This window comes from Dermacentor silvarum, chromosome 4 (assembly GCF_013339745.2).
Source record: "Dermacentor silvarum isolate Dsil-2018 chromosome 4, BIME_Dsil_1.4, whole genome shotgun sequence".
NCBI lineage: Eukaryota > Metazoa > Arthropoda > Arachnida > Ixodida > Ixodidae > Dermacentor > Dermacentor silvarum.
The window spans coordinates 92,149,456-92,293,634 of NC_051157.2; the positions used below are offsets into that span (position 1 = coordinate 92,149,456).

Sequence of the window (144,179 nt, forward strand, 5' to 3'; positions counted from 1 at the left end):
GCACAATAAATGACGAACTACACCAATGGCGCACGAATGGTCGAAGCTGAATGTTTCGTGACGGTCCACAAGTAAGCGAGTTACTAGCTGTAATATATATTTGCTACAAGGTATTGCAATGTACAAAACAGCTACGTTTCAAGCCTTGTGCGGAGCAAGAACAAATCTATCGGAACTGAACACACGGTCACGAGCAATTAGGCAGAAAATAATCAGATAGTGGCCGCACCGAGGAACTTCACTGAGTCAGAAACTGACAAGCCACTGCTTCAAAATATATTCCGAATAAAGAACAAAGAGCAAAACACACTAATCCTGACTGAATTCATAATCGGAAAACTTGGGATAGCTTGGAATACATATTTAGCCCCGCTTTTAGAACAAGCACCAAATACCCTGATTAATTGCGCCGTTTGGACATAGCTTAATCAGCTCCGAAATCGCTTTTGCATGTTCTCTGAAGCTGTGATCAAAGCTTCTTGTCGTCCACCTAGTCACCGTCTACGATATCTTCGAAAACAGAGGTTTTCTAAGCCGCGCCGGCGTCACACACTTCCATTGTAAACAAGGAGGCAACGGAGTCAGTTGAGGCAAGCAATGGACGCGTCACCACGTGATCAAACATGGCAGCGCCCACGGGATCGCCGCGAAAAGGGTCAATAGGAGGAGGAGATCTTGGAAAAGGGCCTCTAATACGACGCTTTCTCACGGCCGCTCGACAGACCAGCTGGCAGCCAAGGCCGTTCTCCAAATAGACCCGTCGATGGCAGGCCCATTCCAGGAACAACAGACGCGTCAGTTCAAGTCAGGCGCGAGGCCACCTGTCTACGAGTGTCCCCTCCTTTTGTGAGGGAGTGAGCAGTGTGTGCCCGAGGGAACTTCTCCGAATGTGTTCGGGAAAACGAAGGCGCCGGGGAATTATGCGCACTCTCGCCCTCAAGGCGGACCCTTCGGTGACTCTCGACGCTCCGATTGGGACCGCAGCTTGGACAGAGAGGGCTTTTAAGCGCACTTTTGGGGGCCATCGAGAGTGCTCTCCCATCTGCCCTGAGATGTAGCAATGCTTCGATCCAGTGTGCTTCGACCCAGTCATGCTAGACTGATGAGACGTAACGTCTCGTTCTCATACTTCTCATGTAAATAATGTAAATAAACCCAGTACTCGTCGTTCTCGATAAGAACCTGTTCCTCCCTTCAACAACGTCTTCAACGTGGATGAGGCGGACGACGGCATGGGCCAGCTACCACTTTGGATATGCCCGACTCCAACTCTTACAACTGCTGGCCGGGGCCACGACTTCCAACTCCTACAACTGGTAGAAGCGGTGGCTAGAGAGCGACCCGCAGTTTGACGTCGGACTCGGATAGACCACGACTCCCAGCTCCTACAACCTACGGTGAAAGGATGATAAAGAAGCAGCTGCTTGAGCTGGTGGCATCTGTAAAGTCACGCTTTCTGAGCTACATCGTAGACAACACAGCTGTAAGGGCCGGTTGCATTGTACTCAATCTCCCGCCGTACCACTGCGAATTTAATCTCATTGAGCTTGTGTGGGCCACGGTCAAAAATGGCATCGCTGCGGACAACAGAGACTTCAAGCTCGACGCCATCTTGAGGGAGAAAATCAAGCAGGTAACGGCGGAAGAGTGGAGGAAGAGCATTCAGCATGTGATGGACTTGGACGCAAAGTTCAGACTTGACACGTCTGGGAGTGAGCACATTCAACCCATCATCATCCAGCTGGGTGAAAATGACACAGAAGAAAGCGACTCCGACTGCGAGCTGTCTGGCATTGAGCCACTCGACGAAGCATAAAGGCTTCTTATTAACGAAAGAACAGCCCTTATTAGGGCTACCAAAATTTTGCCGGTGGGTTCGCAACAGCCAACCATCCATTCCGTGACCTCTCAGATAAATAAGCAGTTCCGTTTATGGCATATTCCTTATAATAGAAGCTCAATTCTGATAAGCAACGTCCTGCACACATCGTGCTCGATTTAAGAAGTGGCATAGAAACACATTTAAATGCTGGCATATCTGAATTGAAACACTATCGTTAACCCTGATTATCGTTGGCGGGCTCAAAATGCTCATTCGGGCAGCCACCGTCGAGTTTGACGCGCCCCTAGTGAACTAGCAGAAGTCAGAGCACGGCTCTGTTAGCAGTCTGCACTGGAAATCACAGTCATGTCATAGCCAGTGCTGGTGAAATAGCAGTAGACAATACGAAACTAACAGCCACTGTTAGCAGCTTGCACGCCAAAGCACATTCATGTGGTTGCATTGTTTATTTTGTTATCTGGCTCTCACAAGTAATGCAAATAAGTGAACAAATATAAAACATCATTAGCTTAGTGAGGCCCAAAATGCTCATTCAGGCAGCCACCATCGAGTTTGACGCGCCCCATAGTGAAATAGCAGTAGTCAGAGCACGCTTTATGGTTCTGTTAGCAGTCTGCACTGAAAATTGAAGTGTTGTCATAGCCAATTTTTTAATTTATTGATCCGACTCGGGCAAGTAATGCGAATGCAAGCACAATTATTAACGTGATTAACTTTGCTAGCATTTTTGTCATATTTACGTACTGGAAAGTGCTCAGCAAAGTTGAACGTGTTTTAGTGAGTCACTTTGTTCATTACAAGCCGTAGGCAAAGTGACGGACTAGATTCAGACAGTGATATTGGTGAAGTAATAAATGGTGAAAGTTGCAAAAGCTCTCACAGCACTGCGTTGCTGGACTCCATTCACTAGAAAACTTAGTTTGTAATGATGAAAGCGTCAAGACAGGAAATGATACCCCACTGCACAATGTTATATATGTGTACCACCACATTTGACGGGCAGCAAAACCATCTGTTTATTAAGACTGAATGCAACAACATAGGTGCTGTTTCACAACATGGCACCTTTTCATGTGCACTTCGGGCAAGCTGCCGTATGCACTGATGCATAAACACATTAACAGGGGTAAGAGACGAAGTAACTGTGCAAGCCACGTGATGCTTTTAACATTTTGTATCTGTCAATGTTTCTGTTGTCACAGCTGATAGAACTTTCTTTGGTGCAAGTTGGTTAATCACGTTGCGGCAACAGCACAAGAAGCAAGGTCAGAATAGTAGGAGAAAACAAAGCAAGATGGCAGACTGAGGAGGCAAGGTAGACGAGAGAGAAAGGCTTTAATGACATCGAAGAGGCCAGCCCTGCTATTCACAGGACTTGGTGCTTTGAATGAGACGAGTTAATGAAATTGTAAAGAAAGACGTGGCTGCAGCATGCTTACAAGAACAAACGCAAAAATAAAAGGACAGAAATAGGAATAAACGCATACACGCGCGGAAGCACTCACGTATTCATACACATGAACACAAACGCGAGCGCTAAAACTAAGATCTAAAATACAAAAAAGGGGAAAATAACAAATATACATAAACACGCACGAAAACACGCACACACATTTAACGCAGACGCGAGTAGAACTATTAGGAGTCAGTTCACAAGCAGCTGTGCCTACGTTGTCGTACTTTTTTTAATATACATATTGGCTCTGTTGCCTTCACTGTCGTAGGAATTCTTTAGTAGCGACATATCCCGACAAAGAGCAAAGCTGTGTTGTGGGAAAGCAAGTCGAGCGCTGACAGCACAGCTTATGCGCGATTGTGTCACAGCAGGCTTTCTACAGCTGCCGCATGCATTGAGCGAAGTGTTCTAAGCCACACAGCGACGCGAATTCATGCCAAGCTCCCTTGTAAGGGCACCAGTGTATCAGTCATAATTTTATATTAGCACTGAGGCTGACTTTAAGGAAACAAACACTGCTCCCAAACGCCTGACCGTTAACAATCCAATGACATTCGCTCAAGCAGCGTGTGTTAGTCACTGATTGTTAGCATTGGTGGAAAGCAATCAATCGACGGTGCTACACAACACTCGAACGACGCTGCTAGACGCTCGGCTATCTTATCACACTGCTGCCAACGATCGGTCGTTTGCACGCTGAACTGGCAGCAATGAATCTTTGCGTTGGAGTTTGCTTTCACAAATCTTTTCTGTTGAGAAACTCGCAGGTTGGTTTCATCCACGCACGCTTTTCTCATTTATCCTGATAAGATATTGCTCCATCACTTCGCCACGTCCGACGAGAAACGTAGGGGCACAGTACACAAACACACCCGCCGCTCACAGTAGGTACCAGACTTTGGCGAACTCTCCTGGTCGTAACTTCACTTAGGAACAAAACAAAACACCATGGAACAAACACGCACGATGTTTGTTTGCAGCGGTATGTCGCCGAGGGATCCTGTTTCCAGACGAAGCGCAGCGCAGCGTCACCGATGTTCGCTGCAATCTTTCTTCGCCGGCTCACGGCTCAGAACAAACGCATGCGGCACAAATTGTGCATCGTAAGAGAGAGAGAGAGAGAGAGACGTTTATTCTTGAAACAGTGTCCCGAGCGAGGCCCGGTGTCACCCTGAGGTGGGAAGGTTCCTTAGTCCAGGAACTCTCTGGCTTCGGCTGCCCTCTTGGCCCTGGCGACGAGTTATCGTGCATCGTAAGCTCACAATAATATTTCCGGCATGACAGACCACCACAAGCAATTCGGATTCACTCTGACGAAGGTAGACGCACAGAGCTGACGCGACTCGGCCCAGTTCGAAGCGAGGGCGGCCATGTTATGCATGTTCTCCGTCGGCGGGGTCACCGGCCGTCCGGTTCATGGCGTCACCTAAAGTGCGTGCCTATTGGTGGAGGCTCGTGTGCATCCGCCTTTGAGGGGCAAATTCCGCTGCCTTCTAAAGTGGTATCCGACTATATTTACATAATTAGTCTTAATTATTCAACTTCTCAAATATTATAATTAGAGGAAAAGTGTCAAAGAGAAATTTGTAGAGCAACACGAAAAACCCACGATACAGCTTTCTGTTGTTCAATACGTGCGGCATAAGAGTGCATGCCCGAGCGTGAAATAAGCCCGCGAATACAAGCAAAGTGCCTCGAGCGGCCTGTCGTGGGGCAATTTTGCGTGTATTTCATTCAAAAAAATTTTGCTTGGCTCTGCTACTGCAAACACCAGAGATCAGCGGAGCTGGGGAAAGCCTAGTAAAGTAGTGGAAGACAACACACTTAGTATCCTGGCGCTCAGGATTTCTTCGCGATGTTCTGCGTAATATCGCGATGAATTCAACCGACCACGTTCATAAACCTCCAGATCTTCATTTCTTCGCCTACGCGAACTCTCGGCTTCCCTCAATCTAAACTCGCGATGTTCTCTTCTGCGACGCTTGGTTTCAGCTTCCCTAGCTCTCACTTCAGTCTTTCGGAAGCAACTAGTGTCGAGTTGTCTGGTCGAAAGCTGCCGAGCCGCCCCCAGAGGCATTGGCTACGGTCACGGACACCATGCAGCGCGTTCGGCGCGAACGCGGGGAAACGCGATCGGCTTTGGCAGCAGCTCTACGCGTCCCACTACCACATGCCTTCACTCCTCCTCTCCACCTCACATCCGCTATGCTGCGCGATGCTATTTTTATATACTGCTTTCACTCTCTCTCTCAGCTCTCTCTCCCCCAGCTCGGCGAAGCTATCGCACAGCTGATACGGGGTATGGAGCTTTGTGTTTACGCCACGAAGTTTTCCGACCAACGAGAGGTATACAGCTCCGCTGTAAAAAAAAGTCAGTTTATCCGGTGCTGGACGGAATCGAACCCACGTTCGATTGCCCCACGCGCGGACTTCGCGTCGGCGCCGCTATAGGTGGCGCAACGAATCCAGAAAGGAACGCGAGGGAGGAGTCCGGCTGCATACACGCCTCACAAATGACGCGTCTCTGCTGTGGCGATACGGTTTGTCGCTACATTGCCTCAATGCTAATCGCACTAACGTCGACATTCATCATGAGGTGGGTTCTGCCAGAATTACTCTCTTTACATTTTAATATTTAGCAGCGCTTTCTCTGGAGCAAGATTAAGAGACGCTTTGGCCGAGCTTTATCGGTGAGAGCATTACAGCTTCACAACAATTATAAGCGTAGACGCATAGTCTGCAGCTCACGAGAGCGTATCCATGTCTGGAATACGGATGTGGAATCCCGGGCTGCGTGCGGGACGTGCTTAGAATGCAACATGCTCAAGGCATGGCACGGGGGCGTGCTGTACTCTCCTGCATAGTGATCGTCTCTGCAATCGCATTAGTTCTTCCTCTTGTTTACGCGGCGGCGTTTGTTTTCTGAAAGTAGAAGGCGCAATCCCGTTTGTGCCTTCCTGAGCCTCGCTGTTCGCGTTATTCAAAAAGGGTTTCAAGCTCCCTTGTGTCTTGATATCCTTGTTTGCCCTGTAAAGTGCGCGTGCTTAGCTCAAACACACACACATCTCGGGCGCTACTTTGTACATGCATTTCAGTACTTCAACAAAGCAGCTATGTCATCAAAACTTTCGTTCTTTTTGTGTTTCTGTCTGCTCTCTCGAAAAGAGTGCAACTATATATACAGGGTGTGTTTCTTTTTATCCATAATTATATATATATATATATATATATATATATATATATATATATATAAGAAGGCTATGAGCGTGGCGCTTTTGTGGATGTCTTTCTAGGTGAGACGGACAAATTTTTCCACGAATAACGTGACTTTCCGAAAGCTAATGAATAAAAATTAGTTAATTTACTTTATTATTAGAGCCTTCGTAGCAGTCGCTTAATATGGCAAACTTGGAGGCACTCACATTTTAATGGCACCTTCTTTTTTTAATTTTTGATAATTGCAACTAATTCGAGATATTCATCAACGAATTTCAACGCTCAATCCAGGCAATATTGAAACTGATCCCACCGGGTTCGCAGAAAATACCAACCCTGCCTCCCCCTCCTATCATATCAGCCAAAAAAAAAAAAAAAAGAACCCGTGACGAAAAGTCCGACGAAGTTCGAAACCGACCGTCGCAAGCAACTAGCACCACGTGCTCTATTAGTGTTTGCAGCGACATGCTATCATTCAAACTTCGTCACCCACTTCGTCACGGGGCGTACCTGTTTGCCGTAGCAGAAGCGCGTGCCTGGATCGAGCGTCGAAATTCGAATAATATCTCTAATTTGGAGCAATTTCTTTGAATAAAGAAGTGGGTACAATAAAATGAGACTACCTTTAAATTTCCCACATAAACAGCTACCACCAAGGCTCTATGAAAAATTTTATTGAACACATTTTTATTAATTAGTCTCCTGAAACTCAAGCTACAGGAAGCGGTCCACACCGTGGAATCGTATACGTGAGTGATAAGGGACTCGCGTGTTCACCGCAGAAATCCGAGCTGGTCCTCCTGCGAGGATTTCGCGACAAGCAGAACATTGATGATCCCCCCAACATTGACGACCTGGTGAACCCAGTTCCGCGAAGTGAAATCTCCTGAAACAGCGGAGCTGTGGTCGTCCTGTGTTTCTCTGTGTTTTCATGTTGTTCTTGTTTTGCGGTGAATTTCTGTGTTTTACTGTGTTTTCCAGTGATCATTGGTATATTTGGGTGATTTTCTTTGTTTTCCTGTGATTCTGGGCGTTTTTCAGTGATTTTCTGTCATTATCGGCCTGGCGCTTGGCTTGCGCTTCACTCTCTCGATCCTCGGGGTTAGCTTCCCTTCGCTGGCGCTTAGACTTTGCTTCTCACTCTCGAAGCTCGCAATTTGCGCGACGTCGGCGCTGCCGCTCCCTGCCGAGCTCCAGCTGCCGCTCGCGCTGAGCGAAGTCCATCACGCGAAAGAGCGCGCGCCGGCGAAAGACCTGCTCTCTCCTCCCCCTCCCCCGGTGCGTGCTCTGATTGGTCAGCTCCTCAGCTAGCGCGGCCTCTGATTGGTCCCGGCGGGACTGGTGGGACTGCCATCCCGGCGGTACTGGCGCGCCCTTTGGTGGTGGGTTCCCAAATCTGCCCCTGCGTGACACCGCCGGACAGACAGACGGCGAAGGGTCGACTTAGAACAGCTCCGTTGTTAAAACGAACAACTACTCTTTGCAACCGCAACTTCATTCTCAAAAGTAATAGAGCGCGCGATGCGCGGTGTCGGCCGGCCGTTGGAAGCTTGCCGGCTAGATTCCGAAGCACGGGAGAGCCCATGTGAACTATAGGACGGCCGGCACACTGTAGGCATGACTTTCGTACAGAAGGAAAAATAACAAACCTTCATTTTCTTCGTCAGCGCGCACTGTTTTCATAATACGTGCCCGGTCAACTTCCATCAGAACGTTGGTTGACAAGCACTATTGAACGTGCGTGCACAAAGCAATATTTAACTTCGTCCATTCGCACTAGTTGACCGACTCGAATACGCACCCTTCGTTCATATCCCAGTTTGATCATAGGGGCCCAGTTCGTCGCCGTGCGGCCACTGGAAAGAAAATCTCCTGAACATACACGCGACGAAGCTGATGTCGTCGAGTCCTCGCTGTTTATGCTGGCAACGACGCTTGTCTGCAACCGCAGCGGCGGAGTCCACGGAGTCACTGCGGCTGAAGAGGCCCTTCGCATTTGCTTCCGAAAGTTATTTTTGCAGCTGAATACGGGACAGTGGTGGCCCATTGACGTTGAGTCATGTGATATCGCAGCAATCACAGGCGGAACAGGTTATAATCGCACTTAATTCGCAATGACAACGCTCCCGTTCCAACGTCCTGCTGCGAGAAACAGCGATCCGCACATACCAGTGCGAGGAAGAGAGCGGTGCGGAGCGCTGGTTCGAGGCTACGTTCCTCCTCGCCGATAAAACGGTCTATACAGTGTTGCGTCCCAAAACGGCCGGGCGCATTCTTAGATTGTTTCCCATCGAGGCAGGCCCTTTCATGAGCGTCGCCCAGCTGGCGACAGTGCCAGACACCAACGAGACGGGCAAAGAAGCGCCCCAACTCGGTAGTGCCCATTCTTTGGGTGCTTCCCTCGATGCCACCCCTTTCATCAGCGTCGTCCAGACGCTTACTTATAAGCGACCGACCACAACCGCCACCCTTCGTCAGACGCGGGGATTAGTGCAAAGGCGATTCTCCCGACCCTGGCAAGATGACCGTCGGAGGGCAAGAAACAGGTCACCGACTTTCGTGGAAGGAGTGTCAACCCCCTGTTTCCGGATTGCCTCGTCCTTGCTTCGAAGGTGCAATATTAGAAGCGGAGTTCAACGAACAAGACGGCCTTTCTGATTGGCCGCATCAAGGTCATCTGATTCCCTAGTCGGGTCAACTAGGGAAGACCGATGTTTTATAAGGAGACACCTTGCGTGCAGTGGTGTGTGCTGACGTGTTCTGATATGAACTCAGACATGTAGTGAGCTGAGACTTTCAAAGTGCTCTCCCATGGAGTGGGCTTCCATATTTGGATCCACTGTAAATATGTAGAATAAACCCCTTTTTCTCTCGCTCTTACTCCCGGACGTACTCATTCCTTTGGCTGAAGGATCACTGGCCTAAACGCTACCCGAATGTCAACAAACTGGCAGCAGCGGCGGATTAATCTCCGACCCGCAACAACAGGGTCCTCAAAGGTAAAAAACAAAAAATCACCGCCAATCCACTCCTGTGAAGGTGGTTGGTCAGCGAAGCTGTTCATATGTTGCGCCTAATGTACGGCAACTTGTCAAACACCGATCCCATGATGTGCGCCGAATACGCACATTACTCTTCAATCCAGAGTTCGGCGGAAACCCGTCTGGCGAGGAATGAACATAGTGAAATAAACCAAACACTCGCCAAGAAGCAAAATGTAATAAATGAAAACTTGACGTTTCGGGGCCCATACAGGTCCCTAAACGTCAAGTTTTTATTTATTACATTTTACTCATTGGCCAGCAGTGTTCGTTTCATTGTGATCAAGGGATCCGTATGGGCCCCGAAACGTCAAGTTTTCATTTATTACATTTGCTTCTTGGTGAGTGTTCGTTTTATTTCACTATTGCTCTTCAATGTGATATATGACACAAACACACGTTTCAATGCAGTTTACGAAACCTTTATTTTATTTATTACTTCTAAATGACTGCTACAACTGCTCTGTGGTCGCTATGATACATACTGATGTTTTGCATGCTTATTTGAGAAATGTTTTTGGCCAAAGTTAAATCGATGCATGACCCGCGCACGGTAGTTGGTTGACTCGAATTATTGAAGTAACCGAGGCGAAACTCTTTATTGAAGTGGGTGAACCAGTGCGTTGTTTCCGATTTTGAGATGTCTACGTTAAAGTCTCCAACAACGACGATCGTCGAGAGACTGGCGGCAACGTACGTTGATCAACGCGGAAGTGCGCGCGCTTCGTCATCAATCCTGTGTTTTGACGGTATTATTGCGATAGCAGTTATATGGACACTCCAGGCGCATTTCTGCCATCGTCGTCGCCGTGAGGTTCCGTATAACGTCCAAGGGCGATAACACCGTCGCCGCGTGCCCTACGCTGCATGTGCGAGTGAAAGCATGCGTGGGGAAGCGACAATCGCGGCTCAATCTCGCCCGCGCGAAAGAGAAGAAAGCGAGCAGGAAACGCGCCGTCTTCCGTTGCGCGCAAGGCACCCGTTGCGAGGCACCGGGAGGAGCGGAGGGAGGGGGGGCGGCATTCTACTCCGGCTGCAACTGCGTATCTGCTGGCTGCGCGAGGTCACGCGGCCGTATCTTGAGAGCGATCTGCGTCGGGGGCAGAGTGCGTCGCCGGCTCGTAGCTTTGTGCGTGCTGTGTGTTCTCGGCGCTCAGTTTGCGTTGAAGCGATAGACAACAGCACGAAGGTCACTTCGCTCGCTGCTGCTGCCGAGTTTCCTAACGCTAGCGTTTTGACAGCGAGTGTCTGCGGTCATCGAGTGTGATGTGTTTATGTCTGCTGTGCGCGCTGACACCATGCTTGTTAATTTAGTTGGCAAGCGAATGTTTACAAGTTCATACGGCCGATCAAAGTACCATCCTTACTTCGTATGGCTCTCGTCTAATTTGCTATCGCAATCGATGCTTCGCCTTTCGGGCGAGACTGCGACATTTTTATTTGTGCGTTTCGCATTGAAACGAAAGATGTGCTGTATATTCGCTTCTCGAATCTGCCTTACGGGGGTATGAGCCATTGCTCCTGGCCCTACACTGCCGCCGGGATCGGCCCACCTGAGTTTTCTGCTCAGGTAGGCCGTGGGGGTATTCAGACCAGATAGTCTAAATATATAAAATGTGGGCTCGATTATGTCCAACACCGTATAAACTTTATGCTAGCCATAGACAGCTTCGCTGTAATAACGGTAATTTTAATAAAATGCTACGCTAGCTACGCAAAAATCTGCTTACACAGGCTGTTTATGTGCTTTGGCAAACATAACTTGCACGACAAATTAGTCCCCAAACACATAATCAGCATAAACGTTTTATTTACTTTCTCGTGCTTTCACGATTATGGTACAAGTTTATATTTGACAAATTAAAACAATTAAATTTGAGACAACTTCACTATGATTTTCCTGGAACGTTTCTGTTCAGAGATATTCATAATCAAATTTGGCACTCAGTCAGCTAATTTCCCATTGAGGCACTCAGACTTTGCTACTCCTACCTTTAGCCACGAGTATCTACGTAGGCGTCAGCGATAATTCACTGTGTACATGAACCGCCGTGATCACAAACAGTCTTCCTCTTTTCTTGTCCTTATACTACCTCAACCTAACGCCAAGTGGGCGGAATGCGATACCGAGCCCTCAGCTTTCCTCTCATAATCCTGTCACATGTTTCTCTTTCTTCCACTTACATCCTTTTCATGGCGGTTTAGCCTCTACCCCGCGTTTGTCGCAAGAATAAACGTAGAAACTGTCGAGCATTACACTTTCAATGCAGCATACCTCCAACTGCTCCGCTCTAGAACCCGTCTTCCGCTTAGATGCAAATCAGTCTTCATAGTGTAAGCATTACCTAGTGCATCGATACACGACATCTGTAATACATGACGCTACGTGCTGCTTACTCTCATTCATTGCTATATTTATCATGTTCTCATGTCACCGCAAGCAGCGCAATAAGCAGTGACAAACTAATCCAAAAGCGTGCTGCCAGTCCGTGATCAATAGGCGATGTAATGCGTCAAATAGAAATATTCTTATGCCTGTTTCAACATGTAAAGGCAACAACAAAAAAAAGGTGATTTAGTTTCATTGATAAATGCAGAGGCAGCTCTCTCTCAAAAAAAAAACAAAAAAAACTTAACGGCTTGCTGAGCAAGCACTAAAGGTTGAAGGGAAACATTCCGAAATTCTTTATATTTCTACACCTACGCATGGCCAACAATAGCCGTTGATCAGCTTTGCGCGATTAGCGCACGAAACGGCTTGCCGCAAATGGTCCAAAAGCACCGATAATCCACAATTACAAAGCAAACGATCCGTTTGTGACTCACGAGAGCGCATTGCATTTTCAAGCAAAATAAACAGAAATCAAGGTCACCCAATTAGTAATTGGACTTGCTTGTAAACGCGGTCAAGCATGATAATAGAGAAATGCAAACGTCACGAGCACTCCCATTTAATGTCAAATGTCCACACGATGTAGCACCAGGGTGGTCCATCACGTCAATGTTGCCGTTTTCTCACTATTTAGCGAACGGGCAAGCTTCCTTATTCATCATTCGATCTTTGGGCTGGCACTGAAAGACCCTAGAGAAAGCCTCCGCGTACATCAGAGGGACATCGACGCCATCCTTGCTGGCGACGTTTACCGACACGGGACAGCGATAGAATGTCTCACGCAAGAAAAAGAAGCGGCTGTGCGACATACTCCAGTGGCGCCAGGCCGTTTCGACTTTGTACCAATTAGGCTCGTCAAAACTCTTGAGCACAGACGACAGCGCCAGAGACGAGGCTACAACGTCAATCTCATCTTCCAAATCTCGCTCTGCTTTGCCTGTGAAGTAATTATCTCGAAAGCACTGGACGAGAATATCGATAGCGTCTCGTGTAGCGGGGGACCATAGCTCAGTCTCCGTTATAATAAAACTCCAAATGGATTCCGCCAAAGCTAGAGCGATGACCGGTGTGTTGAAGACGTCGGTGTGTGTCGGGTCAATTCGCATGAAAGAGTAAAGTGCTGGAGAGACCAGGATCTTGTCACCATCCTGAAGCTTTATATAATTGTAGCCCCGACAGGAAGCGCCGGCGCTTTCAAAGGGCAGACCGCTACGAGCCAGTGCCAAGCGGGTCTCGTGCTCCGAAGCCTGACCTGTGAGCATCTTCTCGAGAAAGCTTTGTGTGAAGTGGGTGTCCTTGATACTCGAAAGACTCATTGCCTGTGGCAGCACGAGCGTCATGCTATCGAAGAAAGTCCTTAACAGAGAAGGGTCGTCGGGTCCAAACACGGAGCTTGAGGTACAGTCCGACTTTATGGCCTCGATGACGGAGTTGACCACACGAGTGACCTGAAGGCTCCTTTCCGGTGTGACGAACTCGACCGTGTACATCGTGTTCCGCACATTCGGCAGGAGGTCCACCAGGCGCATGCAGAACGCTTCCTTGGTCGGCGACGAAGATGTTGGACGCCACTGAAGATCCATCAAGGCGTTGCAAGCACTCGAAGCAAGGAAATAACCTGCTGCAGCATCTTTGTTTGTTCTGTCAGAACGGCCAAGCGTTAAAAGTAGTGAGTCGATCTGATGCTCACCGCTGACGTCAACCCGCGTTATATTGCCGAAACCAATAGATACTTCCTTCAAGGCAGGCGTTACTTGCCACCGCTCCAAAAGATTAGTAGCATTTTCTCCTGAGTAGCGTTCCAACAAAACGTCTTTCTCGTAAGCGTTGTCCAAAGAAACGACGTAATCGGTGACGTCGGTAAGCTTTGTCCGTCTCTGTAAGATCGTGTTTAGTTTGGCCACGGAGAAGTTTAGGCACAGTTGTAACAATTCATCCGACAACTGGCAGCCCTCACGCCGGTTCTGTGCAACTAAAATGGCATTGACTCCCTTGAAGGCTACCAGAACTGCGGACGGAATGCCGTACTTCACGCTACTGAGCAGCAGGTACGCGAACGCGCTCGCCGGTGCCATGTTTCGCAGGTGGTCTCCCGCTATGCGAATGAGGAATGTCCCGAGCTCGTCTAGAGTGGTCTCCTCATTGGCGTCCGCGATTAGGCACGAGTCGAACAACGACCTCAGGAACGTGCTCACCTCACTCCTGGTCCCGTTCGTCGCCATAAGCACGTCCAGCTCGAATCTTGGATTCAGTCGCGGAGGCTGAGGGGAAGAATATGAGACCGTCGGTACAGATGAGTCGGTACGCTTCGCTACAACACCGGCGCAGACAAAGTCGAAGAAGCTGTCGCACGGGTCGATGCTGCCGTTGACGTACTGCGCGAGCCCCTTCACCTCACTCGGGCAGCAGAAGGAGGAGCGATATCCGTCAGTAGACGATTGCAGTGCCTCCTTGACGGCTAGGAAGAGTACGAGCGCGAGGATGACGAATCCAGCAAAACACACAACAGCCGGTGCCACTCCCAGCCCCTGGTGTGGCTGGTTAATGTTGATCTCGGGTGGCGCTGAGTCAGGGGACAAACGGTCAGAGTCCGGGACAGCAACACGCTGGGGGTCGCGTCTCGATACAGATTCTGAGCGCGCAATGGGCACGCGTGTTGCCAAGCTCGATGACGATGGCGGACCCGCGAGGACAGGTTCCTCCCTTCGGTCTTTCAGCGCTCTAAACTTGGCGCCAGCCTCAAGCAGTGTATGGGAAGGCGCCGTGACCGCCCCTTTGAGCTGAGAACCGGCAACGGCTGCCGAAGCTTCGTCTGGCCGAGGACCTTTAACCGGCTTGACTGCTATCGACGACAACCGATCAGCTGCGTTTTCTGCTGCCTCTGGGAATGACGACTTGGTTTCCATGACTTCTGGCAGCGTTGGCTATACGGGCTCAGGACGACGTCTTTGCCTGAGGAAAGCGGGAACGAGAACCGCTTTTCTTCTTCCGGCGCTTGACGGTCGTGGTAGAACTTTCTTGGTCAGCGTGGCAACTCCTCACAACGTGCTACAAAAATCTAAGTGTGAGACACGTCAAATCAATGGCGCCACGTTCTAATGAAAGACAATCTCCTTGTTCTCGTCCCGAATAATGGCTCTTACCCACTACGGGATTGGACCATGAAGCATGCGGAAAGAGATAAAAGAAAATATGGAGTAATGAAAATGATCAAAAATATAAAAGTAACAATTCAAAATAATAAATAGAACTTGTGAAATCCTAAAGATGTATGCGAAGTTCTATGTAACGTTGCAGTACAGTTCTTCCTCGTCCAACTTGATTCCTCATGGGCATGGGGGGATCAAGAAAGAAAGGAAAATTTCTTTCGCAGGAAAGTTATGTAAGTCAGCCCGAGCGGCTACTCTGCATTGGCACTAGTGCAGGAATTGTTATACTTTATAATCCTTCATTATAAACCAGTTGAAAAGGGGCAGCCGTCGCCAGCAAACGGCGACAACTACTCTATTTATTTTCTTGCAATAGCAATTGTATTGTTACGGCGCCACCGAGAGTGGCGTCAGTCAGAAGAAGACGATTTGACGTGTGGCGGTGGAATCGGTCTCGACAGCCATCTTGTTTATGTATCGTTGCTGCTCTTATATATTGTAAATACATCTTTAACTGTGACTTCCACATCGTAACATATTTGTAAGAGGTGCGGGGTAACCACGAGAGACAACAACGGAGCTCTGCAGTGGTCGTCACCTCGGACTGGACAACATGATAGACGAAACAAGACCCGAAATGGCGCGGCCCGCACCAACGCCTACAACACCGACGGTTGTGCTGGCTCAAGTCGCGGGATCCAGAGACGTTGTGCGGCACCGACCACCTTGACGTAGATCGCCACGTATGAGCGTGTAAGTGTCCGACGATTATGCTGGCTAACTTGGTGTTCTACCTACAAGGCATGGCGAAGGTGTGGTAATGATAACCACGAGGAAGAGATTAACGACTGCGACACATGCAAGCAGAAGCTGAGGAACTTGTTCGGCCGTCCCGCCTGGGCGGTATAGATTGCCGCGAAGAAACAACTAGCGACCCGCGTCGAAACGTCCGCATAATCATACGTCTCTTACATACAGGACGTGCTGGCTCTGTGCAGTAAGGCCGACCGCGATATGACTGAGTTAGACAAGGTTGGTCATATACGTACTGAAAGGACCGCTCTGTGAAGGTGGATGATGAGCGAAGCTGTTTAGCGCACGACACAGTGGTGACACAGAATTTTGAACAAAGTATATACGAACATATTTATTGTCCTGATCGGTGGTCATCGTCACGATAGGTACGCACACACATTCGCATATCACCTCTGTCATTAGATAGTTTTAGCACTGCGTACGTATACGTAAGATCGCTAAGTTCTGCAAAGTGCGCATGTGCAGAACGCAACACGAACGGTACGTGATGCGTACGCGGCAGCTGCGTGCGCACGCACCCAATTATTGCGCACGTACGTGGGAGCCTCACGTGCTGCTCTCATGGTTCTCCTTTGTTCGGGAGAGCGCGAGACAAAAGAGTAAAAAAAAAAAAAAAAAAGAGCGCGAGACAAAAGGCGCAGTAGGTTTACGTACGTATAGGTATTTCCTTGTACTAAAAGCGCTGTCGCGACACGCACTGCCACGTTCCGCAAAGCGCTTGCGTGCTGCGTTCGTATCACTATGCCGCAGTACTAAAACTTCTATTAAATCTGTCCGTCACGTAGCCGATCGGTGGCGCCCCCTAGCGCGAGCCTTGTGGGCGCAATAAAGAGATGTAGGGCTGTGGCGGGCCCACAGAGCTTCGCCGCCAGAGCTTCGAGCCCGCAGAGCTTCGTGCATCTTAATTCTACATGTCGACATTGCAACAGACAATGAATGGCTCATAGCCCCGTAAACGCCGCCTCCCCATTACGACGACAGAAGAGACGTGAAATCCTACGCTGGAATGATGAGCGGCAACGGAGCCAGCAGTGGAAGACGACGACGCTCGAGATATTGCTGATGATGATAGTTTTACCGCCCGGACGCCATGGCCTATAGCCATAGAAGCTTCGCTGTAAAACTCCCGATACAGCTTTCTGTTGCTCAATACGTGCTACATAAAAGTTTTTTTCCGAGCGTGAAAGAAGCCCGCGAACACACGCAAAATTGCAGCGCGACTGTCCGCTCGAGGCACACTTCATCGTCAGCCTATATATGTATGTCCACTGCAGGACGAAGGCCTCTCCCTGTGATATCCAATTACCCCTGTCTTGCGCTAGCTGATTCCAGCTTGCGCCTGCAAATTTCCTAACTTCATCACCCCCCCCCCCCCCCCCTAGTTTTCTGCCGTACTTTCTCTTGTTTTCTGCACTTCCCTTCTCTTGGTATCCATTCTGTAACTCTAATAGTCCACCGCTTATCCATCCTACGCATTACATGGCCTGCCCAGCTCCATTTTTTTTTTGTTTGTTTGATGTCAACTAGAATATCGGTTATCCCCGTTTGTTATCTGATCCACACCGCTTTCTTCCTGTCTCTTAACGTTAGGCCTAACATTTTTCGTTCCATCGCTCTTTGTGCGGTCCCTAATTTGTTCTCGAGCTTCTTTGTTAACCTCCAAGTTTCTGCCCCATATGTTTAATTAAGACTAATTATGTAATTATGCGGGATGCAAAAAAAAATCGTCGGCCCTCCCACTCCGTGAAGGATGATAAGATAAGCTTGTCCTTTTGTATACCTATCCGTCCCCTTTGCCATCAAGTTTATGTTTACTGGAATGTGCCCTTGTTCTTCAGCCTGCCTTAGAATATATTCATTCATTCGTACTTGTGTAGCTGTTCGTCGGAGCGGATCACACTGATGAGGGACAAGTTGTTGTCGAACCCCAAACGCTTGTGTTCGATGTCTCGAGTTTGCTCGGCGCCGCGGTTAGCAGCATCCGCCCGCCATTGCCGCTTGTGATTCTTCAAAATTAATTTGCTTCAAAATTAAATCTGTCCGTCACGCAAGACAATGAATGGCTCATACTCCCTTAAGCAATGGCTCATACCCTCGTAAACGAGGCCTGCCCATTAAACGACGACAGAAGAGAAGTGAAATTCTACGCTGGAATGATCAGCGGCAACGGAGCCAGCTGTGGAAGGAGACGACGACGACGAACGCGGGAGCAGTAGCACGAGTGCATTCCCGCGGTTTCGCCGAGGGGCGCCAACGTGCCATCTGTGCAAGAAGACGACGCTCGAGCCATGGCTGATGATGATAGTTTTTTGCGTACACGGACACCACCGAAATCTGTGCCTAATTGCAAGCTTCGCTTTAAAATAATCTGAGTATATCCAAGGGACGGCAAACATTACCTTAGTTCTGTCCAGCTACGTGGCATTTGCATATTTTTAAGTCTTGGTGCATGATAGTTGGGACACCCTGTATATACAAGGTTATTATTATTGCGATAGCAATTATATGGACACTCCAAAGCAGATTTCTGCCGTCGGCGTCGCCGTCGCCGTTGCCGTCGCCGTCGCCGTGAGGTTCTGTATGACGTCAATGGAGATGAAATCGTCGCCGCGCGCCGCCGAACGCTGTATGTGCGAGTGAAAGGGCGCGAGGGACGCGTGCTTTCACGGGGAGTGAACGCACGGCGGAGAACAAACGCGCGTTCTGTGCCGTGCTCCCTTAAGGGCTGCAGAAGTAGGCGTCTCTTTCCTCCTTTACAATCACCATATATGTAGAGCAAACGCGCCTTCTTCGGACGCACGAAAGGCCGTGGGGTGGAGGGGGAGGGAAGGGAGGCGACGTTTAGCTGCGGCACCAAGTGCCTATTTATATCAGAGGCTCCGGCAACAGTCACCAACGCCGCACGCATTTTCTGCGAACGCGGGCAAAACGCCGACGGCGTCGACAACAGTTCTGCGTGTTGCCGGTGCTGCTGCATGTCCAAGTTTATACAGCTGATAAAGCTACTATCATTACTCCGTATAGCTCTCTACAAATTTGCTATCGCAATTGATGCTTCGCCTTTCAGGTGAAACTGCGACAACTTTTTAAATTATGGGGTTTTACGTGCCAAAACCAGTTCTGATTATGAGGCACGCCGTAGCGGGGGACTCCGGAAATTTGGACCACCTGGGGTTCTTTAACGTGCACCTAAATCTAAGTACACGGGTGTTTTCGCATTTCGCCCCCATCGAAATGCGGCCGCCGTGGCCGGGATATACAAGGTTATATGAAGCTACCTAGGAAGTGGCTCATATAAACCTTGTACGCTGACCACGTATTTCCAGCTCTGTTCTGTTCGCTTATTAAAGTTACATTCTGTTACGCAGAACATATTACGCGAACCCTCCCCGACTTTTCTGACAATGGCTGCTGTCTTGCTGAATACACACGTGGACACATACATATACGGAGGTTGTATGAAGGTATCCAGAAAGTGGCTAATCTAAACCTCGTATGCTTACCACGTATGTCCAGCTCTGTTCTGCGTAAGAAAAAAAAATGACTTCCTGCATAAAACCTACACATACAATCCCTGAAGCACACCCATATGTCAATGGCATGGTGAATAAAATTTAACGAATCCTTTCATTTACCTTATATTTCTTTGGTTTAAACACTCAGTATTTCCCACTGGGTCCTTTGCCACTCCTCTAGAATGTACATATCCCACTGCGCACGATTCCTACAAAAAATCATGAAGATATAATGTTGGCTCACAGACAGCAGCCACGGTCAGGAAAGTCTGGAAAGGTTTACAAAGAAAGCTTCGCTTTAAAAATTTCATTCGTCATATAAAACACTAAACAACGATTTTATAAGCAGCCAGAGGAGCACGATTCCATTGTTCTTAAAGGTCATTTACGTGTTTACTAAACGACATCCAACGAAGTGTGGGAAGACCAGACTGAGCTCCTGCAATTTTCTACAATAACTGAGGCAACATTTCATTGATTTCGTTATAAGCACGCCAACAAAATTTACGAGTCAACTTCACAGGTCGGCATAAGGATTATCTAGAATGCCAATCACTACGAGAACTCTTAAGAGCTCACGTTTCTATTTACAAAAACGTCGCACTTGAGGTACGCGAACCAGGCCATTCACCGTGACGGTTAAAACCGGTCACGGCCCACATTACACACGCAGTAACCGCGAGCTCAACCATTTACGCGCATGGTTCGAGTCCATCAGTCCTCATGGCAAGCCACCGAAAAAAAAAAAGAATTATCACAAATCTAAAGGGGAAAATAACGGCAAAAGATCAATAACCGTGTCACGTTTTAACGAACGCACACGCGCGTGTCTTCGCCATTCGATCGTTCTCCTGGCACTGAAACGCTCTGGAAAAGGTCTCGACGTACATCAGAGGAACGTCCACGGCGTCTTTCCCCACAGGCCTCGAGGACATTGGACAGCGGTAGAACGCCTCGCGCATGTAAAAGAACCGGCTGTGGGACATGCTCCAGTGGGGCCACGCCGCTTCCACTTTGTACCAGTCACGCTCCTCGAAACTTTTCACTACAGACGAGAGAGCCAACGATGCGGCGACCGTGTCAATTTCATTCTCCCAACTCCGCATTGTTTTGTCTGCTGTCAAGTAACGGCTTCGAAAGCAGTTCACGAGGCCGTCAATACCGGCTCTTGCACTGTGGGACCACAGCTCCGACTCCCGTATAATGAAACTCCAAATGGATTCGGCCAAGGCATGGGCGATGACTGGAGTGTTGAATATATCGGTGTGCGTCGGGTCCATTCGTATGAAAGAATACAGTGTTGGTGAGACGATAATCTTGTCTCCCTTCTGGAGAGCTACGTAGTTGTAACCGCGCCCTGGAGTGGCAGCGCTTTCAAAGGGCAAGCCGTGTTCAGCCAGGGCTAGACGAGTCTCGTGTTCTGACGCGCGGCCCCTGAGAAGTTTCTGCACGAAGCTCTGTGCGAAGTGGGTGTCTTCGATGCTTGAGAGACTCAACGGCTGCGGCAGCACGAGGGTCATGCTATCAAAAAATGTATTTAAGAGTGATATGTCTTCGGACTGAAATATCGAGCTCGATGTGCACTCCGACTTCACTGTCTTGATGACGGAATTGACCACGCGGGTGACCTGCCGGCTTCGTTCTGGCGTGATGAATTCTACCGCATACATCGCGTTCCGCACGTTCGGCATGAGATCTACCAAGTGCATACAGAAATCTTTTTTGGCCGGCGACGACTGCGTCGGACTCCATTGTAAGTCCATCTCGACGTTGCATGTGCTGGCAGCGAGGAAGTATGCTGCCGCTGCATCTTTGTTTGTTTCGTTAGGCGTATTTAAGGTTGCAATTAGGGCGTCGATCTCTTGCGCACCACTGATGTCAACACGTGTAATCTCACCGAGGCCGATCAAGATTTCCTTCAATGCGGTAGACACGTGCCATCGTTGCAAAAGTTCAGTAGCGTTCTCGCCTGTGTAGCTTTCCATAATGGCGTCTTGTTGGTAAATGTTCTCTACAGAAATGGCATAAGCAGTTACTTCTTCAAGCTTTATCGCTTTTTTAAATATTGCGTTCAGTTTCGCAGCGCAGCTGGTTATGATTGGTTCCAACTTGTTATCGGACATCTGACATCCCTCACGTTGATTCAGTGCAAATAAAATTGTGTCGACTCCTCTGAAAGCAACCAGGACAACTGATGGAATACCGTACTTGATGTTCGTCAGCAGCAGGTACGCGAACGCATTCGCGGGTCCCATATTCTGCAGGTGATCTCCAGCTATTTGGACGAGAGCTTCACTGACCTCAATTATAATACTTTTCTCATTGGTGTCCGTGTTCAGGCACGTGTCAAAGAAGGACCTTAGGAACGTGCTCACCTCACTTCTGGTGCCGTTGGCCGCCATCAGCACGTCGAGCTCGAAGCTAGGATTCAGACGAGGCGGTAGAGCGGAAGAGTAGGACACCGTCGGTCGAGATGCCCGGCTGCGGTGCGCTACGATGTTGGAGCAAACAAAGTCGAAGAAGCTGTGGCACGGGTCGACGCTGGCATTGACGTAGTGCGCGAGAGCCTGAACGTCACTCGGGCAACAGAAGGCGAAACCTTGCCCGTCGCTAGGTACGGTGTATCGCCTCTTTAATGGCCAGGAAGGTAACAATTGCGATGATGACAAGGCCGGCAGAGCCCACAATGGCTGGTGCCGCTCCCAGTCCGTCGGTCTTGTGGGGGCTGACCTCTTGGTGCATCGAACCAGACCTATCTTGTTCCACAGCCGCGCCTGTGGAACGTGGAACTATCGGCTTCCCTTTACGGTCTATCAGCGCCTTTAACTTGGCTGCTGCAAGCAGGGCATGGAGCGGCACTTCGGTGGCCTTCTGGGCCTGCGCATCAGCAACGGCTGCCGGGGGTTCAACTGGCCGAAGGTCTTGCAGCGGTTTAGCTGCGGTGGGGAGCACTGTCGTCTTTTCTGGTGACCCCTTCGAAGATCGTTCTCGTGGCGCTCGCGCCTTTTTTGTCGAGGTTGTCGCATCGCTTCGAGAACTTGCTGTCCGGACCGTGTCGTCTGGCACAGAACTACGTGACTCATGAGAGCGAGAGCGGGAGCTATGCTTTTTCTTTCGGTTCCCGCCCATGGTGCTAGCACCTTCCTGATATCAAGGATGACTTCGTGAGGTGGATCAAACTCTCAGTGAAGCAGAATGTGCAGCTCGTCAGATCAGTGGCGGAACGTTCCGGGGATCTTCTACTTCCTCCCGCCGCGTCACGTAGATGTAGATGTAGATGGAGAGCCTTGGTGGTAGTGGCACATACCCACTCTGGGGGATTGGCCAAGAACCGGGTAGTTCGATATAACAATAAGAAAGGAGAATTATATAATACTGCAAACATAAATTTGGGAATAGGTCCGTATATGAGAATGAATAGGTAGATTATATGACATGATTTTAATCGAATGAAGGAATAAATGAAAACTAAAAAAATAAACAGCTAGTCATCGATTTTGTAAAAATATAACGGAAAAATCTTTCTAACCCTGCAATAAAATCCTGGATCGCATCGACAACCTTCCTGTCGCTGTGCCCAAGGGTCGAGGCCCACAAAGATAGTAAATTTTAAACATTTAATTCTAATCTAAGAAGGCGGAACGGTGTTTCTAAGGTTCTTTTTCGCAATTAAGTATATCTTTGACAGACAATGAGAAAATGATCTAATGTTTTGTTGTCCGCAATAGCGACAACTCGGTGAGGGAACCAGACCAGCTCTGTGTAGGTAAAAATTTAGAAATGGAATTCTGCAGCGTAGTCTAGTGATTGCGACTTCAAGTGATCGCGTTTGACAGAGTTTACTATTCCGATGATGCGACAAGTGCTGAAAATCTGAGGAGTTTGTTGAAGAAGGGGCATGAAATTCACGCAGCGTCATTTGTCTCCGAAATCTAGCCCCTATGATGAAAGCTGAAACCGGTAGGACTTGAATGACCGGGCCATTCAGGGACGCTTTGGCCAACGAATCTGCCATTTCGTTTAAAAATAGGCCCTTATGCCCTGGTACCCAAACCAATCTAATCAATAGCTAAGTGAGGGGGCACTAATGACCTGAAAGCTCGCAAAACCGGGGAATTATCGGAAGCCGTGAGGGAGGAGCACAGAGATAAAGAATCCGTCACGACCACTGTGGAACGTGTTGACGTATTTAGTTTACGGAGTGCTAGAACTACAGCTAAAAATTCTGCTTTAAAGATAAGTACGAAGTCTGGGAGGCAAAGAGAGAACGACCAATCAAGAATAGGAGAAAATATTCCAATTCCACACTTTTCTTCATTTTGGGAAGCGTCAGTGGCAATAACTGTCTTGATCGGAACGTGCAAGAAAGTAATCATTTAGCATGCGATAAGATAGTCCATTGCATTTTTTTTTTGAAAAATATCATCGTACTGTATTTTAATGGAATTGGTGTTGCAACAAACAGGACTGACATGACGAATTTGGACGTTTAACTCATCTAGGAGAGTTTGAATAAAAATAATTTGTGGTGTGTGGAATCGCGTCACGTTGCACGAGTTCTTTCTCCTCTACTACGGATCCTCGACATGTACGCCTAGGACCGCACCAAATGCCTGTGCATCGAAACTGCTTCGGAAAAGCTTTTTTGACCAAGAATGCCAGTTTGGGCACACCGGTGAAACATATTTTAAGTCCAAACAGCACGAATCGACACAGACCTGTCACTGCGCGTTTTTTCTTTTTTTTTTTTTTCTTTTGCTTGCTTGTGCCTATGCGCGTTTAGCATTCAGCATTTCATAATGTGGGCATGGAAAGACTGCAGTGATTTTAATTACACGAAAAGGGATATCCGAAGTGTTAATAATGAAAGCATGTCGAAATGTGCATAACATAATTCACAGCATAACAGAATGCATTACAGACATAACACAATTTTTAATGCGATTAGCATTCTTTGCCCACTTCAGGCATTTTGAGCCTATCTATATGTCTATCCTCTCTACCTAGCCTCATACACCAACCCTGTGACCCATGTTGTCTGCCAGCTCGGGACCTGAACTACTGTACCTGAAAAACACGTTGTGGGGTTAGTTGGTGCATAGCTTTCAAAAGATAAAGCGCCAACAGCGACAGCACATTAGGAAGGAACAAAGACAGGACAGGCGCTACTTGCAACTGTTTATTGTGGTCAAAGGTGGTTGAATATATAGCCATGGGGAGAGGGGGGACGAAAAAGGCGGAACACTGATTGTATGAATGCGCACGCGTGAGAAAACTGAAGATATGCATGAAGGAAATGGCGAATCTAAAACTTATCTAAAAACACACTTTCATTTGTGTAAATACTCAGAGACGGGGAGCTGACACATGTTTCACCTCTCTTCCTAATCTGGTTGGCCTCCAACAATTCACGTGCCACAGAGTCTTTACTTTTAAACAAGATTGTAGTATCTTGAAGCCTTGCTTCACATGCTTGTTTATTTTCATTGCCGCCGGCCTTGCAATGAAGAGGCAAGTTTGAGCCATAACCATATTTCAATGAAAGCTTATGCGCCCGCAGGCGATCATTAATACATCGGCCAGTTTGGCCGACGTACTCTTTCCCACACTTCAGCGGTATACGGTATACAACTCCTTCCTCACACTTCACAAAAGGATTCGTATGTTTAATGGAACACCCTGCTTTCTTAGTGTTATCAGAACCGATCAGGCGGCACAAAGTAGCAAGTTTTCGGGGTGCGGAAAAAACCACAGGAATTTTGTATTTCACGGCGACGTGCTTACGATTGTGCGCCACTTTGTGAGAATACGGAATCACCACTGGTTTGGCTTTCTTTTCGAATGTTTGACCTTCTTCAGTGCTTCTTTTTCTTTCTTTTTTTTTTTTTTCACCTTTTTCAATAACGCCTCCGAAACTGCGCTTAAAACCGAACAAGGGAAGCCAGCCTTCCTCAATTTCAAAATCTGTTCGTCAAAGCTTCCTTCTGCTTTATGACAGCACGATTTTTTAAGGGCGGATTCGAGGCACATAGTGGCAATCGCATGTTTAACAATCTTGGAGTGTGTAGACTCATACGGCAACAATTCTGTGCTGTCGCTGAATGTGCTGTCGCTGTTGGCGCTTTAACTTTTGACATACTGTACCTGAACTTCACGCGCGCCATGCTCTCTAAACTGCGCATGCGCGAAAAAAAAAAAAACTGCACATAGGGACTCTCTTCCTTGAAGATTCGCCTGTCTAGGTACTACTGAGGAGTTGTCGAGTTGCCGGTCTTGCTCTGTTCGTCCGTAGCGGAGCTGACAGCGCGCGAAGTCGTCTTATGAGAGAAAATTTGGGGGCTTTTGCTCCTTGAATATCTGACTTTGCCTGGGTTACAGTGTACTAGAAGGGGGCAGTGGGCTTACTCAGCCGCTCCTCTGACGCAGTCAGCGTCGCATCCAAGAAGTGGCGCCACTGGCAACTTCAATGGAAGCTTTGCTTGCAGAAGCTTTGATTTTCCTTGCGTTTCTGTCGGTTCAGTTCGAAGGACAACAAGGACAACTTCGGCCCATCCTTCACATAAACATAGTCTGTTTGGCACCCAGGCGCGCAACAGTGATTTTGTCGATGCCGCGGCATGGCTCAGTTACTGCAAGGCATACTAATCTCTTGCAGGCTATGTGCAAAAAAAAAAAAAAAAAAAAAAAAACACTGAAGGAAAAAAAAAAAAAAACCCCACGCGACGACGTCCACAGAAAAAAAAATCACAGCATATCCACGGGGTGAATGATGATGAGTGGGCGAAGCTCCGGAGGGAATCATCGGATCTCCCGCTTAAGGGGACGCTAGCACAAACGCGTTAGAAACGTGCAGTACCCTCTAGTAAGGAGGAGCGGCCACAGCGTCTACGCAGCCATTTACACATGCCGGAACGTGCACCGCGTTTGCCGACGCCATCACGTGACTGCTGAGAGAGTATACCCCCCGTATTCATAAACGCTCCTCGACTTGAACTTGACTTGCCACCGCCTTGGGCAGCGTGTTCGAAACGCGTTGAAGGTAAGGCGGAGAGGCCACAGCGTCTTACACCAGCTTCTTACACGGGCCGTAACGCGCTAGCACAAACGCGTTAGAAACGCGCTAGAAACGCGGCCTTTCGTTAATGTTGGGTATTTATTGCCATCGTGGTGCGGGTGTCTGTGTGTGCTTCGTGCCGTAGTGGTTAGCGCCGCGCGTTCGGAAGCGAGGGGTCCCTGGTTCGATTCCGCGCTACGGACACAACTTTCGGATTTTTTTTTTCATAAAACACCGGAAGCGTTCTCCGGAAGCCGGAAGCTGGCTTTCGGAAGTGGAACCGGAAGCGGAAGTCAGCTTCCGGTTATACTATACGTATACATATATATGTATATATGGGTATACATACATATACGGACACACAACGCCATCTATTGAGCAATTCATAAAACTAGACGTGGCTACCTACTACGACGGGGACGAACGGGTGCCGCTATTGACCCTTTTCGCGGAGCAGTTTGTTTTAGAGAAACGAGATGGCGCTCCCGGCGGCGCGCCATACCTCTCCTCAGCGACCGCGCACGAATACGAAACCATTACCGCTTCTACCTTGCTTCTGTGCGATCAGCTGTCGGAAATGCAACTGAGTTTTCGCTAACACACTGTGCTCCAATCATGCTAGATTGAATCATGTGGATTGAAGGCGTGTGCAGTAGTTGGCTGCAAAAATAGTGACTGGCATGTTAAGGAATATAATTAATCTGTGTGGCCAAGTTCGCGGACCGCTGCTGCAACTGTCCGAACGTACGTGTTACCGGCACTTCGCGATGTACGGCTTTCCTCGAGGATACAGAAATTTGCTCATCCGCCAGCCTTGTATCGCTAACCTTCAAAGAAAGGGCTTCATCCCCAGAACGTCGGAAAGAGTGAGTACCGCTCGTTAAACAATGACAAAGGGAGTGAGTAGCGCCGCTTCCTGTCATAGTAAGTTTCGCGCACGTTATCTATGCACATCTGTCCCAAATGGCAGGAAAACTCACGCCCACTCTATCGCCGACGTATCAAGAATAAGTGAATGGGTGCACACTTGAATATATGTGCACTATATACGCACAATAAGTGACGGTACTACATCGATAGCGCACGAATGGTCGAAGCTGAATGTTTCGTGACGGTCCACAAGAGTAAGCGAGTTACTAGCTGTAATACATATTTGCTACAAGGTATTACAATGTACAAAACAGCTACGTTTCAAGCCTTGTGCGCAGCAAGAACAAATCTATAGGAACTGAGCACACCCGCGAGCGATTAGGCAGAAAATAATCAGATAGTGGCCGCACCGAGGAACTTCACCGAGTCAGAAACTGACAAGCCACTGGTTGAAAAAGAACAGATAGCAAAACACACTAATCCTGACTGAATTCATAATCGGAAAGCTTGGATAGATTGGAATACATATTTAGCCCCGCTTTTAGAACAAGCACTATAGACGTTGCTTGCGCCGTTTGAACATATGTTAATCAGCTCCGAAAGCGCGTTTCATGTTCTCTGAAGCTGTGATCAAAGCTTCGTGTCGTCCACCTAGTCACCGTCTACGATATCTCCGAAAACAGAGGTTTTCTAAGCCGAGCCAGCATCATACACTTCCATTGTAAACAAGGAGGCGACGGAGGCAGTTGAGGCAAGCAATGGACGCGTCACCACGTGATCAAACATGGCAGCGCCCACGGGATCGCCGCGAAAAGGGTCAATAAGGAGCTTCGCCCCTAAAACTAGACGTGGCTACCTACTACGACGGGGACGAACGGGTGCCGCTATAAGGAGCTTCGCCCCTAAAACAACGTGCTTTAGCAACTCCAACTAATATGATCGGGCACTGGGCGGGAACTGGGCAGCGCAGCCGTCGCACCCACGTTCCATTGAAACCGACGCCAGCGCCGCCGCTCGGGCTATTGAAGAAGCTCATATTTGCGACATTCGTGGAGCCGCCGCATCGCATAGCCTCCGCCAGAGAGTAAGCCCACTGCCCCCTTCTAGTACACTGTACCTGGGTACTACAGGCGGACAACTTCCTTTGCTCGTTTTGTATGCGTTTGTCCCTAACGTTGGCTTCTGAGACTTGAGGTTTGTTTACGCGACGCTGGCTTCCCGCCGCCGGCGTTGGAACGGAGAACACGCTGGGTTGGTGGTGACTAGGCCAGCTATGACTAGGCACAACTGTGGCTGCTGTTAAGGGATCGATGGTATTCCTAAATAAACGCATCACTGTTTTGATGATCCAAATATAATCTCACTGTCAGGGAGGGAGCAGTCTACCTGACTGGAGCAGTATTTTTTATTTGGCATGTTGCTACGCTGCACTCTGCAACACCCAACGACCGCCGCTTCGCGTCGGCGCCCGGCACTGAGGCTTCCGCCGCAGCACCGGGGCACAAACGAGAGCAGTATCTGCTTGCGCAAGAGCGGACGCTCCATCGTCGCACTTTCACTGCAACAAAAAAAAAAACTTACCGTGTCCGCGTCATTGTTGTCGCCTCAACACACGGGCGGCTTCATCCCTTAGTCTTGTTCCCTTTTTTCGCTGTGAGCGTGCCTACTTACGTCGTTGAAAACTTCAGCGACGCGGCTTTTCGGCAGCGAGGTGTGTAGCGTCGTCAACGGCCCGCATGCACAACCCCTACGCGGGGCATAGGATTTACTATGACCCGGGGGGGGGGGGGGAGAGACGAGACCGCAAATGCACATGCCAGCTAGCCTAGGGACAAACGCATACAAAACGAGCAAAGGAAGTTCTCCGCCGTAGTACCTAGGCAAAGAGATATTCAAGGAGCGACAACTCCTCAGTAGTACCTAGACACAGGCGAATCTTCAAGTAACAGAAATCCCTATGTGCAGTTTTTAAATTTTTTTTTCGCGCATGCGCAGTTTAGAGAGCATGGCGAGCGTGAAGTTCAGGTCAGCTCGGGCCACTAGGTATGTGCTCGTGGTCGCGATGCCTTCATGGTCGTTCCGTCGTCATTTCAGCTTTGTCACCTCTCTTGTCATGACGTCATCGTCACACCATATACGCCGACCCAGTGGGCCAAGTTGTCTAATAGCTTGGGTCACTACAGGTATGTGCTCGTGGTGGTGATGCCGTCGTGGTCGTTGCAGCATCGTCATTCCAGCTTCGTCGGTTGCCTCTTGTTGTCGTCACCGCATCGTCATCATACAGGCTTTGTGATGTACAGGCGCCGTCGTTACGTCATTGTCGTCATACACTCATCATCTCATTGTCCTCATACCATTTCCGTGCCATCATCATCATTGTGTCGATGTCGTACAGTAGTCGTCATACCGTGGACGTGATGCTGTCGCGTTCATTCTATCCTTGTGATTCTAACTTCGTCATCTAACTCTTGTCATGCCAGCATCGTCACACAGTCGTGATCATACCATTGTTGCCATATCATTGTTTTCATGCCGTCGTCGACCGTCACGCTGTCATTTTCCCATTGCCATAACTTTAGTAACATCCTGTCATCGTCATCAAACTGCCTTCGCCGCTTCACCGACGTCAATCCTTTGTCATTCCATCGGAATTACGCTGTTGTCATTCAATCGTGATTTTGCTGCCGTTGTGATGCCATCGTCTTCATGGCGTTGTCTTCAGACATTCGCTATCATGCATCTTAATTGTTATACCGTCGTCGCCATGCTGTCCTCGTCGTGGCATCGTCGTCATTCCAGCTTCATCATTCGGTTGTCATCATACCGTCGTTGTCACGCCATCGTCTTCGTACATTCGTTGTCATAGAATTGTCCTCATGTCGGTATCGTCACGTTGCCATCATTATGACGTTATCACTTATGAACGGTCATACCATTATCATCATGCCGTGGTCGTCATACCGCCTTCGTCGTTCTATCAGAATCATTCCAATTTGTCATTCCATAGTCGTTAGTGCATCGACGTCATACAGTCGTCGTCATGCCACCATGCTCTAGCGATAGTATAGCAAGAAAGTTCCATAGCAACATGGGAGATCACCGGATGATGCTACGTATAACAAAAGCAACAGAAGTCTCAGAATTACAACTATAGATGTCAAACAAACTTGACTGAAGAAATACGGTGTGGATCGATAAATTTTTCAAATGCTAATCGCAATGCCATCGACAGTCGTCGTGAGATAAGTTCTGCCGTAATTTTTTGCGCAGCAGGGAAAAGTTGTAATTGAAAAGCTTGCAAATGAAGTGTGCTTAGTCGAAATTCTCTCGCGATATGAAATGGGGTATGCAAGCCGACCATGAAATTAACAGGCATGTGTATAACGTTTTCGCACCCATATTACTTTTATCTTCAATGCTGTGAAGAAATGCAAACAACCAACAGCGTCACTTTTGTATTCTTGTTCCTGCAAAAAGAAATGCAGATTTAAAATACTTTTTTCTTGTACGCGCTCTCTCTATTTACGCATGATTTCTGTTTGTGGGTATACCACATAGCGGCGAGTCATGTATTTAGATATAACTTACAGTATTATCCTTCATAGTCAATTTCACTCAAGTTGCCACTCAATAATGTCGCATCAATGACTGACAGCCTTCCGTAGAAATTAAAGTGGTGTTTGCACGTCTCTACATGCAGTTTTTCTGGCGGGCCGAGCCTCTAGAATATCAGTTGCGCTATGTGCATGAACCAACACTGGCTGCTGCTCTTGCCCGTTTAGACTACCAGGCGTGCTGTCAAAGCAAGTTATTCTGGGCCTCTCAATGGGAAAATAAATCTAATTTTCAGGCCATGCCTGTCTTGCCTGATTTCATGTATAGGGCAGGGGTTTGAAACCCAGGCCTTAATTAAATATATATTTTCATAAAGCGCTTCACACCTTATTTATGTTGCTGTTGACGTCGTCGTCGCCCGCCATAGTCCTTTCTTTCTTTTATCCGAAATGGTGCTGTTGTTGCTGTAATGCTTTTATTTATTCAAATTTCGACCCAGCACCAGCCTTGAGCGGCCGCTAAGTGAACATGCGATTAGTTCAATTTATCTTTTTCTTTGTTTTGTGCCCAGCAAGACCTCGCTTTAACAAAGTTAAAAAAGGAACCGCACTTGCTTTGTTATATATTATTTAGTTATCATGACTGTTCACCATCAAGGCCGACACAGACCATCGGGAAAGGCGGGGATGTGCTCAGTCACCACTGCATAAACCAATGCAAGAATGCCCGTGTCCTGTGCGTTGGGGGCTCGTTAAAGGTCCCCTGGGTGGTGAACATTAATCAGGAGTCCCCCACTATGGCGTGCCTCATAATAATATCGTGGTTCTGGCACGTAAAACCCTAGAATTCAATTTCCGGCTGTTTCTCAGCTACCTAGCGGCCGTGCCAAGAAACAGCCGATCCAGATTCAAGCTTGAAGCAGAACATGGTCTCACGCCATGCGCTGAATGCCTCGTAGTTCTCCAATCGTCGTGATACCGCCACGCACAAGCCCGAAACTGAAAAACAGAAGGATGTCGAAAGAGTTTTGTTGTGCACAGCAATGCATGATTTCATCTCTTCCCGAAAGAAGCAGACGACGCGCCTCGGAGAGTGACTTGGATAAGAAGCTTCCGCACTGGGTATGCAAGAGCTGCACGTGAAGGCTGGGGATGTTAGCGTGGCATGGCAAGTCGAGGCGACATAACTTCTTGAACAGAACACGTTTGTTGCATCGTTCAACCAAAACGCGTCTGTCGATGGCGCGCACATGCATAGAGCGAGCATACGAGCCCGGGTCTCCCTTGGGCCATGGCGTCGTGGAAGTGTAAAGAAGGCGGCGGAGGTGGCACTAGCAATCGGTTACACTAAGACGGGCACTCACATATATGGGTGTCCACATCTACCAAAACCAACCCAGCTGCAGCATCCAGCCACGAATGTCACCATTACTGCAAGCCAAAAATTAGTCTCAAGAATGGTAAACGCTGTCATCCCAGTTCAGTCAAGCCTTTTCCCACAAGCTGGACCCAGTTCCAAAGACTGCTTGCAACGAGATCCCTTGCCTTTGCCAGAGCAGCCACCATGGCAAGCATTGGCAGCCCAGACGTTGCCCTTAAGTAGTACCCCTGCCACGTCAGATGCCCTCGTTACCGACACGGTGCCTGTATGCATTCATCCCGGATATTCCACCAGCCCACATTGGAAGCCAGCTCACTCTCAGCCAGCGGTCAGTTATAACAGATATATTCGCCAAACACAACGCTGTTTTTGCTCGCCACGATGATGAGCTTGGCCATTTCACTGTCCTGCCACACCGCATTGACCTGCTACCTGATGTTTTGCCGTACAGTCGAGGCTCATACCGGTACGCTGCAGAAGACAGGCAGCTCCTGGAAGCTCAGGTCAAGAAGTTGCAGTGACAAGGTCTTATCCCAGCTTTCCAGCCCATGGGCCTTTCCAGTTGTGGTGACCCGTGGAGAAAAAAAGCGATTCTATGTGAACTATTGGCCCTTTCTACAGAGATGCCGTGGGCGCTGCCATGTTTGATCCCATGGTGACGTGTCTACTTGCCTCAGCTGCCTCCGTGTTTACAATGGATGAACATGACGCGCGGAGCGGCTCGGGAAACCTCTGTTTCGGGAGATATTGTAGACACTACTAGGTGGACGACACGAAGCTTTGGCCACAGCTTCAGAGGACATGTAAAAGCGCTTTCGGAGCTCACTAAGCTTTGTCTAAACGGCACGAGCAGTCTATATAGTGCTTGTTTTAAAAGCAAGGCTAAAAATATATACCAAGCTATTCAAACTTTCAAGCTATCCATGAATTGAATCAGTATAAGTCTGTTTTGCTCTTCGTTCTTTATTTGTCGTATACTTAGAAGCAGTGGCTTGTCACATTTCTGACTCAGTGAAGTTCATCGGTGCGCTCTCTGATTATTTTCTGCCTAATTGCGCGTGGGTGTGCTCAGTTGCAATAGTATATTTGTTCTTGCTGCACACAAGGCTTGGAACGTAGCTGTTCTATACTTTGTAATAGCTTGTAGCAAATATGTATTATTGCTAGTAACTTGCTTACTCCTGTGGACTGTCACGAAACATTCAGCTTCCACCATTTGTGTGCTGTCTGTGTAGTCGCTGTCACCCATGCTTTGGCACATTGACTCCAGTGTGCGCCCATTCACATATTCTTAATACGTTGGTGATAGAGTTGCATGAGTGCAAGTTGGGGTAGATGTCTGTAGATTAGGTGTGCGAAACTTACTATGCCAGGAAGCGGCGCTACTCTCTTTGACATTGTTTAACGAGCGGTACTCACTGTTGCTGATGTTCCGGGGATGAAGTCTTTTCTTTGGAGGTTAGCGAAACAACGCTGGCAGATGAGTGAACTTTTTATATCCACAAATTTTTATATCAGCTGTGCGTCGAGAAGGGACGGTAACACAAGTTGTCCGTATGTAGCAATGGTCCATGAACTTGGTCACACATATTCATTCCATTCCTTAATATGCCAGTCACTATGTTTGCAGCCAACAATGGCACACATCTTCAATCCACCCTCCACATTTTTCAGCATGAATGGAGCAGTGTGTGAGCAAAAACCCAGTTGCATTTCTGACAGATGATCGCACAGAAACAGGGGAGAAGCGGTAATGGTTTCGTATTCATGCGCTTTTGCTGAGGCCACATGCGGCATGCCGCCGAAAGTGCCATCTCGTTTCTCGAGAACAAACTGCTGCACGAAAAAGGTCAATAAGCCCGTGAACAAATGAACAATCATAGTAGTGCACCCGTTGCCCTTAGTGGATGATATCGTCAATGACATTTCAGGTTGCGCATATTTTGCTACCCTAGACCTGAAATGTGCATACTGGCAAGTTTGCTTGCACCTCCAAGGCTGCAAGAAAACAGCGTTCATCACTGATCATGGCACATACATGTGGATGCGCATGCCGTTTGGATTGAAAAATGCTCCGTTCACTTTCCAGAGAATCATGCAAATAGCGTTTTAAGATCTGCAGCCCAAGCCTGAGAAATGTAGTGTCCGCACATATCTTGACGACGTTCTCGTTTATGCTGAGTCATTCTCAACGTTTGCAAGCATCTTGCAGGAGGCTTTACATTTGCTGGAGGTCAACAGACTGAGGGCTTCTTTGGAAAAGTGCAGCTTTGGCCAGCCCTCCAGCTTCCTGGCTTTATTTCCAGCAAAGGCCAATGCCCAGATCCTGATAAGGCCGCTGCCTTGTGTCGCAAACAGCGAGCTTTTATTGTTGTTTTATGAAAGGCTCTGCGAAAGTGGGAGCCCCTTTGCAGGCTCTCATCAAGGCGCCTACACTTGTTTGGAGCACAGAATGCGAGCAGGCCTTCCGGACAATGCATACTGCCCTCACCCAGTCGCCTCTTCTGGCGCACTTTGACCCCGTGACAGCGACAACGCTAACCACAGACGCTTCACAATAAGCAATAGGAGTGTTGTTTTCCCAAATCCGGGATAACAGGGACTGTGTCATTGCCTATGCTAGCCGTGGACTTATGTCAGCTGAACGCAGCCTCGACAGTAATGTATGGGAGTGTATTGCCGTACATTGGGTAATAACAATCATGTTTAGCCAATTCCTCCTAGCTATAAAATTCACTCTTTCCACAGACAACTGGACTGCTGCCTGCTTAACTTCAAACATATTTCGCTCTGGCAGCCTGTCGAGAGAGGTGCTCTCCCTGCTACTTATATTCAGTTGTTGCACTGCTGCATACAACAGATGCACAAGTGCTGAAGGACATTATTTTAGGCGCTGCTCTAATCTATGAAAATTGCGAATGCATCAGGTAATTCGAAGGCGCCTTTAAGGTGCCATGGCGCATTTCTTTCTCGGGTTTATCTTGGAGCCATTTGGGCATCCCTAGACATGAGCAAAGTCGGCGCTATGTATCAAGGGAACGTCGCACAGCCTCTTGCCATGTGGATCTCCGCATAACAGGTAGCACCTGAACAGGAACAATATGTTGCTCGCATGAAGCGATGGTAGGCCTCTGACCACGACATCATGTTTGCATCGCTCAACTGCCTGAACGCTGACCACACTATGGGAACCGCAGCGACAGCACCCTGGAGGTTGAGACCCGGTTCATTACGAACCGAATCAAACAATCCTGGTTGCGCCAATATAGCTGGCTGGCATTCTCGCTGACCTTTGACATGGTCGTAGAAAACCGCCATTGCGATCCTCAAGCCCAAGCCTGAAAGTACCACGGCATGTTTTTGTGAGCAAAATACAAATGAGTGCATCTGAAACAACTCGCAAGAACCTCATTTTACAAAATAAAACTGGAAAAAAAAAACATGGGCAGCTTGCACTAGCGCTGCAAGGCTAGAGTAAACAGCGAAGCTGGTGAATGACCTAGCTTTTCTTCCAGGTTTCACTAGGCTTGGCATTCCGAATCGGCTCGCCGCCGCCGCGCAGATTCTCGCTTGGCTGCACGACACGCTTCAACATGAGCGGCGGCTTCTTCGGGTGTCCAGACCTTCTTTTGTCGTCCCATGTCAAAGCTACATGTACTCGCCACCAAGTCAACGAGAGTTCTGCCGCCGTAGTGGCGGCTCCGAGCTTTATCTCGCCGGTGACGTCACGGCCAAGCTGAGCCTCCGCACTTCCCGGGGCGTGGCTGGTCGAAACCCGCCGAGCCGACGCCAGAGGTGCCTGCTGCAGTCACGGACACCGCACGCGTTTGGTGCGAACGCGGGGACATGGGGAAACGCGGGCAGTGTCGGCAGCAGCTAGGCAACCCTGGTGACTGATCGCTCAGCAATGTTTTGCGGCTCGGGGGCACAACTTACGACCGGCTTGAACAGCTCTGCTGTTAAACGCGCTACCCTAGTAAAGATTGCTGAAAGTTACTCAGAACATGAACGCAAACCTGTGCTTACTCGCTGCTTCGTGTGCATACTAATGCACATTTTAGAGGCAAGCGATACCACTGGGACAGCTCCCAGCGCACTATGTATTATTCTGGTATTAACGACAATCCACCTTAATACACTGTCCCATGCAGCTACACAATAAAGCAGATACAGCCTCTGTGACAGCTGTCGGCTACAAGGCAACCTGAACGCTGCAATTAAAGATGTATAGCTGCTAGCCTTACGCCTTTGCCGCATTAACTTTGGTGACATTCACTGCCCACATTTAACAAATTGAACTGAAGTAAGATTACGTAGCAGCTGGTCTTTAAAAAAATATACATGTATGCAAAGCATGGCTGCACTGATAAAATAAGGAGGAATTTGGATTGTTCTGGATGTGCAATGCTCTCGATTTAACCAGCTCCATGCTACCACGTTAAACACTACAGTACACCACGCACACGACAGTGTTAAAATAAAATAAAATTATGGGGTTTTACATGCCAAAACCATGATCTGATTATGAGGCAAGCCGTAGTGGGGGACTCCGGAATAATTTGGACCACCTGGGGTTCTTTAACATGCACCTAAATCTAAGTAAACTGGTGTTTTTCGCATTTCGCCCCCATTGAAAGGCGGCCTCCGTGGCCAGGATTCGATAGCGTGACCTCGCGCTTAGCAGCCCAACACTAAGTAACCACGGCGGGTCACGACAGCGTCGAGCAAGCAGCAATGCTCAACACATTTTCAGCAATTGTGCGGTCAGCATACTGCAGGTCTACACCACATTTTGCAATTGTGTACTGTAGCTGCCATGAGTACCAAAAAGCAATCCGACCATGGATTCCCTCAACAAATGTGTTGTCTATAATCTACTGACAGGTCTTTCAAAAGCAGTCACATTTAATGACCACTTTAAAGCCAGTGTCAAAACTGACAATATAGCTGGAGTACCAAGTGAAAGAATATTTCGTAATAAGCAATTCTTTTCATTCTAATGTGAAAGATAACTGTTTTCCAACGCACTGAAATAAAATCCAATATGATGGAGTCCAATTTTTCACCAGCCTTGTCATCAGTGATGTTTGATGTTTTTGCTACACCGTTTATCTTTAATCAATATTTAACGTCTATTTTTTAAACTCTTTTGCATAGCATTCCTCCCTTTTTGCATTACTAAGAAGAATTATTGCCACACAAATGTTTTCTTTTTTGAAGAAGAAAGGATTAGCAGTTATAAAGTGTTGCAATTTGTTTTATCCTCACACATTTCCTGTTGCGCACTGTCGTGTCCTATTGTATTTTGGTTTTGTTCTGTCATGTATTACCTTGTTTCCAATTTTTCCACAAGTAAAAAGGACTGCAATGCGTCCAGATTGCATAGCAAGAGACAAAGTAATATGAAAATCCTCTTAGTTACACAGTGCCATGACCAATAGGAGATAGGTACGTAAAAGGCAATAATGGACAATATGATAACATATTCCCGACGTCCATGAAAGCAATCCTTGCTGGGAGTCTATGGCAGTCAATCGCTAATGCATGGCAGCATAACATGACTTCGCTGCGAACCTTTCATATGATGCTGTTGTGTGTAAAGAATTACGAATGCATATTTGGAACCAATGGCGTCAAACACACAGGGGCTCGCATTGTGGTGACAAAGTCTGTCACAACAAGACAACACTGTAACTCGTGAGTGTAATTCACGTAGTGAGCCTGTATACTGGAAAATATTCCTGGCTAATAACAGCACATTGAAAACAAAGACGAAGGAAGCCACAGACACGACACCGAAGCGCTGACTACAAAATGGAAATTTCACAGAGGAAACAAGTAAATCTTAGTATATATTTTTCTATGTGCAATAAATACTCAAACTGCAGATGTTGTAGTCAGATAGCAGACGTCTTCGATGCTGTGGACGCCCTTGACTGCTCATTCATTTTTGATATCCGCTGCATAAGCTTCGCCTGTGTGTGGTTGACTGGCTGCCAAGACGTTGATGAAGGAAAGCCATGTGTCCCCATTCTGGAACAAATTAAGGGGAACAAAATGGAGAATGTAACAAATAAATCTACACTGAAGGGCAATGCACCGCGCTATCTTAAAGAGCAGGATACAAAAGCACCGACAAAAGTGTGACCTCGACCAGTGTGCAGGTTCTGTTGTTTCCTTCTCGTGAACTTCCTTGGGCCACAGCAGCTTGAACAGGACGAAAATTCTCGTCCATACCTTGCTTGTTTTTGCATTAGAAATACAATTTGCTAATCACCTCACCTTTTTTTTTTTCGAATCAAGACCGCCCACTGCACTGGCAATGCTGCCGTCCCTGACCATACATCCAGAATCTTACATATAAAGGGACATTAAAGAGAAACACTAAATCAGTTTAGAGTGATTAAGTAGTCTTTCAAAATTCTTTTTACATTAATTTCACGAAAATAGCTTGATTGCGGCTCAGTAAAAGTTCTTGAAACTGCTAGGTTCAATCCCTGACTCATTTTGAATGTAATGTAGTAAACCGTTGCCAATCTCAAATTAACTAGGCCCAAGTAAGTGCCATCAAAATTAATCTCAGTAAATTTTCTTGAAGCTTACTATGTTCAATCATTGGCTCTTTTGCAATACATTGTAGTGAAACTAGGCCCAAGTAGATGCCATCATAATCCATGGCGTCATGGCAATCTGGTGTGGGAGCTTTAAGGCGGCATCACCAGTCTTTTGTTCTTGTGCCTTTCCTGGCTTGCGAATTCTCTTATTACTGTAAAAGTGCCTTTTTGAGTACTTTATAAGGGTAATTTACCCATAAAACAAGTAATTTTTCTCTTGTGTGGCCCTTTATGGCTCAAGACTGCCCAAACTTGAAGACAGCTTCTTCCGCGGGTTTGGAGCACAGCCAGGAAGGCTGCAGAAGAAGACGTTGACCGCTGTGTCTTGAAAAATCTTGAAGCTACGTCTGCCTGCTGTGATGTGAACATATCTGTACCATCTGTTACGGCTTCCTTCAAGGGCACCATTGTAAACTACCTAATAGCACGCGTCCTTGTGTCCCATTATTTTGGAATGCTCTTCAAGAACAAAATTAACAAACTCATCTGCATCAGTGCATTAGTATCTGCATGCTGCTGAGCCACCTGTTTTTTAGCTCGAAAAATATGTTTTTTTTTAAGTTGTCAGGCAGTGCTAGCTGCTCAACCTTTTCAGATTTCTAGAAGAGGCAAGAAATTACCTGAATGCCCAGGTAGCTAATCAAAAGATTCAATAAACTTATAATTCCTCACTTTGGGGCACATGTTGCAATTGCAGAAATGAAGTTGCACAATATAATAACTAAGTTGTAGTATTCTCTAAGCAGAAATTCCATGTCAGGCACCGTTTTCGAGATACCGTCGAGCATTGTAATAACGAAGATGCATCTTACACAAAAATAGCTGCGTTATATCTGATATTTGCTATAATCATATGCTGTATTCACTCGTGTGAAGCCCATACTTTTTTTACAGAATTTTTGCTAGCTACAGGCCTTATGTGAGACAGGCTTATGGCTACTCACTGAATCCTTGAACTGTGCTCAGACTGTTATGCAAATAAATGTTATGCAATTCAATCCACGCTGTTACTGATTACATTGCAGTAAACAGGCTACAAAAAAGCCAATTAATAATATGTGGCGATTTTAATGCCCCTTACATTGACTGGCATTCTCTTTCTTCTACTGGACGTGATAGAGCCATCTGCGACGCTCTAATCAATCTTGCTGTGTCATATGATTTAACACAGGTCGTTAGCTCGTGCACCCGTGAATCTGCTATTTTGGATTTGGTCTTCCTGAGTGATGGGCTCCAGTATAGCAAATGTGACGTTGTCGAGGGCATCTCCGATCACAAGGCGGTAATCGTCCATCTAGATGTTGCTCTAGAGCCCAATAAACCAACATACAGTACTGTCCATGACTTTTCTCGAGCTGATGAAAATTCTATCGTCGCCACGCTTGCATCACACTTTGATGAGTTTATGTTTTCGAGCGATGCTTTAGGGGTTGACTTGTTAGTTGAAATGTTTCACAACATTGTCAAAGAGTGCATAGCTAATTTCGTACCCAAAAAGTGTGTAAAGCGAAACCCGAATCACCCATGGTATACTAGAGAGATTATTCAGTTGATTCGCCCGATAAAGCGCCTTCGCCGTAACTCTCGCACCCAGAATGTCCGAGAAAACTCAATGCTAACATCACTTTAAAAAATTCTTAAGACTAAAATGCAGCATGCTAGAGACTACTATTATAACAACACTTTAACGACATTCCTAAAAGATAACCCATCCAAATTCTGGAAAACAGTTGTTCCTCCTGTGTCCAACTCAACGTCTATGGTCGTTAATGGACAGTCGTGTACTAATGCTGTCATGATCTCTGAAGCGTTCAATACATATTTTAAGTCTGTTTTTGTTGAAGATAACGACATTTTCCCTACTTTTCATTGTGGTAGTGCTTCAGCATGTTTTCCAAAACTTCAGATAACGTTCAGCGGAGTTCACAGCCTCTTGTTAAATATTGATACTAGTAAAAGTGCAGGACCAGATAACATCCCAAATATGTTTTTAAAGAGATACTCGGAATACTGTTCACGGTATCTGACTATTATCTTTCAAAAATCTGTCGAATCACAAACTGTTCCTCGTGTCTGGAAGGTTGCTCAAGTTGTACCAATACACAAATCTGGCAATAGGCAAACAATTTCCAATTATAGACCAATCTCGTTATTATCTACTTGTTGTAAACTACTAGAACACATTAATTCATAAGCATATTATAGAGTACCTCAACAATAACAACACTCTTTCACATCATCAGCATGGTTTTATATCAGGTTTCTCCATGGTTACGCAACTAATTGAATTCACTCACGACGTTGCCACTACACTTAATAATCATGGGCAGATTGACGCCATTTTTGTTGACTACTCCAAGGCGTTTGACAAGGTATGTCACGCTAAGTTACTTATGAAACTTGGCACTATTTTCAGAGGTATACACGGCAATCACTTGCTTGGCTGGATAAGAGACTACTTGCATCTGCGGTCCCAGTTTGTCTCATTTAATCAGAAGCACTCATCTTCAGTCGGTATTTTCCTTCGGCGTCCCATAGGGCTCCGTATTAGGACCACTTTTATTCATTATTTGCATTAATGATGTCGAGAGCGTTGTTACTAACACTGCTGTTAAGCTCCGCTTGTATGCAGACGACTGTGTTTTGTAGTCTAACATTACCAGTGTCAATGCCCAGGAAATGCTGAATAACACGTTCAATGCCTTCTGCAATTGGAGCAAGGCCTGGCAAATGGAAATTAACTTCGATAAAACGGTATCTATGACTTTTTCGAACAAAAAGGAACCCTTGAAATTTGCCTACAGTAATGGTGAGAAGATTTTGACTTATGTCACCGAGTTCAAATATCTTGGAGTAACTTTTTCTTCCAACTTAAAATGGCACAAACACGTGAGCTTCATTTGTTCCCGGGCACTAAAGCGACTAGGATATCCAAAAAGGACACTAAAAACAGCAACCAAGGAATGCAAACTAGCAGCTTACAAATCCCTCGTGAGGCCTGCTCTAGAGTATGCATGTGTTGTCTGGTCACCTCACTGTGTATCTGATATATCAAAGCTTGAGGCTGTGCAGAAGAAAGCTGTCAGATTTATTTGTAATCGGTACGATCGCAATTTCTCCCCTTCGCTGCATGCTGGTCTGTTATCGCTTGAGCCGTTGGCACATAGGTGCACGTGTGAAAGGATTATTATGCTGCACAAAATTGTACATGCTTCCGTCATTGTCGACGTACCTGTGACATTTGTTAGCTCCTCGGCGCTTGTAACATGAAGAGCCAATCCTTTGAATATTGTTCCCTTTCGATCTCACTTAAATAGCTTCAAATTTTCTTTCTTGCCATTTACCACTGAATTGTGGAATAACCTACATACTCATCTCCGAGAATTGCCACCTCAGCATTTTGTAGACGAAGTTCATTTACATGTGACATGTTGATTGTATGTTGTCTTATCTACATACCCACTCCTGCTATGTCTCAAATCTGAGACAGCAGTATTTGTACATAAAAAATAAATAAAATGAAATATAAAATAAATAAATAAAAATGCAACCACTGGTCGCCAACTACGAACACATTTACAGCTACCGACTGATTTTTCAAACACGGACTAGTGGCCATCCTTTACTGACTTGCGGTATTTAACCAGAACGCAAGTATGCGCGCCGTACTTAGCCGAACTTTTTTTTTAAATTTTCACACTCCAAAGTGGGGGTGCTGGTCTTACGTGAGTAAATACGGTACTCATTACATGCTGATATGGACAAAAATATCTTAATAGTGATTTCGTTATATCCTATACTTTCTTATATCGAGGTTCAACTGCATCAGTCTTTAAAATCTGCTTAATATGCATCGATGTTGGTTAATATTGTCTTAAACTGCTAGAGAGAGGCTTCACGAAAATTATTAGCTAGAATGCCAATCCACTTCATTTGCACATTTTGGAGGCAGCCATACACAAAGCCATGGTAGGTGAGTGCCACTGGCTAACACTCCCTGGGCTAGGTTGCAAATGCAATTGAAGCTCAATATAGCAAACATGGGCATATATAAAGAAATATCAAATAACGAAACTTGGTCCTTTATGTTTGAAAAGAATACTTTGCAGACAGCATAGAGATGTTAATGCACTCGCGTCAGCACCTGGCAGTGAGCCAGCCAGGCCAGAAGAGGCCAAAGTTGAGGTGGCCAGCGATGCACTGGCCGCCTTTAGAGAGGATGTTTTGAAGGGGCCCTGAACCATCCCTTGGGCTTGGTGAAATAACATAGCCCGCTGGCAGCATACGCTGCTGTGAAGATCTCAGCAAAGTTTTGCTGTCGTACACGGTGCGTGGAGCTCGCAAGCGGAATGTGAAGTCACCTTTCTCTCAAACGCTCTGTTTTCAAACAGAAGTCTGCTCCTCCCTTTCTTCTGGACGCTTTATTTTGTAATAAAGTGGATTTCCATACGTGGCTGCTATTGGTAGCTGCGGTCGGCTACGCAGTGTCGATACCGCGGCCAGGCAATATAGGGTTTAGGCGCGTGCGTGCTGACTGGTGAAGTTCCAATTATTCGGTGAATGCCAATTTCATGATCAAAATAAGGTAAGTTCAGGGCCCATATTAATGCATGGGCGCCAGCCAGGACCTTTCAGTCAGGATTGAATTAATCGGAGTCAAATTAGTGGAAGTCTACTGTATTAAGCTAGGCTGTATTGGAAAGGTACATCTCCAAGATCATGAAAAGCTCACTCTGACAGTGGGTGGAGGCTTGGTATGCTAGAAAACATGAAAAACCAGAAGAGGGGTGGCAACGCTTCATAGAAGTTTCTGCATTAGCTACTCTTGAAATCACACATTTTGACAGCACCTTCCTTCGATTTAGTTAATTGTTTACCTACAAATAAAGACTAAATTGCATTCTGAGTATGCCAAAGAATGAATACGCACAGGAAGCTTGAAGAGGTTGCATATGAGAAAACATACTTTGAAATTTGTGATGTCGCACCTATGTACTGGTGCTGCAGCTTGGGCATACCATTCAAGATAGACAGGTCTGTCTTTCATCTTCTCTAGTAACGAATGTTTTTGTGCCAAAAAAATGAAAACAGCATATTAAAAGAATACTTCACCATTATAAAGTGACTAAGTGTTTCTCGTTAGTGGTCATTAAAGTATATTATAATATTCTTGTGAGGTCTGTTCTGACAGGCCTGTTACGGCAGGCCTGTTACGCCAGGCGTGTTACGATTGGCGTGATACGACTGGCCTGTTACGACTGGCCTGTTACGACTGGCCTGTTACGACTGGCCTGTATGATGAACAATTTGTGTCGCTCCACTTCACTCGCTTCAACTTACAAGCCCAGAGGGCATTACATGCCCTCTGGGTTTTTAGGGTGCCTGAACAAAAGGTTATAGTGAAAGTCCAGACGTTTCAAATACACGAAGCCACCCGCAACCATTGAGAAACGCTTAGGAGGCCGCAACGACGAAAAGAGCCTTTGTGCACGCATTCTTCCCTCCTTCTCCACAGCGCGCATGACACCCTGATTCTGCATGGTCTCGCCAGTGCTGTCTCCTTTCAGTGAGCAAGTGCACTCTTACTAGTTCTCCGTCTCAGTACAGAAGATGCCAGCGATGTCTGTGTGTGTGTGCATGCGCATCAGTGCCTTTCCCTCTACTGCGCCGGTGGCGGTTAGAAAATTCGTTGAACTGACTGCCATGTACCGAGCGGAGGCTGCAAGAGTGGAGAGCATTCGCTCTCTCCTCCTGCGTGAGGACTTTCCGAAGATACTACTACTATAAAGAAAGCCCCCGCGAACTGACTTCAGCCTTAGGCACAAGCTAGAGCATTCGTGTCGCTCTCAGTCACAAAGCTTGTAAAGCTGACCGCTCCCTAGTGATGTAACTAAAAGTTCTTTGTTACTCATTAGAGTAGTTGTCTCACGTCTCTGCCTGGGCCCCTCCCTGTTGGTCGAGCTCCAGACCGCTACGCCCACGCTACCTTGACGGTCCTAGGTGCCTGTCTTTAACAGGCCCAATGTTGAAAAAATGGATTATTATCTCTACCTTTTTAGGCCACTAGCACTACAGCTATGTTTCAAGAGGAGAGAATGAGATAGTTTGGCTACATAAAGAGGGGACCAAGACTATATTTTAACAAGAAAACAATAAATATTGTTTTTTTGGTGTCAAGACAAAGTAAGATAAGCATTAGAAATATAACAAGGCAACAAGGAAGGAGACTTAATGTAGTCAATAAAGACGAATACAGGTAAACTTCTTCTTCTTTCTGCGGTTTTACGTGCGAAAACCAGTTCTGATTATGAAGCATGCCGTAGTGGAGGGCTTCGGATTAATTTCGACCACCTTGGGTTCTTTAACGTGCGCTACAATGCAAGCACACGGGCGTTTTTGCATTTCGCCTCCATCAAAATGCAGCCGCCGCAGTCAGGGATTCGCTCCCGAGATCTCGTGCTCAGCAGTGCAACGCCTTAGCTGACTCAGCCACCCGTGGCGGGTCGAATACAGGTAAACCTCGATATAACGAACTTCAATACAGTTAAACCTGCTTATAATGAACCTCCATATAACGAATTCCTGGATATAACAAAGTTTTTATATTCCCCGCCATTACTCCATAGAAGCACATGTATTTGAGACCTCTACGTAACGAAGTGGCAGCGGGAGACCACCTCGAAATAACGAATTTTCCCCGCCAACAACCTAGAGAGTTCGTCCCAAATTTTGTCATTTTTGCGCGAGCAGCAACCGGAAGCACCTTCTCTGCCGCGATGGAATGCGAAGCGCAGCAGCGCGCTTGGCGCGCTCGCATTCACGGCGGCTGCGAGGCGAGCGCACGTGTGCGTGCGTGCGAGAGGCCGGCCTGCATCCCTTGACCCGGCGATCTTGCCGCCATGGGCGTGACCTTTCGCCCTCCCTTCATTCAAACCTGGATCCCACCGGTTGCTGCAGCTGGCCTAGCCCGCCAAGCCAGAGCACTCTCCTTTTCCAGTTGATGTTGCCGAAGGAAAAAAAAAAGTTTTTTTATAACGCGCTGGCCGCGCCACTCTTTGGTTACTGCGCAAGTCTCTGCACTTCACTAAACTGACACTAGGTGACATTATACGACGCTACGACACCATCGTGTCGCTCGCTCTTCGTTTCCAACGCCTCGCGCTTGTGCGAAACGACACGCATCCACGGGACTTTTTTGTTCATCGCAACTTTAGTGTATTTGGGAGTAAATCTTGAGTGATAGTTTTATTTCTGTATGAAAGCATGAGGTGCGCGGTACTGTAAAGGATTTTTTTTCCTCTCTTTTGGCCACGGAAAACGGGTGCACGTTGCAAAATCGAGTAAATACAGTAAGCGTTCCTTTTTCAAATTTTCGTGCCGAACCTGCATATAATGAAATCCTCTTTATAACGAAGTTCTTTGGGAATTTGTCAATTTCGTTATATCCAGGTTTAACTGTATAATGAAATTCTAGATATAACAAAATATTTAACCTTTTATAACTTACTGTAAACAACACGATGTAATTTACAAGATTGTGAACGACACAATGTAATTTGAACCTCAATATAAAGAAGTGCGTTTATACATGATTTCAATCCAACGAAAGTTCAATGCTGCTGCGAAGGAATACCGAGGAAATATTAAACGGAAACTGCTGCAGAAGCAGACGGTCAAATGGTTAATTACATGTGGCTGCTTGAGAATGCACTTAGCATGCCACGCGACAGATAGAGCTGCCTTAGCAGCAAAACGCTCTCGCTATATCATGTTTCATATGAAGTGCAAGTGTGGTAAGATGCTATTGCGCACAGTATGCTGCGAGTGTGAGGAAAAGCTTGCAAGGGTGAGCCAATAGGGACCATGGCTTGAAGCGTGTTGCTACCCGTGCCAGCAAGAGAAGGGCATGGGGGTGAGCAAGTGGTAATATGCTCAAGCGCGCGTTAGGGGGGAAGGGGAGTGGGGGCGGCTGAGTGCGCATCTCCTCCTCTAGCCTGTCCAAGGCTACGCATGTCAGCACGGCTGAGTGCATATGTGGCCTGAGCGCCCTATTTTGGAGGCAATGTACGGCAGCTGGGTGAGCCGAGCTGGCTGTGGCTTCACCTGCACTGTCTCCCCGCGCGTTTAGTGCTGGAGGTTGCGTAATCCCGAATTTTCGAGACGTGGTGAAGTGAGCGGCAAATGAAGCGTTCGCTCCCTTCTGCCTGCGCTCTTCATGACAGTGTCATCCCACTGCGAGTGAAACTATCAGCTACAGAGGCGGACTAGACAAGAAAGCTTCACAGGCTTCGTACAGCCAATGTAAGATATTGTCAACACAGCTTGAAACCGTACCTTTGGTCCCCGACTCTCAAATCCAACAAAATAAATTTTTTTCTAAATGAAATTTGCTTTTTTTTTCTGATTGCCCGATAATTCTGAAAATTTTATGGCCCCTTCTCTGTAAGAAATATTTATCGGCAACTGTACGTATTGCGCATAAGAGGTAGAATCTCAACATAACGAAGCTTCGATATAACGAAGCAAATTGCCGATTTTACAGACTTCATTATATTGAGGTTTAACTGTATAGTACTACAATGCAAAAGCCAATGTTACTGAATCTTCCTGAGCAAGAACTCAGTGATGCTGCCGATCCTGGCATATACTCACAACAATCTCGTGGGGCTCGATGTTGTAAGTATAACAGAGTTCCGAAACATGTTCTTGAAGCACAGGTTGCCACCACAGTGCCAAGGGGCTATAACTGTCACTGGGTGAAACTCCTGCTTCTTCCAGGGCCCTCGGAGACAACTCCGGGCCAACAGCACATGCGTCCTTCCAGTCTCCGCTCAGTGCCAAACCCAGCCAGACCACCTGATTGTTGTACTCGCTGATCTTTGACTTCAACCAAGGCTGCGGAAGACGCTCTTTAACTTCTTCCAAGAAGTCCATCAGGCTGCCAGGAAAATGAACAAAGAAAAAAAAAAGAGAGAATGGTTGATACAAACCCGTCAACCTATAAAGTTGAAAAATACTAGAAGTGAAGCCTAAACTTGAAGTTTAGTGAAAAATGCTACAAAATATTTTATTACTTTAGGATGTTTATTGTTTATAAAAAGATCAGAGTGGGTTCTCTAAAAACGCTAAGATTAGTCTCTGCTCTCTAGTCAAAACAAGAATGACAAGCGCCACAGAAAAAAGGATGTTTTGGAAGTTTATTCTAAACATATTCACATAACAGCACCCAAAATTTGAGTTGCTTTTGTAGTACATTCATTCTATGAGCAGGTCTGAAAAATGTGGGTCTGAAAAATTGGTTGGCGATTATATTTTAATTCTGCTGAGATATCACTTTTTCCATAAATTGAACACAAATAAAAAACCTTTGGTGCTAATACGACAATTGCAAACAAGCTGCAAGTACTGCGAATTTACTACGAAATCGTAAAAGTTGACAGCATGCTCTTAAAACACGCGCCACAACCATGATCACTTTCTATGTTAGCTGCACTTGCAATGTTGGACTACCAGTCCAAGTTTCTTCAGACACCTCCCCTCCAGTTATATTAAATAACAGGTTTTGCATTATTTGAATATGAGTGGCCCTACCAGTTTTCAACAAGTGTGAAAAGGCCCCTGCGTCTCGGAGACTCCAATGAGAAGAAGGGGGAGAGAAACCGAGGGTCCCAATTTTTTGTTAGTCACAACCACATGAATTCAACAGATATTGAGGCCAAGGAAAGCATAGGGGAAATCATTTGTTGTTTTAATTGAAATGTACAAGTGATAAGGTAAAAGGAAATGAAAGTGGACAAAAAAAGAACAATGGCTCCAAGCATTACATAGTAAAAGTGATTGAGTGATGATCATCGTCGATCAATCAAATGGCAACATAAGATTTATTGCGCAAATAAAATAATGAATGCTGGCAAATGAGCTGAGCTATGCGGAATTCGCAAAGTTTCACGAAAGAAAAACTGTCATCCGCCCGAGAGTTGCCTAAAGAAACACTGCATTTTTGTGCTACTGTTCGGGTTGATGACAATTCTTCCCTTTCAGTAATGAACACCGAGCATACTACATTTCCACAAATACTATTACGTGTCTTTGCATGTTCGTACTATATGCACAGAGCCAGATCACATTTGTTTCACTTTCCTTCAAAAACTGCTCGCTCCTCCATTTCCTCCTTACCTCAAGTACATTTTGCAGACTCCATCGATGAGTAGGGGGTTGCGTGAGAAGACTGGAAGTGTTACAAATGGCCACTCAGGTAGGCATAGCATTACCACTCCTGTTTTCCTGAATACCTCCAGTCTCTGAAAAATAGAAGCAGGAAGAAAAAAGAAGGGAAACTTTCCACTACACTTTACTCATCGAGGCACGCTCGTGCAATTGTGTTGCAGCCAATGGGAACTCCGTCGAGGCGTGCTCGTGACGTGGCGTCACAGCCAATGGGAATTTAGGTGTCGTTTTGCTCTACAGACGCCGGCTTTTTCGCTCAATGAGCCATTTTATGCTTTCGCATCAAAAATGCTGTAAAGCAGTGGTGAGAGAAAGTGACCAACCCGCAGAGGCTCTATCCAGTCGTGTCAACCAATGACCCATAAAGCCAAACCTCATTAAACACATTCGCATACGACATGAAAATACCTACATTATATCTAATACGTTAAAAGCATGTATATTTGTAATGTGTTATTAATTTTATAAGCATGTATTCATTACATGCTAATATTGGCAAGGAGCATATTTTATTCACTTATCACACCCAATCATTTGTTATATCTGTGTTTGTGATATTGAGGTTCAGCTGTATCGAAGCCGAGGGCCCACATCCTTTAGTTGTTTTTTTGTCACAAATCCCACCTCCTTTGTTTAGACTCCCTTACTTTCTTTCTGTGTGGTGAATTTACAGAGGCAGTTCTGCACGCCGCATGCATCTGATGTGGGAGCACCACGCTAACAGCCGGAGTGGCTCCTTCGAGAAAAATTGCACACAGGCTTTTTGCTTGAATTTTCAGCTGTACATCAGTGCAATACTTTGCAGACACAACTGTCACGCATGATCTATGCACTGCAATGATCTGTTTGCATTGCCCAAACCTGGTGAAGCTTATTGCTTCAACAATGCTTATTTCTCCTTCGTTACTGTATGATGTACTGCACTGTGTTGTGGTTGCTTGGGCCTGAAGAGTAACTACTAACCATAGTGGCTGCACAGCTACTGCCACTTCCAGTGTAGCACAGCTCTTGAGAATATGGTAAAGCTGGCTAATTCACAAAGGCGCTGAACACATTGCAAACAGCAAATGCAATAGTACTATATGCTCATGTAAGAGCAGCACTTTTCAAGTGCAGCTTTACCGCTTTCTCCGGGTTTGGTGTCTCGCTGATTAACTGAGCCAATCTTGGAGACAGTGTAATCAAAGATGGTGACATGGTGAGCCCATCCTGATATCAGGGCTTGATATGTGTATTTGGCATGTGTTTTAATATGGTTTGTTACGTGAACCGATCTCACATGTTGTGCAATCAAAGCTGTTAGTGGGCTGATCCTAATAAATCTATCAAATTACTGTCACTAAGATGTAGCTTGAGGATCTAGCTTTTTTTGCCTCAGTTTCTGTGTTTTCAGCAGCAGCGTCTCGACAAGCAGACACAACAGGGGTACTTGCACGGAGCTGTTGTACTTGTGTCAAAGTGACTTCGAGCGTTCCGTTGCCATTTAGTTCAGTCGTGATGATGATCACTCAATAAATATTACCACGTAATGCTTCTAGTATTTTTTTTTTTCACTTTCACTTGCCTCACAATGAAAACAGTGGCATAGAGGAAACACTTAAGTCACAGCATGGAGAGTGCCGTGGAGAGGGGAAAACCTTCAATGTAGTACATTCGAACGAAGAACAGCTGTGACATAGGCATAGAGGAGTTTGGAGAGGAAGCACTTGCGTGGCAGCGCTCGTTTATAAATCACAAATGGTTTGTTTAGTTCAATGCGACACCAAAGAACATTTACCAGCGTCTCAATTGGGAGGCACATTATGATCTAAAAGAAAAAATAACAATAAACTAGTGGCGAGCGAATATTCGAAACTTCGAATACTCGATTCGAAATACATGTTTGCTATTCGAAATATTCGAATCCCCAAAATTGCTGTAGTCAGTTCTCTAAGTCAGCTTCACTGTACTACACCTGTGTTATGCAGCAAAGCATAGAAATGTATTATGCTGAAGCATTTCTGCCATGCAGCGAAGCATCTAAAAAGAAAAAAGGTGCACTGCCATGGGGCGCAAGGTGGTGCTTATGGCTGCCCAACATTATGAGCTCAAATACCCACACTTTACTGCCTCTTCATGCATGTGGACACCACCAGCCTCCAGGTGGAAACCTCTGCGCCTGCTACCAATCTGGCTAAGTGCCTAAAAACACGGTTTTCAAACTACAAGTTTGACCAAGCAGCAAGCCTGGCAATTTAGACCCTCGCTCTAAAGTAGTTGAGTACCACCAGGATGGTTGAATGGCACACTGCGTTAAAAACTTGGCAAGGAAAATTTCAACACCAAGGAGCCCAGTCTTCAACAATGAAAGCTCCTGAAAAGGTTTCTTCCATGTCAGCAATGTAAAAAGACTACGATAAGCTCATAAACTAACAACAATTTTAACTTGCTTGTGCCAGCAATTTTCACTGCCAAAAGCACAAGCACAGGTTGGAAGATATGCGCATGATGAAATTTTTGGCAAAAAAGAAGATCAGTGTGAGTGGTGGTGCAAGCATAGTGCCCACTGTTGGCTTGGCTTGCAAAGAGATATCTGTTGATACAAGACACAAGTGTGTCCAGTGAGCTGTTCTTTTTGGTGTCCGAAGGAACTGTAACATGCAGGAGGGTGTCACTGCTCCCTGAACTTGTCGAGCAGCCATCCTTCTTTAATGACATTATTAAATAACTGCAGTTGTGATAGTTCAAGCAAATGTGTAGTACTAGATTATTTTGTTTAGCACAAAGCATAATTTTTCTGTACATTTGTTTGTTTGGCAATAAACTTGGCTTACTTTTTTTATATACCTCTAGCTATTGAAAAAAGTTGCATTGTTGCAAAACATATTTGATGCAAAAGCATCAAATGGCCCACTGAGCAAGAAAGCCAGTGTATGTAACAGCGAAACGGCACCTAAATTCTCATTGGCTGCGACGCCACGTCGCAAACGCACCTCGACGGAGCAGAGCAGGCGAAACAGTGCTGTGTGAGGGGAGAGGGCATTGCTGCAACACAGTGGCGTAGCCAGAAACTTTGTTCGGGGGGGGGGGGGGGGCTCACGTTGCAGCGCGGCCTCCCCTTATAGAATTTGCCAAGGGATCAACAATAACTGCATTGCGATTGCCAATGCCATTGTGTATTAGATACTGCAAACAAATTATTGAACGCTACGCACTGTCAAGTAGAATATGTATTTTTTCGTAAAAGAATATATTCGTATGTCCCAGAAATTGTGGCAGAAATAGCTGATATCAATGCTTCCGCATTTTTTTTGTCTATTTAATAAGTAAAGAAAATATCAAACGAACTTTGGAACTATATCAGTTTGAAACCAGCAAAGCAGTGCATGCAGCTGATATGAAAAACGTAAAGGCCATAAAATGAACAAGTTGAGGACAAATATTTTGATGAATCTGTCATTCAAGATACTTGTTTACATTGTTGTACATATGCAACGGCCAGCGAAAAATCTCAATGATGCTGTCCTTCGTTGCAATGGATTGCGCAGGATCAGCTGTTACCGATCGTGTATTGTGAGTACTTGCACCGATATTATAGTCGCAACAGTGAGTACATATAAAAAGCAGGAGTTCTGCAAGATATACATTAGAAATGTGAAGATAGAATGGAATATACAAATGCGAAGATACAACTTGATAAAGGGCAAGAAAGTGTCGCTGGAAACAAAGTTCATTGCTTGTATACACAAAACCTCGTAACAAGATATTTAAATATACGTATAAGTCTCCAATAAATCTACTTATTTAAGCAAATGTCACTGTATATAATGTGTCAAACAAGACAAATAAACATGTTGCGTAGCCACAGATGGTAAACTTTACGCATAGAAAGACAGACGATCCAGGCAAGAACAAAACTCCGATCACAGAAATTGTGATATGTACTTGGGCCATGCGGCAGTCGCGACAGCACCATATGGGTAGAATAGAGGAATAATACAGAAATCAGTACGAAAATGTTTAAAATGTGTAATTTAACTGCCTGCAGAGCGGAAACAAATATTCTGTACCCAAAATAAAGAAGGGTATTGCTTCGGTTCAAAAAAGAAGTAAAAGCAGGTAGCTAAATAGGAAAGAAAAGGCCAAACGATAGCCCCAGATGATGTGGCAAGTTGAACTACCCAATATCCGAGTGTGTTTGTTGGGAAACGCCGCGTGGGCCGGGCTTTCTATCAGCAAGGTTGGTCAAAATTGGTTATTGATGTCCTCGTAATTTTCGTATTCGCATGATAATTTTGACCATGATCTTAACTTTAGAATAAATGGCGAAAATTTCTGCAGTTTTAAAAGCTAATGAACAGTCACACATTTTCATAATTATGTGTTTATGGACCTGAAGGAACAGAGCTTTTTATTTTCATTGATTTTTGCTGCTTCGCTATCTATGGGACAAACTTCTTCACTTGGCGGGAAAGTTTAGCGAAGTGGTCAACGACTTCGGACACTTTGATGCCGACGACTCTGTAGGCGTATAGAAACGCCAGCCTAACCATGCGTTCCTCAGATGTTGTAGAGGGCAAGCTGTTTTTTAGTAATCTCATGTTAAAAATATTCTCTCTGTGCTGGCAGTGGTCACTGGAAGGGTGACTAGAATCTGCAGCAGTTTGTACACATTTGCGTAGAACTTACAGTCGCAATGAGAGAGGGCATCTATTCCGGTGCTAAAACCTAAAAACACTCCTTCGATATCATTGGCATCCTTGTTTAGGTACCTTGTACAAACAGCATAAACTGTTCAATTCCAGAAATATCCGTCGCTTCGTCAACAAGTATGGAGAAGCAGCCTCCAGTGTTTACTTTTGCATCTAGGCTTTCTTTGATAATATTACCACAAATTTCTACAATTTGGTTTTGCACATCTGGGCTTAATTAAATACGAGGCATTACTGGGGCAACTTTCCAAACGGTTCTTCAGATGCGTATCTCCACAATCAGCTTGCATGCATAAAAGCGCTCTAGCAGGGCCATTGCTTAAATCCATAGGACCACTGTCCCTATGGCCACGGAGAGCCAAACCTTGTCGCCCGCAAAAAAGAAGTGCCTCAAAATAGGCCGTTAGCTTTCTTCTGTTTTCTCTTATTTTACTTTGCCTGCCCTGGTCCAACTGATCCATCACATTGGTAGCGCTTTCTGAAAACGTTTGGAGAAAATTATCAGCTGCCAGCTGACAGTCACGGTGATATTTAGTATTTTTCGTGTGTGTGGAAGATTCCGAGCGCGTGCTTCCATTTCTGGAACGGCTTGGACATGAGGGCTCCAGAGCGCGCATGTTGGCCCAAGTTTATAAGAACATTAAACCCATAAAGTTCCAGAATTGAAAATCTAAAGTGCGCCTTTGGGAATGTCAGTGCACCTTTCGCGTCAAAAGTTTGAAAACTTTATACCCATAAAGTTTCCGAATTGAAATCCATGCATTCCGTAGATTCCGCGGCCGCTGCAAGATGCCGCAGCGCGCCCGCTCGCTATCGAAAAGCCCTTGAAAGTTTGTGCTCGGATGGGGCTCCTTGCGACTCCAGGTGCAAGGGCGTTGCCACGAAATCCAGCCCGCATTCGCAATGTTCGTGCCGAAATGTCTTTTCGAGCGTGAAAAAGACATGGTACACAAAATTCAGAATGATTCCCGACGGCAGTGGTTATGGTCGACGGTGCATGCCAGCACGAAAATTTCGGGGGGGGGGGGGCTGAAGCCCCATCGCCCCCCCCCCCCCCGTCTACGCCCCTGCTGCAACACGTCACTAGCGCACCTTCGACGAAGCAGATATGGCGACGCGACGCCGGTCCTCGGCCTCTCGTCGCATCGGACGTCGGTGGCATGTGGCGTTGGCACCGCAGGCTGCTGCTACTGGCTGGTTCGGGCAGCACGTACCACTATGGTACTTACTTGCAGCGCAAAACTCAAAGGGCTGCTCAGCGGCGTTGAATTGGACATTATTGCTTTCGCATTCACAGCTAATAAGTAAGTGCTTAAGTGTCCTCGGCTTTTTGAATTCGCTTCGAAATTGAAAATTTGATATTTGCTCACCCTTCCAATAAATAAACAGTTATGCACTGTGGATGATACACTTGTTATACAGGGCGTCCCAACTATGTTAGCCAAGCTGTTGAAAAAACAGGTGCAAGATATGATTACAAGACCTACAGTGTGACTGTTTGTGTTGGCTTCCACTGATAATGAACTGTGTGTTCGGCATGGCAATTGTAGCCTACGTGATGAGCAGGCAGTTGCGCAGTCAAGCAATGAGCAGAATTAGTTTCTTTAAATCCCTTTTGGCAGCACTGGTGTCACGGCGCGCGTAATCACACGGTACTTTTTGTGTCTCACATGTCACGAGTAAAGTGCAGAAAAAATAATTACAGTTAAACCTTGATATAACGAAGTCGGTAAAATAAGCAATTTGCTTTGTTATATAGAAACTTCCTTATATTGAAATGTGGCTATTTCTGCAAATAAGTAGTCGCATGGTGTTCTATAGATCTGAAGTTATATAAAGTTAAATACTTTGTTACATTGAAATTCGTTATATCGAGGTTTAGTACACAGAACACAGCGTGCTGAAAACGACTGAATTGCACCAAGATTGCACATGCCGTTGTGATATCAGAGGCCACACCTGAGTGCTGGTTAATTTCCTGAAGCCGTTACTAGATGACACTGGTTACTGTACGGCCAATGATGGCGTCATCATCGCCACCATATCCTACCAGGTCACAGTCACATGTAGCATAGATCCAGCGTGCTTCAATGGTATCGGCTGCACCCAGGCGAATTGCTTAACAGGTTTAGATGTATGGTGCTTTTGGGTGCATTATGAGGGCATCACTGCAAGAAGTGCGTGTATGGATTTGAATTATCAGTTATGCTAACCAATCAGCACACATTATTACCTCTGCTCCCAGCTTTCTCCTCTACACACCTCTTCGCCTCCTCTCCGCAATCCAACCACTATCGCTGACAACAGTACCTAAGCCCATTAAACACCAGAAAGAAAGCTTTGCTTTATTATGGGCTGATATGCACACAGCTGGATACGCCATTCTATGAATCAAGGACACTATTTTTGGCAATTGATAAAACAGAGTTGTTACAAAGCAGCAGTCATTAATAGGTTCAATAAGCTCAATAACTGTAAGTTTGTGCACCATGAATGTTGCACACAGTCAGCCTTGGGACATGATCTGACGTTGGACAACTGCAGTGATTATCCGAGATGACAGGCTCACCATGTAGTAAAGCTCGAAGACAGGCACCAGTATCTCGACAAGCCTGTTTGGGTGAAGTTCCACTAGCGCCATGCCGACACGCCCAAGGTCAGTAATAAGGCGCTCTAATGCATTCATGGTTCCCTTCTCGTAAGTCCTGACAAATACGGAATCCCTGCAGGAAAGTACAGTTTCACAAAAAAACTTTATGAGAAGCAACAAGGGATCACCATTAAACATTTATTAAGGTACAAACAGTAGTGCAGCTATTCCACCAAGTCAGAGTACTGAAAGACAGTTCAAAAGCAACAAAATAATCACTTGGCAGTTTTAGCATTGCACAATACGTCAGGTACAGCCAGACAGATGTATTCCCTTAACCGTCTAGACGAGCCCTGCTCTTCAGAGTTCTCGCGTCCCCGAAGCATTTAGTACAAGTGTGGCTCGTCCTTACGGTATTTGTTCTCCCCTTGAGCACTTTGGTCAACAGATGCTCATCTGCAGCTTAAATGGTGTTTCGGTAGGCAGGCGGCAGTACGTGCCTGGTGATTTCTTTCTTTCTTGTATATCTGGAGTGCGTTTCTCGTGTGGCAACCCGCATTTACAAAATGGCATCAGACAGAGACAATGCATGTATGGCCACCCCCACACCCCATCTTCCAGAAAAAGAGGAATTTCTTCACTGCCTTCTTTTGAGGATGATGGTTCAGACACCGAAGTGTATATCATTTGAGGAATCGAAGACAAACGTAAGGATGACTGAGGTCAGCAGCTCCTCGGACGGAGAAGACAAAGAGGAAGGCACACAGGACGACATCGCAAGTGCGCATCTGTGGGCTAAAATTGATGTGAACAGCCTTCCACCAAAGCCTCCAATGTTTTCTTTTTTCTGTACCGTGTAAAAGGTTTACTGTAAGCTCGCCAGCTGAACTGTTTGAATATACTGATTGCTTTCTAGAGGATGATCTGGTTTTGATGACAGTTGATGAAACCAATGAGATAGTGACTCTGCGTAATCCCTTGTTTTGAGCTGTACCACATGCTGCCAAAGCTCCCTTAACGAAATAACATACTCTTAGCATACACAGCTAATGTGACAAAGACGAAATATTTCTGTATTATATTCTTTCCATAATTTTTGTTGATTAGTAACAAGTGGCTGGTGCATTTATACTATGACGTACGATACAAATAATCTTCAGTAACCTACATTATTCTACGAGTCATGTTTTTCTGCATCAAAAACCTGTTTTTTATAAGAAGTATATTGACAATCAGCAATAAAAATACAAGCATTCTGAGTAAGAAATTCCTTGATAAAACAAAAATTGGAGGACGCTTAAGCTTCGCCTTTAAGAGTAGAATGCGACAGCGTTATCGGGACCCGTTCGCATCACATCGTTTGCATACGGCAAGTAGGCTTCACTCACTGCTACACTGAACGTGGGAAAGCCAGCTTACAAAGACCAAGCTTACACCGATCCCCTTAAAGTCGGCTTCACTTTTAAATGGAAATGCATTGCTGGAAAGAAGTTTTTCCAGGGGCAATATAAGTGGTAAAATGTGAAGGCCCTAGCACCTTTTTTTATTATTTTATTAATTGTTTGCTATTGCCCCGACGCACGCAGGTCTGGTAGAAATGCTGGAAAAGGGGTTTGTGTTTGAGTTTCTTCGTAGTAGAATTAGGTTTTCTCGTACATTCAAATTACAATCCGACGGCGAATCCGACGCCGAATGGTAAAGTCGTACTTTACCATTTTTCTGATGGATTTCACTGCGAGAAATTAAATTTTTGTTCACCACAACCTTACACCACGTGGAGGGCCTGCACGGTCGATGTGGTTGGATGATTTTCTCCGCCACCCGCAATCATACACCGGTCGCCGACGCCGGATTTTCTGCGACACGGGGCCCTAAACACGCTATCGCGTTAAAATGGCTACGGGGGTATTTAACCACAGCCAAACACATGAATTTCAGACCTTTATGTCATTTGCTGCTTTCTGAATCCACATGCTATCTGCTAAAAAAAAAGAAAATGCTGGTCTAGTTTTTGAGACGGGCTACTGCATCATTTATTGAAACTGCTTTGTACAGCAAAAGTTGGCATAATATTGCCTGTATTTATACCATAGCGCATAGTGACTGCCTGACCAAGCAGGTGAAGTCCGCACACATTGAAAGGCCATTTCTCTTGATTCAATTATGGTTCACCAAACCAACTGCACTGAAGAACAGTATAAAGCACCACAGCACATTCGTAGTTCTTAAGTTCAAAGGCATATTCCTGCACCCGGGACGTTGACAGGAGCTTCATGCAGGTGTAATGCTACTGCTAGTGAGAATGTGTTGCTGTGGTGCACAAAGTCTTTTAGATGACTCCCGCTCAATTGGCAAATGTCAACACAAGTGGCACTTCCTGAACATGACAAAGATTCCTAAGGCCATAGACAGCATTTTCAAGCAATCAAAATAGCCTCCAGCACATTGTAATTTGTTCGTGGTGAATTTGTAATTTGTTCCTGGTTTAACAGCACGGATCATCGTGTAAATTTACATTCACTTTATATTCACTGACCAATGCTGCAATAACAATTAATTCATAATGCAGACACAACATTTTACAAAAAGAAAAGAACAAGGCCCTACACATTATTGCAAACACTGCTGTAATGGCCCCACTCAACTACCGCGCAACTAGGTAAAGAAGATGACACACTGACCCCATTGTGCTTACTGAAAGCCATGTGCGGGCTGAAGCATCAGCATGTTCCACTGTTTGGTAATATTAAGATATGCAAAATGAAAAAAAAAAAGAAAGAGAATCACACACTTCTAAAGGCACATCTTGAAAGGTGCTGAAGCAGAAATAGCACAGACCTGTGCCCTCGAGAGCGAGGCAGCTCCACTAGAGCCCAGAAGCGACACAGCTCCAAAAAGCACTGGAATATATTCACCTGTAAGATAACACAACGCATGATGAGGACAGTGAGTGGTTTGGAGACTTCTTTTAAGGTACATCTAGCTCCCAAATGTTGAAGTGCACTTACAAAGCGCTTCGAGTCAAACAAATCTCCAGGCATTTATTCCTACATTATGTGAGGCCTAGCCCTTGTCTCTTTATAGTAGTAGAATTACGTCACAAAATATTGACAACTGATAATGAAATAACAGTATGTACCAAAGTGCTTTTATTGCACAAGGATCACCGGTTAATTGACTGATTGATTCGCATGGTTTAACACAAAGGCTATGGAAGATACTACCGTGGAAGGTTTCGTATTTTGACCACCAATGGGGCTTTTACCTCGTGTGATGGGCTTAGCACCAAATTGTTTTCAGGGTTTTTCACTTTCCTGCCATGCTTTGTGTTCCCTGGCGCACATGCGTGTCTTCCTTGAATGTTTGCGCTTCGTGCAATAAAGATTCAGTCAGGAGTGAGCGCTGTCCACGTGTGCATATCAGTTGTCCCTGTGCTTTTTTGCAATGAAGGTTATAAAGATGAATGGCGAACAAACCCAATTTAAAATCTTTTAACAGCTTGCACACAACTCCGCCCTACCTGCATTTCAAGGCTCTGGAAAAAGAGCAGCTGGACAAGTGGCTCCCAGAGGCACAGGAAGAAGTGGCCGGGTGAGGTCAGTGAAAAGCTGGATATGAGTGGCAGGATCTGCTCCCAGTAGTGATTACCATCCCACAGGCCCACACACTCCATAAGCCATTGCTCTACAGCAGGCGGGTTCTCCTGAACACAGGAACAGAAGGCCACCAGTTGTAGCAGGCCATCGCAGGGTACAATACGTTTCAGTACCGCAAGTACGTATACATATGGCACGAACTTCATCTACCTTTCAGACCTAATGGAGTAACAGTGCACACAAACGGGGACAGAGTGAAGAACAACAGGACAAAGTGCTAGACGTCACTCTTGCCACTCCGCTCTGGCCATTTCGCAGACTCGACGTCTGCGAAATGGCTAGAGCGGAGTGGCAAGAGTGTGAGGGAGGCCTCCAAACATGGACAGGAATCGCGGTCCACGGTATCGCGGTGGAGGGAGGCCTTCAAACATGACAGGAAAGCCGGTGAAAGAATTTTATTATCAAGCAGAAGCCTAGCTCCCACGACCGGCATATTGCAAAGGCAGTGAGCGTGATGAGAGTGTCCGGAGGAGCAGACAAACAATTTCAGACCTAGTTCCTCACCTATGCTCGCGGACAATTGTCTTTGGCAATGAAGCAGAAACTACAGGGGTGGAGAGCTTCTGCACGTGCCTTACTGCACCAACTATTCTGGCAACGTTCAACAGCGTTTCTGGTTTCTCCGAACAGATACTGGCACCAGCGTAGCTTCTAAGCGTGGTGGTTTTACATTTGCTTAAGAGACAAGTAGAAAAATATGTCAAATTTAACTCTAAATGGCGTATTTTGTTTCATTTTTCAGTTGTAAATAAGATGTTAATGTTTTCTCTTACTCAGCAATAACTAATGTGGATGAGAATGTGGGACTTCTTTCAGGAGCGCTCTTACTTTAGCACAATTTGCCTCCATAGCTTTTGCTTCATTGCCACAGAAAGTTGTCCTTGAGTTTAGAAATAAAGTCTGCCCAAAGACACTCGCATCATGCAAGTGTACTGGCAGGCCTTCAACTCTGAAGGCCTGCCAGCAAACTTATTAGGCGTGTCAGTGCTCGTACTGTGATCACAGACAGCGCACGTGCATGTGTAAATTAAGGAACACATGCTATGTTTCGTAACAGTGGCACCTTTCCCCACTGAAAGCTAACATTCAAGGCACTAAAACCGAGCGAATACCGCCATGCTTCAGCGTTTTTTCTGCCTTTTGTTTATTGTGACCCGCCGGATATTTCGACCAGTTTCGTTGGTCTCATCAAGATCAAATTAATGTAAGTCGACTGCACTAAGATTGTCGGCACGAGGATATTTAGGTAGTGTTTGTTGTTTCACTGCGTAATACAGTAGAGAACAGAGCCGCTACCCACACCTGTAGCGGTAGTACTATACATATAAGCCGATTCGTCATATGTGTTGTCTCTAGTGGCGGGGAAGGTGGCTGCTTTCCTCCCCTCCCGCTGCCACCAGAGCCCTCTCCCACAGCCACCAGAGTGGAAGTGGAGGAGGGAGGTCCCAAGCATGGCAAATGCTCCATATCCTTCCCCAAAGTGGCGCTCTTCTTTCAATCTATCTAGAGAAATGCCCCTGGTCCCTAAGTAACTCCGCACAGTTGCCAAAGAAAGCTATTTGCTTACCGTATTGATTTAAATATAGGTTGACCTTTTATTGCGATAGCAATTATATGGACACTTCCACCGGATTTCTGCCGTCGCCGTCGTCGTCGCCGTGAGGTTCCGTCTAGATAAAATCTTCGCCGCGTGCCGTATGCCCGAGCGGAAGCGTGCGGGGACGCACGCTGTCACGGAGAGCAAACGCACTCAATCTTCCACGCGCAAGCAAGGAAGCGGGAAGCGAGCGCCGGAAGGAGCGGGGGGGGGGGGGGGGGCGCATTTCTACTCTGCCAACAACCGCGCTCGTCGCTCGCTTGCACCGTCTCTTATCTCCACACGGCTCTGACCTTTAAAAGATGCACTGTGCATTCGCCGCTCAGTTTCCGTTGAAGCGATAGACCACACGTACCTTCACCCGCTGCGGCGTATATGCGCTTGCTGCCAGCGTTTTGACAGTCGTTGTCCGCAGTCATTCAGTGTGATCTATTCATGTTTGTTTGTGCGCGCTCACACCACAGTTAGTAATAGTCGGGCCACATTTTCCAACGCACGCTACACATGCAATGCTGCCCGGATCGGCAGTGCAGCGCTACAGGTATGTCCCTTCGCACGCGCTGCCCACGGGCAGCGCTTCTCATCAACACCACCGTTTCACACGCGCCTTCTCGTGGTCATCGAGTCTCTCTTCATGTCGGTCTACTTACGCCGCAGCACACCAGCTTACTTAATCAGCTCATGTTTACTACAATTTATATTGCTACCAAAGCCGCTCACCTTACTTCGCATGACATTGCTGTGTTGCTATCGCATTCATTGCTTCGCCCTTAGGGCGAAACTGTGACTTTTTTTTTTTAGTAATGTTACTCAAAATGAGCTATCAACCTATATTTGTGACCAAAGAAGCTCGACCTATAGACGTGCACAAAGCTAGCAAAAGTACCGAGCTAACAGAGTTCCTCTGTCGTGCCCACCAAAAAGCTAGCCTGGAGGTTATCCAAATTGGTTTTAAGTGCTGCATATCCGACGTATTCGATAGCATCGAGGACAACATTGTTTGGAGTGCCGAATCTGCCTGTGATGCATGGGAAAAGGACAAAATCTCTGGCAGTTCCGATGAGCCTGCAGCTTGTGGCATAAACCAGCGAAACTTAGTAAAAAAGCTTACGTTAAATAAAGGTGTGTCATGTTCAAAGTTGTTAGTTTTCTAAAAAGATATGGGTTGATCTACATTCGAGCTGGAACAATGTCAATATTATAATAATCCATAAGAAGAGAGACGTTGAAGAATTTAAAAATTATAGGCCCATTAGCTTGCTTTCAGTATTGTATAAAATATTCACCAAAACAATTTCCAATGGAATCGGGCAACACTTGACTTCAAACAACCAAGAGAGTAGGCTGGCTTCAGGAAGGAATCTTCTACAATGGATCACGTCTATGTCATCAATCAGGTAATTGAGAAATCTGCAGAGTACAATCAACCTCCTTATATGGCTTTCATAGATTATGAAAAGACATTTGATTCAGTAGAGATACCAGCAGTCAGCACTTGATCAGTAGAGATACCAACAGTCATAGATGCATTGCATAATCAAGGAGTACAGGAGGCATACGCGAATATCTTAGGAAATATCTACAAAGCTGCTTTTCTTCCACAGCTGCTTCTCCCCACAAGAAAAATAGAAAGTTACCTATCAAGAAAAGGGACAGGCAAGGAGACAGAATCTCTCCAATGCTATTCAGTGCATGCTTAGAGGTATTCAAGCTATCAGACTGGGAAGGTTTAGGAGTGAGAATCAGCGGCAAATATCTCAGCAACCTTCGCTTTGCAGATGACATTGTCCTGTTCAGCAGCACTAGGAATGAATTGCAACAAATTATATTATTGATGACCTTTACCAAGAAAGAGCAAGAGAAGCATTGAAAACAAATATGCAGAAAAGAAAGGTAATATTATTGCCTGGCAAAAGAACAAGAAATCATGATCGCCAGTAAGCCTCTAGACTCTGTGCAGGAACAGGTTTATCCAGGTCAATTACTCACAGGGTACTCAGATCATGAGAAGGAAATTTACAGAAGCACAATAATATGTTGGAGTTGTAGTGAAGAGGAATGCCCGGCGCTGCAGCCACATCGCATTAAGGCAGGCATTACCAAATCCTTACTACTGTTGTTAAAAAGAAAAGTGTACAATCATTGCATTCTACTGGTGCTAACATATGGGGCAGAAACTTGGAGGTTAACAAAGAAGCTCGAGAACAAGTAAAGGACTGCACAACGAGCGATGGAACGAAAAATGTTAGGCCTAACGTTAAGAGACAGGAAGAGAGCGGCGTGGATCAGAGGGCAAACGGGGCTAGCCGATATTCTAATTGACATCAAGAGAAAAAAATGGAGCTGGACAGGCTATGTAATGCATAGGATGGATAACTGGTGGACCATTAGGGTTACAGAATGGATACTAAGAGAAGGGAAGCACAGTCGAGGACAGCAGAATACTAGGTGGGGTAATGAAGTTAGGAAATTTGCAGGCGCAAGTTGGAATCAGCTAGCAAGACAGGGGTAATTGGAGATCGCAGGGAGAGGCCTTCGTCCTGCAGTGACATAAAAATAGGCTGATGATGATAACTGAAGCTGAAAGAACTCCGCCATTACCATTCACCATAAGTGATGCATGATGCATGACACTCGACTTGTCAGCATGACCTCAGAAATTAAGCACCAACCACGGCTGCCCATGGCACGCTGAAAAATCTCTGAGGCGACATGCAGAAAGTTTCGCCACATCCGCTCACCACAAGGTGCATACACTGTTTGCTCAGCAGCTATTTAAGCATTAATAATAAGAAAATTAGAAAATGACCAGCCCTGTTGCTTCAGCAAGGCTGCTTCACTAGTATATATACTACCCTTTTATCAACTATGTAGCCGAAGTGAACTTTTGTTGTAGTCAGCCTCGAAGTGCCGTGCCCGAGTGTACTTGCTTGGCCCCCAATGCACACTCCTGGCCATGTCAGAGATAACTTAAGAATGTGAAACACCCGTAGATTGTTTGCACCATTTAATACTCAGACGTTAAACAAAACATTTGTATGGTAGGTTTTGTTTTTAAATGACAGATGGCACGACCAAGCTTATCGACTGTCGGTTTTGATCACGTCTTTTACTTTCCAACACTGCAGACTGGCACAGAAATCCCATGCGTTTTTTTAATGATACAGAAATTGAGGGGTTTCTTATGAACTCTGATTCAGAAGACGATAATGTTTATTACGTACGAGGAGTCTTCAAGGCATAAGGACAGCAATGAACAGGCCACGTGTTGCCTGAGTAACATTAATTATCCTAATTAAAATAATAAATTACTACAAGTCCCAACTTTTTTCTTCGAACTTCCAGAATAAATATTTTCATATATGTTCAGCAATTTATCGCCAATAAATAGCATTGAAATTTAAAGCCAGCTAATGTGTTACTTAGAGAATGAAATAGCTGCACTTAAGTAAAACACCCGGCACCCAAAGGGTTAAAGGTAACTCATTGACTCCAGTTCCCCTTAGCACTAAGGGAGTTTTTGTTCTCACCTGTAGTATGTTGACCATGCTCGCCAGTGACCTGAGGAAACCCCTGCCCTTATCAGTTTCTGGGCTCCGGAACACTGCAGAGTCAAAATGCAGTAATGTCGCAAGAGAAACTGTACAAGCACAGACCAATATCACTGCGACTTTAAAACAATGTCACTGCTACCACCAGGGTTTCATTGTATTTTCTGGCAGTTTCAGTGAAAACTACAGTGGCTCATGTTAATGAGTGGCACCAACAGAATACACGAACATGCTGGGAAAATAGAGCAATGTGATGAAATGCCAACTATACAAATTATCCATCCTACTATACAAGTGGGCATGGTATATTAGGCCTGTTGTATCAAGCAGTTGTAGCACAACTTGAACTTTAAGGCTGTGCAAAATATAAAAAATAAATGTTTATTATACTGATACAGCATTCTTTCAAAACTTTATTTGCATTTCTGCAATGCAAAGAGGTGAATTACTAGTAGAAAAAATGAAGGCCAAACTACTTGTATTTCTCGGTTTTGCACTTCTGAAGCCACGCCGATGTGACAGAGCTTACAGCATTTTTACGTTCTACTTGGTCCTTCATTTGTGCAAGAAAAGGTTCTAAAGGTAGCCAGGAAGAATGTATGCTTAATTACAAATGAGGTTATTCTTCTCTGTTGAGAAATGATTGGCAGCCCTGAACAGATGCTGTTAAATGGTCCCTGAAACGGTTTTTCCTGTGCGCCTAGACAAGGAGACATCTCAAGGAATACTTTCTCACAAGAATTTAGTGTCAGCATCCTATAATAACACTGGTACGAGTGGTTGAACATTACCTCTCCCCTCAAGCCGCGGCGTTCCCCCTCAGCCTTTACACTGGGCAACCATCGCTATGTGCCGTGACACAAGTGTTGTCTACTTTCAGTTGATTTGAACCGTGTGTTTCCGTGTCTCCTTTCTACGCAGTTTTTCGCATTAAGCGTGGCCTACATGGAGCGAAAATTCAAGATCGACTTTGCGCGGCAGCATTGCACACAATGTACTCTGGCTCGTGCTACATGAGGTGGAAAAGAGACAACTACCGCCTGCATTGCTGTGAGCGTATATGCATGTGCAAACTACAAAGTGGCTGTTTCAGCTATTAGTATTTCAAAAACGTGTCGGAGCGGCACCGCTGCAATCGATAGTGATGCACATTTTAAAATTCGTATAATAAATTATACGCTTCATGCGGAGCACTTAAATCTGTCTCTTAATGACTAGAACGACCTACCCTACCGGTGACACAACACTTGTGTCACCGCATGTAGCGATGGAATGCCGCGGCTTGAGGGGAGGGTAATGTTTAACCACTCGTACCTGTGTTATTACAGGGTGCTACAGTTTGTACACAATCGGAAAAATCGTTTCAGGGTCCCTTTAATATGCATGGCACCATGTAGAGCTGGTGTGGAAATGTTCAGGTGGCTTCGCTAGTCGGCTTCAATTTTTAAGTCCTTCCTGGCTTATCAAGCTTGCGGCTTATCGAGAATCGTGCATATATATTTGGCATTTTTGAAGTGTCACATACCAGCCTAACTTAATATTTAAAGCGCAAGGGACCACTGCAAGGGACTACAGCAATTCAGGCAGTCAAACAACTCACCATCATTGAGTGCTATCCGCAAGTGGCTCTGAAAGTAGGCTATCTGGCGATGTTTTCCTTCGCTGGCCATGGCCTTCAATATCTCCGGATTCAAAAGCATCGTCATCAGGCCAAGGGTATGCCTCTTGAGAACCAGAAAGACACATTCTGTGACAACAGGTCAAGCATTTTTTTTTCATTTTTTTTTTCATGGAGACACGACAGCTGAGGGCCTTAAACAATGTCAAGCTTAGAAATGTAGGAGAGTGCAAAGCTTTCGCGTCCATTCCGACGCCACAGCTTGCCAGCATAACCTCGGGTGTAGCCCAGATTGGTATAACACCAAAAGCTATGTTCACCGAGTTGAACTGCTCTACACACAGTCCAATCAATGCAGCAATGATACCCTTTGGAAGACGCAATAAAGCTTCCCTTAAAGATCACACAGATGTGAAGCGACAACCTAAATTACAGCAACATTGTTCATAGCTGCCACATCTTCCGTTTTGCAACATCGCCTACACGTTTTCATAAGCATTACGTATTTCCTGAAGAAGCCAACTATCGTCTACTCACTCAGCCGCACCCGCCCGCATAAGAATGGAACTTTGGCAACACTGTTTATCGTTGTCACAGCCGTCGAGTCTCCCCAATTTCGATTAGTCTTCAACACTCAACTAGCCTCTAAACACATTAAATTTAAGGTCAGACCACATGTACGCCTGCCATAGCATGCTCACTCTTGGGTAGATGCCTTGGAAGACATCGCTTCCTATTGGTAGCACTTCAACATGAGCAATCTGGATGTGGCTACTATATCTGTTGGTCAAGCTGGCGCATGACAAAGTCAGTTCGCACCACCTAGAATGGCCAGACCACCATAGCCAGATTGGAGCGCATGAGCACGAGCGCGCACTCCAGCTTCTACAGCTGCATGTAGCTGTGTCTGCGTCATAGTGTTGATATCACGGCTGCCGCGGGTGCTACAAGCCCGCTTGCTGAGCTCGCTACGGCTTGTTGAGGACAACATGCTCCGATTTGTCTCTGTGGGTGATGTGGCTCTAGGCCCAAGGCGAGCCAGCCTGAGTGCCAACATCTGACTGGAGCAGGTAATCTGCTTCCCGAGTTGCACACCTTCGAGGTGTGTCGCCATCATGGTTGAAGCTCATTACATTGGGAATCCTTTGAAAACGAGTCCAAAGGGCGGCATCCATCGCTTAGTCGATGTGCACGCTCAGGACTTATTCATAGAAGCGAACATAAAGACTACGTTTTATTCGACCCTCAGGAATCGTGTGATTGCCGTAGAGAAAGTGCAAAAGAAAATGTGCTAATAATGCCACTCAGCGTGAAAAAATACAGCCGTGCATAGCTGTTTACATATATAGTCGGTGACAACGTAAGAATTACAAACAAGCTCCACCAACAAAAACTCGCAGTTCGCAAAAATCGGTCGTTGACTGGATACGCAGAAACAAGAACACTGCTTGCTTATTTGCTTGAGTAAAGCTGTTGTTTGAAATGTGAGAAAAAAAGAAGGGGGGAGTACTTCATTAGTATCACTGAAAGCCACTCATCAAGTAGAATGCAATATCTTCAGCCGGCATACCTCGAAGGCTTCCAGGAGCTGCTTACTGCTGGTGTCGATGCTAACACACCGCACTCCCAGCTCCTGCAAAAACCATGAGACAGAAAAAATGTGCACTGCCCGTCTACTCTTTGTTTCTATCCCACAGAAAGAATGTCTCGCAAAACAAGCCCGTCCACATGATGAATTAAAGGGGCACTGAAACACTTCTTGAAAATTCTGTATGACAGCTATCACTATCTGCAGACAATGCTAGCGTGAACATGAGAGCCAAATATTATTCAGCTACATGCAGCAAGGCAATCAAAATCTCTCATAATAGATCGCTCGCTCTCTCATATCTTTTGAGGCCCCTCTGTCATGTCTTGCTTATGACGACACAGACCTGTGCGACAACCGATATGCACCAACCATTGGGTGATTTTTCATGATCACGAGTTACTCCCGATTGAAGGGTCACGTACAGATGAAGGCTCGTTCAATCTTCTTCCAAACAGGGCAACAGCAATTCTAAACTTGCCCCACCCGCCCTGCCACCGCTCCCGGGCGTCTTTGTCAGACGCTAATCTTGAAGGGCTGTCATAAGTGCACCGCAGAAAGAAATAAGAAATGAGCCATAGGAAGGGCACTACTGTTGGCGCTGCCCCAGTAGACAGTAAACATTATGTTGGGGAATAATGGGGAAGGTGAAAATTGTGCTCTTCATGCTCCATTATTATTAGGTCGTTCTAAACAATTTTTGTGAGAATATATTTATTTCAGTGCATTGCACTCACTACAATATGTTCTCACCTCTGGAAAAAAAAAAACTGATGCAGGACCACTTTGAGCTTGTTCTGCAAGGTACCGTACTGACACACAAACATTTTTTAAAGGTGAAAGCCTTATATGTCTCAGTCGACCTTCAATGTCCTTGAGCGAAAACCGTGTCGTCGAAGCGAAATCGTACACGATGACGACTCGGTGTAGTAATTTACTTACTGCACCGACACAGCATCGTGTCTTACCTATATGCAAACGCTTACGCAACAATTGTGATGATGTGTGGGTCACCATCGTCATCATCTTCTATGAGTGAGCAAGCAACGCTCGCGCAACAATTGTGATGGTGCGTGGGTCACCATCGTCACCATGTTAATTAAGATAGAGTTAGTTAAGCCACTCAAACCCACGACCTTTGGTGGGAGTCGAATCCTCAAGCTCACATTGGAGTCTAACCCACCATCTTTGGCGATAAGGCGAAGTTAATCAAGGCACAGTTAATTAATATAGAGTTAATTAGGGCACTCGAACCCATAACTTTTGGTGGGAGTTGAACCCACAACCTTTGGTGTTAATTAGGGTGAGGTTAATTAAAGCACAGTTAATTAAGGTCGCGTCAATTTAGGCACTCGAACCTGCAACCTTTGGTCAGAAAAAACAAGTAATAAGAAGTAACAATGCATTCGAATGAGAATGTCAAGTAATTTAATGAATGTCTCGTGAGCGCGCAGGCTTTCGCCTTCACCCTCTTTCCCACGAAACACAAAACGTCTTGAAAACTTCTCGGAACGGCTACAAACGGCTATAGACGTCTTTGTCTACGCGAAGACGTTAAACAGATGTTCTTGGAAACATTATATAGCAGGAAGTACGGTTAATCAAATATGCTATTGTGTTTCAGCTGTGGTAACAGCCCACCTCTGGCATCACCAGAGTATACTTTGGTGAAGGTCTTGAGAGCGTTTAACTCAAGAACTTTTTTAGATGTTTTTGTTTGAAAATGTGCGACATGCTTGGGCGTGCGCGTGAAAGTGAAAAAGATTTAAAATGCGCGTGCCCAACGCGCAGCGTTACATTACGTGCGACTTTAACAAGCCATATGCAATCCGTTAACGTCGCATCATATAGCCTTTCGCTGCTTTGCCCATTTGGGTGAACAAGCAGAAAATGCCTGCGGGGTTATTTGATTCCTTTCCAATTTTTTCAATGAATGAGTCTGTCACGACAAATTGTAAATCACTGTCAGTGTACTTCAGACAATAGATGAATAATCTTTTCCACTTTTCAATTTCTGTCAAAGGGATGAACAAAGAACAAAGAAAACGGCCGGTTATAATTTATAACAGAATTCTGGGAACGTCTAATAAAATTGTTAACTTGTTCTTGTCAAGATGTTTTATAAAAGCCTGCATAATGTTTCCGAAGCCATTATTACACAATTCTGGGAACGTCTAATACAATTCTTGAAGTTGTTCTTGTCGAGATGTTTATTAGCCAACTTTTAGCGTAACGTTAGCAGGGCTTACTGAAGTACCTGTAGACGTCCACGGCTAGAAAATGTCTTGACCAGGACAGCTATTAGACTTTTGAATTATCCGTTCAAGACACCTTTTAGACATCAAATAGCTGCTTGTGTGTTTCGTGGGTTGGTGTATACTAAAGTGACTGTCAATTTTCAGTGCATCATTGGCTCACCAAAATAGTGAAGAAGAAGGATTACTATAGAAATTAGTTGTTAAAATCTGAAGAAATATTGAAACTTCACTTTCTGCGCAAGTTCGCACAAATTGTAAATCACTGTCAGTGTACTTCAGACAATAGATGAATAATCTTTTCCACTTTTCAATTTCTGTCAAAGGGATGAACATTCACAGAAACTAGGAGTGTGTGAATACAGTCGAACTCACTTATAATGATACCGGTTTTAACAATATATCAATTATAACAATAAGAAGCTGCTGCACCATCAACTTTTGTATATTTTCTATGGTTAAATAGCCCGCTTACTCCAATGCCCCCATGCCGCATTATCAGTTATAAGTCTGGCTACTGGGTGTTTGTGCCGAAAGGTAATGGAATGCAAAATCCTTGAAAAGAAAATACGAAAAAGAAATCCGAGTCGCTGCACACCACAGTGCGCTGTTTTCCAGCCTTCTCCGCATCGTCAGCCTCGCAACCTCACTCCCGTCGTCGCCCTTCCACCCCTCCGAGCACTAATGGGCTGCGCCCATAGCTCTATGCCGCGCCACCCTCCGAAACACAAATGACCGCGCCAACGGTGCTGATAGCCCTGGGCACTGCTCCCAGATTGCTCACTGGACCCTCATTCTGTGCAGTTCTGCCAAAGAATTAAGTAGCTCGTGCTCGTCTTTGTTGGTTTCGTCGAAGTCGTTCCTGGTTTCTCAGCGTCCTTTCACTCGCCGCCGAAACGGAACATGGCTGATCTGCCCACTGATCATCGGCAATGCACGATATTGCTAGGGAAAAGAAAGCACACTGCTATAGATTTGAAAACGAAATGCTTCTAACCGATGAGGCAATCGTTGCGAACGTGCTTGCATTGGATAGAGACAGTGACGGCGACGACGGCAGCAATGTCTTGGTACGGCAGGGTGCCTCAACGTTGCTCTTGCAGGAGGCCCTGCAGATGATTCAGTCCCTCCAGGGCTTCGTTTTCGCGAGGGACCTTCCACTGCACTATATGGAGCACCTGGATGCCTTGGAGAAGGATGTCGCGTGTAAAGCTTCGTGTAAAGCAAGCAAAGCTGACGGACATGGGGTTTTCTTGTGCAAGCCAGTGAGAAGTATGTGGCGAGATGCTTGTGGCGATCTGGTGCCAGTATTTCTTCTGGATTTCTCAAGCTGAGAGGCTGCTGCAGCAACCTTCTCGCATTCTTTACAAGGCGCCTTTTGAGGCTACCAAAGCAATGCTTCGGCAGAGCTCGCACGTCACTTGCTGCCCGTGACCCCACTTAGCAGTTGTTATAGCAGTGCCATTTTTGAACGCCAACAGCCACGGCTCGTTACACGCAATCGGAGCACGCAGGAGGCAGAGTTAAACAGTTAAACAAGTCAACATAATCAGCAGCCGGATGGAGGAAGGTAGTGGGGCGGTGCACTGGCTTCCCCCCCATTTTAGTTTTCGCACAACAGCTTTGCCATCCCTCTAGTTTGATTTTTTTTCATCCAACCTGGTTAAAGAACTATCGGTTATAACAATGAATTTTCGTGGCACTTGAATATTGTTACAAGTGGGTTCGACTATACTCAAATATTCGATTTAGAATCAAATAGCAAACAATAAAATAATTTGATTCAAGAGTTGAATATCTACTATTCGACTTTCCAATTTTTCGAATATTCGATAAAAGACCCGGCCGTGGTCGGTGCTTTGACGTGCACAGCATTCCCACGGAGCGCGATCTCTATCACTACAAGGTTCATCCACATTGACGATACCGATTGAAACGATAACGCGACACGAATAGAGAGTACAACAGAATCAGCGTGCATGGAAAGCACGAATGCATGTGCAAAGATCGGTTCGATTAGCACGCAGATCATATCGGATACGCTGCTTCAACAGCTGTGGCTCGTCCAACCAGGCTGTACGTGTGATCTCATGGCTGATCACTGATGAGCAGCCCGTAGGAACGTATTAGCGACATGCTTAACACGATGGCTTGCGGCCCGTTATCACACTGAGCGGCAGCGAAGTTTTGCCATAGCCACATCATTCATCACCAACGTTGCTACACTAGCTTCAGTTGTCAAACTCTCTGCCCGTGCGCTTACCGCCGCTGTTGCCACTCCTTTGGCAGCTGCCAGATGGCGGCACCGTTCCATCGAGCTCCACTGCAGATGCCTCGCAGATGCCCTGCAGATGCCCACAGCCTTGAGCTCGTGCGGACGGGCAGCTTGCGCGTGTTTCACACTCGCTGGCATTCTCCCTAGTCAGATTAGTGATACCATGCGAAAGCGATATCACGATAGGAAGAAACGCATACGGCGAAGCGCAGAAGCTACGTTTGTAAGTGTCCTGTTTCTTCCTGTTGTCTTAACCTCTCACGCAGTTAACTTTTTCCCTACAGCAGCTTGGCACGTTTTCTCGCTGCTTTTACTTGCTTAATTAACACTTTGATCTGGGGCAGTTATACGCCAGCTAGCAAGACCAAATTTATTATCCACAAAAATAACAGCACAACTTTCTTGTAAACCAATGAATGCTTTATTAAAGAAAACGAAGTGAAAAACAACTGTATGCCACAGATATATAGCTAAGACCTAAACTGTCAGAAGGGACATAATCTAGGCAAATGATTTGTGCCCACGTGGAAACCAACTCCACCTACAGCAGCTTGGCACGTTTCCTCGCTGCCTTTACTTCAAGACTGGATCCCCGCCGCTGCTGCAGGAACATTGCATAAAAATAAATTTTTATGCAAGGTTCCTGCAAGGTATGCGTGCATGCATGCGCATGACTAAATAAAATTCAATGATGCATGCACTCAGTTCCTGAAAGTACAAAGGGCACGCAACACGACTCAGCGTATTCTCTGACAGCTCATCTAAGATGGCCCAGAACAGGTCACCAAACAAATCTCTTTGTTTGCGTTTTTTTATCCGGCTGGTTCGACAGGTACGAGGGAAGGTTCGCGAACACTTTCGGCACCGCACCCTCGGCAAGTGTCCACTTGCCTCGTGGCACCTCAACCGTCTGTCCGTTGATAATATGCGCATAACACTTTTGCAAATCGCTAATGCGTCCTGTTGTTGACTATGCATCTGTCGTTTGGAAGCCTTATAAGCAGTATGAGATTAACAGACTGGAAGCAATTCAGAAAAATGCTGTAAGATTTATATTTCACCATTATGGTCGCGACTTTTCACCCTCTTCTGCACTTCGTTCCTTGAATTTAACTTCGCTCTATTCACGTCGCTGCATCGCATCATTAGATTTCTTGCACAGCATCGTAAACTCTTTGGTTAGACTTTCAAAAAACAACTATACTAACCTTGCGCCCGAGTCATCGACGAGACGACATCACAACTTAAACTTGCTGCCCTACTTTGCATGCACTGACATGTTTAAATTCAGTTTTTTCCCTCGTTCCATAGAAGACTGGAATTCCTTACCTGGGTCTATTCGCTCATGCCCATCCCAAAGTTTTGTATCAGCCATCCAAGATGTATGGTCTTAGCACATCATCCTTATCGCTGTGTGGTATTTTGCTGTGTATATTTCCCTCTGTTAACCCACTCCTGCTATAGCGCTCATTGCACTGCAGTATGTACAAATAAAAATTTAAAAAAGATGTCCTGCTCATGAAAGTGTAAATCACACACCTTGGATTTCACAGAGAGTAGGCACAAGGAAAAGCTCTGTTCAGCACCCAGCGAAGTGTCGCATTGCTGGGAGCACAAAGTGGTGCGTCGAACTGTCGACATCATTCAATAGCCGCTTGTGCAGCCAGGAACGAAGCACGTCGCCATATCCTTAACATATAATATCCTTAACAAATGCGGCGAAGGCTACACTTTCGCGGATGACATGCTTCCTGAAATCCGCCATCAACAACCAACCACAGCATACACCAACGCTGCAATGCGTGTTTCGTCCGGCCAGTCTGCGTAGCCAGCTAGTGGAGAAGTGAAGTTGGGTGCGACTGCAGCGCCATGAAGGTCCAGGCGGGTGGCGGTTCCGTGGAACACCACCGAGTTTGACAACTCAAGCTAGTCTAGTAACGTTGATTCGTCACATTGTCTAGCAGGCGTAATCGGAGTGGCGTGCCGTCAAAGTATACCTTACTGCACCCGTCAAACAAACCACAAATCAAGCAGATAGTTCATGCAGCAGGGTGGAAAAATGAAAAAAAAAAAAAAAAAGCTAAAGGTACCCTTGCACGGTAGGGATGCCTGACTTTTCCAAACAGCTCCTGTTGTAGCTTCTGCATGTGTGCTTCCCACTGTGAGCCAACAGCATCCAGCTTCTGAACAGAGAACAGCAAACAAGCAAAGCAGGTCATTGTAGCTCATGCCAGCTGAGGCACAAGTACACTAGTGTCAGCACAAACAAACACAAAGAGGAAAAGATAAATTAACAAGCCACACTTTTTGTGGACAGCCCTTCAAATTCTGAGTTTGCAACCATTTGAAAGCCAAATTTTTGCTCCAACATACATCTCTCAGTGGTTTGATTTCTTTGATTGTTAACTTCCAAGTTACAAAACAGCCTATTTAAATGTAATGCTACACAAAATGCATTTATCCAGCACGTAAGTCTCACAGTTAGGCCGTTTCCGAGGCAATCTGAAGGTAAATGGCGAATTTCAGCTGTTATATAAGCAAACTAAAAGCCTACTACAGTGTAGACCGCTTATAACGTAAGTCGCCGGAGTCGCGAATATCCGCACTATAGGCGGTACCGCACTATAACCAAAGCAACAATTTTCAAGGCCCGCACATATGCAAAACATGTGCACCGAGCCGCCACGCGAATGCGACAGTCGAGGAATGCGGCTAGAACATTTGCATTCAATTTACAGTCGAATCTCGTTAATTCGAACCAAATCACGCGGCCGCGCCTCCGACCGGCATTGCTCCGGTACCGCCATAGAGTAAAAGCTTAGGAGAGACCCCTCAATGTCGCGCGCGAACAAAACAAAAGAAAGAAAAAAAAAATGCGGCAGAAATTTCACCCTCTTTCAAATGGCAAGGTCGCCGATTCTGCATTGCGCCGGAACATGCGTGTACGTGCCGACATCTCAGCCACGCTACCGTAGCCACGCATAGAAGATGGCAGTGAACCCTTCTTCTCCTTTATGCTTCCTCTACTTTCTAGTCACTTGTTGACCTTGCACGCTGCGGCTACGGCGCAGAGGGAAGCAGCGGCGCTGTCCCAGGCCGGCCAACGAAACTGCCCACGCCGGCAAACGCCCGCTTCCCGATAACGGCAGAAAACGAAACTTCGGGGAGGTGGCGCCGGGCCGACTGGAGCGGCGGCGTCTGCACGGCGGCGGGCGCGCACGGTGACAGTCGAAAGTGAGGGAGCTACAAGGGAGGGCGAGGGGAGCCACTGAAGCGGCGGAGTTGCCGAGGCAAAATCCGCTTCCCTGCCGCCCTCCTCCCTCACATTCCACGGTCTCTGTGTGCGCCCTTCCCCGTGCCGTGCTGGTGCCGCCCGCTCCCTGAAGTTTCGTTTACTGCCGTTATCGTGAAGCGAGCGTTGGCTGGCCTTGGCAGTTTCGTGGCCCTCGCTCGCTATGCGCGCCGTGATATTTCACGACTTGCACTCAAGATTCTGGTTTCAGCCTCACTGGCTGTTCGTTGGCACCACGTGTCCTTCTCCTCCACTTCGTCTCTCTTTATTCCTCGAGCACTCCTTGGGGCGCCCGTTTGAGGGGAGCGTTCGCCGTCTCCGCTGATTTCCGTACTCCCAGGCAGCCGCACTGTAACCAGTATTTTGTTTCCCGCAACTGCACTATAAGCGATACGTGTATACATGGAGTGCTATGGGAAAATTAACGGGAGTCTGAAAAGACTGCACTATATCCGGTCCTGCACTATAAGCAGTTACGTTATAAGTGGTCTATACTGTACATACTGCCGGTAAACTTACTGTTTATTCCTCCCCCGCACAGGCCCTAGACGACATTTCAGTAAATAATTTTTTCTACAACATTTCGGTAAATATTATAGCAACCCAAAACACCTACATTACCTAAAATTTACTCTGAAGTTTAAGCGACAATATTGAAGACTTCACAGCAAAATTTAGCAGAAATTTAGAGATTTGGACAACACTGCACACGACGTGATGCAGCACAGGAACAGCAGCCTGGCATGCACCAGGTGTGTCACAACGCTGGCATGATGTCAAGTGCTGCCAGTGGTGGTGCACTTCGATGGTGCAAGAGATGAGACCGACAGGAAACCATCAATGTTAGCCGCCAGAAAAATATTAGATAACGTTAGCCTGATGTTGACTGCTTGTTCCACTCAAACTAGTGCGTACACACTGCAACTCAGCAGGAACGCTAGTGTGCTTATAGTGTGTATGCTCAAAACACTCAGGCCAGCAACAAAAGGCAGAACGCTGGCCTCGCTTCCCCCCACCGAGCTGACTGGGCAGAGCGTTGGCAGTGCGTCCACTAGCTTCATAGTTTTTGCAGCAAAGCACACTCCACATCTCTGGAGCCTCTTAAACCGTCTACGTGCGGGCCGCACATGCGCTGTCGATAGCTGGACACCACAACAGCAGCGGCAATGCCAACATCGTGAATGCACTTCGAGCATCCGTATATTTGCTACCCCAATAAATAAAGAACTTACCATTAAGTAAACATGGTTTTTTTTTTTCATATTTGAAAGCATGGAACTTCTACATAGCACTTATAATAGCTCGAAGAATATTTTGAAAGACACATGCTATGGAATCAAATTTCTTGGCTGCACATTTATAGGAGCCCTTATGCAGAAAAAAAAGAAAAAAAGATCTAAAGAAGGCAGCATGGCTGATGAGGTGAAGTAAAAGCTCGGTATTTTGAAAAATCGTATAGTAATTTAGATCTGGTCCCTTGAGTTGACAAATGTGCATTATGTATTATATGGTACAGTTAAACCTGCTTATAATGAACCTCCATATAACGAATTCCTGGATATAACGAAGTTTTTCTATTCCCCACCGTTACTCCATAGAAGCACATGTATTTGAGACCTCTACGTAACGAAGTGGCAGCGGGAGACCCCCTCGATATAACGAATTCCCCCCCCCCCTGACAACCTAGAGATTTCGCCCCAGATTTTGTCATTTTTGCGCAAGCAGCAACCGGAAGCACCTGCTCCGCCGCGACGGAATGCCAAGCGAGCGCACGCGTGCGTGCGTGTGCGAGGCGGGCGTGACCTTCCCCCTCCCTTCATTCAAACCTGATCCTGCCACTTGCTGCAGCTGGCCTAGCCCGCCAAGCCGGCACTCTCTCCTTTTACAGTTGATGTTGCCGACGCACTGGTACACGCTGTGACACATCACACTCGATGAGCGCGGACACGCGTCGTCAAATCTGGCTGCGTGTGGAAGCGCCGCTGGAGAAGCGAGCGAAGTGACCTTCGTGCTGTTGTCTATCGCTTCAACGCAAACTGAGCGCTGAGAACACACAGCACGCACAAAGCTACGAGCCGCCGACACACCTACACTTCTGCCCCAACGCAGATCACTTTCAATATACGGCCGCGCCCCGCCGCGCAGTACGCAGTTGATGCCGGAGTACAGCACAATGCTGCCCCGCTATCCCTCCCTCCTAGGCGCGCTTCCTCCCTGCTTTCCATGCGCGCGCGAGATTTAGAAGCGGTCGTCGGCTCCCCTCGCACGATTTCACTCGCACATACAGCATACGGCGCGCGGGAACTGCGATATCGCCCTTGGACTTTATATGGAACATCTATGAGCCAAAACCAATTTTAGGGCCACAACGCGTCATAGACACCATCTTTATATAGCAAATACGGATCTCAAGGGCCATACCTTTGCTGGCGGAAACCGAAAATATGTCATAGTTGTCATCCCCGGCACTTTGGGCGGCCAGTGCCATCGTCAAGCCACCAAGCCAAGCGACATGAAAAGTCAAAATGGCTGCTCGGGCCGGCGCGGGGGGGGGGGGGGGGGGGGGGTTTCGCAACGTATGATGCCGGAACGGTCCCACAGTTGCGACGCAACTGCGGGGTTACCTGTGCATTGGGTTCTATGGGAGCTGTGCCGGGACCGGCTGAAAACGACGTAACAGCCGGGAAAACGCAGCCCCCGGGAACGTAACAGCGGGGTTCTACTGTAACACTATACGACGCTACGACGCCATCGTGATGCTCGCTCTTCGTTTCCGATGCCTCGCGCTTGTGCGAAATGACACGCGCCCACGCATCCGGTACCTGGTGTGACATTCCAAGGATGAGTGCTTCGACGAAAACGGAAAACGGGTGCGCGTTACAATTGAGGGCGAGTTAGAATCGAGTAAATACGGTAAGCGTTTCTTTTTCGAATTTTCGTGCCGAACCTGTATATAACGAAATCCTCTTTATAACGAAGTTTTCGGGGGAATTTGTCAATTTCGTTATATCCAGGTTTAACTGTATCACGTGCATTCAGCTGCATGCTGGTCTATTTGTTTGAGACTTGGAGTGCACTGTGCGTAAGCATGATGATGGTGCTGAATGAGTGCAGTAACAGCAGCACTAGCAATAAACTAAAACTGTAATCAGTCACGTGCATCTGATATAGGTACTCTCCATTCTTTTTACCAAAAACTTGCGAGTACGCTTAAGCTTCACCTTTAAGAGTGGAACGCAATAGCATTATTGGACGCCATTGACGCCAACACAAAGACCGTATTTTCTGCGACATGGGGCCTGATCTAAATTTAGAAAGGCTCGGTTTTCAACATTCCCCTCAATGCTGCCTAGAACCAAAATACAGCGAAACACCATCAGAACTGGAGGACGCTTAAGCTTCGCGTTTAAGAGTGGGACGCGATAGCATTCAAAGATCCCTGGCTGCTCATCAGGCTTTTTTCTCGCATATTAAACTTACAATCCGACGCTATCACGTCTGTAGGTTGTGGTTAAGCCATACTTTACGATTTTTCTGATGAATTTTACTTTGAGAAATTCAATTTTTGTTCACTAACGCCTTGCGCCATGCGAAGGGCTCGCCCGGTCGGGGTCGCTCGGGATGATGTGGTTTGGCATGATTATTTCCGTCAGACGACGATGCTGACACCAACGCCAACACCGACACCGGATTTTCTGCGACACGGGCCCTTAACGCTGTCGCGTTAATATGTGCCAGTTGTTTTAGGTGCACGAGGACAAGATGAGCCCTATAAAGAGTGTTCAGGGTAAATGGGCATTTCCAAATGGCCGCCTCATACGCGTTTCAAGCCTAGCCGCCTAGCTGCCGTAGCTTCCTCCATGTGCTGTAGTACATGTACTTAGGCATTAGTCTACCATCTGCCTTCCCATTCTCCGCGTTTACTCCATCAGCCCGAAGTGCCGAGTTTATCATGATGCTTCATTTAAAAAAAAGGTGATCATGTATGCGAAGACGGATGGAAATCGGGCCGCATCACGAGCGTTCAGGGAACCCAAAACTTGTGTGCGGGACTGGCGCAAACAGAAGGAGAGGATTTTTGCCAGCAAAACAACATGGAGGCTTTCAGTGGACCGAAGCTGGATGTATTCTGCGACGATCAACTTCAGCGATACAATCGCCTTGGCCGTATCTTGAAAGAGATCTGCGACGTGGAGAGAGTCCGCCGCGCGCTGTTTTCGCCGCTCATAGTTCACGTTGAAGCGAGAGGCGTGCTAGCACGAAGGTCAATTCGCTTGCTGCTGCTGCCCCACTTCGTCACTCCAACGTTTTGACAGCAAGTTTTTGCGATCATCAAGCGAGATGTGTTCATGTTTGCTTCTGCATGCATGACACCATGCTTGTTAATTTAGTTGGGATGCCTATGTTTACAAGTTTATACGGCCGATAAAACTGCTATCCTTACTTCGTATAGCTGTCTACTTATTTGCGATCGCAATTGATGCTTCGCCTTTCGGGCGAAGCTGGGACTTTTTTTATTGTAACGAGATCTACATTGGCCGTATTCTCGCCGTTTCGCTGTGGCTGGTAGCCGCACCGCGAGCTGAGCTACTGCTTAGCAACCGCCACAGCTGGCAGCGCCGCTCGCCGCGCCATCTGGCATGACGTCAGAGGAGCTGGTGAAACCGCATTGCAAAAAACAAAACGGCTGTGGCCGGTGGCCGCACCGCGAGCTGAGCCGTTGCCTAGCAACTGCCGCAGCTGGTAGCGCCGCGTCAATGCAAGAGGAGGCAGCAAGCCGAGGAGACGGAGGAAGAATGAGCCGCACGCCTCGAGAAGCGTCGTAAGTACGAAGCCGCCAGACGAGTGGATTCAGATGAGGATAGCACCCAAAACGTGTTCAAGTCACTGGACGACAACCCCTTATCCTCCCGCCTCACCAACCATCGGGCCGTCTTTGTGGCAATTGAGAAACAACAAGATGAAGACTTTCAAAATAAATGCGCTACAGTTTAAAAATGTCTAGTCTTTAATGCAACCATAACTTAACGAGAGGTAACAGCCAAACCTAAACACTCAGACGTACGAAGCTAAACGATAAAGATGTAACCGTAGAGAGAACCAAGCTAAACAATAACATGAACCATGCCTCTCGCTACGCACACCCAGGCATAACTGAGTTAAACCACAGCCAATTTTTCATCGCAACTTTAATGCATTGGGAGTAAATTTTAGTTTTTCCAAATGAGAGAAAGTCGTATTTCTGTATGAAAGCATGCTGTGCGCAGTACTGTAAATAATTTTTTTCTCTCTGTCGGTCACGGAAAATGAGTGCGAGTTACAATCGAGGGCGCGTTACAATCGAATAAGTATGGTACGTATTGTCAATACATATACATTGTTATGATTGGCCTGAAATTCAGCCTGTCAAGTCCGGGAAATGTTCCAGCTCGCTTTCCCTTGTCGAGGTAATTGCCTTCCTCTATGAGAAAACATCACCCCCATGGCTGACACGGGCAACCAGCAGGCCACGAAGGAGGGGATGCCACTGACGCCACAACTTGACAAGAGACTGCGCTAAACACTAAGGCATTGGCACCGCCATGAGCGCACTCACAGCAGACTCTGACTACTAAGAACCCACGAGGGCTAAATAACCCTATCAGTGGAGACCTCTCCGCTTGCCTGGACAATGTACTTCTCCACCGATTGTATCGGCTGTACACGAGAAGTTACTTAAGGCCGTCCTGGCCCCCGTGTTAACTAGAACTGTTCGAGACTCGGATTAAGTCACAACCATGTACCAGTGAAGTGAATACATTCCTTCTCTTTTTCATCATCACAATGCCTGCCTTCATCATTGTCTCCTCATTCGTGCAGTGAAGACCTACCTAGCCTGGTCGAGATCATATCAACATTGCTTTAATTTACATATAATTTTTATCTTTTGTTTCTGATAAACTCATCAAATCAAAAGGAACTGCAATGGCCACGAGGAAGCCAACAAAATATTATAGAGGAGTTATCTGCATCATGATGATTCGCGCTGGGCAGACAAATTGCGCACTCAAAACAGCTGCTTAATGCACCTTGAACACCGTAAAAGTGATACGACATGAAATGCAGCGGTGCAATGGAGGCTATGAAGCCAATGGCGGAAGATATTGTTCAATGTTCCACGTGTCATGAAGACCACAGTTTTCCAAAGTGTGACGGTGTTTGGATTAGTCTCCAGTGAGGGTAATGTGGTGGCTCCATACGTCTTTCCTCAGGGGCTCAAGGTTAAACTTGAACAGGTACCTATGTGGAGACACTGTACACAGGTTCTGAAGCCTTGGGTGACAAGGGCAGCTGCCGCAGGACCTTATGTGTGGCAACAAGACTCAGCTTCCTGCGGTATTGCTGAGAGGACTAAGAAGTGGTTTTAACAAGAATATTTATTATTTCTTTTCACCGGTCCGAATGTCTGGCCCCCGAACTACCCTGATTGCAATCCTATGTGCGGAGTCTGGTTGAGCAGGCAACCGACGGCAATGCCAGAAGCACCAAGACCCTGCTGATCGACAAGATTCGGGAGACTTTTAGGGCTCTCCCTCGGGACACCGTGGAGGTCGCATGTGCCAAATTCCGGAGCTGCCTCAGGGCAGTTATGAATGCTGGGGGTGGCTTTTTCGAGTGACGCCACTTTGCCATTGTTTCACCTTTATGTCCCTTTTCCGTGTGTTCAATCGATTTCGTTTTGCTGAATTTGTGGCCTCTTTTTGTCTTTCACCTACAAATGTCAAATTTATCCCGACCACCCTGTATCTGTGGATGTTCATGGTGGTACTCTCGTAAGATTTGTGTAAGAGCAAATGACATACCGGATTCACCTCGTCTTTTACGGCCTTGTGGCTTTCTGGATCAGGACTGCATCTCTCAAGAACATGGGCAAGGTATTGAAGCTTGTCGGAAGGCTGAAAAATTACAACGCGGACAGTCAGACTTTAAAAGGATCAAGCTGGCACTGCAGAACAATGCAGATAGCAATAATGAAAAATATCACAGTTTTACCTAAACAGCAAAGCATCCACAGCGATATTATAAAAGTTATTAAAATGATGTGAAGTATGGGCACTGCAGCATTCCAATGCTGGCAACAATGTGCATCCATTTCCTGCTTCTGAGCAGAGAAGTCTTGTTGCCATTTTCACTTTGCCTCAGACTGGTGTACCGACATTGCCACATCCTGGTGTTTCCGGTGTTGAGCTGTAGCATTCATCGCACATGCAGCTAGCATTCTGTCACTTTAACTGCCCTCCAGGGCACTGCACTAGGCTCAATGCTCGAGGATGCCATAACCCAAAACAGGCTTTGGTTGGTAGGAAATGGGGGGAGGGATGTGTGCCAATGCACGGTGTGATCGCTATCATTATGTTTCAGCACTCGCAGCTGGGACATGATGCCAGTAGGGCTGGGCAATTGATGATTGGTTAACTTTCTGATTAATGCAGCTTTTTCATGCTGCGACGGTGCATGCACCCTGCCCTAGTGGATTAGTCACAAAACATTTTGGAAGGGTGGTGCGCTGCTGCCCAATCTCGGGGAAACGTCCCCACGACGTTGGGTGTCCAGTCACGTCGGCAGACGGAACTCAACGTGCCTTTATCGGCCGCACTGTTAGCACAAGAGCACACTCAGGCCTGCTCACCCAGAAGTCTGTGAGTGCTACATGGCTTCCAGGAATGGCATGCTGCCCCGGAGAAACCATTAATAATTAATCGCAATCCATGATACGCGCAACCGACGCACACTCACCATGGGCGCAGGTACACAAATCAACCAGCGAAAGCCCCAGCAATCTTGCAAAATGCTTCCAGTGGCATGTGACAGAAGGCAGCACAGGAAAATGAAAAAGGTAGACTGAATAAAGCTTGAAGCGTTACAAATTTTTTTAGTGGCACGAGCACCTAGTGACAGTCTTGTTTATTGTGCAGCAACTTTCGGTTAGGGACTGATTTCCAGTTTGTCACAGAGGCGGGACGAAATTAAAAATAAATCATAAAAGAATAAAAACAGGTAGATATCGATGGTTCTACTTATGGTTGATGATAGATATGACATCAGAGCACAGGTTTAGTACAGTCAGGAGCTAATTAAGTATCAGGAACAATTATAAACAATTAAGGAAAGCCCCATTGCAATACACTGAAAGCACACAATCGTACACTTTAGATACCCACCACATCAGTACAGGTTCCCATGAAACTCCAAGGTCAGCAGTGATGTCATCAGTGACGCCACACTTAAAACAGGGGTACCCGCTCATTATGAATTAAAATAAAGACAAGCTAATCAGAGCTACACCACCTGACACAGAGTGAATGCCATTCACTCTGTGTCAGGTGGTGTAACTAGCAGACCTAAGCTCTAACTAGCTCTAACTAGCAGACACCTAAGTCTGCTAGTGGCAGACTTAGGTGTCTGCTAAAAAAAAGTCAACGATTAGGGTCGTTTCTCTTTTTTTTTTTTACTGCGATAAATTGCTTAAACTCACATGACCAAAATCAGACAAGCACTAGCATGATCACCCCCGCTTCTCTTGCTCAACAGCAAAAAATTTGGGAATGAGTTCTAACTGCACCCCCCTTCATGCATGCTGCACTCGGGAAAATCTGTCAGGCACAGGCGTGGTGCAGAACGAAAACAGGCACAGCCCCCTTTGACTTTTTGTCTGAGTTTGACATGCTTGAATGTCCATATGCGCAGTGTGTCTCAAGTAATAATAAAGGCAACTGCCAATTCAAATAGTACCACATTTTTTTTTCTTTCTTCAGATTGTATGTATAGTGACAAATCACCGGCTTTTATTTCTTTCGTTTATGTACATAAACCCACAAATGCGATTAATCGATCAAAAGGCACCAATTACACGGGATAAACTTTTAATTGATTCCAGTGCCTTTAGTCATAATCACTCAATGAAACAATGCAGAAATAACAACCTAAACTGTCACCTTTCTTTGTGACGCTCTGGAAACCATGGACATGGTGAATGATGTGGCAGTCTCCTTTGAGGCCAGCAGAAGCATCAAACTGACAGCGTCAATGGACTGCAGAAAAAAAGAACCACACATACTGAAAAGTGTAACAGCATAAACCACCCCATTCAAAGGTCGTTAGGACAGTGCAACAGTGCGTGCTTTACCAGAGCAGAATCTGGGCCATGCTTGATGAGCAAGTGCATTATAACATTATACTATATTCAACTCAGTCCTGTCAACGCACAGCAACTTTTGCTGTGCATTCACAGCTGCCAGACTTCTTGAAAGCATAATACAGAAGTGTCCTCTTGCACTGCAGAAAGACAGCCTGACAATAGCTCATCATACCATGCTGTCTTGAAGTCTCTCATGCCAGTCAATCTATACTCGTGAACAACTTTTTGTGGGAATGAAGGGAAAGCTACGGAGGCAAAGCGCGCACAAGTGAGAACGCTTCTGAAAAGAGTCCCGCATTTTAATCCACGTTGGTTTAGGCGGGGGAAGACAAAACATAAACAGCTTATTAGCAACAGTTAAATGAGACAGAACACATCAATGAGAGTAAAAGTTTACTTATTTTGCGGCTTTTCCATTCCGCGTCTGGGCAAACGCGAAACCGCCGCACGTGGAAGCTGCGTCGATTCAGCGTCTCTTCCGAGCAACCAAAAGCACTGTCAAATGGTGCCGGACTACTTGGCGCGGTAACACATGTGCAGCATCCACGCGCCCGTAGCTTCCCTTCATTGCCACAGAAAGTTGTCCGCGAGTATAGTCACTTCGATGTTGCCAAGCCCCTACCCACTTGCTGTATTAAGCATGAAATGCTTTTAGCTCCCATTGTCGGCGACCTTCAAGTGAGCTTGAGCCAAAAGCCGGAGCTGTTACCTGGGCACTCAAAACGAGATCATCAAGGCAACCAGTCAAAACTTCACAAAATGCGGTCTCTGGCCCCTAACCCTTTGTACAGGGCCACATTACATACGCTAGTTACTTTCCAAACAAGTTACAAAAATATTGATTCCGAGTTCTTCCTAATGTTTCCAGTGGCGTACCAACTATTTCTCGAGTGGGGGGGCAGACCGCAAGAAATTTGACCTCTCTCCCTCTCAGCTCGCTCTCTCTCTCTCTCTATATATATATATATATTGCGAATTACTATTACAATAGGTGAAAGAGCCTGGAAATGCATCAGGTATTTTTATATTTAACAGACATATATAGACCTATTTATCAATCCCACATGGTAAACCATGGTGGCGTGAAAAATTATTTGAGTTCGCATTTATTTGTTGCAAGATGATGCAGGAACAAAAGGCAATGAGTGCCTTACAGAGGTCTCGGATCCCGCCCAGTAGCAGCAGTAGAGCGCACATACAAAATGTATATTTGCTACAAACAATATTAGTAATTAAACAAGGAATTGTACTTGGTATTTAAGTCTACAACCTAAATGTATCACTCGTTTAGGTAATAGTATCATTGTCTAGTTTCTACGCAAGGAAGCACAATCAACATAAATTACTTGCAATATTCACTAGAAAAAATGACAGCGGATGTATGCAACAACTTGATTTCCAGCGAAGGTGTACGTTTCTTTTGGACAGTTGCATCAAAACTTTCAATTTCTTGTAATTATATTGCATACATTAAAAAGTTGCTCGTATATGACTGTACCATTTGAAGCCTTGCCTTCATGTAATCCTTTGGAGCACTTCTTGTTTGGAATTATTAAAAAGCCAGTAATTCATCAACACACATGTTACTACGCCATACCATTTACCGTGGTGTCCTCCCTCCCTCCCTTCCCCTCTCCCTCCTTGTTCAATTTCTGCTACATTTTATATCGGTTGAGTTCACAGTTCTGCCCGAACAACGTGATAAATTCTTCACAAAACACATTCATAAAGCTCCGGATCACTTACTTGCATGTGTAATTTACTGCAAATGTCAAAATTAGTCCTGTGTCTTTAAAGTTTACCTACATATTGTCCATAACGCGCCCTTATTTTCGCCAAATACAAGCAAAATGTCTTGCTTAGTTCACCGAGGACATCGCTGAAACCAAGTCAGAACGTGTTATGGCGCCTGAAAATAGGGACAGAAAAACTACGGCCCAATAATTATTTACAACACTTGTAGCTGCATCAGGAACGTAAAAGTGTTGTCGTACATTGCAGTTACCATGTACCCCCTTCCCTTTCCACAACATACAAACCTGCTGTAACCTACAGCTATGTCAGGACACTAGGAAGCATAGCTGATAGCTGCCATATCACATGCTTTAACATTTGGATAAGAATCTTTTATTGCGATAGCAATTATGTGGACACTCCAAAGCAGATTTCTGACGTCGGCGTCGCCGTGAGGTTCCGTATGACGTCAGAGGAGATGAAATCGTCGCCGCGCGCCGAACGCTGTATGTGCGAGTGAAAGGGCACGAGGGACGCGCGCTTTCACGGGGAGTGAACGCACGGCGAAGAAAAAACGCGCGTTCTGCGCCGTGCTCCCTTAACCCCTTAAGTGCTTTGGACGAGCAGAGCTCGTCCTGCCCAAACTGTCCCCAAACTGCTTTGGACGAGCAGAGCTCGTCCTAGCGGAATAGGTACACCCCGCTACCGTTCAGGACGAGAAGCGCTCGTCTACGGCTTAAATTGCCTGTAATCCGCCAGATGGCAGCATTTACTCGATGATTTAGTTTTGTTCTGCGGTAGGAGCACGGTTTTTGTATGAAAAGATGGCGTACGGTGGCGGCGACCCATGCATAGCTGGTCCGTCAACGCGAAAAAGAAGCTTTTCATTTTTGTCATCTTCTTCGAGTAATGATGATTCGGATACAGATGTTTATCTTGTGTCCGGAAGTGATGACAGCGATGACGGTGAATTGAGCAGCTCCTCCGGTGATGATGAAGACAGCTCGGAAGCGAACATCGCGAGTGCTCGCCAGTGGATCCTGCTTGTAGTGGACAATCCTCCTGTGAAGCCTCCTCGCTTTCTCTTCTTGGCCATCCCAGGCAAGACTTTCAACTTGTCGTCAGATGACCTTATGGAATATATTCAGCAGTTTCTACCGCCTCGCCCTAATTGAGGCGATCCTGACTAGGTACCTTGATCCTTCAAAAAAGACAAAGCGCGGCCGACCGTCTGATGTGCTTGACGCTGTGCGTCTCAAGGAACGGCACTTTGCTTCTTACATCCCGCCAAGCGAAACCAAAGCAGCGCCAACAAGAAAATGCTTCATTTGCTGTCGGAAGCGAGGAGAAAAAGGGAAAAAGTTGAGAAAATAAACTCGCTTTTGGTGCAGGAGCTGCAACAAGCCGCTTTGCGTTATTCCATGTTTCGAAATTTTCCACACAGTCCCGAAGCTTCCCGAGTGAAATAGCCCAAGGGTACTTAGCCTACACAAGGGAACAAAGATGTGACGTCTGCAACTGTTTTTTATAAGGTTTTTATTTATATTAGCAGCAGGTAGCTGGTCTCCTATGTATTGTTCCGAAATAAACTTTATTGTGTTGATTTGACTAAGTATGTGGTACAAATATTTTTTCAACATCGGCTAGCTGCTTTTTAGTACAATCAGATTCGAAATCAGCAATGAAAAAAATAGGCACTTTTGGTTCGGAAATTGTCAAAAAAATAGAGCACTTAAGGGGTTAAGGGCTGCAGAAGTAGGCGTCTCCTTCCTCCTTTACAATCACCATATATGTAGAACAAACGCGCCTTCTTCCGACGCGCGAAAGGCCGTGGCGGGGAGGGGGGGAGAGGAAGGGAAGGGAGGCGACGTTTAGCTGCGGCACCAAGTGCCTATTTATATCAGAGGCTCCGGCAACAGTCACCAACGCCGTACGCATTTTGTGCGAACGCGGGCAAAACGCCGACGGCGTCGACAACAGTTCTGCGTGTTGCCGGTGCTGCTGCATGTCCAAGTTTATACAGCTGATAAAGCTAATATCATTACTCTGTATAGCTCTCTACAAATTTGCTATCGCAATTGATGCTTCGCCTTTTAGGTGAAACTGCGACAACTTTTTTACGAAGGCTGTGTATGATCCAGCCACATTTAACTTCGCACAGAGAGTTTCCATAGCCTACCACCAATCTTCGCTAAATTTGGTCTTTGTGGCTTTTATAGTTCCGCCATAGCAGCGGGCTCAATTCTTCCCCGCTCGTTATACACGCTCATAACATTTTAGAGTGCTTGCATACGTGATTTATTGCAAAAGCCCAATGACCCATCTACTCTGAACTTCAACTACACATCACCTAATAACTTGTCCGTACAGTCACCAAACAAAACGAAGCTGCCTCCTTTAATTGAGTGAGGACGCCAGGCGAACCTTTTATATCATGCATGAAAAAGTAAAACTAAATAAAATGTGAGGATTCAGTAATTATTGGTAGCGCTTCTAAATAAGCCAGAAACGTTAAAACTATGAGACACATTGCACTTAAAATCTGCCTATTCTTTCAAAGTATAGAATATCTGAAACGCAGAGTTCTCTTGGGACATTGGGAAACCTAGCAGCAGCGTGATACTTTCGAACAATTAGTTACATTTTTTAAACCTGTATTTTATCAACACGCATTTACCATCGCACGTAAACTTGCCATATTGTTCACCTTATATTCCCAAATTTGACCTCAGTTGTAGTTGTAATCATGCCAGCGCAGCCGTCCAAGTTTTACACCGCTCGTAAAACAGACTAATAACGCAATGGACTACTTGTATAAGTATTCTACTGGGAAATCCGCATTTAAACCACCCATTTGGAACATTGCCTACAAATTACCCATACCATGCCCCTAATTATCCCCAGATATAAACAAAATGCCTTGTTTAGCTCAGAGAGGACACTGGAGAAACAAACTACGAATCTCATATGATGCACGAAAACACATGGAAAAACGAGGGTTCAGTAATTATCTGCAACACTTGCATTAAAAGCAGAAAACTGAGTGTTTCGCAAAGCATTGCGATTAAAATTATCTCTATTTTCACAGAATTTCAACCGTCTCTCGTGCTGCTGCTTTAGGAGTCTGGGAAACATTTCGATTAGCTGCAGTATGACTCCCTGGAACGGTCCAATGAATAACTTTCTACAAAGACTGTAATGAACCTACACAGAATAAACATTTATCCCTCGTCACTCAGAACATTTCTTCGTACTTCAAATAAATAAAAACACCATGCCCGAGTAGTTCACCGAGGATACTGGGGGAAAAACAACTAAATGCCGTGTATAACGCATAAAAATTGGGAGAAAGAGACTATTCAGTAACTGTTTTCGGTGCACATAAGCAACCTACACAGTGCAAATTTTCGATACACGCCGCCATAAAGTGGCCCTCATTTTTTCAAAATATAAAACATCTGCTGTTCTTGCTCCTGCAAGGATACAATTAATAGTTCAGCTCTTATTTAAAAACAGCCTGAAAATGAAATCGACAAGGTCAGAAGTGACACAAGCATTTAGAAAAAAATTCTAGTCAGTGTTCTATTGGTATTTAAATGGCTCTGCACATTCGACCAAGGTGATATTCATGAACATATCTACAGTAAGTCGTGATTAGACAGTCAAACCTGCACAGGTTTGATTGGACTTTTTGATGGTGAAAAGATACTGAGACTGCAACCCTATTAGGCTGTCTCTGAACAGAGATTAAATAGTTCCAGAATTTGAAAATCCAACGATTTCATGCCGTAAACCACATCAGTCGTTGTGCGCGGCTGATTATAATACGTTATCCTGACCTCTCCCTCTCCCGCAGGTTAAATGAGCTGATTTTGTTTTCAAATACGGATATAGGAGTCCCAAAACACTGGGTATGATGGAAGTAGCTCAAGCTGACATTTTTTAGGGCGGGAACTGCCCAGCATTAGGCCTTCCCCGCAACGCGAGCGTGTACGGAGGATCCCGGGTGTCCTCCGCTACAGCGCATCCTGAGGAGACAAAAGACAATCCTCGCTGCCCAAGCAGGGGATACATAGTAAAGAAAAGCATTACTGACATGGCCACTCTATTACGACAGAAAATTTAGCTTCAGCTGTAGTTTTGTTGGACTTTCCAGCATACAGCCAAAAGTGGCCGCTTTCAAAAGTGGGGGGGGGGGCAAATGGCATACTTTTCCCCCCCCACTTTTCACAGTGGGGGGGCAAGTGCCCCCCCCTGCCCCCCCCCCCCCCCCGGTAGATACGCCTATGAATGTTTCTTCAAAATATCACTCAAGCTGTAACTTCTAGTACAGTGAAGTTTTATTTGTCATTTCCAATAGCGACGTTCAAAAGGCAGATACAGGGGACCTAAGATCGCACATTTGAAGCCGACCACTTCGATGCGACAAGAAAAAGTAGCGGCAGACGCTAAGCACGTTGGGCTGATCCTATGAAGCACGATCTTAGAGCACGTTGGGCTGTTGCTAGAAGAAACGCGTTTGAAGGCTTGCGGCACCACAGGCAGCAAGACTCCATATGGTAGCCATTTCATGCTTACATCTACTCTCGATTACGGGAGAGCCAGCAATTTTTATATTAGACACTTCCATCAGTGATTTCTGTGGTGTAGCACAAAAGACATTGTGAAAGGCTCACTAAATAGGAGTACCAAGTCTATCTATATTTGTAAACTATGCTCCTGGAACAAAGAAAACATTAGCCTTACCACGCATGAAGAGTCTGTAAGCCAGAAAAGGTGCAAGAACGAAAGATGGTTAGCCACGCCACCCTGAAGTTCCCACAATAGCTGCCCATGACACAGTGAATTTTAATCTTAACATCGTCTGCCAGAGTCCAATATAGACTTTTTATTGTGACTGCCATTACGTATATGGACACCCTAGGCACATTTCCGATATCGGCATTGACATCGCCGTGAGGTTCTGTATAGTCCAAATGTCATGCAATCGTAGCCGCTTGCCGTATGCTGTACATGAGAGGGAAAGCGTGCAATGGCGAGCTAAGAAGGATGGTGGCTTGACCTAGCGCGCATAAGAGAGGAGGGCAGGGAGGATGCGCGCCATGGTCTCGCATGCACAAGGGGCCTAGCAGGGAGATGTGCGCATGCTAGGAGAGGTGGAGGGGAAGGGGGGCAGGTTAGCACGCTTTTCTTACTCCAGCCGTGGCTGCACATGGTGCAGCTGAGCTGACCTGCCCTCCCTATCTTGGAGGTAATCTGCGGTGAGTGCAAAGCTTAGGCAACCCGAGATAGCTGATAGCTCCGTGCGACTAGTTCGCATTGAAGCGAGAGGCAATATGATGGGCAATTCGCTCACCACTGCTGCCGCTCCTTTATGTTAGCGTTCGGACAGCGAGTGTCCGTGGTCATCGAATGAGACGTGTTCATGTTTGCCTGTGAGCAAGTGACACCATGCTTGTTAATATAGTTAGTAGGCGAATGTTTACAGTAGTTTATACGGCCAACAAAATTACTCAGCTTACTTCGTATAGCTGTCTAATAATTTGCTATTAAAATCAATGCTTTGCCTTTCGGGAAAAACTGCGGCTTTTTCAATGAACTAAAGTTACATATATATTTAGGGGTGTGCGAATATTGGAAACATTCAAATAAGGAATCGAATAGTGTCCTATTCGATTTGGTCTTCGAATCGAATAGTCACTATTCGTAAATACGAATATCTTTTTAACACTTCTAAGATACTTTTAAACGTCAACAGCACCCAAATATACATAAAATTATAGCAAGAGGTCGGTAAATTTTCCCCCCGGAGGCATGGACATAAAACATGAGAACTTGCACAGTGGAGCAGGCTATGTCACTTTTGTAGCCATACTTTACAGGCTGTACAGCGATAATTCGCATTCTCTGAGGAACCCAGTGCATGTGAAAAAAATACCTACACTTGTTTGCTCCTAAAGCTTCTTTTGTTCTTTTAATAACAAATGCTTTATAATGTACTATGTAATGACAGAAACTTCCCAACTTTAAGAATGCTGGGATGGGAACATCGTTTTATATTAATTGTGATAATGGCTGTTCATTATAAAAAAGTATTTGATATTCGATTCAATGCGCTTATGGCACTATTTGATTCATATTCGATTGAGTCTCAAAAATCACTATTCGCACACCCTCTATATATTTTCAAAGAACAAAAGACTCAATCTAGCTAGTTTTGAGAACCACATCCACACAGAAAAGGCCTAAAGATGCAAAGATAGTTCGAAATCAATGTCGTGACACTGACAGACTAGCGTTGTTGCTTACACCTGAAACATGAAAAATGGAACTTTCGCATTAATGTTACTGCTGCTAGTAAATAAACCTTTTTTCCCAAATAAATAAAAGCATCAAGGGGAAAATTTGTCATTTACCAGACTGTAACCCAAAGTTACAAAGGAAATCCAATATGGGTTTCTCAGAAAGAAAGCTTCGCAGTTGAAGAAAAATTCATAATAGTCTGGTGATCAAACCCAAGATCAACGGCCATCCGGGGCAATCGCTCTACCATCCGAGCTAACCAGGAGGGTAGCAGATTGCAGGGTAAGGTGCAAATCATCTGAGCTATGTACCAGAGACAACAATACATACACCAGCAGATTGACAACTTCCTCATGTAAAACAATGTGGCGAGGGTTGTAGCAGAGCACTACTCTCAGATGATCACTTTCGGGATGTCCATCACTCTAGAGAGGGGTCACGCCAGTTGCCTCATCACAAGAAAGTGAAACCCCAAAAGTGGTCAACCAAAACTGCGGCTCTTAAACTTTGCACATTACACTTCACAAAGAAGGCAAACGGCGTTGCACGAAGGGCAAGAGAACTTGAGAAAAATACAAAATCAGCATCAGGCAAGGAAAAGACTGATATTCTGCTCCCATGCTAAAGGGTCTACATTGAACAAACAGGCCACTGCATCAATGACAGAGCATGGGGACATGTGCTTTCCATGAAGAATAAGGATGCATCACATTGATTTACTCAATGTTGGTCCTGCACCTGTATGCCATTGCTTCCTAGTATTCTAATTCTGGGTAAGGTTGGAGATACCTTTATGCAAAAATGAATGTAACTACTACTATTTCATACAAAAAAAAAAAAAAAAAATAAGAAGGCTTGTATCAGTAAGAAGTCTCATGCTGCACAGCAGTGAGCAAAAGATTCTAGAAAAAGTGCTGGTATATTTGGCTGTATTGCTCGATTGCAGGATGAATGTGGAGTTTCCTTTCACTTACGAGCGATGTTGTATGCACCTACGTTACTTTGTAATATGCATATTGTCTACTCCGAATAAACTTTAGTTGTGAGTTAGTGCTGCACCTGTGCCCACCTTTCCTTCATTGTTGCCTAAAATCATGCGCTTGTTAAAATCTGCACTTGGCAAGCAGCCTACCAGGGATGTGTCAAGAAGCCTTAGCAGAGCTCTGCAGAGCAGCACCAGATTGCAGCTGCTGTCAAACAAGTGGTATGCAGCAGCCATCCACTGTATGATGTCTCTCTGTAAAAAAAGAAAGAAGGCAGTAAAGCAAAAAATTATGTTGTTTTACGTGCTAACAGCACAATCTGGTTATGAGGCACGCCGTAGTGGTGGGACTCCAGATTAATTTTGACCCCCTGGAGTTCTTTAAGAATTGGGGTTCTTTAGCAAACTGCACCTCTGCGTACACAAGATTGTTCGCATATTTTAAATTTTATTTCTGCGGGTCACTTACCATAATTAAGGTAAACGTTTATAAGACAAATTTTCATGGTCACTTGCAATACCCTATAATAAGAATCTAGTGCAATCTACAAGTCTATAAACTGATCTAGTGTTTCGTCCCTTTGGGTGAGACAAAGCTACGTTCCAATATGTATCTTGCAGTTGTCTAACAAGGACATCTCATCAAGACTTAGAGATTGACGCCAACCAAATAAGAAAATTTACTAGCCCGACGTTCCGGAACCAATTCGGCTCCTTCTTCAGGGGGTATTCTTCGGAGGTGGCGCTGTGCCGCTTTTAAAAGGTCCATCGTAAGAAAGGAGAGGAAGGGGGAGAGAGCGTAAGGTGCGGAGACACTTGACAGGGCACCTATTCTAGACAGACGAAAGCATCCTTCCGTCTTTGTATGTTCATGGCCTTGCAGACGCGACGAAGGGAAGAAAGGACCCCCCCGCTTTAGGTCAGCAACACCAAAACATCTCGTCCCCCTCCCCCCCCCCCTGTCCCTCGTCAACGCATTCCCGCAACTAAAGGGCGCCCAACATCAGTCAACCCTGCCGACCAGCGACGCCGAAGCCCCCCCCCCCACCCCCAGCACCTCTTTCGTTTGTCTAGAACAGGTGCCCTGTCAAGTGTCTCCGCACCTTACGCTCTCTCCTCCTTCCTCTCCTTTCTTAACCCATCACCTTTTAAAAGCAGCAAACCGCCACCTCCGAAGAATAGCCCCTGAAGAAGGAGCCGAATTGGTTCCGAAACGTCGGGCTAGTAAATTTCCTTATTTGCTTGGAGTCCATCTCCAAGTCTTAATCAATTTTCCCAACCAGACAGGTAATTCTGTCGAAATGTTTAGCTTCAGGACATCTCATCAGTATGTCACTGTTTCTTATTTGAAAAGTGAACCTCTATGCATAGAACTTTTTGCAGGTCTGAACACTCCAAGAAACTGGTGTGGCCATATCCATCCACCTGAGTAAATTTTTCAACGCCTTGTCATAGGCTCGGATACTGCTGTCGGACACTCGGCGTGATGAATGATAAGAAAAGGGTATAAACCCTTTCACAAGTTTGATAGTGCATGACGCACGAGTTAACTGAGCCATCATCAGAGAGTTGGAAAGGAGAGAGGCACGCAAGGCTGGCGATGCATGGGGCGCTGCAACAAAGGCGTGCCGTGCGGGGTGCATGGCACAAAGGCACGTATGGTGAAAGTGTGCAGCAGCTCGCATCATCTTTTTTTTTCTCAAGAATTTTGCATTCTTTTTTTTCTTTTGGTGCACACAACCAGTAGTCAGATTTAATTGCTCTAACGGTCTAACCGATAACTTACCATGGGAGCAATGTAGTCAGCGGTTTTATTTTGCTATAGAACACACTCAAAAGTTCACGGTGAAGCAGCTGCTCATTGTTATAGTTTTCAATATCCATTGTTAAAACCGGTATTGTTAAAATTGGGTTTGTTAAAACCGGTATTGTTAGAATTGGGTTGGACTGTAGCAGTAAACACAAAACCTTCCCTTAAAGCTATTAGAACTAAACGCGGGTCACTGTAGTCTCACATCAAAATGTAATGCATTATTCAGACACCACTCTAATCAAAATGTCTGTTTCCCATTCTTGGCAGCGGCCTAGATACCAAGCTTTCAGTCATGATTCCTGGCGAATAGAGCAGCCGATATGTCATGCTTTCTCATACGCTGCATTCTGGGCACATTATCCAGTCAAGATGGTATTGACATTGATCACTGTTAAAAATGAGGAAAACTTTCTTGGAAAACTTTATTTTTCTTGACTATTTAGGGGTATTAAACACCAATATGCGTCTTCTGTAGTTAACAGTTCTATGGTCTTCATTTCCTTCGTTGGATGAAAAACTGCATTATGGCGCGGATTTGGGAAATTAAATGAAATATGCACAGCTCTTTAGGTTGTTTCCATTTGTCCCAAGAATGCATACACTGGCAAAAACATTTAGGCATGAAAAAATAGCACAATGTTCAAGAAATACAGCTCTGAAGCTCAACAAACAAAAACAGAACATTTGTTTGTAACATACCTTCAGTCACAAAACTGCGCTTACTAAAGCAACCCGTGTGGACATATCAGGAATTATACATTTGATAGCGGAACAGAGAGGTAGCTTTCTTTAATGAAGCAATATTTATTACAACAGAACATATTTTTAAAGTTTTAAAGAAGTGCATGATTGATAGTCTATGAGGTGTGTTCAAAAACAAACCGAACTTTTGAAATAGTGCGCCAACCGGCAGAGGAAGCGCGCTGCGGCTACGGAGCGCATGTAGCGGCAGGTTTAGACAACAAACTGCCACTTGCCGCGTTTCGCTCTGACCGTTAGTTGGCGAGCTACAGCCGCTGAAGTGAGCACATGAACAAGCTGTTCTTTGGATTGGTGCCAAAGTGACAGTGAAGGAATTGGAAGAACAGCGTGTGTGTGTAAAGTTCTGCTACAACCTTGGGAAAGCTTTCACAGAGACATTTCAGTTGCTTAGCCAAGCATACGGGAAGGACTGTATGAGTAGCACGCAGTGCTATGATTGGTTCAAGCGTTTTGAAGACGGAAGAATGTTGGTCGGTGACGATCCCAAACCTGGATGACCTTCTACTTATGATGACCACGTCGAGAGAGTTCAAACTGTGATTTGTGGAAATTGTCATTTGACTGTTCGAGAAGTCGCTGACGAAGTGGGTATCAGCGTAGGATCATGTCATGAAATTTTGAGTGACAAACTTGGGATGCGTCATGACAGTGCAAAATTCGTGCTACGTTTGTTGACTGACGAACAGAAGCAGACCTGTATTGAAATCAGCCAGGAACTACTCGCCGCTGCCAATGACGATGAAAACTTTCTTAAGAACATCATAACAGGTGATGAGACAAGGGTTTATGGCTATGACATTGAAACGAAAGCGCAATCATCCAAAGGTACTCCTCGTGCAAAAAAAGCACACATGAGTCGGTCAAAAATGAAGCTGATGTTCGTTGTGTTTTTTGACTGCAAAGGCATTGTCCATCGGGAATTTGTGCCACATGGTCAGACGGTAAACAAACAAATTTACCAGGGAATCCTAGCAAGTTTGAGAGATTGTGTGCTGAGTAAGAGGCCTGAATTGTGGGAAAATCAGGCTTGGATGTTGCATCATGACAATGCCCCGGATCACGCATCGCTCCTTGTCCACAGCTACTTAGTGAAACACCACACTTCTGTTGTGCCCCACCCATCATATTCTCCAGACATAGCCCCAGCAGACTTCTATTTCCCAAGCTGAAAACCACCTTGAAAGGACGTTGTTTCCAAACCATAGAGGAGATCCAGGACAATGCGAGAAGAGACCTGTGCGCCATTCCACAAAGTGCATTCCAGGAGGCTTTCAAAAATGGAAGAAAAGATGGGAAGAGTGCGTTGCCAGTAGAGGGGACTACTTTGAAGGGGACAGCACTTAAAATGTTGTACCATAAGCAGTAAAGGTGTTATAACAAAAGTTCAGTTTCTTTTTGAACACACCTCGTATTTTATGCGCAAATATAAATTTCAATGTCAATTGGCTCGCATTAAAATGTGAAAGACTGCACATGCTACAACAGGATGTACTACTGAAATCCATTTAGAAAATTAGATCAAACTAATTTTTGTCTTACTTGAGAAAAACAAAATTGCCGAGATATTCACTAAGGGAAATGATAAAAATTACGGGGAATGTTTAGAACTTTCTGAGAATGTGAACCTGAAAGCCTAGTTGGACCTAAAGCGATGTGGAATGAAGCTCTGAGCACACGCGGCAATGTACAAAAGGCGCACGAGCGCGCTGCGAGAGTGCTGCCACCGTTTCCAGAACGTTCTAAGGCCCCGCCGCCGCTGACATTTCCCTCCTTCTCCCCAGCGCCGCCACCACACTTGCTTTCAATGCCTCTACTGCGCTGCTGCTGACATTTCCCACCACCTCCTCCCCAGTGCCGCCGTTTGCCTTTACGTCAATGCCCTCTCATGCCACCTGCTAACATTTCCCTTCTCCTCCTCAGCATGGCTGTTGCCCTTTCCCTCAATGCCCTCCAGTGTTGAGCGTGAGGGGCAGTATGGGAACGCTGGCCTGACGAGTGACGTCGGAGCCAGCTGTGGAAGAAGACGACAAATGAGCGAGCAGTGGAATGAGCGCAAGGCAAGCGCGAGGTGAGCTTGCTCAGTTTTTCTGTACCTCACAGCGACCTTGAAACATAGAGATTAAGGCTTTAGCCTTAAAAATATTTCAGGAAGAAAAAGAACAAGATAATGAAAAGTAAAAGGAAGGACAAAAAGTAAACATTAACTCCACAAGTCCTTGAGACCAGTGCACACCAAGGAAAGTTGGGACATTTTGTTCATGGCCACAGAGAATACATTAGTATGGCCTAATTAGTGTAGTAATTAATTAGTAATTGGTTTTCTGAACTGCCCACAAATGAAACTGCGCATGAGCACATCAAAGCAGTATTACAGTAGACTTCTATTAATTCGGCTCTGGTTAATTACATTTTTTTGTTAATTTGATCACGACCGAAGCTTCCGGCCATCCCCCATGCCTTTCTATGCGCACAAACTTTCATTATTTCGGTCCTAAAATTCACCTTCGCCAGATAACTCAAACTTGATCAGTCAGCATACAGACACATGACCCCTATGGAGCCCAATAGCGACCCCTTTACTGGCAGCGTCTGCCTTGGCAGAGCTTAGGGGAGAGTAAATGCATTGAAAACATGTTGTCTCCCGTCAAAAACCCTCACTTTCAGTCTGCCCTAGGAAGATTTTCAAGCCATAACGGTAGCTCACAATGCTATGAGAACTGGTATTTACCAGCTTCTAATGTGCGGCTTTTCCCCCATGAGAATGGAACTGAAAACTGCGTTCGCGGCATTTGTACGCTTTACCGTATAACAAGGCTGTACTGCGGCGAAGCTGACTAATATACCGTGCAGTGAAGCTGACTTTAAAGACCTGGCTGCCACTGTGCAACCCATATTAGTACCATGGGCCATTTTTCCTGCTACAAAAATCGATTGTGCATTAGATTACTGCTTTGTTTAGGAGCTTTAATGTTATCTCTACTGTTAGTTTTCTACTTTGGACACAGAAAGCAGGGCGCGCGCTTGATTCGGAGACATGTTAGAATCGAGCAAATACTGCCAAATGTATAAGCGGTGTGTTTTGACGCTTTCTTAAATTAAATTCTGGGGTTATACGTGCTAAAACCACCATGTGATTATGAGGCACACCGTAGTTGGGGAGTTTGGATTAATATGGACCACCTGGAGTTCTTTGACGTGCACCTAAATCTAAGTACACAGGTGTTTTCTGCATTTCACCTCCATTGAAATGCAACCGCCGTGGCCGGGATTCGATGCCGCGACCTCATGCTTAGCAGCCCAACCACCACCACTAAGCAACCACGGCGGGTTTGACATTTTTAAGTATCTTGTTTGATTCGACCCGCCAGATAATTTGATAAATTTCATCACTACCGTCAGGGTCGAATTAATGGAAGTCGACTGTATGGACTTTGCATTACCTGTGCCGTGCTTAAATCGCCTTTTTGAGGTAAATAACTCAGCATATCAACAATGATATGTTGGGCTTTGTGAGGCGAAAAAATGCCTAAAGGGTTAACAAGGCAGATTTTCATCACCACTGCTAACAGCAGCTACTGTGTGCCAGCTTGGCTCTTGCAACAATTTGCTTCCTCTGTTACCACTGTAAACCAACTAGCGTAACAAAAACTCTCCTGAAGTGGTATGGAGGCACATTAAGGTTGCCTTTGGTATCCACTACCTCACGAGGACCTTTAAATGCCACGTTTTAGTATGATTATGCTGCTCACAACGTAAAAATATAGAACCCAACTTTGTCGTAGCGGTGATATAGGTTCAAGAAAACATCCTTGCACTAGAACTCTTAATCCCTACTGCCAGTGCCTGTTGCAACTATTACCTCTGCCCAGACATCCAGAGCACTAGCACAAATTGGGTAAAGCAGCTAGCTTTGTGGCGCAGCCTGCAGACATGTCAAGAGCTGAAAAAAATCGCAAAGTGCTATCACTGTAACTAAGACAAGATAAATGATGCCCACCTTGACAGCAGGAGATATCGAATCACTGCATAGTGCCCCAGAAAAACTGAGGATGACGTCCTTAGTGACCCTCTCGGCTGGCACCATGCACTGGAGCAGCGACTTTGCCATAGGGTACTCTGGAATCGACATCTCAGTTGAGACCACCGGAACAACCCCACAACAAAGATGGTTCAAGTGCCCACTTCTTTGCTGTACTCCTATCTTCACAGACTACTTTGCTCATTGATCGAGTTCAATGTCCTAAGGCAACACAGGGGTTATAGAGAGGTACCTTAGCGAAGGGCTCCAGATTAATTTCAACCACCTCAGATTTTGAAACATGCATCAAGAGCTCTGTACACGAACCCACAACTTCGTGGTCAGCAGCAGAATACCAGTCACCGAGGCACCACGATAAGAGCCCTTTAACTCATCCACTCAGGCATCACGCAAACCCCACTGCTAAAGTATGAAACTGTAATACTTGCAGCACAGTACGTGAGAAAAATGGCCTAACGTTACCTACATGGCTCAACAATTATAGCAGCTTTTCAAGAAATGTACACTGCATTAAAGATCCACTGCAGTTTTTGAAGAAGAAAACCATCGCAGCAAGTGCACTTCCTTATTAGAGAAATGTGCTGCAGCAGAGACGCAATATGGCTTCGCTACCGTTGACGACTAAAGTTCAGACTGAAAATACCATGTGCTCTGTTGAATGATGCGGACTAATAAATGAGATCTTGTTGAGCTATAAACAGCGGTAAGTGTGATGGCAGTTGTTTCCCTGTTTTGGTGTCACCCTGACTAGGCACCCAAATGAGATGACCAGAGAAGCAGCAGAAACAAGCCTCAGAGATAAAGTGGAACCTCGTTGATACAATGTTCACGGGAACCGGAAAATAAAGCGTACCCATCCGAAAATCGTATCATCCAACGTATTATTGAACCAAGTCGCGTTATCAGGGAAAAAAAAAACGTATCATCCTGAAAAACGTATTATGCAGAATCGTATCAGTGAGGTTCCACTGTAATTACTTTCACAATAGGAGGTCGATTACATGCAGTATGCATCATGTCGGTTGTGTTAACCAAATCCACATTGCGTTTGTTTTTGTTTTCCAGTTTTGGTTCATTAACGTCTTTGCTTACTGTTCATTTGCCATGTCACCGGATGTTGTATCAGTGTCACGTAGTGAGTAACAGACATGCACGATCAGCTGGAGAAACAGACAAGAAGCCTCTGAGAAAGGCCATTACATCACAGACGGCAATGTAAAATACATAAGCATAATGAAGAAAAACATTTTTTTTTTATTGCAACTTTCATAGTCCTGCTCACCTTAGCTAAGTGTTGGACAAGAAGCTTCTAAGAAGGCCAAAGGCCATTATTATAGAAAATGTTGAAGTAGACCCCATAACACTACAAAAAAAAAAATGCTTTGCTATCAACTATCATATTTCTGCTCAGCCTAGCTCAACCTCAAATGTCTCTAATGAGGCACTTCCCAACAAACCACAATTTTGTACACAGTAAAGACAAGTGAGCACGCACTGAAACAACAATGCATCGTTGAGTGGCTTTACCAAGGCAAAATGCTAGGTTCTGTCATAATCAGACAGATGGTCAAACTGTCATCAAAGCAAATGGCCATGAGGTCATGTGTCCTTTATTTTTTTCTTAAGAGAGAAAAGACACCGAAAACTTACGCGTGCTGGGTGCAGTGATGACTGTACTCAACTGCAGCATGCTATCTGCTGAGAGACCAGCATCTATGGCAAATGCTCGCAGCTGGCGAAGATGTTCCGTTGCTTGCTCCGAACTCTCAAGCTGCTTATCTCCTGCATAGTCAGATGACATTATTTGTTGAGTAGAATGAGCTGAGCTGTTTACACGTTGTATCAGAGGTCAAGTCATCACCAAACCTATCTTTAAAAATTTGCTTTTATCTTGGATAAGCATACCTTTCTTCAAGAAAACAAAATGTAGACATAGGTGCAACATATTCACGTTCAAAACCAGTGCTATCTGGAATTCCGCAAGGTTGAGTGCTCTGACCCTAATTTTAAAAAATTTTTATCAATGATATTGTGTGGGAGATGCCAGTTTAAATAAAATTATCGGCCGACGATTACATTCTACATCAAATCCGTAGTCTAGATGACCAGTCACATTTAAATTCCTCACTATTTATAGTACAATCATGGTGCGGCACATGTGAAACGAAAATAAATGTGAAAGAGACTGTTGTGGTGACCGTGATATGAAAAGGACATCCTTCAAATTATCTAGTTGATGGGCAAATTTTAGGTTTGGTGACAAGCTACAAATACTTGGGCATACTTATTAGCTCAGACTTAAAATGGAATGAGCACATATTGTACATAAGAAAGAAAACCATGCAGAAGCTCAGCCACTTGAGGCGATGTTTGCAAAATTCACCACATGAAATTGAGCTGCTAGCAAACAAAACTTTTGTCCGCACAATTCTCGAGTATGGATCGGTCATCTGGGACACACAGTGATGTTTATATAAAGAGTGCAGAAAAAATTCAGAGAAAGGCAATAAGATTTGTATTCAACTCCTTTAGTCGGTATGCAACCGAGTGTGATGCTGGAAATAACAGAATTAGATACTCTACAGTAAAGGTGATATGCAGAGTGATTAAAGAACACTTATCTACTTTATCATGAAAAGCTAGGCACACATAAGAACATGTACACTGTGCCTTTCACTCGTCGATCCACCTGGTCCAGCTGCGCTAAAAAGCTTTAATAGTACCATTGTAAAACTGAAGCACTTAAAAATTCATTAATTCCATAAACCATAAGGGGATGGAATAAAACGCCTGCCATGGCAGTTGCCTGTGACACTGATGATTCATTTCTAAATGTTAAAGCAATAATATTAACGTGCGGAGTACATCAGATGTCCTCTTTCCTTTGCTTTTCAACTTGGCCTGCATGATCCCATGCATGTGCTTTTTCATGCTTCTAGCAATGTTTAGTCTTTTTACACACACCCATTTCACTGACGCCAATTCAATGTGGTGCTGGAGCCTCAGTGATAGCTTGAACTTTTACAGCGCAGCTGTAAGTCGAGCTTGGTCCATGTGCAGCGATGTTCGCAGCATAGCCAAGTCGGGAGAGGGGCATGTGTACAGCGAGAGGGAAGAGAGTGTGCCGAGGGGGGAGGGAGGTGATGGAGAGGAGGACCGGCAGCACAGGTGACAGGGCGGAGTTGAGCGGGAGCGGAGCCAATGCACAGCCGAGCCGAGCGCACGTGGTATGATGTCATCAATGACGTCAGTGCCCCTTAGTAACAGGCACGCTCTCACATCGGCAGGCCTCTTTCTCGCCCTGGACTTTCTCGACGTAGCGCAATGGCGAAGCCAACCGCTAGAACTCCCGAAGAAGAAGCCGCTCGATTGGCTACCAAGCAAAACGATAGCAAAGCAACGCTTAACTTTATTAAACCTTGCTTAGCTTTGATCCTGCTTTGTGAAACCATGATCTTCTTCGCCTAGCTTTTCACAACTTTGCTGAGGCTTCCCCTCAGCTCTGCTGGTCATTGGTGTTTGTGATAGCAAATCCACACCTAATATTTTCTTTGCTGGTGTGAATTCCTGTTTTATCAATTTGGTGTCCCAGAAAATAAACTTGTCTAACTGGAAAACAGCACTTGTTTTCGCCGAGGCAAAGGTTGAACTTTTGCAGCCTCTTAAGAACTTCTTCAAATATAACAGTATGATCCGCTGGGTCCTTTCCACTGATGATCAAATCATCTAAGTATGCACAAACCCCTGTGATATCAGACAGCATAGCCTAGCCTCAATGAAGCGCTAAAAAATGGCTGGTGCTTTAGAGATTCCCAAGGGCAACCCGTTTGACCTTGTAGATCTCTTTCAGCATATTGAGGATCGGTATCTCAGCTGTCTCCGAAGTTGCTAGTAGGCCTGTGCTAAATTCAGGGTGTTGAAGGCCTTGCCTCCCTTTAAGCGGCTGAGAACCTTATCTGCTGTGGAAAGCGGGTAAGCTGCCTTCTTTGATACCCAATTTACTGTACAATGGTAGTCGCCGCATATTTGCAGTGAGCCATTTTTCTTTCGAACCAGTACCAGAGGCGTCGCCCAATCCGAATTCTGTGCAGGTCCGATTAAACTTAGACTTTGCAGTCAATCCAGTTCAGCCTCTACAGCAGATTGCAGCGTGAAAGGAGCTGGCCGTACATTTAGAAACTTTGGCTTTGCTCCTTCCCTAAGTTCAAGTTGTACAGCAGGACCTATGTGTCCTGAGATGCCCTCGTCAAACACAGACTGATACTTGGCCAGAAGCTTGGACACAAGTTTGTCAACTGATATGTCATTGATGCCTGTTATTTGTATACCAAGATGAGGAAACCAGTTTTGTCTGAGGAGGTTACACCCTGCTCCCTTGATAACCACAAGCAGTAATTTAGAAGTCTGGTCTCTGTGGGTTACTTCCACAGTTGCACAACCAAGAACTTGCCTGGCCTGACCCCGTGCATAGGAGAACGTTGTTCGTTGGGAGCCATGGTAGGTCGTGTGTCCAAGTGGCTTTGAATGTAGCCTATCTGATGAGTGTGCAGGTTGCTCCTGAGTCAACTTTGAAATCCGAGTATTTGCCATGGATATTTAGCTGGATCATGATTCTCACTGTGTTGGACATGCTCATTAGGACATGTTCATTAGTAAAATGCCTCGTCTGGCGTGTCCTGGTGAATCATGACCGGTGCTGATGGTCATGCTCACGGCGCTCTCGAAAGTCCTTGTCGTGGATATTCGATGTTGTTGTTCCTCTTAATTTTTGCATGTTTCCACTTCTTTATGCAAGCCTTTTTAATGTGTCTGCATTTTTTGCAGTAGATGCAGGAGGCTGTTCAAACTTGCAAATGTCCAGGCTATGTTGAGTATCACATCACCAGCAGCGTTGATTATTTTTTGAGAATGTATGCTGGAGCTACCTTGATTTTCTGTCTTGCAGACACTTGTACTGGTTTTGTGAACCCTTTTAAACTTCGTCATCATGTTTTTCTGGTCTTCAGCAGCATTTTCAGCTCGCAGGACAAAAGCAAGGCTTTTTTGAAGATCAAGTCCTTTTCTGCGAACAGACGTTGCTGGACCTGCGCGTTCTGGAGAATGCAGACAAAATGATGACGCAACACTACGTCAAGTGGTAGTATTGTCGGATTTGCAGCCAAGTCTGCGTTGATTCCAAAATTACAATCAGTTGCTAGTTTCTGAAGCGTTGTCATGTAATCACTGACCGTTTTGCTGTGCAGTTCGTCACAGCGTTGAAAGCGTGCCCTGCAGAAGGGTTCAGGAGGATGTGGATTAAAGTGAGCCTTAAGCAGCTTCACTATCTCATCATAGCTCAATTGGCTGGGCTGCTTGGGTTGAATGAAGGTACAAACGATGTCGTAAATCTGTTCCCTGCACAGCATTAGCAGATGTGTACATTTCTTGGAAGCATCCGTAATGTTGTTACCTTAGAAGTATTGGAGCCTCCCATACCAGGATTTTCAGAAGCGGGATCTGTCGAGTGTCACTGTGAAATACCGGTTGTCAGTCGGTGAATCCTGAGTCTTAATCGCCAATTGTTACGTCTGCACAGCCGTTGGTGGCTGCCACTGACTTATTAATACAAGACATAAGGAACATATCAGCAGACAGTAGCTCAAGCGTTAGAACAAGCACTGGCTAGCATTCACAGCGTGAGGCGCACTCGTGCCAGTGCAAGTAGCGTGTGCACTTTACCGTTGTCCTCTTCCGAGACAACACATCAGCTTCTTATAGCATTGACATTTTGAAAGCACCTGTTTAAGGCTATTGATTAGTTTATCAAGAAAGGGAGATAACAATGCTAGCAAAAGCACACAAGAACTGACCTGGCAACCTTTAGAAACCATGCTCCTACACACGATAGACTAAAATATACAAAAGCACAAACATAACACTGATGTCATCAGTGCTTTGGCTTGGGCATGAAATTCAAGAAAGGAGGGGAGAGGTTGGCTATTTTCCCCGTTAATAATCCAGATTTTCTAGCAACAAAACGCACACTGAGTTTTGCAAGAATACTCTACCGGTCTAAGCTAATCTGGTGTTCCGGTTTAATGCCCCTTTAAAGTGTCAAAATATGGCAACGCATGTTGAAAGCGCATTCAAAAGGAACTGAGAGATAAAAAGAAGTCAATTAGATAAATATTGCACACTTCTCTATACACATGTTAGCACGCATTAATGTTTGAGAAATATGCCCAGAATAAAGGCCGCTTCGTGTGCATTCCATATTTTATGCGTCTAGTTATCCAGAATATCTAAACAGCTGTTTTTACATCAGCAGCAACAATTTCCAGCCAGACGCGTTGTCTAAAATGCATTATCAATTAATACGCATGGCGACAGGTGTAACACCACAGCAAACTCAGATTGTCGTGGAAAGCGGAATGGATTGGAGCAGTGGAATACAGATGCTGGGTGTGCTGTTAGCAATTAACACTAAGAGAAATTAAGGCCATGCAGCATAGGGGGCGCTGGGCAAGCGGTTTTTGTCGCACGTGCCTGGTGTACAGTCGAAGGCTTTACGACAGTAAACACAGGAGCGCGTAACGCTCGGTACAAGCAGAACACTAGCGAGAGGCTGGCGCGCTCTCGTAGCTCTCTCTCTAGAGTGCTCTGCTTGTACCGAGCGGCACGTACTCCCGTGTTTACTGTCATAAAGCTTTTGACAGTACAACCCCTACAACTCGATCATTCAAAGTAAATTAACTTCGTCGCTTGTGTCAGAGCACCAACAGCCGTTGCAGCACAACCTTTCTGACGGAGGCCGCGTGCGGTGAAGAGGTGCCCTTTTGAAAGAGGTACCACAACTAAAATAAATGACGAACATATATGCGAATAAATGCGCCTGTGAACGTGTAGAGGTCCACTAAGCACGGAACAACATGTAATGTTTTCAACGAGGTGAAACGCAGGGACGCCGCACTTCTCGCTGCGTCTCATAGCTCCTCGTTTCACTCTGTACAAAACGCTGTTCTAGGTTTCAACGTTGCAGCCACTCACCGGACACGAGAAAACGTACAGCTCTCTCAGCACGCGCTGACATTGCACGGTACTGATCAATAAGTTCAAATAAAACCAACAAACCACTAGTTCTAGCTTACTGTTGACAAGTCGACGATAGCGCTCATCATTTAAAACTTGCGCTTGATGGCGATGATGATGAGAGAACGCATTGATTACAAATGTAGGGAAACTTATGGTTTTATTGTTTGCAATCGAGGAATAAAAAACACGGCATATTTATTATTTTCTAAAAATAAGGCATGTGAGAATGACATGAACGCAGTGCTGGCTTAAACTAAATTATTCGACAGCCCACGTTCGGTTTAAGATGCGCGAATTTTAAACTTGTTTTACCTCGGTACTCGGCACTCCAAGAAACTTGGCTGCCAGCAGAAAAGACATTTCACCTTAAAAATTGGCGTACATTTCATTTAAACCATCCCTAGAGGTGTCGGCTTAGCTATATTTATTTCTTCACAAATTGTGCAGCGGGCTAAAATGGCATACCACATTACGACTCCACAAAGTGAAATTCTAGACATTTCGATTCCACACCGCATCCCATTGACATTAGTTAATGTTTATTTCCCCGCATGTATTCAGAATACTAGTGTTCTTAATCCAGTAATTACTTCCTATAGAAAAGAAATAACTTTTGCCAGGGACTTCAACTCCCATCATACTTCGTGGGGTTTTGTTTTAGGACCGATTCAAACGTTTGTGAGATTGGGCTGCTAACAATATTGTATCATGCACTAACGCAGGAACACCGACGTTTGTTTGTAGTCAGTCACTTTCCGCGATAGACCTTACTTTACTAGTTTTAATTTGTCTATCTCCCCATGGTATGTTATAAACTCGGGCACAAGCAGTGATTTACATCTTATGAGCTTGTATGCCCGTTGACTTCTATTACTATATATGCATTCTAATACTTTTGTTAGTTTCAGCACTTTTATAAAGGTCTTACGCACGGTTTTATCTAATCAGCTAGGGGATAAGAAAGAACAAAGGCCATAAATTTATTTTCTGTTTTAGAAGACTCCGGAAAGAAATCTCAATTCACTGTGCGCACCACTAAAAGTGAGTCTTAAGTTAGTGAGTCTTCTAACCCTTGGTGGAACACGGAGCGCTCACGTGATTAAAGGCTATAAATAAAGTAAGTAAAGTAAAGCGACGTTGCTTTTATAAGTAAAGTCGCTTTTATAAGTAAAGCGACGTTGTAAAAACTGCTTCATAGCCAGTCTTCCAGTAATGGACCTCCCCCTCTTTGCAAACAGCGTGACGTCACTGTGAGTGCCCCTCCCATCTGCCGCACCTCCGAAGCGGGCGCTGGTTGGGAAAAAACGTTAACATAAGAGCGCTGCTTGTATATCAACTGCCGCGATCGTAATTCCGGCATATTGCTATTTTATGATGCGACAGCACTTGAGAACTGTGCTTAGAAAGTATCATCGTCCCCGTTTTACCGGCACAACAACATAGCGTTGTTGCCGAGTGCACGGTTCCCTTAACCTCCAAGACCCCTTGCATAACACATTGCACATTGCCTTCAACTTTTTTTTTCGAAATTCACTCGGAAGTGATCACGCGAAGCATTCATACTGGGTATGAAGTGCGGTGCACGTGCAACTGTAAAGAAGTGGTTATGGTCACTCATATTCTTGTCAACCGCTTTCAAGAAATTTGACAATAAATTGATCTAGACCTTTGTGTCGTTCCAGACGGCCGAAAGCAGCATTCAGGTGTGTTTCGATATCACTGAGATTGCGTGAAAATACCGGACGCGGCAGCAACATGGCAATATACTACACGTAGTTCTATTCTCGTCTCAGCGTTTAATGCACGAAATGCAATTTTTTATTGCGATAGCAATTATATGGACACTTCAACCGGATTTCTGTAGTCGCCGTCGCCGTGAGGTTCCCTATAGATAAAATCTTCGCCTTGCGCCGTATGCCGGAGCGGAAGCGTGCGGGGACGCGCGCTATCACGGAGAGCGAACGCACTCAATCACCCACGTGCAAGCAAGGAAGCGGGAAGCCAGCGCCGGAGGGAGCGCGGAGGGGGGGGGGGCACTTATACTCTGCCAACAACCGCGCTCGTAGCTCGCCCGCACCGTCTCTTATCTTCACACGGCTCTGACCTTTATGCGCCGTGCATTCGCCGCTCAGTTTCCGTTGAAGCGATATACGGCACGTACCTTCGCCCGCTGCGGCGTATGCGCTCGCTGCCAGCGTTTTGACAGTCGTTATCTGCAGTCATTCAGTGTGATCTATTCATGTTTGTTTGTGCGCGCTCACACCATGCTTGTTCATTCAGTTAGTAATAGTCGGGCCACATTTTACAACGCACGCTACACATGCAATGCTGCCTGGATCGGCAGTGCAGCACTACAGGTGTGTCCCTTCGCACGCGCTGCCCACGGGAAGCGCTTCTCATCAACACCACCGTTCCACACGCGCCTGGCTCGTGGTCATCGAGTCTCTCTTCATGTCGGTCTACTTATGCCGCAGCACACCTGCTTACTTAATCAGCTCATGTTTACTACAATTCATATTGCTGCCAAAGCCGCTCACCTTACTTCGTATGACATTGCGGTGTTGCTATCGCATTCATTGCTTCGACCTTAGGGCGAAACTGTGACATTTTTTTATAATAACAAACATTAAGAGATGATGGATATAGTTATTTTTTTTCACGCACATGGAGATGCAGCTTTTGGCATCTAACCATAGTATTTAATTTTATTTAATGTTTTTCAAGTTCGTAACATAACAGTTGACAATAAAAACCAACATGAAGAGCGATTATGTCCCGTAGTTGTGTTCGGGTCTCAGGAGGTTAAGTCAGCATCTAGTGATTTGGCAAAAGTGTGTCTCTTCTGTAACTCAGCCGCAAAAATTTGTTACTCTTTGAAAGCGAACGTTTTATCACCGTTAATGCACATTTTCATGGTGCCGATATGATACTTCGCTTAAATGACTGGTCTTCGAACAATAACTTGTACTGCATTGTCGTAAAGGTACTAATTGGCACCCCATTTACACTGTAGCTTCAAACGATGTACAAGATGAACTTCGTCTACGAATATCAGTCATACATATCACGGCGTCTCAGTGGAGCCGTGCCAAGTGGAGGTGCCTAAATTCAGATAAGGGAGTGAGCGAGTGAATAAAATTTATTTCAGAGACCAAGCCGTTGATGCCACCCTATTCCAGGTAGCCGTGGCCCTATGCTGATAGCCTGAACCTGTTCACCAGCCACAGCTGGTCCTCATATCTTGGGCTCAGCTGGGCCTCCCACTGGGCTTCTGTTGGTGCTTGGATGTGTGTTGTCCGCGGGTTTTTTTTTTTTTTTTTGCATTCCCAGACCATGTGGTAAAGGGTGTTTGGTCTACTGCAGAATTGACACCCTTTTGTAAATGTTGAGGGGTACATCGCGTGTAGTAGAGTGCCGTGGAGGCAAATGCCCATCTGAAGTCGGTGTAGTATGACGGCGTGGTGGCGGATATCCCCGCCTGTTCTTCAGGTAATGTTCTAGAATGTTGTAATATTTGCTTTCTATAATTTCGTCTTGGTCTGATGGTAGACGATGTCCTGGCGGGGTTGCCCGGCCTACATGTTCTCGGGCGGCGGCGTGAGCTGCTTGGTTTCTGTCACAAAAGAGCGCTTAATCAAGCGCGCGCTGCGTGTCACGCAAGCCAGCGAAAGAACACGCCGGCCCCGCGGCAACTTCAACAGTTGGGGAGAGCACATTCGCCTCAAACAGCAACGCGAACAACGGCGCCTAGAAGAGCCTTGACGAAGCGACGGTAACGAGAGAGAGAGAGGACACGCGCGCGCCGAGACACCTTCTCACCCGGCGAGTCGAAAGAGATAACTACAGCGTGAGCGTGCGCCAACAGCATGAGTCATCATCCCCCCTCAACAACACTCCGACGGCGGTCGAAGGTACGAGAAAAGACTCGAAGGTTCCCAAGCTTTGGCCATGCTACGAGATCGCGACTCCGATAGGAATGTTCGAGAACGCCTGTGGAAGCTATATAACCGCCGTGCGAGAATCGTTCAGGGGAATTCAAGGAGTTCAGGAGTTCAGTCCGCACCGGTGAAGTGATGTATTAATGTGAAGACCGAGCATCTGCGGAAGAAGGGGATTCCCCGGCAAGCTAGTCGACAGGTTCATCAAGCGTCTGCATTTCCGGAAGAAGTTCTTTCTTCGAGATTTGCCCCAAGTTACGCCGAGATCGTCCCGACTTCAAGACCAACACTGGTGAATACGATTGGACACTTAGTGTTCCTTTTTATTTTGTGCTTTATGTGTTGGACTCTCAGTGCTTGTCGTTAATTATTTTCTTGTGCTTGTTAATACCCATCTGATTTGTATTGTGCGGTGTCTAGCCTAAGTGTGCACGTGTGTGTGTAACTGCCTTGTGTGAAGAATATATTTTGTTGTGTTTTGACAACTCTGGGCTCTGACTCGGTCTTTGGACAGCAACCGGCGTTCGCTGGCGCACCAGAGGGCCCACTCTTAATTGTTCTTGCTTTCGTGGGATTATTTTCGGAAGCTGATAAGTCGGCTTTGGAATTTGGTCCGGCGTCTGCGCCTCGTTCACGGGGTCGGTGACAGTTTCCCACCAAGGATTCGTGTCCCGGGGTCCAGACAATATACGTTTCAGGGATGTATTGATTCTTGATGATGTTGATTGCGGTCTTGCTAATCCTTCTGCCCGAAAATGGCGACAGGCTGCCTGCGAGTCTGTGACGAGGATGGCCGGCACGTCCGATCGGCAGGTCCGTATGGCTATTGCTATGGCGACCTGCTCGGCTATCTCAATGCCCCTAGCAACTACTTATGCAGCTGCTATCTCTTCGTTCTGCTTGTTGATTACGCAGGCAACATACCTCCCTGCCTTGTATCTGGCGGCGTCCGTGTACCTTATTTCTGCCTTGTTGCTTTCTGTTTTAAGCATATTTTGTAGCGCGGTGGCTCTCGCTTGTGTTCACTCATTGTTGTATTCTGGGTGCATGCTTCTTGGTATGGGTGCTACGCGCATCCTTGCTCTCAGAGTCGGGAGTACACGTTGTGGACTGTTCTGTTCTTCTTCGAGAGGTTATTCAAGTCTTCCGAGGAGCGTTCTGCCGGCAGTGGTAAGCTTTAGTCTTTCGATCTGGCTTGTCTAGTGAGCCTCCGCCAATTCTTCCTATGTATTATGCACTTCTAATTTCAGCAGTCTTTCTGTTGACGTGGTTGGTGGTAGTCTTATTCTCAATTTATATGTCTTTCTTATCGGTATGTTAAACTTGTCTCTTTCACTATTCTTCACATCTAAGTACGTTGTACCTTAGGTGATTGTGCTGAAGAGCAATGCTTGTATGGTTTAATGTGTCTCGTTCCTTTAATCCGTGCCTTCTATTTGTTACCCTGTTCACCAGGTGCGTAACCTGCGTGACCGTTTCTTGAAGTCGGTGTGCTGAGGCAAGCCCCGCTTCATCCTTCTGGAATATTAATACAAGGATACGAAGTGCATTACCTTTTCGGATGTGGATTCCATTCAGTGTTACGTCAGGATCTGGTGTCCCATGTGTGTGTTTGGGGGGGGGGCGCTCTCTTGTTCCCTTTCTTAGAATCACGAGTTCCGATTTCTCAGGGGCACACGATAGTCCACAAGCACCCAGGTACCTTTCAGTTCACTCTACTGCCTCCTGTAAGGCTTCTTGCTGTCTTCCCGTTGATCCCTCAAGCGTCCCTATAGTTAAGTCATCCGCATACAGGGCATGTCGAACTCCCTCCACTTCACCGAGAATATTCGGTAGGGTGCTCAATGCCAGTTTGAAGAGCAGAGGGGAAATTACCGAGCCCTGAGGCGTGCAGAATGCAGTGCACAGTGGAATGGAGTGCAGAATGCAGGGAAGAACGCATAAACCTTTGTTAACGCGCTTTAGAAGCACGGTAACACCCCAGGTGCTCAAAATTAATCCGGAGCCTTTCCTTAAACTTTACCCCGTAAGCCGCTCTGCAGCTTAGGGATGTTAAACACCATAATTCAATTTTAATTATTAGCCATGGTCATGTGAATGTAGAAAGCAAAAGCGTACATAAGTACATAATCCGTCGCGCGGTGTCCGTGACTCCCTTTGCTGCTCTCGACTTTAAAAGACCCAACTTTTGCATGTTTATGTCCATCATAATAACATGAAATCCATGCCGTAAAGGTGAGTATAACAATAAAGAAAAGAAGAAAGTTCAGTTTTACTTAATTTGCGTTAAAACGCGATAATTTCAGTGGTTTGCCTTTTGAGCATTCCCCGCGGGGAAATGTATGCTGCAGGCACGCAGCTTCGGCAGGGGTAAAAACATGCTATAGGAGCTCATTTATTACCGTACCTTTCAGGTCGATAGATTGTGCCCAAACGAAGAATTTTTCTTTCTTTATTCTTTTTTTTCTTCACAAAGCGCAGATGGCACCGAGACACATGTGCTCACTAATCATCGCGTCTCATTTATTCTGACCTGTTCAAAAATGACGGTTCCTGAAGTTCTATCAGCGCCTGATCACTACGACTGGACTTTTTACACGAAACACGCGTCCACAGTCTGGCAGCACGCGCGCACGCACACAATGTGGTACGTTTCCCTACGCATAGCGTTGAAGGCCCGACCCCGTGTCGCAGAAAATCAGGCGTGGGCGTCGGGGGCGTTGCCCGGCCAAAAAAATCATCCCGAACCATCCTGACCGCGCCGTCCCTCCGTGTGGCGCAAGGCGTTAGTGAACAAAAATTGTATTTCTCAAAGTAATATCGGTCAGACAATCGTAAAGTACGTCTTAACCTTAACCTACAGACATGATAGCGTCGGATTGTAATTTGAATGTACGAGAAAAGATAATTCTGTTACGAGGAAACTCAAACGCAGACCCCTTTTCCAGCATTTCGACCATAAAACAGTGGTGCGCCCGGGTAGGTTACTTGCTAAAACACTTTCCAGATGGCGCTCGCGTACTCAGTAGGTCAAACTGGGACTTAGCCTGCCTAAGGCGTTTTGGACACGCGTGCGCCTCGGGCAACAGCAAACAATTAATAATGTAATAAAAAAGTGCCTTAAGATTTTGGTATAAGACGGCTTATAATGCCCCCTGGAAAAATGCATTCCCAGCAATGCATTTGTGTTTAAAAGTGAAGCCGACTTTAAGGGGATTGGTGTAAGGCTAGACCTGCCGACCGGGCTGATGGGCTAGACCTGCCGGTCCCTACGTGGGACTAGCCGGGTGCTCGACGAGTTCGCGTCCTCGCCGGACCTCCAATAAAGTCCACTCACTCACTCACTCACTCACTCACTCACTCACTCACTCACTCACTCACTCACTCACTCACTCACTCACTCACTCACTCACTCACTCACTCACTCACTCACTCACTCACTCACTCACTCACTCACTCACTCACTCACTCACTCACTCACATGACAGCGGTATGTGCCATTGAACTTGGACCCTTTCTGCACTATCGCCAGGATCGGTACACTTATTGTTCTACGCGTCGTTTTGTCTGCGGACGCGATCCGCCAGAACCTAGCCATATACAGCTTAGCTATAAAACACGCGTCCACGTGGCGCCCACCTACACCCAGCGGACTGCGCGACTGCACAACGCAGAAAGCCGGCGGCAGCTGTGTTTTGCCAACCAGGGTCCCTTCCACGTGCGCCAGTGACGTCACGCTGGGAGGTCGCCGGCGCGGCGTGACGTACTACAGGAAAAAAACTCTGCCCCATATGTTAGCACCGGTAGAATTCAATGATTGTACACTTTCCTTTTCAACGACTGTGGTAATCTCCCAGTCAGGATTTGGCGATGCCTGTCGTATGCACTCCAACCCAATTTTATTCTTCTGTAAATTTCCTTCTCATGATCAGGGTCCCTGTGAGTAATTGACCTAGATAAACATACTCCTTAACAGACTGTAGAGGCTGACTGGTGATCCTGAATTCTTGTTCCTTTGCCAGGCCATTGAACATTATCTTTGTCTTCTGCATGTTAATTTTCAACTCTACTCTTACACTTTCTCGGTTAAGGTCCTCAATCATCTGTTGTAATTGGTCCCCATCGTTGTGTAATGTGTATTCTTGTTACGGGCGCTTCTTCTCACGCGTGCTTCGCATCCCGGGAGATTAATTGAAGCTTGTTGCCTGCGCTCTGCAGCAGGTGATTCAGGGTTGAGGGGGGCATTCTCATAGTGTTCCGCACTTGACGTGCCAGGTTGTGAAGGATGATTTACAGCTGTAATAGCGGAATAATCGGATGCCGGCATCGCTACAGTCGGCAGCGATGCCTTATAGAACACCCATTATTGCTGAATGGGACAATGTCACCCGCAAACCGAAAGTTGCTGAGATATTCGCCGTTGGTCCTACTCGCCCAAGCTTCCACTTCATCAAGCTATGGTATACGCTGTTGCTTGCTGGCTGCACGGTAAAATCATCTTCTTTCTGGGGTATTACGTGCCAAAACCAGCCCTGATTATCAGGCAATGTAAAATAATTTACACCTATATAAGTGAATTAGGGTGTACATCAGTCACACCCTTTTTGGGTGTAAGGGTGTGAGTTTTAAACCGATTTACACTCTTATTAACGTTTAAGGGTGCAATTGTTTTACAGGTGCTATAGCGGGGAAAGTAATACCCACACTGAGTCGCTTCGTAATGCTTCTCCGACCCGTATACAAGTTAATTGCGACCACGCGGCGGGTATCGGGAGAACAACGCAGAGCCACAGCATACACCAGAGGAAAACGTTCGGCAGTATGTTACACTCCTGTAACACGTGAAGGTGAAAGCCTGCTGCACACGTGGTAATGCATTAAGTTATACGATCGGAGGGGTCAGACTTCTTGCAAGACATAACGAGCCGCATTGTGAAGTAAACATACAGCGCTGTACGTCGACCTCAATGACACATGCGTGTACCTAATGCACTACCTAAAGGTTCTGTCGTTCTTCCTTTCGTTCCGTCTTTCTTTCTTTCTTTCGGTGTTTCTCCTTGTTCTTTCTTTTATTCATGTTCAGCCATTACATCTTTGCTTGCTTACGGGGGTTTGAGCCGTTCCTGATGATGATATTTGTTGCATCACTGGGCGTTTTTTTTTTTTTGCATCACTGGACACCACGTCACCTTTTTCGGGTATGAGCCATTGCAACGAGCGACTTAAGGCTTTCGCCTTATTATTTGATGTTTGGACAACAAGAATTTGCACTATAATTAGAGGGACGTCCTCCTCGTAAACGATGGAAGCAAAGGGGTCGGCTCACCTCTCGTTGTATGTGCGGCGACGGGCTTGTTCACGGGTCAGGTCATCCCGCAAAAAGGACCGTGAATTGCAGCAAGCGAGCCCGTCCACCTGCGAGTCTTGTTCGTATATTTCTCTCCCCTTCATTCAGCAAGAGGGCCATCCTCCTCGCCTATAGGGGTCAGATATATACTTCCGTCTCTCCCACAAATATGGTGCAAGCGTGCATCACGGTGTCGCGATGACAGCGGGAAACGGGGCGAGGGAAATGATGTGTTCTACACGTTTTCACAGGCGTCCAATGCCACGGAGGAAGGGTTATGGCCGGGAAGCCCCGCCATACACGTCGGCAACTGTCCGCGATAGTTGGCTTGTTTATCACAGACAGGCGCTGGCGGCAAGGACAGCTTAAAGCCCCTATATTTATAAATATAGGGGCTTTAGTACAGCTGAGACGGCTTCCGCGATATCAATGAAGAAAAAGTGAGGTGATACCGACTGGTCAAATCTCCCTTACAAAATTACGATGCCGTATTCCACCCCTACCTTTTTATCTACACAGGTCTGGTCTGGCGATGTCCCCGCTATGTCATTTCTGCAAAGAACCTGAAACCATTGATAATTTTTTATTAACCTGCCACCGATTCGCAATACAGAGAGAAAAATACTTCGACATTCCATTCCGAAAATCAGGCATTGCTATAAATACTGAAAACGTTCAATCCTTTGGGGCATCTACAATCTACAAAACCCAATCTACATTGAGTTTTAGCCACAGGAACATATGCAGGGCCGTATGCGAGTTCCTTGGTGACACAAGGAGATAACCTCGTTAATTTACTGATTTAATGTTTATTGTTTTACAAAATTCCAATTTACGTTAATTTACCGATTTATTATTTATTAATTTAGAAAATTACAATTAAACTGACTAAAATTTATTACATTCTAGCTTACTCTCCTTTCAAAAGCACACGTTTTCCTATAAGGAAAAAAAAAGTCTCTAACACCAGTTTGTTTCATTGGATAATTTCAGCTGTTCCCTCACAATACTTTCTGCCTCAAGTTTTTTTCCCCCTGCCCCACCAGTTTAACCGCCGGCTTCTTGGCCAATTCCCCGTAGTGGGTATGCGCCATGGTATAGAAAGCGAGCGAGCATACCCACCGCTGGAGGCTTGCTTTTCTCTGCGCTTACCGAGGTACGAGACTTAGGTCCTACGCATCGCGCGGTTTGGAACGTTCGAAGATATTATAATGACTGCGCCGTCGCAAAATACGCAGCCCGCTTCTTGCAAAAAGAATGTCCCGAACGTTGTATTGTATTTGTGTTCGTGTAGCTAGCTATCATCAGCTTAATTGCGCAACTATAGTGTTTTACGTGGCTCTGCTAATTAATACTACAATTAGCGACTTTTGCCTTATTTGCCGGTTAGTGTAAGTATCATGCATTTCGCGGCGTTTTCTTACCGCTGAGGCTGCGTGCCAGTATAAGTCGCCTTTAAGCATCTTGAATCTTAGAATGGCTGAAGCTAGCACGCGGCGCGTGTTGCCCACTGTTCGTTGCAGCCTGGTTCTATAGGTCACCGTGATGACTGAGCGGTTGCAGAAGGGCGGCGCTTCCAAAGAGGTGCAAGGATCTCCGCCCCTCCGGCCAGACAGGTCGACCTCGCTGACGGACCTGCGCAGTGGTGAGATATTGGCGAGTCGTACCGCAGCGGCGACGGGGGCAGATGCCGCGCTGTCCAGGGAGCAACGCCGTTCCTTGCAAGGCGTTGGCGGCGAGATACGTAAGAAGACCATGCCGGCGGCCATCATCCAGAAACCGGTGAGACAGCGGCTGTGCTCTCTTTCGGGGCGACGTGATCGCTTTAACGGGGCTTGTGGTCAAAGTATTTCCGGGAAACTATGTCACCAGGCTGTGGCCGAGCGCGGCGCCAAACAATTCCTATGTTCTTGTAATGCAGAAATGTGCACAGCTAAGGCACAGAAAGAGTACTGACAGGGCGCATGAATATCCCGATTAAGGCAGTATTTTTTCATCTGGCCACATTATGCCTCGTATCACGCAAGCCATACGGTGCTATCTGTGCATTAGGATTGCCATTTTAGATGGCGTAGAATTGCATCCTGACATTCACAGGTTAACTTCGCCCTCGTATCATATGCAAGCATGACATTTTATTTTGCTTTAGAATTGTCATTTGACGTCCATTTTTGGGCTCCTATAACTGTGAAGGTATCATTAGTGAAAAAAAAAAGGTCGTCTAACGGTATTTGCGTTTATAAAATGAAACGAACTTGCTCTTACGCTTCTAATAGTTTATGTGTTTACGCAATAGCACAGTATAAACGTGCTTAATTGTATGTTTTCGCATCCTTCACGTGATGCGGTCGGAGGTCTACAATATATCACTCGATGACTGCCGCTTACAGAACTCCTGCAACGAGAACGCGAACTACGACTTGCTGCGGCGAACCGACGCCACGACGTCTCTGCTCGGGTCGGTACATAGCAGTCCCGGCAAGACCTGTCTTCTGACCAACTTTACCGTGCTCCTGGTAGCCGCCATCGCGGTCGCGCTCATGATCGGCGTGGTCGCTTGGAAAAATGGACGGCGTGCATATGGCAAGCTCACCGTGCCGATCGATGCTCGTGGACCGTTGTCACGAGTCAGGCGTTGCCGCGACGAATCTTGCCACCGGATCGAGGCACTGCTCAAGGATGCCCTGGACGATAAAGTGCAACCATGCGACGACTTCCACGCCTACGTGTGTGGCTCCTGGTCGCACACACACCCAGGCAAGACCGTTGCAGAAGTCGTTGCTTCGGAATTCCTCAGTCACGTCATTCGACACGCTAGAAAGAATGCCCGCATTCCGCCGAAGCATGCAGCCACTAACCAAACGGCAGTTGAGAAGGCCGCGACGCACCTGGTCGCGTGCGACAACATCGTCGCCAATTCGGACGACCAGTCTGCAGACGTCAAGCGGGTTCTGGCCGAAGGTGGCATTGCCTGGGGCTTTGCGATGGAGAATGGATCCACCTCGGACGTCTTGAAAGCCATGTTTTACATGTCGCAAGTGGTTAAGATTCCCGTGCTTCTGGACGTGTCAGTGGAACCCGGCTTGGACCGGCGGGTGGCAATTCGGAGACCAGTCAACACGGAAGTACTTCTGGGCGAAACGAAGAGCCGTTTAAATGACACGGTCGCAGAAAAATACGATGACTATGTTCGCGCCGTCTACGACAGTTTTTTGACAAGCGAAAATTCCTCGGGGTTCGAAGAACAGACCAGGAACCTAGCCCGACTAGAGTTTGCGTTGGTGTCCTCCCTGAGCTTTCCTACTGCCGGCAGCAAGGAATACGAAGACAGTGCCTGGTACACTGGCACAGCTTCCGTCCACCAAATTTCGAGAGCCATCCCAAAAGACCGCTGGCTGAAGGCGTTCAAAGTTTTCTTGAGCATACCAGAGGAACGCAACACTCCTGTCGTTGTGCACGCCGGCTCTTACTTCCAGAGACTGTTTGCCCTTTACGAGAAGCTTGGGGAAGCTGATTTCAATCAGCTCTATGCTTGGCTGTGCATACAAGCGCTCGTACCTTTCACTAGCGGACGCATCGTATTGGCGCAACACATGGCTTCTCGCACCACCGTTCTGCAAAGGCACAGGTGGCAGTGCTTTCAAAACGCCGAGAGGGTCTTCCATTATGCTTAGTATACCCTTACTTTGCCGACATTGTCTCCGAAACGGTCAGGGACGACGCGGCCGCGCTTGCGCGGCGGATTAGCCGGTCGTTCGGCAAGGTCGTTTTGCGTACGCGTCCACAGTCACCGAACAGTACATGCTCTTTCAACAGCGACGAAATTTTGACGGACGCGTACACACAGCTGTTCAGTCGCGCCAGACCTGACTACTTCGAAAGCTATTACGCAGATTTTCCTGACATGACGCCTATCGCTGTGACAAACTGGATGCGAACTGTGGAATTTAGCCCCCTCTCCGTCACGGGCGGCGACACACCAGGAAGCGTCAGAGACGCCGTGCAAGTGAACTACAGCCATGCCTGGAGCAGACCTCTGGAAGCGAGTTACCTCGATGCCCCGTGGTATTCGCTGAGTGCACCCCGCGCTGTCAAGTTCGCCGGGCTAGGTTCCCGCCTTGTCTTGAGGCTAATATCAGAGCTGGTATCGAAAAGGCGCGCTTGCGACAAGGCAGTCCTCGCGGAAGTTGAAGGCACAGTGGACTGCCTCGCAGCCGCACATGAAAGCCAGAGTCGAAATTTCAGCGCGATCATTGACGATGTTCGTGCTGCAATGCTGTCCTGGACTGTGCTCTGGACGGCCCTCAAACCCCGGGTGGGGTCGAGGGCTAACGCTACTGTGCTCGAACATTATCCTCGTCTGTCCGAGCCAGCGCTGTTCTTCGTCCTGGGATGCCTGTTGACGTGCGGTGAGGACAGAGAAACGGCCGAGGCAAGGTGCAATTTGCCTCTCAGACATGACGCCAATTTCGCCGCAGCTTTTGCCTGCTTTCGGGGATCGCCCATGCGCCCCAGAAGTCAGTGCTCTCGTGATTTGGCGGCTAATAATGTGGCTGCTTTGTGAGCATATATAATGTATTATGTCACATTTCATAGTGTTATAAGTCTCTTGAAGTTTCAACTTCAACACACGTGGTAGTGTGTAGAAATATAAAACAATATTCTTACGTCCCAGTCTAGTACCACCACGAAAATATTTCTTAGCGAATCGAAATTAGAAAAAAAAATGTCACAGTTTCGCCCTAAGGGCGAAGCAATGAATGCGATAGCAACACAGCAATGTCATGCGAAGTAAGGTGAGCGGCTTTGGTAGCAATATAAATTGTAGTAAACATGAGCTGATTAAGTAAGCAGGTGTGCTGCGGCGTAAGTAGACCGACATGAAGAGAGACTCGATGAGCACGAGAAGGCGCGTGTGAAACGGTGGTGTTGATGAGAAGCGCTTCCCGTGGGCAGCGCGTGCGAAGGGACACACCTGTAGCTCTGCACTGCCGATCCGGGCAGCATTGCATGTGTAGCGTGCGTTGGAAAATGTGGCCCGACTATTACTAACTAAATGAACAAGCGTGGTGTGAGCGCGCACAAACAAACCTGAATAGATCACACTGAATGACTGCAGACAACGACTGTCAAAACGCTGGCAGCAAGCGCATACGCCACAGCGGCGAAGGTACGTGCGGTCTATCGCTTCAACGGAAACTGAGCGGCGAATGCACGGGGCATAAAGGGCAGAGCCGTGGGGAGATAAGAGACGGTGCGGGCGAGCGACGAGCGCGGTTGTTGGCAGAGTAGAAGTGCGCCCCCCCCCCCTCCGGCGCTGGCTTCCCGCTTCCTTGCTTGTGCGTGGGAGATTGAGTGCGTTCGCTCTCCGTGATAGCGCGCGTCCCCGCACGCTTCCGCTCGGGCATACGGCGCGCGGCGAAGATTTTATCTATAGAGAACCTCACGGCGACGGCGACGACGACGCCGACGGCAGAAATCCGGTTGAAGTGTCCATATAATTGCTATCGCAATAAAAATACCCAATCTGTCCTAGACCTTACTTGACTTTATTGGGGGTGAGGACTTACGGAGTCGCCATCTGTCGGAAGCGCCTCGCTTGCGTAGTAACGCGGCGCGCTCCTAGCTTATAGGTTTGGCTGTCGGCGCTCAATAGAAACACCACGCGGGTGCCCTTCTGGCAATCTCTGTAAGTACACTCCAAACGAGGGAAGTTTCTTTGTCAAAATAATAATCTTGGGAAAACAAAGCGCAGAACAGTTTACGGGCGCTATCTGTTTACCGAATACGTACAGTGCACGCGGTCGCCGTGATGGAGTCCCCCGAACCAGCTTCTTGCGTGAAAGGTAGGCAATCGCTAAGAGAAGACTATGTGAAATATGTTGTTATAGTGTGCGGTCTGTATAACAAAATGGAGCATAACAGAATGAAGCCTCAATGCAGCGATCGCACGGGTTCGCAGCGACCGACTGCGCGTCTGCATGTATGTCCGCGTACAATGTTTCGCTATCGCTGCGAGCGTGTTTTAGGACCATGCCGTGAGCTTTAGACCGCAGAGTATGAACATTTGGCAGTACACAAGCAACCATTGTTGCGTGAACGCCATCAGAGCTGTTCCAAAATAACTTCGTTATAACTAGGAACGTCGACGCTATACGACGACTCGTGATGTGCCGTCGCGACTATTCAATCATTTTTACAGTGTAAGCTGTTATGGGCTCATTCCAATAGCCAGTTCCGGGTGGCGATGATGCCGCCGCCGTCCCGTAACCGCTATCGCCGGAAGTACGAAAAAAAGTACCCGGTCCCCACCGGGATCGAACCCAGGCCCGCTGCGTGGGAGGCGGACACTCTATCACTGAGCCACGCAAGCACTTGCTACCCGACGGCGGGAAAATGTACTATAAACGTGGCCTACGCAGGCGCGCAGGTGCAGACGACAAGATGCGATTCAGACGCGGAACTCAAACGCGGTCCCGAGCCTCCGCCGGTATGGTGGCTCCATCTAGTTCAGGCGCCGTTACAGTGGCTATTGTAGCCCCGTCAAACGCGACCTTTCAGACACTATAATTTTGCTGGCGCCTTAACTAGATGGCGCTACCATACCGACGGACGCTCGGGATCACGTTTATTGCGCTGCGCGCCTCGTCTGAATCGCATGTGGTCGTCTGCGCGTGAGCGCCTGGCGGAGAGATGCGATTCGATACATGGGTATGATACATGGTGGCGCCCTTGCGCATACCGATTTTAATAACTCCACAACGCACCGCAAGTAGACTTTGCCGACGTGTGTGCAGTGCGTAACTCGTTGGATATTGTGGTGGTATCAGTATACGTGTCGCCAAGTGCTATACGTACTAACATTGTGGACTTTCTGTTAAAGACCTTCCTCCCTCAACAAGGTGTGCCTCTAATTATAACGGGTGACTTCAACGTTAACGCTAAAGATCCTCATAATACCTGGTTCATCCAGTGTGTACAACAAGAACTCGGCATGACATTTGTGTCGAACACACAATGCAGCTCTTCGAGAACCGGCTCATGTGTGGACTTAGTATTCACTGACAACAAAGTACCCGTACTGGCTCACTGCATGTCGTTCGCGACCTACTTCTCCGACCATAAAGGACACCGGAGCGTTATTATGGTTTCTACTTTTATTACTATTCTATACTATTTTATACTATGATCCTATACTAGTACATGCTGCTACCATATTCACTCAAATTACTAGGTAGCACTGTCGAAACGCTCGTCTAGCTTACGCTGTGACTGTGCTGCGTGTGCCACGCAGGCCTGGCATTTCTTTTCTTTTCTTCTAAATTCTTGGTCATTTCAATATTGTTATTTCTCAAGTTGCGTCCCGCTGTATCTTTATCGGTCTTCTGAGGGCGGAATTTTGCGCTGCTTCTTTTTGGTAATCCAGTCCATTCATTGTTTGGTGCCAACACAAACATGAGCATATGCCCTGTCTTTTTTAATGTGCTTTTTACCGCTCTCCGTCCTCTTTCCATTCTGGTGAACTCACCAGTATCTAGCATCAACAAGTTCATAGACCAAATCTTCATGTACATTAACCGGGCAGCGCGCACGGGCGAGCTTCTCAGTGCGCGCTTTCTGCTACTTACCGAACATCGCAGCCCCGACGCCGTAGCAGAAATCTTCCTCGCGGAAGTGCTTGCTACACACCCGAGTTGCAGCCGATGGCTGCTTGCCGGTTCTAAGCTACAAGCAGCTTCTTGGGCTGCCGGGTACGTGTGAAGGCTGACATCGGACTCCGTTGCGTACGCGTCCGGCACTGCGCGGTACCGAGCAATAAGCCTACCATGTCGGACGCCTTCAAAGACAGCCACTACCTATTGTAGTGCTTTCAAGTGTTGTCAAGCAGGCACCCGAAGCGGGAAAACATCCCCACTTAATCAGAACCGCAGCGCAGGTGGGACTAAACTTTCGTTTTCAGCTCACTTCGGCGCTTCCGAAGCAGACGTAGCCGCTATGTCCACGTGATCCCTCATACCACGTCACGCCGACGGTGGCGCCAGCTTTTCCAGTGGTGGAGCTCACCCCCAATATTTAATTTCTTCAGCTGCGGCTGTCTGCGAGCATGCATGCCGCATCATAAGTGTATGCATGTCGCTTTAGACACACACGAACACATGCACACGCACACAAAGGCATGCGCAGCGATATGAAGGTGCGCATTATGTGCAGCGTTTATGAACATTTTCCCTCTCCATCAGCAAATTTTCTATAACCTGTGTCGTTAGTAATGTCGCCTTTCCAAACACCGATTTACCTACGCTACTCGGAATTTCCTGCGCTTGTCTTTGTAAAATGTGAAACCTTATATACCATGGGCAGCGTGCCGCCTGGCCCTGCAGGCAAATACGAGCTGGCAGCAAGATGGACAGCTGGGCTGACATACATCTTCGGAACTTTTTTTTTTAGAGCGCAACGAAAAGAATAAAGACAGAGAAACGACAGGGACAAGGCGCTTACTTGCGATCGGATAATTTATTGAGCAAGCTTCACATATATGCACATAGAAGTGATCGTGCTTGCGGCGCAAAGTAGGAGTAACAAATCGAAACGATATACCGATAGTTATTGGCAAGGAAACTGAAAGTGTAAAGCCGAACATGCACGCAGTGCTAAACAATCGAGAAATACGAATTCCTCATCATGTAGCAAGACGGAAGGATAGCTGACACAAGCATTTCCCTCTTTGGCCTCTGCAAAATTCTCCCGTGAGCTGGTTAGTGTTACTGAAAACTACCTCGGTTTCCTCGAACACAGGCTATCCCTCGCACTCTCTGCAATGGGCTGCCGGATGCGACGGTGCAAATGATTTTAGAGACGTCCGATATACTCCCTTAGACCAACATTAATACAACAGCCAGATTGACCCCCGCACACATTGCCACAGTTATGCGGAATAACGTATACGATGCCTGAAATACATTCCACGAACTTTTTACCTGTTTAATGATACTTTCAGGGGGACTTTCTATGCACACGACAGAAAATACGTTGAAATTAATTTTTTTTGTCTGACAACAGGACGTCAACCTTATACCTGGCACCTACGTGCTTTAATTCATGAGCTGTCCTATGTAGGCACGGAATGATTACAATTTTTTTTATGACGGACGTGCCTTTAGCTCGACGCCTTTCATGTCTTTAATAGAGGTAAGATAAGCTGACATAATGACATTCTGTAGATAGCCAGCCCGTTCCAACATGTCGAACTGACATAGGAAACTAAAATTCTTTAGGTGCTCGCACAATTTTCTCAGCGCGGAGCCCAAACTGGCTTAACGATTCCTCTTTTTACCAGTTTTGAGTGCCCCGATCTGTAATCAAGGATAGGTTTAACAGATCGGTGTCGGTAATACCAGCTGCCGGGACAAAAAAAAAACTTTAACTGCTAATAATTTTTTTAATATGTTTACAACGTCGCGGAAGGGATGGACTTACTGGACTTATGAAGTACGTATTAAGATATGTGGGATGATGTTCTAACTTTTACTATCGCTGATAAATCTCTCACACGACGTTGTAAACATATTAAAAGGTTTCGAAAAGTTCCGATCAGATGACTACAGGCTTCTCAAATATGACGGAAATTTCACCAGGGTGCTTCTGAATCACTTGACCCAACAAAGATGGCACATCTTGCTCAGCAAGCCTTCCCTTGCCCAGCCTGAACACTGTTGCGACAGTGGAGGAGGAGTAGATTTTAATGAAGAGAAGGGAGGAGAGGTCAGCCTGGAGAGCGTGTCTCTAGCCTGCTACTCCTCACTGGGGTAAGGGGAAGTGGGAGATCGGCCATCTGGGTTACGCCAGGGCAGCCTAGTTGAGCGGTGAAGCCTCCTTAAAAAAATTCCGATGGAGCCCATCTGACTATGAATGTTGACGTTAATGCGATTAGCATTGAAGTAATATAGCGACACACTGTATCGCCACCCGCGAAATGCGACATGTTTGAGGCGTGTTTGCAGCCGGGCTCGTCTCTCGCGCTTAGGGTGCCCCTATGACGCATCTAGACATGCTGCGCCATCTGGTGACGCCGGCGCGAATTGCGCGCATCTAAATATATATTCACACAAGACTGTTTAAACGTAATTGAAAACTGTTCGATTTCACCCAGCACCGTATGAATTTTAAAGAATTTTCTTTTGTCACAGAAGAGTGGCACATACCCAATGGCACGTATACGACTCAAGCTGGCGTCAAAGAGATTCGCTGAAATGCGGCGCATGCCCAGTGGTGCACACCTAGTGAGCCACGTTGGCGTCAAAGAGGCTCACGCAAGCGCAGCACATACCCAGGGGTACATAGTAATCTAAGTAAGCGTTAAAGATGTTCATTGAAGAACGGCACATACCAAGTGTCGCAAACCCAGTGACTCAAGTTGGTTCGGCGGTTGGTTTTGAACCCGCTTTCTTCAGCATGGCAGCCTGATTCTAGACTCGTTGGACCATGGACTACCTTCTGACCCAACGTGGCGTGAAAGAGATTAGACGCGGAGCAAGTAGACATACCGCAAACTAGATTACAAATTCCTTATCACCAAGTCACCAAATAATGCTAATCGCGTTAAAATTTCACACAGCTGGTGTTTTACATGTGATGGTTGACAAGTCCGTGAAAAAAAAGTGGTCGCAGTTTCACCCGAAAGGCGAAGCATCAATTGCGATAGCAAACTTGTAGAGAGCTATACGGAGTAACGATAGCAGCTTCATCAGCTGTATAAACTTGGACATGCAGCAGCACCGGCAACACGCAGAACTGTTGTCGATGCCGTTGGCGTTTCATTTAGCAGCAGCGCAAGATGCCTATGCCGAATCAATCCACTTTTCTTCCACAAGCTTACATTTGACCTTCAATAGTAAGCTGCGTTCTAGTTAGCAGCCGATAATGGCGCCATTACTATTGAAAATATCGAACACTACGGAGACGAATAACATGTATTGGCACTTTCCGCGCAATGGTAGACAAACGCCATTGAGCAGAACTGCTCATAAGCCCAGATAGCAATGCATGATCAATCATATGGAAAGTTCAATAATGACCAAGTTGAAAATGTTGTTGGAAATGTATGAAAGTTTATGCGATTACGGCACTCGGCCGTAAAAGGCCAATTTCTCACACTGGCACCAATAAGGACGACTAACAGCTAATACTTCATCAAGAAACTTGTATATTTGAGCTATGTTGTGGCACGAATCGCCCATTTAGTGTCTCTTAAGAAAATGGCACCAACAAACATTCATTTGAACAAAATGTACGATGTTTTCACAGTAGCTCACATTGAAAAGATTGGTTTCGTTGGTCTCTCGGAGTGCAACGAAAGACCTCATCAAACTCGGGCACGTTTCGAGCCAGAAGGTCGCACCCGTGGTGCTCTGCTTTGAACCTGCCCGTACACAAGCTGAAGCACGCCGTCATGAAGAGCAGCTCCAGGCCTGTGTAGTGCTCGAGTCCTTCAATGGCCCAGGATGACGAAGGATTATTTCTTCTGTAGGCGTCCACAAGAGCGCCGAAACCGACAGCGCGGGCCACATTGTCATCTGTGTACGTCTCGCTGCCAGACGGCCCCAGTTTCATGCAATCGATCAGGTACATTGACGCGTCTGTTTTCTCCCGATAAGACTCCACAAAGATGGAGCCGATTGCGCCTACGATTTCGCTTCCAAAGGCTCCGTAGTTTACAAACGCGGGCAAGTCCGGGTCGAAAAACGGGACCGACAGGGAATAAGGCATCAGCTGGAAGTCGCGCATTTTCCAGCGCTCAACGTAGAACATCAGGTGGCAAATTGCGTACTCTATCTGCTTCACTTCATCTCGCTTGTTGACGAAAGCCAAAAGCTGCCAGTTGTTGACGAAAGAATCTGACATATCCGGCATAACATCGTTCTTTGCGCCAGAAATTTCCTGTTCGCCCTTGCTATACTCGAAGCTACGAAAAGCAGTGTCCAGGGAACTCCAATTCGCGACCACCGTCATGTTTTCGTCGAACTTCGAGAGGCGTTGGGAAAAGGCAAGCCGCACCGACAGAGCAATTTCTTTGGCAATGGAAACCTCGTTCTTCTGGAGGGTACCATAGATGTACCTTGCGAAGGGTGCTTTCCGAAAGAACACCGCGGTTCTGCTGAGGCAGAACGCTCTGTGGTAGACTTGCGCCTTCTCAGAACTCTGCCATAATAGTTAAGAATTGAGTCTTTGTTCGCGTAAAGAGCGGCGACCTGTACCGTACACCACGAGACGAAGAGGTGGAAGGAGTCTTCGCCAATGTGCTTCCAGAGGCCCAGCACCATCGCCAGAAAATCGGGATTTTGGGTCGTGATTCGCAGACCGCCGCGCAGACTGACGCTGACGTTGTGCAGGGCTTCTAGCCAGCGAGCTTCTGTGAGGCCCGCGCTAGACACGTTCGCAAACCAGTCGACTGGAAGCCGTGGCTTGTCCCAGGTGTCGTAAAGAAGCGAGAGGTTGCCAAGCGCTGGTTCTGCGATGGTCTGCATCTGCTCGTACGTCACGGCGCTGTTGTTCCTCGGGCCTTTGAATGCGAACAGGCTCCACAGAAATTGGAAGTAAGTGCGTTTCGACGCAGGCGACTCTTCTCTCACGGACCTCGACAGTAAAAAGTGGAATGAACTTCCAGGATCAACGACAAGCTCGTCCACCATCTCGCCTGGGTGCATGGTGACGTCGAAAGAGAGAACTGCGTCCCAGCCTAACTTGATGGAACTGTAGACCAGCGCGCGCACAGCGTCCGCGCCTCGGGTCTGCTGCGGCCAGACGATGCCAGCGTCGTGTAGCGCCGCCTTCACAGCCGCCATCTCGTCATTCTTTCCTTGTAGTACGTCGTCACAGCTGCGGTACAGGGCGGCGGCTCGCTGTTCTTCATTTTGTCCCGTGAGAGGAATGTTCGCGTCCTTCAACGTCGCGTCTAATCTGTTCAGGTACGCAAGAAACTGATCCTCCCGGACGTCAAGGTTCTGGCTTCGTTCCCAGCCGCCGCAGACGAACCGCGTGAAGTCGCGACACGGGTCCACTGACATATTGACGGACTGGAGAAGCCGGTGCGAGTAGGCGCCGCAGGCGCTCGTCAGGCACACACTTGGGGCGACCGCATACTGGAACCACAGGATCTTGAGCACGACGAGCACCACGATCACAATGACGAGGCTTATGACTAGACCCACGAAGCGTTGGCTGCTACTTACTGTCTGCATAGATAATTTTAAAAAATGGGCGGGGGGGGGGGGGAAGATAAAACATACTAAATACTAGAAAAATGCAGAATTCCAAACGATACATAACGGTTGGAACACATGTGCTTAAGCTAATGTCTAACGAGCATTTCCAGTATACCACGGAAACACTGAAGCCGCAGCGCTCAGGGCAGGTCGTTTTACGTCCTTTTTTCTTCTATAACGCTGGATGCCTGCAACATTTGTCTTTGTTATATGGCTCTTCAGTGCAAGAAATTAGAAGACACGGCAGAACAATGTGTCGAGTTAAAAGGAGGCTGTGAAAACAGTATAAACAAGCTCTTTGTATATGTTTGTAATTCAGCCTCGTTTAAAATAAGAATTATGCTGCGTACAGGCTGTACAGACTCCCTCAACGTTGCGGCATCGTGAAGACAGCATTTACTTGTTATACAGATGTCATAGTATAGCGGAACATCAACCTCAGCAGTGCAGCACTTCACTGCGTGCTCAAAAATCAACGTGTCGCTGGCACAGACTTACGGCGACTCCCCGTCTGCGACTGCTTGGAAACCACTTGGAGGTGTGACTGCACGTCGCAATGGCTCTTCCTGAGATGGCGTTCTATTACTTTCTGTACAACCACCTTCGTGACTAAATGAGTTAACTAATTTATTCCATTCACTTACACATTCGATGAATTTCTGACCTCCATACGACTTCAAGCAACAAGCTGGCATATTCGTTTTCTCAGGTCACTTAAGCTACAGAACTTGTAATTGACTGTCCAAACTGCTGCGATAGCCGAGCGACTATGGCGACGTACTGCTGAGAACAAAGTAGAGTGGAATGCAGAAAAAGAACTATGCCAGATTCATCACACTTGTAAAAACCTGCGGTAAGTGAAGCTTTGTTGAAAGCCCAAGGTTCGCGAAATTATTTATAGAAACTTCCACTTCGGAGTCTGCGGCTTCCACGATGTAGAAGCCGCAGCACTGTTTTACGAATCACGAGGTCTCGCTGGCACACTTTGACTTCCTTCTTCGATATTTATACCACGATCGAAGACTTCGCCATCCAATGCGTATTCAAACGAGCTGTGTAACCTTTCTTGCAGTATTGAAGCAGACAGCACAATAAGCGGAGCATTCAAGTGAACAATATTAAGCGCACACTTCTTTAAATCGCTGACTGCTAGAATCACACTAGACTTAGTTACTAACTATTGCTAGTAACTTAGTTAACTTAAGTTACTAACTATTGCTAGTTGTGCTAGGAAAATTTTCGCGGCTCATGGTGACTGCCTCTGCAAAAGGCAAGTCAGATTATGCATATGTTTGTCCACTTTTAATTGTAACTGGGCTGATACCTTTGCATCCATTGTGCTTCTGGCAGTTTTTGATTCAAATAATTGTGCGCTTTGTGGTATTCGCTTGAATGCACCGCTTCGCAGTAAGAAAACGTTACACTCGTTTAAATACGCATTCAAGTTCAATGCCCTCTAAACGATGCTTCTCTTAAACTAAACAAGGATGATAACGTTGCTTGAATATATTATTTAACAGAACTCTCACAGTTCATTTCGCGCTCATGTAGTTAGTCGTTGAACATCATGGAATGGGGAACTATAGTCGGGTGCTTCGCAGCACCTTTTGTTCTTGGCAATTAGTCTCCAAAATGTATTAAACTGAGAATGACATCTTAGGTTCTTTGCTGTAAAAGTGGCTGCTGCCACCATGATAACGGTGGGCACCCCACTTCCGAGTCCAGAGACACCCATATGACGCGTTTTCTGCTCACAAATTTACCCTCAAACGCAATGTGCTGCAATAACTCCGACTTCCACTTTAGTCGAGAGAAAAACTGGAACCGGTCAATGGTTAGGAAAGGCAGAGGCAAATCACGGACACAAAAGTAACGGAAGGGCCACACGAACGTTATTTTTTATACTTGTCATCAATGACAATTTCCCCGAGAACTATTTTAAGTTTTTACACGGTGAACAATCAGAAAAAAAGCTTTTCTCTTACTCGCAGCTTCATTTACCACAATAACTAGGCGTGGTGGTTAGCTGTCATGCACCATTCGGTGTATAAATGATTCTGGCGGCGAACGTCTCTCTCAGCTTGGTTGCAAATAGTCAAGCACTCCTCGTAGAATCTAGAATGACCAGATCAGTTTGGCACTGTTGGGGCGCTATAACGTAAAGGGATTTCATTCGGACTTTATTCCAATCTCGTGACGTCAAATTTACGTAACCACCGGCGCAAGCATGAGCGGTGATCTACAAGGTTGTACCGAACAGCCCAATCAAACGCTGTCTTCGTTTATAGGATGTGACTTCTGTTGGATTTCAAAGAGAATAATACTGCCTACCGTGAGAGGTTTTCCTTTATCTCATTGGTGAACGAGAGGCGAAGAGCGCGCAGAATAGGAGAGGGCTTCGGTGGGGCCGAGCTAGCGCAGTGAAAGTAGATAACTAGGTGAGGAGAGTGGTGCCTGCGTCTCAAATTGGTCGGCTTCCCCTAGCTTAGCTTGCGGTAGCTCGCCGATGATTGCGGTGTTGTGCAAAGAGGCGTTAAAAACGCCGCAACGACGGAGTCTGAATGAGGAAGATTTTGGCAAAGTGAAGTCCTGTACGTGCCGAAAAGGCTCGGTAACATTATACTGCCATGCAAAATATTTATTTTGGCAAAGATATCAATACACCGCGCCGGAGCGATTAGTGCACAACCATCTTCTATTTTTTTTCGGAATGGGGCAGTTGACGGCTATTCCAAAAAAAAGTTCAGTTTTGTTTAGTGCATCTTTAGTGCGTACACGTCACTTTGACGGGGTTAGCTTTCTGGGTTTTGTGACGTCGTGTGACAGACTAGGCGTGGTCCGGATACATTTTCACCAATCGCGGAAGGCTAATGGAGACAAAGGGGTAGAATCGGAAATAAAGGAAGGGGCCTAATCATGCATAATCAGTGTGTACACGTCATCTTGGGATGTAGAGTTTTCGTGACGTTTTGTAACGGACAAGCGAAGTAGGCGTAGCTTAGAAAATGTGTGACCCATCACGGATGGCTAACGAAGGAAATGGAATAAGGAACAGATTGGAATAGTTTTACGTTGTAGCGCCTTTGGTTTACACAGCGACAGAATAATAGCACAAAAATGAGACACGGACATTGTCTCGCCTCGTTCGTCACTGTATCGTTTTTGCGCTATTACTGTGCCGTTGTAGAATCCAACTTCTCGCCACAATTATAAAGCAAGAATGACATATTCTTCTAGCATGACCAGTAGATGCATGATTTGAGGAAGCCCCCCTCGTTCTACTTGTGTCCATGTTGGCACGCGTGCCTTTCCGTACCACAATTCCTTGCCAACTTGTTCAATTTTCAGTCGCTCTAAATTTAAAACCAGTTCGCCTCTGTTTTTGAAATCCTCTCCACTTACCGGACAAACGTCTCCATGAGGCGTTTCGCCTGCCTTATCGCTCGACGGGGACTGCTTTCGCGAATCGTGAAATCCAAAGGTTCCCGGACTCCGGCAAGCTGCAGCCACTCCGAGGTCGCGCAGTACCGAGTGACTCACGCGGGAAGATGCGGCACCGCTGGCCGTGGTCGTCACCACACCACCGCCATCTTGGTCTCCGCCCCGCCATCGTCGCTGTTCCCGTGCTTGCACCGCAGCAGCCGCCCCCGCGGTCGCTTTTCCGAGGGCCTCTGAAGCCGGAGCGTTTCTCGGTATGATGCCGAACCACTCGCCCACCTGACGCGGAGGCGTTGCCTTTGCGGATGGTGCATTCGTGGGAGTCGTTTGCCCCGGCGAAGCCGGCTGCGATGCGCCGACCGGAGAACGGCCAAGGCCGCTGTTGGTGCCTGCAGCCAATGAGCGGCGAGAGAACGCCATGCACTTACGGCTGGAACGTGCTGGTAGAACACAAGCGTCTGTACTTGAGTAAATCAAAGAAAACAGCCCTCATTGAGAGGACAAGGAGGCATGCAGACCAATAAACACGTCGTACCTTTTACCCCGCGAGGGGGTACGGTTTTAGGGGCGAAGCACCTTAGGGCCGAGCTAGGTCTCTCGTAGTTGTCCGTTGTCCGTAGCTCTGGTTTGCATGTATACTGTGTATACCAGAGCATGTACAGTATATATATATATATATATATATATATATATATATATATATATATATATATATATATATATACAGTATATGTACGCCAAGCTCCGGCTTCCGGAGAACGCTTCCGGCGTTTTGCCCGAATGATCCCCCGGTGCTTCGCCCACTCATCATCATTCACTTCGTGGATATGCCGTGATTTTTTTTTATAAACGAATATGCGCCAATTGGCCTAAATTTTTATTTTGTTAATAACATGTATCGCAGATGACCTGAAGGTGTGCTGCATAATCCAAAAGCAATGGTGTGCTAGCCAATGCTTCAGGCGGGAGGACATGCTTTTTTCCTATTTACATCCTCGTATTTCCGAAAACTCTCGTAATTTCCGGTGAATTTATTCGACTCGTGCTCAATTGCATACTCTCTTGTGGGGATAAAAAACTCTCGAATATGGAGCTAAACACAGGACGAGGAGCGATACCCGTATAACGTATTCGCCAGTATGTCCACGCGTATGCCGAAATATACTACTTAGTTTTAGCGCGTTTCGTATCTATATTAACTGCACGTAACCCGAGGGGTGTTAAACGGAAAGTCCCCGCGTTATCACGCAGATGGCTTAGAATTTGTTTAAGTAGTTTGGACACTATGTTTTTTATATAATTGCACAAAGAAAGCTATCGTCCAATTCGGGCACTCTCCTAAGTAACGATTTGTCTCGGGATTTTTATAGGGAATATATTTATGTTTGTGGCATGATTTCAGTCCTCTGATAACAGCATATACTTGCGGCCGTTCCATCTTTTTCTGACCATCGAGTTTAACGCTGTCGATTAGGTTTGTGTGCATGCATGTCACCTCTGAGCTGGTCCTGCACCTCTGCGCGTACTCAGGCTGCATCGCTTTGCAATGCATCATTTCTCTGTCATCAGCATCCTACCATAAACCGACTTCATAGAAGTGTAAAGTGCAGGCCAGTTGGGCGCATGCACTGTTAAAGATACAATAACGCAATACATAGTACACGACGCAAGACGCATATCCTTCTATCCTCGACGGCTTCATATAGCTCAGGGGAAAGACGCGTTTGATACCTTGTGTAGTAGGTCGAGGCGGCATCGAGGACTTCTGGGACACCTTCTCGGTCGCGCGGGACGCCGGGTCGCCTTTCACGGCTATGGCTGAGGAGCTCGGGCATCTGCTGACTGGAGCCGTGGACAAACGTTCCTTTTTCGCGGGGCCGCCCTTGAGCTTGGCAAGCGGCGACGCGACGCCTTTATCCCTGCTTTTCTCGGGAGCCACCGGACGGCTGCCGCGTTCCCCGGGCGACGCGGCCGCTGCAGGACTTCGGGGGCCGCGCTTGTTTCTACCATGCGTAGAAGCCGTCGAGGGTGCAGGTCCCTTCCCTACCAGTGGCCATCTTGCGTATGGCCGCTGCTTTGTCCTTTTTGCAGTCTGCTGTGCCAGTGGTAACAGCGGGATGGCGACCCACGTTGCTGTTCTCAGCGCAGACTTACGGTCACGAAACAGCGGGGATGCGACCTTCGGTCAACTTTACAGCGGGACGTGCCCTCGTAAGAGTCCTTCGATGGCGTCCGGCAGATTCTTCTTGGAACGTGCCGATATGGAGCGCGCAGCACGAGCTGCACGATTTGGTGCCTAACTATAGCACAACCCATTACGGGGTATTGGCCATGAATCGGGTTGCAGTGGGTAGAAAAAGGAAGAATACTTAAATAGGATTTTCTTATTTAGGAATGAGATATTAAATGAATTCTAATCGTTATTATCAATTTTCAGTGCTGAATTATCTTAAAATTTGAAGTTAATACTTTCGTTTTCTTGTTGCGGAAAGTAAAACAATTACAAGCTGCTCGAGTGAACTGGCACAACCCACTACAGAAAGAAGCCAAGGATCGGGTGGTAGGAAGGGGAAAGGGATGAAAGGGGGGGGGGGGTGGAGAACAATTTAAAAGTATGTGACGACAGTATGCGGATCCCACACACTGTGGGAATCAATGCAAGTGAAGCTTTGTATGCTGTTTGCTTTGATTGAGGATAATTAGCGGTGATGTGGGCGCGAATGTGTAATTTGTTCAGCTTTTAGTGCAATACGAGAGTGGTGAGTTGATGTTAAACGTTATCTTGTGTGCACCACTGCGGTTTGTATGCGTAGTTCACAGAACCCACAGGGAGACGTGTTTGCTAGAGGCGTTGTTGTGCGTCATTGTTCATAATCTCTGAGGGGGTTGAGCATTATCATGGCCTCACATGGCATCATAAATATCATTCCCTCAGACATCGCACCTACCGTCATCTCTGAAGTGCCACCGTGGACACTGCACAGACCAAACGTGCGCTTTCACATACCTGGGATTTCGATGAAGTCGCGTATTCCTTCCACTGGCCTTAAACAACTCACCTTGTCCCATTTAGCTGGGCTAGACGACGGCTCTGTGCCCACATACACAGACGGATTGGTTACTTCATGCGCCTCGACCTCGGCCTTTGGGAATCCCTCAGCTGGGCACATCCCGCCAATACAAATTGGACCACAAATCGTCCTCAACAGTTGCAGAGCTTGTCGCAATACGGGAAGCTTCCGTTTTGACTCCTACCTGACCCCACACACATGGACTATTCTTTCTGACGCAAGATCAGCCCTGCAAGCCATCGATTATCTCTCGAGGAGAGGCCAGTATTACACGCTAACTTTAGACATCCTACAAATATTTGATTTGACTCAGAGGAACGGTCACTTAATCACCTTCCAATGGGTACCTGGTCACTGATGCTTGGCTGGAAACGAGGTATAGCTGATGCGGAAGCAAAAAGCGCTATTCCTACACCTGTCGAAGTAAAGATTCCTTACTCGCGAAGCGATGTCAATTCTTTGTAATTGACTACGCTCATGCAAGGTTGCACAACACAGTACCAGGCTCAACCAGACCCGCGGGAAATAGACTGTGGCAGGACTTTTCGCCTCCCGGCTAAAGTCAAGCGATGCCAAGCAAGCATGCTTCACCGGATTCGTCTGAGCGTCGCCTTCACTCGACGCTATGCACATCTTAATGGCCGAGCGGACAGCCCGAACTGTGATCGCTGACAAGTGTCTGAGACTCTCCAACATCTGTTTTGCGACTGCCCTCTCTACGCATCACAGCGGAAAACGCTGGATTTGATGCTAACAGGCATTGGAAGGCGAACATTGTGCGAAAGTAATATTTTGTACGCAATGTGTGACCGTACAGTAGAATCAATAGCTACAAGGACTGCTCTGGATTACGTGAAGATGATCGGACTAGACGCAATACTTTAAGGAAACCACTGTGTTAGCGTGTATATGCACCCATTCTTTCTGTCTTCATCATCATCTTTCATCAGTCATTTTGTGCCCTTTTCCTTTTCCCCTGTACAGAGTAGCAGGCCAGAGCATGCTAGCTCAGGCCGACGTCTCCGCCTTTTTTTAAAATAAATTATCTCTCTCTCTCTCTCTCACGGCACATCACATTATGGCAGAAGTGTAAAGAAGAACATTTCCTCCACAACGGCTAGTCAGCAAGGGGACTGCATTTGCAGGTTCGGCTGCTGGAGAGGTGTGTTCGGACGTTTGACATACGGACGCGGCAGCGCAGCGTGCTTCACCACCACGGCTGCCGACAGAGACGCCAGCTCCAAGCGCCCTCTTCAGGCTATGCACTATTGTAATTTTTAGACTATCACAACCCGCACACGACCTCCACAGCCCAGCACCTGCATTTTTGTTGCATAGGAACGCACGCACAGCACGCGCCATATCCACAAACAGTGAAACGCCGCCGCAGCGGTGCCGGCCGGGATGCGTGCTTCCATGCTGGCTCCCTAGTTGCTGTATATGCTCCCTACGGGAGCAGAGTTGCGCATAGGTCCGCCATCTTGCCCGTCAAAGCATCCGTCTTAAGCAGAAAAGCCACTCCTTTTGAATGCAGGATACAGCGCGTCTCAGCTGCCGAGTGTGCTTGCTCTTTCATTACGCGAAGGCCAGGTGGCGCGGCGGGCGGCAGTGCAGGCAATAGAAACTCTTTGGTGCAGGCGAAGCCGTGAAGTTGCCTTTCCCTTAAAAGTATGCTTTTAACAGCGAAACTGTTTAAGCTGGAGGTAGTCCGGTGGTGTACTCCCGAAATGTGGACCAATCCAAGAGGTAGTGCAGCAAGGGTCCAAGCGCAATTGCACATACTCCTGTTAACTAGCGAAGCTGTTTAATAAGCTCGAGGATGGTCCGTCGAGTGTACGCCGCAAAACTTCTGCCTGGCGATGACGTCAGCACGCGTCGCCTAGCAACGCTTCGTCCTAGCTGCGCCGACCGTGCCGAGGCTCACCACAGCTGCGTGACCCATGACGTCATCGCGCGCGCCGAGTCACTTCACCTTAGCTTTGCCGAGCCATGACGTTACCGTGCCGTGCGGAAGTGGTTGCCGCGGCTGCGCAGAGACGGAGATAAGCCGTGACGTCACTGCGCCGACCCACGGGATGTATAGATCCGCGTCGTCACCGCGGCGACACAAAAGCCCCGCCATCTCCGTGCCGAACACATCCACCGCGAACATGGGGCGGCCGAAGAGCGTCACTCCCGAAGAAGAGGAAGCGCGGCGCGAAAGCCGCCGCGCCGCTACTCGAGAGCGAATGAGACGACATCGGTCCGATCCCGAGTATCGCGCCGCCGAAGCGGCGGCGAAACGTCGGCGATTCGAAGAAGATCCGTAGTTACGAGCCCGCGAAACCGAGCAAGAGCGTTGGAGCGTCCAGATACTTTAATGAGCGAGTTTTCGTTGCTCCTTGGGCTGTCGATGATTCCGGGGTGATCTTGCGCAAAACGTAGCATAGTCTCGAAGCATAACCTCGCAATAACTTGGCCGAACTGAGATAAAGCTATGTGGAGTCACCAGCTTCGCTGTTTGTTCAGTCTTCGCACCACTAGTATGAAGCTGCCCCTATTTTTTGCGCATGTTGCCAGATTTGGCGAATAGGGGCGCGAGCGGCGGTTTCAGCCTGACGCGCAACTCTGCTCCCCATGGGGAGCATATACAGTAACTCTATAGGGCGATGATGATGATGATGATGACATAACGGCATTCCCTTTGAAACGGGGCGGTGACAAATAGTCACCCAGCCTGCTTTATTGAGGGATGCGCGGGAGTGAGCGCCATCTGGGGATGTGGCCAGAAACCCAGCGGCGCGTGCGAGCAGCACGTGGAAAGTCGGGAGAAGAGGCAAAGAAAGCTTCGCTTTAAAAGGCCAGGAGCTCCAGTAAAGATCTTTTATTTTATCGCGGGCAGAGGCTTACGATTTCATAATGACGCAAGGGGAATAAGCGCGCATTTTTTTCCTACGAATACGAAAAAAAAGAACATTTATTGTTTCCCTTAGTTAGTTCACGTAGTGTACTGTCTTAATTAAAGCAGAATGGGAGAGATAAGGTAATACTTTTTTTTTCAAAAGGGACAGCGACTTTGCCAGCGTGGGGAGGTAGAAGGTGTGGTGGCTAAGTACGTCGCATTCTCCTCACACTGAGAACGATAGGTTCGCCCATATCCGGAGATATGCAAGCAGCAATGGCGGGCGAATGCTGCTAACCACGCCGCCGAGCAAACTCGAGACATCGAGTGCAAGCAACAACGGCGGACTGCGGGCATACCATCAGTGACGTCGTTGTCTCCGTCACAGCCGAACGTGTGTGTAACCTCATTAAGAAGCAGAAAGACGTAACCAATAATTGAGGAATACTTTAAAGAACCGTCGTGATTAACCCAGTAATAAACACCAGGGCCGCATGTTTCTGCTTCGCTGGTTAACCATCTGTACCGAGTGCTTGGGCCGGGATTTTATTGCGATAGCAATTATATGGACACTTCAACCGGATTTCTGCCGTCGCCGTCGTCGTCGCCGTTGCCGTCGCAGTGAGGTTCCCTATAGATAAAATCTTCGCCGCGCGCCGTATGCCCGAGCGGAAGCGTGCGGGGACGCGCGCTATCACGGAGAGCGAACGCACTCAATCTCCCACGCGCAAGCAAGGAAGCGGGAAGCCAGCGCCGGAGGGAGCGGAGGGGGGGGGGGGGGCGCACTTCCTCTCTGCCAACAACCGCGCTCGTCGCTCGCTCGCACCGTCGCTTATCTCCACACGGCTCTGACCTTTATGCGCCGTGCATTCGCCGCTCAGTTTCCGTTGAAGCGATAGACCACACGTACCTTCGCCCGTTGGTGCGGCGTATGTGCTGGCTGCCAGCGTTTTGACAGTCGTTGTCTGCAGTCATTCAGTGTGATCTATTCATGTTTGTTTGTGCGCGCTCAGACCACGCTTGTTCAATGAGTTAGTAATAGTCGGGCCACATTTTCCAACGCACGCTACACATGCAATGCTGCCCGGGTCGGCAGTGCAGCGCTACAGGTGTGTCCCTTTGCACGCGCTGCCCACGGGAAGCGCTTCTCATCAACACCACCGTTTCACATGCGCCTTCTCATGGTCATCGAGTCTCTCTTCATGTCGGTCTACTTACGCCGCTGCACACCTGCTTACTTAATCAGCTCATGTTTACTACAATTCATATTGCTACCAAAGCCGCTCACCTTACTTCGTATGACATTGCTGTGTTGCTATCGCATTCATTGCTTCGCCCTTAGGGCGAAACTGTGACATTTTTTATGTAACGCGCTACTGCTTTTGTCCTCTAATAGTTACTGATGCGATGAAATTAGAATTCTGCGCATGAAAGAGTAAATAATCTTGTCAGAGGTGCGGCAGGCTGAGGTGACGTAAATCTTATTGGTCACTGCTTGGATACATTGTCGAAGTGGTCGCTTCGAAATCAATTATTCTTCATTAAACAAAAAGCGTACACTCGCTTCAAAGTGAACTTTATAAGCTTTTACTCACACTTGAGCACGCTAGTTCTGTGCCCTAGTTGGTAATATGCAGTATGAGAGCTTGGAATGACGTATTCAAAGTCTCTGCACCTATGTTGCAAACACCTTAAATGGTCGCTTCTCCACAATAATATCATTTGTGGGGAGAAGGTGCGTCTAATTTTCTCTGTCTTAGAGGCAATAAAATAGAATTTATTCAGGCAAGCGCGCAGCGTAGTGCGATGTCAGCATCGATGAATGTCGCAATGACTAAAAAAAAGCAATAAGTAATAAAGTTCATGTCAGTGATTTTTCACAAAGAAAAAATTGCCCGCATATCTGCTTGCTTCGCTGCAAATGACGTCGAAAGACGCCGCCCCTGATACGTAACACCCTCTCCCCTCTTCCCTCCCACCCCTCACGCTCTTCCCCTCCCCTCTCACTCCTCCCATGATAGATGCAATGGAGGTTTTGCAGAATTCAACTCAAATTTCTCGCGTTCGGCCTGCTCTCGCGCCATCTGTTGGGACCTTTTATTACTGTTGGCTTAAAGCTGGCTACAGAGCCGCGGCTTCAGTCTGCTTGTTTTCAACGCGTAGTGTCTCTTCGACACCATTTCTTTTATTGCGATAGCAATTATATGGACACTTCAACCGGATTTCTGCCGTCGGCGTCGCCGTCGCCGTGAGGTTCCCTATAAATAAAATCTTCGCCGCGTGCTGTATGCCCGAGCGGAAGCGTGCGGGGACGCGCGCTATCACGGAGAGCGAACGCACGTCTGCTTGTTTTCAACGCGTAGTGTCTCTTCGACACCATTTCTTTTATTGCGATAGCAATTATATGGACACTTCAACCGGATTTCTGCCGTCGGCGTCGCCGTCGCCGTGAGGTTCCCTACAAATAAAATCTTCGCCGCGTGCCGTATGCCCGAGGGGAAGCGTGCGGGGACGCGCGCTATCACGGAGAGCGAACGCACTCAATCTCCCACGCGCAAGCAAGGAAGCGGGAAGCCAGCGCCGGAGGGAGCGGGGGGAGCGGTTACGAGTTGGAACACGAAGAAACAGGAAGCGAGGAGAAAGTGCTGTACTGCTTACATGTTAATGGGTGCCCTGGGTAAGATGGCGTCGGTCGGGCTTCACATTGAAGACTCTTTCTCCAATTCACAATTTGTTTTCTAGTGGTAGACGTATTATACAGTGTTCCACGGCAGATCCGCGATCTGCCGTGAAGCGGAGGCGATTCCTTCTCCTCCCCAGCAAGTGGAAGGAGGTGCAGCGCGGAAGGGAAGGTCACGCGCTGCCGCAGAGGATTCTTCTTTTTCTTTCTGGGGCTTTACGTGCCAAATCCAGTTCTGATTATGAGGCACGCCGTAGTGGAGGGCTCCGGAATAATTTTGACCACCTGGGGTTCTTTAACATGCACTACAACGCAAGCATACGGGCGTCTGTGCATTTCGCCTTGATCTAAATGTGGCCGCCGCGGCCGGGATTCGATCCAGCGACCTCGTGCTCAGCAGCGCAACGACTTAGCTAACTGAGCCACCGCGGCGAGTGCGGGAGAGGACGGTGCACTGGTCTGGTGAAGTGACAGGGTAGATAGAAAGCGGTGAGAGGACCGCGGTGTCGCTTGGGCTTCGCCTATAGTTGGAGCCAGCTGCGAAGAGCTGCAGCAGTAATCGTGTCGTCGTTGCTGCAGGCACGAAATTCGGGAATCAGCTGACGGCGAAGAAAAGTGTGTGCACCGCTCGAAAAGCGTGAAAGGTCCGTGCTGCACAGAGGCATCATTCGACGATGACAGGTGAGCAGCTGGCGAAGGTGGAGCGATGTCTGCGACAACCTCTGGTATATATAGCCAACGACAGCATCGAAGAGCTGTCAAAAAAGGTGGAGCTACACATTTTGTGGATGTAGATCCGGCAACAACTCCAGCAACCGTACCTGTAATTTGTACTGCAAATTCGACAATAAGCTGTAGGAGAATCTACATTTGGGCAAGTTGGTACTGGTTCAGCTTCTTGATGGGGCAGCACAAACGACGTAGACATAAGGAAGGCAAAATACAGGACAGCGCTGACTCGCAACTAACTTTATTGGAAAGCACACACATACTTAAAGCCTATCACCCTCACCCACGTGCTCTCACATCGACGACGTCATTTCAATGATTCTACAAACAGAGAGCAACGCCAACCTGACGTGCAATCTTACAGTACTATATTATGAACTATCACGCAGAGCTACTGAAGGTCCGCTTACGCAACGCGTGTTCTTTTTCGTTGTGTAGGCCTCAATAATTTCCCTCGTGACAGGATTGCTATGTACCGAAAGAAGGATAGCATTATTAAAGATTGGGGAGCACCCGTGTTCTGAAGGAATTCCGTGTGACATGCGAGTACGCATTGCCTTCTAGCGAGTGCTTGTGGTCGGACAATTTGATATTTAAATAAACAGCGACCCGTTGGGCCAATATAAACGTGGCCACAACAACCATTAATTTTTGAACCACTTCATATCATACAGAATGTTTCACTTAACTTGGGCCAAACTTTATACTAA

At 46.6% G+C, this 144,179-nt stretch overlaps 1 protein-coding gene across 1 annotated transcript; it reads right to left on the reverse strand.

Moving 5' to 3' along the window:
- Positions 1-38,121: 38,121 nt before the first annotated feature.
- On the reverse strand, positions 38,122-108,216 carry LOC119450381 (centromere protein I-like). Its single transcript, XM_037713820.2, has 16 exons — positions 108,079-108,216; positions 102,703-102,834; positions 101,011-101,129; positions 94,589-94,693; positions 85,217-85,312; positions 83,084-83,176; positions 75,040-75,132; positions 68,402-68,464; positions 66,814-66,937; positions 65,193-65,266; positions 59,930-60,112; positions 59,248-59,324; positions 56,389-56,542; positions 49,078-49,202; positions 47,554-47,839; positions 38,122-38,320 (listed from the first exon to the last, which is right to left on the reverse strand). The coding sequence occupies exons 1-16, from the start codon at positions 108,119-108,121 to the stop codon at positions 38,228-38,230; spliced, it is 1,860 nt and encodes a 619-aa protein (XP_037569748.1). The 5' UTR covers positions 108,122-108,216; the 3' UTR covers positions 38,122-38,227.
- Between the last annotated feature and the right edge of the window lie 35,963 nt (positions 108,217-144,179).

Excerpts from the sequence above, each read along its gene's own strand:
- LOC119450381 (XM_037713820.2), bottom strand. The coding sequence starts at position 108,121 with ATGTCAGCGCGTGCTGAGAGAGCTGTACGTTTTCTCGTGTCCG. Across the intron at positions 85,313-94,588 it reads GGCTTCTTGACACATCCCTG|TCCATTGACGCTGTCAGTTT; the intron begins GTAGGCTGCTTG and ends TTTTTTCTGCAG. Across the intron at positions 47,840-49,077 it reads GTCTGCAAAATGTACTTGAG|CCTGATGGACTTCTTGGAAG; the intron begins GTAAGGAGGAAA and ends TTTTCCTGGCAG.